General features: G+C 42.3%; 2 protein-coding genes across 4 annotated transcripts; one reads left to right on the forward strand and one right to left on the reverse strand.

Annotated features, from left to right (window-relative positions):
- Window positions 1-3,191: 3,191 nt before the first annotated feature.
- Window positions 3,192-12,412, forward strand: fbxo16 (F-box protein 16; the record flags this gene model as incomplete). The annotated part of the gene is given in 7 exon segments (XM_079996605.1): window positions 3,192-3,248; window positions 3,959-4,143; window positions 4,145-4,286; window positions 10,030-10,217; window positions 12,017-12,197; window positions 12,201-12,237; window positions 12,345-12,412. Coding segments are annotated over 7 exon segments (858 nt in total).
- Window positions 12,413-13,123: 711 nt separating this feature from the next.
- Window positions 13,124-68,650, reverse strand: fam49a (family with sequence similarity 49 member A). Of its 3 annotated transcripts, none has more exons than XM_079996717.1 (12): window positions 68,446-68,650; window positions 37,258-37,313; window positions 27,516-27,595; window positions 25,024-25,145; window positions 18,802-18,907; window positions 18,332-18,468; window positions 17,224-17,301; window positions 16,925-17,041; window positions 16,211-16,290; window positions 15,854-15,980; window positions 15,692-15,762; window positions 13,124-15,499 (listed from the first exon to the last, which is right to left on the reverse strand). In XM_079996717.1, exons 3-12 carry the CDS (start codon window positions 27,583-27,585, stop codon window positions 15,436-15,438), a joined length of 972 nt encoding a protein of 323 aa, XP_079852843.1. In that variant the 5' UTR covers window positions 27,586-27,595; window positions 37,258-37,313; window positions 68,446-68,650; the 3' UTR covers window positions 13,124-15,435. The 3 variants fall into 3 exon arrangements, with proteins under 3 accessions (XP_079852843.1, XP_079852844.1, XP_079852842.1); XM_079996718.1 differs by lacking the exon at window positions 68,446-68,650 and adding an exon at window positions 27,078-27,157 and having other exon boundaries at window positions 37,258-37,273; XM_079996716.1 differs by lacking the exons at window positions 27,516-27,595; window positions 37,258-37,313; window positions 68,446-68,650 and adding exons at window positions 27,078-27,157; window positions 27,285-27,347.
- Window positions 68,651-144,179: the final 75,529 nt, after the last annotated feature.

A 144,179-nucleotide genomic window follows, 5' to 3' on the forward strand; every position in this document is an offset into this window, starting at 1 on the left:
CCCTTCCCTGCCGGAGACCAGTTTCTCCAGAGACACAGAAGACGGTGGGTTGTAAACACCAGTTTATTGTAGAGAGTGGGCGAGTTGGAATTAGCCAGGAGCAGGTAGACATGTGTCATGACAGGGCTCCTCTCCTGAGTGTGTGTGGGGATGGGAGTTTTACCTGCTGCTCGTTAGACCAACCAACAAGTAACAGGTATCCGACCACTCTGACCCCAATCACCTAGATCCAGGTCAGGTGTGGCTGCTCAAACCACACCATCCCCACACCACATTAACTATCTCTAACATTATACCTAGACTTTACCATCTCTGACCTTGTACCTAAACTTAACCATCTCTAACCTTATTCCTAAACTTAACAATCTCTAACCTTATTCCTAAACTTAACAATCTCTAACCTTATCCCTAAACTTAACCATCTCTAACCTTATCCCTAAACTTAACCATCTCTAACCTTATTCCTAAACTTAACAATCTCTAACCTTATCCCTAAACTTAACCATCTCTAACCTTATTCCTAAACTTAACAATCTCTAACCTTATCCCTAAACTTAACCATCTCTAACCTTATTCCTAAACTTAACCATCTCTAACATTATACCTAAACTTAACAATCTCTAACCTTATTCCTAAACTTAACCATCTCTAACCTTATTCCTAAACTTAACAATCTCTAACATTATACCTAAACTTAACAATCTCTAACCTTATTCCTAAACTTAACCATCTCTAACATTATACCTAAACTTAACAATCTCTAAACTTATTCCTAAACGTAACCATCTAATATTATATCTAAACTTAACTATCTATAACATTATACCTAAACTTAACCATCTCTAACCGTATACCTAAACTTAACCATCTAACATTATACCTAAACCTTTAAAACTATGGGGTGAAACCGCAGCCTCTATTGCAGGAACATACTACTGAAAATGGAAGCGCTCTCTCTCACTGGAGTCTTTTCCAGTGGTACTTGGGGCAGTTAAAGTTAAACATCCATAACAATTGGGATGCTTTGCGTTGAAAGCGTCAGCTTTGGCATAGATGTAGATTTATATATATATATATTATATATATATTATGAAAAGATAGATATGGAGGTGCAGGAATGAGTCCTAAAACCTGGAAATTAATTAGCATTTCTGCACTTCTGGTTCCCTCGTCAAAAAGTCAATGGGTTTTTGAATGGGTTTTTGAATGGGTTTTTGGTTCGAAGCCTGTTCTATGACAGGCCCCATTCGCATATTTTGAAGCCTTTACGTGTCTTAAAAAATGGCGGTTGCTTACAAGTGTTTAAATGACAGAGGTTGTCGGGAACATTAAACGCCGTACAATGACTGCATCTACAGTACTCACTACTCTGCCTTTACAGCCTCTTGTTGTGTTTATACTCGCGCTCTTGCAAACTATTCAAACTCGAACTTTCCGCACTTTTGTAGAATAAGTAAGCTCACAAAATGAAATGACAAATTGGAAGCTCAGTGGCGGTGACGTTGAATACGCACTCGGAGAAAGCGTCTTCTATTATGTAAAAAGCATCCTCTTCTTAAGAAAACAGAGAAAAACGTGATCTAATCAGCCTGAACACACTTGGGTTATCATCAAGACTCGTTACATCTGTGTTCCACAACATTGAAGCCTGCACCTCGGGGGCCAAATAGAGTGGTGTGGGGATGATGTATTTTTGGAGGCCAAGTCATCATTGCCTTGGTTCCCTCGACCAAAAGCCAATGGGATTTTTCCATTGGATTTTGGATTATTGTAGAAAATAAGCTCTGTGTCAAAAGTTTATGATACTTACTCGCTTTGTTCAGCAAGATAATCTTCCCAAATGAAACCACTTCTATGATTTTTGAAGCGTAAATGAAATCGCCAGAAGTAAAAGTCGGACTCTAGGCTATAAACCAACTGCAGCACGGTCGCATGACCGCATACCCTGAACTGATTATGTTTTAGCTCTAAAACGGTCACTTTCTTTTCCTCGAAAATATGACTTTTTCTTAATCACTTAAGGTGGTCAGGGTTTCCTTTTTTTTCAGGAGAGTGGCCACAGCAAGTTAAGCTGCTTCATCAAATTCACAGCGGCTCTGCCTTCCATTTCTTGCACACATGCCCAATCGTTGCATTCTTGCCGGGAAAGGTGGACCCCGCCAGGTGGACACCAACAAAGGAAACAGCACATAAAGAGCAACACATACAATAAATACCGCTGTTTCTTACAAGAGTGACAGCTAAATAAAGTAGTAAAGATGGGATTTGTTTTGACAAATGAATCTTAAGGACTTGCACTTCAAAATGTAAATGTGCGCAGTGCAGTAGTTTCAGGCGTCCTTGCTGGGACCCCAGTGTGTGTTGACCTGTCTCACAGCGCCCTCCTGTGTGTGTGTGTGTGTGTGTGTGTGTGTGTGTGAGCAACAAATGGTGGTGACATGGTGGAGCCAGGGTGCAGTTAATCGTGCACACTCAGCATCACCATGGAAACAAGCAAACTGTGAGAGAAGAGCCCTGGGGACCAGGATTGGGGATATGGCCTCGGACTCCTGACACTCTAATTGGTTTTATGTTTCTGCATTAGCTCCAGATACACAATGGTGAGATCAATGAGGATCGCAGTCTGTTTGTTGGGCCAAGCAAATTTTTGTATACAAGGAATTTGTCTGGGTAATAGTTGGTGCATTTGATTGCAAACAGACGAGCAGCATAAAAAAATAATACTTAACGGGTTAAAAAACAAACAAACATTATATACCGAAAAAAAATAGATATGTTTTGCTCAATGCATCAGATAAATATCAATGAGAAAAGGGCCATGAGAGGGGCTATAAGAGGCTGTAAGGAGGAAATTATTATCTGGGTACAAATAAATGTCTAGTGGACTATCTTGATACTCATACAGTTCAATGATGTGTGTGTGTGTGTGTGTGTGTGTGTGTGTGGTAAGGCTGTTTCTGTTTGTATTATCTTATTATTATTATCTATTTTTACACGAGCTTCTGTGACACTGAAATATGTATGTATGTATGTATGTATGTATGTATCAATATGATCAGTATGTATATCAATATGTGTGTGTGTGTGTGTTGGTATGTATGTATCCGTCTATTTACATTTTTTTTTGACTGTTGAGCAGTTGAGCAAAACAACGCCGTTTACAACCCAGATCATCTGTGATCGGGGCCAAGATGGAAACCAGGATGAGCGCCTGGACACCGCTGAACCACCAGCTCTCCAACAGCAATGTAACACAACAACGTCTCAACGGAGCCTCGTGTGACAGACGCTTACTTTAAGACATTTCACCCAATAATAACTACATCCTTTTACTCCTTCAGGTGTTTTTAGAGCGACAGATCCTTTTGGCAAAATGGGTAAAATAACACATTGTGACCATTATGTTAATGAGAAAGACAATGAGACACCTGTGATAGTAAATCTAAGGATTTTGTGTGTGTGTGTGTGTGTGTGCGCGTGTGTGTGTGTGTGTGTGTGTGTGTGTTCACCTGTATTCTCTTTCATTGTTACAGGTTGAAGTGACAATTAAATACTAGTATTTTAGCACAGATTCTTAACCCAAGATGGATCACTTATAGTTGCACTTTATATTTATTGAGCACCATATACTGTATGCATTGCATTTTACTAGTTCAGTTGTAAATATCAGATCAATTGAATCTTTTAAAATTAATCTTAAAAAATATATTATCACTCTCTCGATGAGTAATTAATCTACCCTTGTTGTATTACTCCGCGTATTTACCCATCACTTATTTGTGGGAACTTTCAACGTGTTGTTTGTAATACACCGTATGTGTCTACATGCATGCACTCTTTGAAGTGTGTGTGGGTCCATGTGTCCACCCGTCTGTAAAGGGCCGGACAAGATGGAACCCAATAAATCTTCTCCCTCCTCTCGCCTCCCGCTCAGTTTGACAAGTGGTCCAACCGCTAGAGGAAGTCGGTGCTGCAGGAATTCCATTCGGACTACTCTGCTGGCCAGTTCAGGTTCCTGGGTGATGCCCTGGAACCGCAGCTCCTCAAAGAGGCAGCCGACTTCACCTGCCTGCTCCCGAGGGTCCTGGCCCTCTACGTCTTCTCCTTCCTGGACCCCCGCAGCCTCTGCCGCTGCGCTCGGGTACATCTGGATGCCCAAGTGTCTGTGTCTGGGATGGTGCATCGACTTCTCCCCAACGCTGTTTGAGCAGAGCGTCTGGAAAAGGCACTACATAGAGACGGTCCAGAGGCTCCGCTGTGGGAGACCCCAGGGAGGAAGAAGAGCAGTTTTAGCAGCAAATTATTATTATTAATAATAATAATAATAATAATATTATTATTATTAATAATAAAAAACATAAATACATTTTAATATTTCTATTAATATTTGTAACGGGTGTGGTTAGGACCCAATTGCAGCACAAAGACAGGCAGGGATATTTGGTAATGTCTTTTATTTGTAGAGCAGACAGAAGACAGGCAGGGGGCAGGCAGGATACATCGTCGGGGACAGGCAGGTTCGATAACGAGGAGTGCAGACAGAAGACAGGCGGAGTGGCAGGCAGGAGCGCTCGTCGGAGACCCCGTTCATCTCCACGTCCTCCGCTAAATGGGCCACGTGATCCTCATCGGAGTACTTGCAGACCCCGTCCATCTCCTCGTCCTCTGCTAAATGGGCCACGGTCTGGGGGACGCAGACAAGAGAGATGGTGGGGTCTGCGGTCGGGAGGGTTGACCCGGTCTGGAGGGCTGGTCAGGATGGCGCTGATGGAACCTCCTGATGAGGGTGTGGTCCAGAATGTGCCTCGCAGGGACCCAGGACCTCTCCTCCGGGCCGTAACCCTCCCAATCCACCAGGTACTGCAGGCCTCTCCCACACCGGCGGGAACGTAGGAGACGGCGGACAGAGAAGGCAGGACCCCCGTCAATGCAGCGCAGAGGAGGCGCCCAGGGGACCAGAGCACTCTCCCAGACTGGCTTGACCTTGGACACGTGGAAGGTGGGATGGATGCACATGGACCCAGGGAGCCTGAGCTGCACTGCCACCGGGTTGATGACCTTCTCGATCTTGAATGGGCCGATGAACCGATGAGCCAGCTTCTTAAGAGTCCACCTTCAGGGGGAGGTCCCGGGTGGAGAGCCAGACCTTCTGGCCCGGCTGGTACTCCGGGGCCTGGGAGAGGCGACGGTTGGCGGCAGAGGCGTTGCGGCCAGCGGCTCGGAGGAGGGCGGCCCGGGTCCAGGTCCTGCGGCAGCGGTGAATGAAGGCCTGGACGGACGGGCAGGAAGCCTCCTTCTCAAGGGCCGGGAACAGAGGCGGTTGGAAGCCGTAGGCGCACTGGAAGGGGGAGAGGCCTGTGGCCGAACTGGTCAGGGTGTTGTGGGCATATTCCACCCACAAAAGCTGCTCAGACCAGGACAACGGGTGTTGTGATGTCATGCAGCGAAGGGCCGTCTCCATCTCCTGGTTCTACCGCTCTGTTTGGCCGTTGGACTGGGGGTGGTACCCTGAAGAGAGGCTGACGGTGGCCCCCAGGAGCGCACAGAACTCCCTCCAAAAAACAGAGGCGAACTGGGGACCCCGGTCGGATACAACATCTACCGGGATGCCATGGAGGCGGACGACGTGGTACATTAATAGCCTGGCGGTGCCCTTGGCCGAAGGGAGCTTCGGTAGAGACACAAAGTGAGCCATCTTGCTAAACCGGTCCACCACGGTCAGGATGGTAGTGTTGCCGCTAGACGGTGGCAGACTGGTAACGAAGTCCACGGAGATGAGAGACCAGGGGCGATGAGGAACCGGCAGTGGGTGTAGGAGACCAGCAGGAGCAAGAAGAGAGGGTTTGTGCTGGTTACAGGTGGGGCAGGCATTGACGAACCCTCGGACATCCTCACCCAGGGAGGGCCACCAGAAGCAACGCTGGACGACCTCCTTCGTCCGCTGGATCCCCGGTAGCAGGTGAGTCGGGAGTTGTGGGCCCACTGGAGAACCTCGGACCGGAGGTCAGGCAGGACGAACAGACGGTCAGGCGGACATGCGCTGGGTCCAGGTTGGTCCTGGGCGGCGGCTCTGACCTTCTCTGCCACCTCCCAGGTGAGTGTGGCAACTAGACGGGAGGACGGTAGAATGGTGTCAGGGTCAGCAGCTTCTTCCTCCTCCTCCTGGAACTGCCGGGACAGGGCGGTAGGTTTGATATTGCGTGACCCCGGCCGATAGGAGAGGGAGAAATTGAACCTTGTTAGGAAGAGCGCCCAACGGGCCTGACGGGAGTTCAGTCTCCTGGCGGACTGGATATACTCCAGGTTCTTGTGGTCGGTCCACACCAGGAACGGCAGCTGGGTTCCCTCTAGCCAGTGTCGCCACTCCTCCAGGGCCAATTTGACGGCGAGAAGCTCCCTATTCCCGATGTCGTAGTTCCTCTCGGCATGGGATAAACGCCTGGAGAAGAAGGCGCAGGGATGAAGCTTCTGGTCGGAGGCGGTTCTCTGGGACAGAACAGCTCCGACTCCCACGTCGGAGGCGTCCACTTCCACTACAAACTGCCGTTCGGGGTCAGGCAATACCAGAATGGGGGCTGAAGTGAACCGTGCCTTCAGGGCCAGGAAGGCGTCGTTGGCGGCAGCAGACCACCGAAACGGCACCTTGGAGGAAGTTAGGGCTGTGAGGGGGGCAGCCACCGTGCTGTAGCCTCGGATGAACCTCCGATAGAAGTTGGCAAAATCGAGGAAGCGCTGGAGTTGTTTGCGGGTGTCCGGGGCGGGCCAGGTGGTGACCTTAGTGGAGTCCATCTGGATGGTCCCCCTCCCTACGACGTACCCCAGGAAGGAGACGGACGGGACGTGAAACTCACACTTCTCCGCCTTCACAAAAAGTGAGTTCTCCAGGAGGCTCTGCAGGACTGTCTGGACGTGGTGGACGTGCTCAGCTTGGGATCTGGAGAAGATCAGGATGTCGTCGAGGTACACGAAGACGAATTTGTTGAGCATGTCCCTGAGCATTGACCAGGGCCTGGAAGACGGCGGGGGCGTTGGTGAGACCAAAGGGCATCACCAGATATTCGTAGTGACCAGAGGGAGTGTTGAACGCCGTCTTCCATTCGTCCCCCTCTCGAACCCAGACCAGATGGTAGGATTTGCGTAGGTCAAGCTTGGTGAACACCGTGGCCCCCTCCAGGAGTTTGAAGGCTGATGAGATGAGGGGCAGGGGATAGCGGTTCTTGACCGTAATGTCGTTGAGACCGCGATAGTCAATACAGGGGCGAAGTGACTTGTCCTTCTTCTCCACGAAGAAGAAGCCCGCCCCCGCCGGGGATAAGGAGAGACGGATGATGCCCGCCGCCAGGGCATCGTTAATATAGGTGTCCATGACCTCTCTCTCCGGGGCGGACAGGGAGTACAGGCGGCCTCTGGGGGGGGTGGAGCCGGGCTGGAGGTCGATGGCAATATCGTACAGCCTGGGAAGGGATGTCGCCTTGGCCTTGCTGAAGACCTCCCTGAAGTCGAGGTACTCGGCGGGGACCCGCAACATGTCGGTGCGGAGCTGGAGCTGTTGGGTGGCTGAGGTGCGGCTACTTGCTTCAGGCAGACCTGATGGCACGCAGGACTCCATCCCAGAATAGCCCCTGTGGTCCAGTCGAGGTGTGGGTTGTGACGCTGGAGCCAGGGGAACCCCAGGAGGATAGGGTGACGAGGTGAGTGCAGGATGCAGAACTGTATCGTCTCGTGGTGGTTGCCGGACAGGAGCATGCGGATGGGCACCTGGACCCCACGGAGTGACTGTCCCCAGGAGGCGGCCATCCAGAGCAGTGGCAGGTACCGGAGAAGACAGGAGAACTCGACTAACACCCGGCTGCCGTGCTAGGTTATCGTCGATGATGTTAACATCGGAACCAGAGTCAATAAGTATGGCGAGGGAATGTGAGCCTTGGGGCAGGAGCAGCCGAGCCTGGCAGAGGGGGCGTAGGTTGGAGGGGGATTTGGAGGTGTGGCTCACCAGGACCTCCTCCCTCACTGGCGAGCTCGGCCCTTTTACCGGACACCCGGAAATGTAGTGTCCAGCTAGACTGCAGTAGAGGCAAAGGTTCCCCACCTGGCGTCTCTCCTTCTCCTCTGGGGTGAGGCTGGACCGGCCAACCCGCATGGGAGGGGCCTCACTCGTGGGTTGACGGGCCGGAAGAGCTGGCGGCCCGGAGGAACCTGGAAGACGGGTTGCTGGGCGGCGCTCCATTTGCCTTTGACGCCTTTGATGCGCCTTTGATGCGTTGGTCGATACGGGAAGCAAACTCAATGATGCCATCAAGAGAGGTGGGCAGGTCGTGGGAAACTAGCTCATCCTTCACGTACTCTGCTAATCCCATCAGGAACGCGTCAATCTGGGCTGCCGGGTTCCACTCGCTCAGTCGAGCCTGGGTGCGGAAGTCGGTCGCGTAATCGACCACGGAGGGGGACCCTTGACTGAGACCCAGGAGACCACCAGCAGCATCGGGACCTCGTGATGTCACCCCGAACACCTTGCGGAGCTCAGCGGCGAAGGCGTGGAAGGAGGAGCAGGCTGGTGTTCGTCATTCCCACTCGGCCGTCAGGTGATTTACGGTGAACGCCACCCTGGCTTCCTCGGAGGCGAAGGTGTGGGGCTGCAGAGCGAAGAGGATGGAACAGTTCGTAATGAACGGACTACAGCCGTCTGTGTCTCCGGCGTAGCGTTCTGGAACCCCCACCCGGTGCTCCAGGGAGTACCCAGGCTGGGCGGGTGCAGGTGGAGGTGGGTTTGGGGAAGCAGGCGGTGGGATGAACTGACCAAGAGCGATGGCGAGCTGCTGGACCTGGGCAGTTAGCATATGAGCCCTTGCTCCTGGCTAGCCGCTGCTAGCCGAACGTCCGCTGAGGTGGAGGCTAGGACAGCCTCCTGGTTTTGGAGCTGTGACTCCACCCTTCCCAGGCGTGCCAGCAACTCGGGGTTGTGTGCTGGGTCCATTGTTGGCCAGATTGTACTGTAACAGGTGTGGTTAGGACCCAATTGCAGCACAAAGACAGGCAGGGATATTTGGTCATGTCTTTTATTTGTAGAGCAGACTGAAGACAGGCAGGGAGCAGGCAGGATACATCGTCGGGGACAGGCAGGTTCGATAACGAGGAGTGCAGACAGAAGACAGGCGCAGGCAGGATACGTGGTCAGAGCGAGGCAGAGTCGGTAGCGGGGAATCAGTCCGGCGAACGCTGGAGAGTCTGGTGCAAGCATCGAAGACAATCTGGCAATGGGTGACTGGTGAGAGAGGCTTATATAGTGGTTAGATTACAGATCTGGAACAGCTGTGTGCACAGGTGACTGGAGTTGGACTAATGGGACAGGTAAGGAGAGGGAGGGGAAGTAGAAGAAGGCGGAGATCATGACAATATTAATATTATTAATATTAATATTAATATTAATATTTCATTAATGATAATTTGCTGGTAAAACTGCTATTATTATTATTATTATTATTAATAATAATAATGATGATGATAATAAAATAATATTTTTGTTTTACTTTACTTGCTCTTACATATGATTTATTTTTGTCTCCATCTTATTTTCTTATTCTTTTCTCAACTTGCATTACTGCTGCGGCGCCCTGATTTCCTCATGGGGATAAATAAAATGTAATTTTATTTGATCATATCTCATCTTGAAAATGAAAAATATATAATAATAATCTGATAACAATAAAACTAATGATGTCTTTAAAAGTTTTAAAAGTGCTCTTCAGAAAATTTGCAGTGGAGACAGATCAACAAAAGATAAAAAATAAAGACAAAATAAAAAAAGAAGAGAGATAGAAACATAAAGAGAAATAAATCACATTAAAAGAAAGAATAATACAATTTATCAGGGTGAAAAACTAACTTAAAAGGAATCATAGCAATTAAAACCATACTTAAGAAAATCGACATGAAGAAAAGTTTTGCGATTTCTAGAAATCACCGTTAATGTTTTTTTTTTTTTTTTTGCACATCCACACCCAGAGGGCGGTGTGACCCCTGACCCCACAGAACAAGCCTCCCTCGGGGAGCTGCCCTGCGTGCCCGCGCCCCCAGCGCTCCAGAGGAACCTGCAGAGGTTCGGGCTTGCCAGGTTTGGGGAAGCCGCCTCCGTGGAGAGATGCTGATCGACGCCCCAAAGACACCCTGCGCTTCAACTACCTGGCCAACCTGGACCCCATGGAGCAGGCCCGACAGGCGTAAGGCCGGCTTCCCCCGCATCCAGCTGCGGGCCTCACGTTCGGATTAGATCCTAAACCTTTAACTGTCGTCTTTGAGTTTCTCAGATTCCAAGGCATAATTTTAACGCATAGTTGCATTATCTTCTTAAATGTAAGCTTTGCTGTTTTTTTCCCTTGAGGTGGTGGGGATATGTTTTCATCTTAAGGGGCTGTTCTTTTTTGTAATTTTCAACATATGCAGGCAGTCTGCTGACCACAAATAGCTACGCTGCTCTATCAAATTCACAGCGACTACCTTTCACTTCTTGCGAGTGCCTGATCTTTGCATTCTTGCCGGGAAAGAATCCCCCGCCACCAACAATGGAAACAATATATAGGAACACATGCGTAACGCAAATACATTGAATGGCTGTTTCTTGTAAAGCTGAACAAAGTATCAAATATTAGATTTTTTTAAAACAAAGTAATCTGACGGATTACCACTTTAATGAGTCACATTGGAAACATTGCTGCATCGCTCATAAAACTCATACTTAACAACAATTTGCATACTGTCTGTCAAGAGCCAACTACAAACACACATAGGCCTACTCTAAAATCGAATCAAAAAAAGAATATAAAATCTAGACCCATCCAATCCATCCAAATATAATGGGAAATCTCATGCATTTTATGGCAATGTCTCTTAATTGCTTATTTAATTCTCTTGTCTAACCTCACCACCATATCATGGTGTTGAGGTTCTCCATATAATTTCTCCAGGCAACCAAGGAGCAGAAGTTCCACTGGTAACATTGCGAAAGCCAACATCAGTGAAACCAAAAACGCTGTCTGAGGCCAGTTACAAACTACGCAAAGCCAAGTCGCTGGTAAAGCACGCAGCCGCCATCATCACAACATGAGTGTTAGTGGTGACCCTGCAGCCCAACTCAAAGGGAGACAATAAATGCAAGGAATTCTCCAGAGGTCGCACTACCGCAAGGCATCATGCATAATGGAGCAGCCTGCGTGCACGCATGTGCGCACGCACGCACACACACACGTTAGTGCTGAAGGTGACAGAGGAGTTAAAAAGAGGCAGAGGGTTGTATTTTTTTTTGGGGGGGGGGGGGGGGGGGGTGCAGACTTAAACATGAGACGCCTCATCCAATATTCATTGAGCTCAGTCTTGGTAAAATGTTGCCTAAATATTGCCACACATTGTAGTAGCTGCATGCATCATTTTGGAAGATACCGCTGGGAAATTAAGATAAAATTACATTTTAAAGGTGCAGTGTGCAGAATTTACGGAGCAGACTCAGCAGAAATGGAATATAATATTCATAAATATGTTTTAATTTGTGTATGATCCCATGAAAATAAGAATTGTGGTGTTGCCGTTACCTTAGAATGAGCCCTTTATAGTTACAGAGACGGTCCAGAGGCACCAGACCCCATCCCCTGTCTGGGCTCTGCGGGTGGGCTTTCGACGCGCCAGCAGGAGCCTCCACAGGCTCGCTCGACGCGCCCCTCGGGGACACTTCACGGAGGCCACCATGTGGTCCCACCATGTTTCTTCTACAGTAGCCCAGAACGGACAAACCAACTACTGGCTCTAGAGAAGGCCTTTTACGTTTCTTGCAGCCACTGTCTCTTCCATGGAGGCCGCCAAGTTGCACCGCCATGGGGAGGGGTATTCAGTTTGTTGCAATCCACAACTTCAACACTTGATGCTGCTATATTCTACACGCTGCACCTTTAAATATTTTTTGGAATGTCTTTTCATCTCTCTTAGATGTCCTTCTCTCTGAACCTCGACTCTAGCTGCAAACCTCCAGGCCCTCCTTCTCTCCTCCTCATCACCTCCACCCAAACCGACCCCGCCGAGACTCGGCCGTGCCCGACCCGCACCAACTCGTTACCGTGGAAGTCACTGCCGGGCTGGTGCGAACGGCCCAGTGGAATGCTGGGATACGCCCCTGGCTGGTGAGGTCGGCCGTGCCGAGGCTGAGCGCCGAGTGACTGAGGGCGGCCCAGCGCTCGCACCGCAACACTCCCAGTAAGGTTTTTAAATGCAGCTACATTCAGAACGATTCTTGGATCGTTTCTTTCTTTTGGAATTCCTATATATATAAGTCGTTCCTCCCAGGTGTACCACTGTTCCAGAGTCAACCTTGGACGTAGCCAACATCAAACCCATGAACAACCATCAGGAGGAATGTGGAAGTGCATGACACTCTACGAACTCTACGATTTTTACTATGGTAAAATGGCCAGACATTGGTGTTTGTTCGTCGTTTGTACCTTTCAATAAAAAAAAAGCCCCCTTGCCAGTGTTTAGAGTAAATAAATCCACCTGGAACAAACCCAGTCTCTTTAAGAAATGTACCACCTTTAATTCAATTCACATACCCCATTCAAAATGCAATACAAAGTCAAGGCAAAATGTCAACATTGAACCAGAGCTCAACAATAAAAACAAAGGGTTTAAAGTTAAACTGAGACGCCGTCACTCGCATACAACACATGGTACTGTAGCATATCTTGGGTACAAAGAGAACGCTTCATGTAATGAGGAATTAGATTACGATGAATTAGTTATTACAATAAATATTTGGAACTGAGTAGCAAACCACCAGTGCTCAGATACTTATATTATTTGAATACAACCAATCCAATATTGGGTCATATATTTTTGTGCTGCCCACATTTATTCCAACACAGGGGTCAACACTGAAACCAGGTCAGTCAGTTCACGCACAATGTCAATGTCATATGTACATCTAACTTCCTTATTTAATCATTGCTTTTATATATATATATATATATATATATATATATATATATATATATATATATATATATATATATATATATATATATATATATATATATATATATAAAAACAAAAAAACATTATATTCGAACAAACCCAAAGTATGGCTCACACAGTTGTAATAATATATTACTACTAAATACAAGAGGATCAAACAAACACATATCAATGAACTTATCTAAACGAAGAGCACATACCCAGTGAGTTAGTACTTAATGTTTATGTGAGTAGAGAGGTCAAAAGGCTGGAGGGTGTATGCTCCTGTACAACTTGAGGACGTTCAACATAACAAAGCAACTCGAAAATAATTGAATCTGGTCTTAGAGATGGAAAAAAAACCTCCCCAAAAACCCCAATGTGATACAAACCACAAACCTCAATTGCAATTTGTGGCCTCGTTTTTAAAACTACCTCAGATACCCGGGGACTAATACCTAAAATACAGCAATCCAGTGGATTTCTAATCCTGGTTTAATACATTTTGTTTTTCTTCCGGGTGCGTAAAAAGTCCCCAAATTAAAGCTGGAACATTTGGAACGGGGTTAAATCCAGTGTTTCTGTAACCTCCACTGCCAATCTGCTATTAGGAGGCTGGACTCCCTACCCCCCTCTGGTATTACAGATTATGACAAAGGGTCGGTTCTGATCAAATCCTGTTGACATTTATCCAGATAAGATGCTACCTACTTAATTAGAGATTTTTAAGCCATTGTCTCGGCATTTGCCCTTTATTGTCTGAAGTGCAACATCTAAAAAAACCCAAATGGGAATAAAGGAATCATTCATATTTAGATTGTCTGAAAGTTAGTTTGGTCAGTTTCTATACATTTTGGGGCACTGGCTGCTTTATTCAAATCAAGGTTATCCATGTAACAAAAAACCAGGCATATTGTATGGACAACTGTATGGCTCAAAATTAACTCATTATCAGTATCATATACGGTATGTATATAATGGCCCTTTGGTGATAGGATAAAAAGACAAACAAAAAAACCCTAATAGAAGCAGAGATGACTATTGGGAAGACTACTAAATATCTCTGGCATAGAAATCTCCCTAAATATGACAATATTTTGTTTTTGGACAACTGGTTTGCTATTAAACAACAATATTATTTAATGCAACATCAACGCCTTTACTGTAGAGTTATTGAGCTGGGGAACAAGCACGTTTTGTCTTTTTTTCATTACAACTATTGGGAATTATAGAATGAAACAGCAACAAACCTTGCGATTCATCCCCAGGTGGGTCATCCCATGGTCTATTTAAGGTAAACGGTGGAATTGCAGATCAGAGTTAGAACGGTGGCACCTGAGATGGAAAAAGCTTTCTACTCCCACTCCATAAAAAAAGAACAAAAAAAATGTATTCAGAATTAAAGCTTTTTTTTTTTTTTTTTGCTTTAAAAAAAAAAAGATTTTATAGTAGATACAAAAGCCACACAGAAAAAAAATCCCCCCAAAAAAACAAGAACAATAAACTCATTTCACACATGACGAGCGGCAACTTCCATTCCAAACTTTACGGTACAATAATTAATAAAAAAACATTTGGTTGGTTGATTTGTTCTGCGTCAGCATCGATTTCCTTGAGAACACTTCCAAAGCAAGGCAGCAGGATCATTTAACCATAACATTTACTTTTATTTTCTTTTTTTTTTTTTACTTCAGTGGATAAACTGGATTTAGATTGGAGTTCGCACTTACATTACGGACAAACCGAATGAAGAAAACTATAAACTTTTTGAGAAATTAGAAATAACCTTTTTGTAATTCACCCGGGAAATCAAACCGGTTCCTCTTCTGCTACCAGAGCTGATAAGGAAAAGGCAAAAAAACCCCAAAAGAAACCCCCAAAGACTGTCACGTCCTGAAAACATCTTATTTTTACCATCTCAATTCAAACGCAGAATCTTAAGTTAAAGAACCAAATAAAATCTGCCAGAAGGTTGAAAAACAATGCAGATTTCACCGTTTTGAAATGTTGCCAACAAGGTCAATGTTTCCATGAGACGCTCACAGCTCGGGGGGGAAAAAGCCCTCAACTCGGAAGAAAAATACATTGAAGACATTGAAATTAAAAAAGTCTCGAGCTTGATGTTTTTTTCTGCTGCTTTTTCTTGTCTCTGGGTAGAGAAACCATTACCAAGCGGCATTTTTCTAAGCTGCGACATATAAGGCTGTAGGCCTGTGCTTTTCATCATTCGTTAAACACTAAAGGCAATTTGTGTTGTGGTTTGCAAATTTAAAAGGTCACCGACCTGTTGGGTGTCAGTATCTTGGGAGGGAATGGCTAGGCAAATACAAACGCGTATTAAAAACAAGTCTTTTTTTTTTTTTTTAAATAATGTAAACATATACATCTTTTTGTGAAGTCAGCACATTGATCCTCTTCATATTCATCAAAAGAAAAGAGCAAATATTACTGGAGCATCGCTCGGATGTTCTTGGGGGTGGACTCGTCGTTCAGGTGTTTCGTGGTGAATCTGGAGGGAGACAAACCATAGTATTGGTGATTAGAGTGGAGGGTGGAAACAATGTTTGTCAATATTAAGGTGACAAACATCCAAGTGCTTCCAAACAGCCTCGCCAGGACCGGGATATGTAGTGAGGACCAGGGGACAGACACACTCCTTCTTTAGTCCTTATATCATGATATAAGTTGCAAGAGAACCTACTTGAGGGCATTGAGCAGACCTTCTACAGTTTCCGCTGGCTGATCCTTTAGGACCTTTATGCAGCCTTTCATCTGAGGGGAGGAAGGAAACGGAGCGTTGGAAAAAAATAAAATGCTGCAGAACCACTGCCTTTCTTTCTGTCCGTGTGTGTGCATGTCTCACATCTATTTTGGACGACTTGTTGAAGGCTCCGTTGGGGTGAACGTGGTCGTACAGGATAATGACTCCCACCATGACCCTCATGCAGAACAGCAGCGTGTCCTCGCTGCTGAATCGGCTCGTGTAGTCCCTGGAGATGAAACACCCACAGTTGGATCAAAGGAGGGTGGAAGATAAAGAAGGCATCGCAAAACATCAACATATTTTTAAGACTTTTCATTGAGTTAAAAACCTCAAAGTGTGACAGAGGGAAATTCATTTCAGTCAATTCACACAAAATTGACAATGGACCATTTTCATAGAGGTGTTGTAAGCAGGGTAACCATAGTAACCATCATGTATTATGGCGTGGGGACTCACGGTGTCTCCAGCATGACCTTGCAGATGCTGGCCATGGTGCTCAGACAGTCCGTCGTGTTCTCCAGAGGAAGAGTCTTGTTCTGCAGATAGGCATAACAGTTAAATTGTGCTTTTACAAATACGTTTATGTTTTAAATCAGACTTTGTGGATTTCAATTGATCCAGAAAACACTTAATATCCAAGTCGATTTCTTGCAAGTTGAGTCTTTCTTTGAGAAATACATAAATAAAAGACTGTGTGCGCTGTGCAGGAAGTTCACACCATAAACATCCTCAACAACGTCCACAAGATTGTCCATTCAGAAAGAGTGAAATATCAAACTGCTTGACCTTAGCTGGAAAGAGAGTAACTATTGACCTGGCCACTGGAGGGCACTCTCAGCGAAGCTCGCATGTTCCAGCACTGACTGAGCTGTTTACTCTCCAGAACGTTTTGCGTCAACCCAAGTTCATATTTTAATTTGTACTTATTGAGTATTTATTTCGGTTTATTGCTTATTGCCTCGTCTGAGTTGTTTTGATGTTTTCAGTTCTGTCAGTTAAGACTCTTATTTTGAAAACGTGGTTGCCCCCTACCTAGTCTTCATTTTCTCTGCCTCCTAACAGTTGCTTTGCATAACAGTGGGCTCTCATAACGATTCGCACACGAAAAAAAAAATAATCTTTGAAACTGATTTACTGATGTCGGGCGGATTTGTTTTCTTCAGCCCTCACCTCCGTCACAAAGTTTGTTGTGGCCGTGCTGAGTGTTTTCAGCATAGGCGTGGCCTCAGCGTAGAACAGAGACATGCGGTTGGCCATCTCGTTGTTGACCTCCTTTTCGATGTCCAACTGTAGACACGGAGGCAAACAGCACAGGGGAAGCAACGGCAGAGAGGAAATTGTACAAGCTGCATTCCGGTACAATTCTACATACAAATTTTGTTTGTATTTAGTTGCTGTAGGGGGCAAAGAAGTGAAGTACAATAATTACATTTATTTAACTCCCCACCCCCAATTTATGATCAACTCACGTTCATGTTGTTTATCCTGTTTCGACTGATGGTTCGTCTGTAGTAGCTGAAGTCATTCTGAATAGCAGGTGTCCTCATCTAAGGAAAAAAATAATACAGAAAATCACCAAAATTATTAAATGCAGTTGCCTCTATTATATAAGAGAATTACAATGTTAAGCCCCTTTCCCACTTGCACTGAAAGCCATAAATCCACTGGCAATGTTCCGTATTGGCGTAATGTGGGAAAAGGAGCCAGTGTCGATGTTCCATAAATTTCCCCACTCTTGACCTAGTATTTACTGGAAAATGCCGGTACAGCTGTGAATGGAAGTGTGTGTGAATGGAAGAAGTAACATTGCCGGGACAAGCACGTAAAGTCGTGGTGGAGCTGAATTTGAATACCGGCAAAGCACAAATAGTGGGGTTTTTACGAACATTTATTTAATTTTCTTTTGTATTGGGGAAGATTTTTTCTTTTGAAAAATGGCAAATCCGATCCGAACCATGGAGCTCCACTGCAAAGACAGGAAACTGAAACAAGTCAAGTCTCTACAGAGACAGGTCTTTATGTTTCTTAAAAATGTCACCAAGAACCTAGATGTGTCTTTTAGAGTTAGAGATGGAGAGGGGCACTATATGGTGTGAGTCAGTTCAGGAAGTATTCCCCTCTGGCTGCCCTTCTGGAGAAAGTTCCTTCTTCTGGACACAGACTGTAGGACAGGTTGAAAATGATCAGACTGATTTAATAACATTGGGTGAGTGCTGGTCCCTGAGAGCCAGGAAAAAATAAATAAAAAATTGATTAAAATTGTATGTTCGCTGCAGACAGATTGTCCAAACGATCGCGTCGACACTGGACATGAAGCACTAACCCTAACCTATTACGTATCCATAACAGTCATCCAATGTGGGAACAACTAAATGCGGAACTTCTCCATAAAGGAGGCCAAAGTGGGAATGACTACCTACTGTCCTTGCCAGATATTTTTTATCTAGCAATGTTATGGATTCCATGTGGGAAAGGGGCTTAGATCAGAAACATGAGTGATCCAAGGTGAGTGAGGGGGGGGGGGGGGCTGTGCGATGCTGACTGTGGATATGAATATGATGTGAATTCTTCACGGACCTTGAGTTCATCAAAGCGCAGAGTGAAGTGAAGGATCTCTGCAAACTGTTTGGCGAGAGCCTGTTCCCGCTCCAGGTGCTGCGTGGGCGTGTACGGCGGACACGTCAGGTTCTCCAGCAAACTCTGCAGAGCTTTCTCTGGAGAGAGAGAAAGGAGAGATGCTACAACATGCCGGACCGGTTTTGCTGCATTTCTCTACCGTGCAAACGTACCTATCCGCGAAATAAAAGGACAAAATAAAACGCCTTCCTTATAAAGTTGAGTTTTTCTTGAATTTGGAAAACATGACAGAAAAATATGTATTCAAAAGATTATAAACAGCCATAAAAAAAAGCAAAATCTGGGTGCTCAAGAATAGGTCTCAACAAAAAGACTAAAGTTTGAGAGGTTGCTGACATGAATATATTTATTTTTAAACAGGTTTCATGAATATCAGAACCACACTTGGTCTGGGTGTCTGTGTTTGTTACCTAGTCGGAGTGAAAAGCCATAGAACTTCTTGAGCCGGATAACGAGGGGGCAGACGGAGTTCCAGGCTCGATCCTGCAACAGCATGTCAGTGGGGTTCTGGATGGCCTGGACGGGGACACACAGACGGAATATAAAAAACCAAGATGGAGGGAAGGAGTCTCCAAGCATTGAAACCCATCAATCAGCACACCAAATGGTCTTGTTGATTGGAAAGCGTTTACTGAGAGAGTCAAGTCAAGTCAAGTCACACTTTACTTATATAGCGCATTTCATACCAGGGCAACACAATGCGCTTTACAGAGAAATACAAAAAAGAAAGCGAGAACATAGTTGTCAGTCGGTCTCAAAGGTGACCGGTGCAAAGACGTCACCAGAACTGGAAGTGGTTGCTCTCACCGGAACCGGAAAGGTCACTCAGGTTAGAGATGGTTAAGTTGAGGTATAAGGGTACGTTAAGTTGAGGTATAAGGTAAGCGAGAGTTAAGTTTAGGTATAAGGTTAGCAGCAGCAACGACAACACCTGTTAAGGTATAAGGTTAGCAGCACCAAAAACAGCACCAGCAGCAGCAGCAACGACAACACCAGCAGTGACAATACCAGCAGCAGACAACAGCAGCAACAGCAACAGTGCAGAAGCGAAGACGTCACCGGGACCGGAAGTGGTAGCTCTCACTGGAACCAGAAATGTCCTCATCTGTATTGAGTCAACAGTGTGTACCATCTCATCTCAACGAAGTAAAGCACAGCAAAGACGTCACCGGAACCGGAAGTGGTAGCCCTCACCGGAAAAGAAAATTTCAACTGTGTGCACCATCTCATCGTAATCCAGTCACGGTCCTTTAATTAGCGTCCCTAAGTTACAGGTCAAGTTTTCAATCAGACCTCTGGAGGGAGATCCTTTTGAATCCTTTGACTTGAAAACACACCCTTCTTATGATACTCTAACTGTAACATCACAACAGAAACAACCACAGCAACATAAATAGCAGCAGCATCAACAGCAGCAGCAACAACAGCAAAACCAAAGCAGGATCAACAACAGCAACACACACGCAAAGACCTCACCGGAACCGGAAGTGGTAGCTCTCACCGGAACCTGAAAAGTCACTCAGGTTAGAGATGTTGAGTTGAGGTACAAAGTCAGAGATATTTAAATTAGGGTATAAGGTTAGAGATGGTTAAGTTTAGGTATAAGTTTAGGGATTGTTATGTTTAGGTATGAAGTTCGAGATGATTAGGTTAAGGAATAGGGTCAGAGATGGTTAAGTTTAGGTATAAGGTTAGCAGCAGCAACGACAACACCAGTTTCGTTATAAGGTTAGCAGCACCAACAACACCACAAGCAGTAATAACAACACTAGCGGCTACTGTACCAGCAGCAACAAAAGCAGCAGCAAAAACAGCAGCAACAGCAGCAGCACAGCGCACAAGTGAAGACGTCACCGGAACCGGAGGTGGTAGCTCTCACCGGAACCAGAAATCTCATCTGTATTGAGTCAACAGTTCTCAGGGAAGCAACGCACAGCAAAGATGTCACCGGAATCGGAATTGGCAGCCCTCACCACTGAGATTTCAACTGTGTGCACAATCTCATCTTAATCCAGTCACAGTGGATGGTTAAGTTTAGGTATAAGGTTAGCAGCAGCAATGACAATACCAGCAGAAACAATAGCAGCAACAGAAAACAGCAGCAGCAATAGTAGCAGCAACAGCCCACAAGCGACGACGTCACCGGAACCGGAAGTGGTAGCTCTCACCGGAACCAGAAATCTCCTCATTTGTATTGAGTCAGCATTGTGTACCATCTCATCTCAACAAAGTAACACACAGCAAAGACGTCAGACGTCAACTGTGTGCACCGTCTCATCTTAATCCAGTCACGGTCCTTTAATTAGCATCCCTAAATTACAGGTCAAGTTTTTCATTCTGACCTCTGGAGGGAGATCCTTTTGACTATCTCTCCAAAAACACACCCTTCTTATGAAGGGTGTGCTTCTTGTGATATCACAACAGAAACTACAACAGCAAGAGAAATAGCAGCAGCAGCCACAAAACAAAAACAGCGGCAGCAACATCAACTCCAGCAGCAGCAACAAAAAACAACAGCAATGCACACGCAAAGACGTCACCGGATCCGGAAGTGGTAGCTCTCACCGGAACCGGAGAAGTCACTCAGGTTAGAGACGGTTAAGTTGAGGTATAAGGTTAGAGGTGTTTAAGTTAGGGTATAGGGTTAGAGATGCTTAATTTTAGCCATTAGGTAAGCAAGTTTAGGTATAAGGTTAGCAGCAGCCACAGCACCAGCACCAGTAACACAGACAGACAGACAGACAGACAGACAGACAGTGGACAGACAGGCAGACGTCAGTCAGTCAGTCAGTCATAGACTGTGGTGAACAGCAAGGTTTTTAACCTGCTTTTAAAAGTATTCAGTGTGGGGGCCTCTCTCAGGTCCCTCGGCAGGGTGTTCCATTTACTTGGGGCATATATACAGAAAGCAGCTTCTCCTGCTTTAGAGTTGGTACGAGGGATAGTTAAAAGACCACTGCCTGTGGACCTGAGAGTTCTTGCTGGTTGGTGTATAATTAGCATTTATTTTGTATACTGAGGTGCAAGGCCATTTATAGCTTTATATACAAGTAGCAGAATCTTAAAATCAATTCTAGTTTTGACGGGGAGCCAATGTAGAGATCTAAGAACAGGTGTGATATGTTCAAACATTTTTGGCCCAGTGAGAACGCGTGCAGCCACATTTTGGATTAACTGTAGTCGCTGCACAGCTGATTTCGGGAGGCCGGTGAGTAGGCCATTACAGTAGTCCAATCTACTCGTTATGAATGTATGGATTAACTTTTCGGAGTCTGCTTTTGACAGGAAGCCTCTTAATTTTGAAATGATTTTTGGATTGTAGAAGGCTGATTTTGTGATTTGATTTATACAGCTCTTAAAAGGTAGATCGCCATCTATGATTACACCCAGATTTTATGGCTTAATTTTTGCTCTCCAGGGACAGAGAACTAAGATAAACTGCCTTTTCTGTCTTTGAGCCTTTGCACCAAAGTGCAATGAGTATTTCTGTTTTGTCCTTGGTCAGTTGTAAAAAGTTCTTTGACATCAATGCATTAATATCATTAATACACTGAGTGAGGGATTGTATGGGGAGTAGATCATCAGGAGATAGGGATATGTACAGTGGGGAAGGATCTACATAATTATGGTAATTTATTTTGTTTTCTTTACAATATGTGCCAGTGGAAGCATATAGAGGTTAAACAATAATGGTCCCAGAATCAAGCCTTGGGGCACTCCACTTACAATATACACTTTCTTTGACACAAAATCTCCAATGGACACGAAGAACTGCCTGTTCTGTAGGTAGGTTTTGAACCAATTTAGAACTGGGCCAGATAGGCCAACCCATTTCTGTAATCTCGCTAATAAAATCTGATGGTCAACAGTGTCTAAGGCAGCCCTGAGATCCAGGAGCAGAAGAACAGATAGTTTTTTTGCATCAGTGTTTATGTGTAGATCGTTCAGAACTTTAATAAGTGCTGTTTCTGTGCTATGGTGAGGTCGAAAGCCAGATTGAAGGGTGTCTAAAAGGCTGTTTGAGGTTAGATAGTTGTAAAGCTGAAGGGAAACTGTTTTTTCAAGTATTTTGCTGAGGAACGGCAGGTTGGAAATGGGCCTGTAGTTGGCAATAACTGTTGCATCAGGATTACTCTTCTTCAGGAGAGGTTTAATGACAGCTGTTTTAAATGCTGCAGGGAATAAACCTGATTGAAGAGAGCCATTTAAAATTTCTAATACCTCATGTGCTAGGCAGTTAAAAACGGTTTTAAAAAATGTTGGGAGGGGGTCCATGCAGCAGGTGGAGGACCTGAGCTGACCAACAATATCGTTCAGTCGCTTTATGTCTAAGTGGACGAAATGAGACATGGCAGCAGTCATATTACTGGGGAACTGAAGGGTAGGTTCATTTCTGGATGTTGAGGCACTAATATTCTGTCTGATAGCTATCATTTTGTTACTGAAGAATGTAGCGAACTTCTCACATTTTTCAGTGGAGAGCATCTGACCGGGTTGTAGATGGTGGATTAATAAGTGGATCAACAGTGAAGAAGAGCACTTGACTATTGTTGAGGTTTTCATTAATGATTTTAGAGAAGAAAGACTGTCTGGCCTGTTTAATTTCTATATTGTATCGATTGAGTCTATCCTTGTAAATTTCATGATGAACATGAAGATTTGTCTTTCTACATTTTCGTTCTACCTGGCGACACTCTCTCTAAAGCTGTGTAATAACTGCTCCATTTCTCCAGGGGGCTTTTTGTTTTTCTATGTTTTTAGTTTTAACAGGCGCAATCTTATCAATGATGTTTTGTATTTTGGAGTTAAAAGTTTTTCATAGGATCCTCAGTTGATGATGCCTTGAACAGCGGTAACTAATTTACAATTCTCTTAAAAGTTTCAATGGCATTATTGTTAATGATACGTTTTTTAAATTGTTCGGGTAACCCTCTGTTGTACAGGAAGAGCAGACACGTCAAAGTAAATGCAACAGTGATCTGAAATAGCAACATCCATGACATAGGTTACAGTGATATTTAGTCCTTTTGATATGACTAAGCCCAGAGTATGCCCCATATTGTGGGTGGGTTCAGAAACATGCTGAGTGAGGTCAAATGCCTCTAATAGGCTAATGAAGTGTTGAGCATCTGGGTCTGTTTGATTGTCGGGGATGGTAGCTCAGGCGGTAGAGCTGGTGGTCTAGTGATCTAAAGGTTGCTGGTTGGATCCCAGGCTCCTCCTGCTAGCATGCTGTAGTGTCCTTGAGCAAGACACTTAACCCCTAATTGCTCCTGATGGCTGCGTCCGTCGGTGTTTGAATAATTGTAAGTCGCTTTGGATAAAAGCGTCTGCTAAATGACTAAATGTAATGTAATGTAATTGTCAACATGAATCTTAAAATCACCTGAGATAATTACACAATCATTATCAGTGGAGACCTTGGACAGTAGCTCATAGAATTCATCAAGAAAGCCACATTTAGATTTTGGTGGCCGATAGACAGCGATGATTAAAATTGGAGCACTGCAGTTTTTAGATATAGCAAGGTGTTCAAAAGACGTGAATTCTCCGAGGAGGATTTCCTTGCAGGTTTAGATATCAGAGAAGACAGCAGCTATTCCACCGCCTCTCTGGTCAGCTCTAGTGGCTTGGATGAACTTGAAATGAGGAGGTGCTGTCTCAATGAGTGCGACTGAGCCATTTCTATCCAGCCAGGTCTCAGATAATAGAGCGAAATCCAGGTTATGAGTACTTACAAGCTCATTAACTAAAAATGACTTGTTAGTTAGTGACCTTACGTTTAATAGAGACATTTTTATTGTTCTGGGTGCATGGCTTTGCGAGGTACTGAGAGTTTGAGTCCGAACCGGTAGTAAGTTGTTTAGATTCCTGTATGTTACGTAATTTCGGTCTATGGTTTATAATTACAGGAATTTGTAGAGCAGAGTGACAGTCATTAATGTCCGAGTGGATCGGACTCACCAAACATCAGCAGCGAAGAACAGTGAAAAACATGCATAAGTTTCCCAATGTCTTTTATACACTTCTGTGGGTAGCAGCCCTAGCTTGTTCTGTTCTGGAGGGTCCAGTTAGCTGAGCTTTTTGGTTTTCAAAGTAAAAGTGCACATGCTTAGTTAGCTAAGCTTTCTGGTTTAGCAGTGCAGCGGTTCCGTCTTGCGTTGTCTTTAAATTCCCCATCTTCTCCTTTTACTTTGTATATTTTAAATAGAATGATATAATCTTGGGTGCAATATGTGCAATATCTTTTTGACCCCCCTTTCAAAATAAAAGCACACATGCATACGCTTCAACAGTCAGAAAGTGAGTCAGGAAATAGTAGTCACTTTCATCGGCTGATTGTTTCGGTGGGAGAAATGTGTATAGTGAAAAATCCAGACCCTCTCTATGGAAAATATACTATTGTCAATGCATTCCTCAAAGGTTTACACCGCAAATTGCATACCACATTATACATGCTCCACCTATATGGAACACATCTACAATTGTTAAATAATAGATACAGGCATCAATTTGTACAGACAGAATATGGATTTAACATTAAGTGGAAAATATAACAACATGAATTGTCTTGTCTCTCAAAGTCTTTGTGTGTGTGTTTGAATCGGTATTGAAGAGTGTGTGTGGCCTACATCTCTGATCTCCTGCCCGGCTCCCTTGTATGCCTGCAGGCCGGTCAGGATGCTCTCGGAGTCCTGGAGGACAGTGTTCACCTGGTTCCACACCTCACGCTCACCCTCCGTCGGCTGGGCATCTAACACACACACACACACACACACACACACACACACACACACACACGCGCTTTAGTAGATAGCTACTTGGCTAATAAAATACTAAAAAATACAGGGTTGTAAAGATTTTCTGAAAGGTTCAAGTTTTGGCCATTATAGACACATTTTAGTCCCTGAACCGTCAACCACTAGCTTCCTAGGGGGCCTTTGTTCTTGAAACCTCATCTGAAATTGTAATTCACCTACCACCTTCTATATACTGTGTCAATTTGAGAAGAGTACTCTAGTGAATATAGTCAGGAACACTTGGAGTCCAGGATTCACTTTGAAGACTTTAATGCATTTACTCTTCATGGCAGCATTAGATTAAAAAGAGCCGCTCTAATGGATTCCGGGAAGGGAGGCCTCCACTTCCTGCTCTCACCAACGAGTCTGAATTTACACATAGCGCCGACGGGTTTCCACAAATAGCACGAGAGAGACGGATACAAAAGCTTGTCTGCTATCAGTAAATTGTCGCTGCTGTACAGGTCAATACGAAGGAAAGTCACTCTAAAATAGGACGAGGACAATTCAAACACTCTCTGGTGTTTCTTTGATGCGCAGGTTTTTATCTCTTGATGTTACATGTCTGGAAACAAAACTTTTTCTACATGATAAATAAACATGGTAGGTTACTGAACGAACAGCCTGAGTGAGACAAGATACTGTGAACAAACTATGGCTCGAGCTAGATAATTATCTTATAGTCGGTTTTCAAAGAAGGGTTTTTCTTTTGTGATTATGATTGGTAGTTTAACATTTTTTGGGGGGGGGGGGGATTTTACAGTTTGGTGGTTGACTGTTACGGAACTCATATGGCGACACGTGTATCAATTACAGAAAACAAATGCCAAAACCCCTGACGTTATCCATCACGGCTCAAAACAAAAACGATGTTAACAATTGCCCAAAATTAATGAATGCAAATGTTTGAATTTGCTTTATTAGCTTTCTGAAATGCATCAACATTTTTATGTCTTTATCAGAATTGTATTCCTTTGGTGTCAAAGTAAATATTTTTACTTTGTCTTCTCGATGTAATAATGTAAAAAAACAAAACAGCGAGGTTTCTGCAGGACAGAAACGTTGTGTGCATTTTGACTAGCACATAAATTGCATTGAATAGACAAATACAGGACATCATTTGAAATTAATATTCTGTGTCAGGATCTATTTTGCATTTCAAAACCTTCCTGTGACAACCAGAGCAGAAGGCTAGTGTTGTTAGGAGAATTTGAAATTCCAGTATGGCGTGCGTTGGATATTTTTATACAAAGGCCAGAGAAATATTCAATGTGTGAGCAGCTCTGCTCTATTAGGTGAGTCTCGTGAGAGCCTGCAGAGGAAATGACTTTCAGAATTGTATCACAATGAATATGAGCCAAATTACAAAAAATAAAGAATATAAATATCACACTTGAATGACAGACTATGTGTAGCAGCACAAGCAAAGAAATGAAAGGGATGTAAAATCAAAACGACACAATAAATATAAGTTAAATTAAGATAAGCAAGACAAATGTTGGTTAGATGGCAGCAATTAACTCTGACATGGTTAGTAGACATACTCGGACATGCCAAGCGGTCTGTATTAATTGGGAACACCGGGTCAGGGGTCGTCTCCACTTCCAATCGCAATTAAGTCAATTAATATGCAGCCATGAGAAAAGACCAAAGCCATGAGTAATACAAATAGCAACTGCTAGAATCAATCATGAATTTTTAAAAAGATCCTTCAGAGACAACAATAGAATTTGTTCTGTGGTGGAAGGCTGACAGAGGGGAATGACCCCTGACCTTGGTTATAAACAAGGAATAATAGTTAAAAAAAAAAAAAAGCACAAGAATGAGAGGAAGGGGAAATAAGAAAAGGAAAGCCAGGAGGTAAGGCAGGCAGAAGCAGTGCTCACTTTCAAAGTCAAGGAAAAAGTTTGGCCCCTGTTCAAGTTCAGTGCAAGTGAGCACTTTTAACAGATTCCCCATTTGGTCTCTGCAAGAGAGAGAGAGAGAGAGAGAGAGAAAGAGAAGAGAGAGAAGAGAGAGACAGGTGCACAGGGTGTTAATAAATAACAGTCATCCATGAGTTATCAGAAACAGAAACAGGCGGAACAGTAGACCTGAAAGGTGAGCAGGAGGCCTTGAAAGACGAAAAGAAGAAGAGAGTGAGAGAAGATCGAGTGCACTCCTTTGTCGCCGGGAGCGGTCAACAGCGGAGCAAACCACCTGCTGGAAGAAACCACTGGGGGGGTGGGGGGGCGGGGGGGTCTCGATAAGCATTAATCAGGAATCCCCCCGCCCCACACACACACACACACACACACACTCTTGGAATCCGTCGCCAGACTTACTTTCGAAGTCCAGGAAAAAGTGTGGATAGTTCTCTATGTCCCTTGTTAGGACTTTTAGCAGGTTACCCATTCCAGCAAACCTGATGGTCAAAATACAGTGATGAAATAAATACACACATACCAAACATAAGATTTACCAAACATTTAGAATAATACAAAATTAAATTCATGAAAAAAAACCTAAATAAATGCATTTCAGACAGTTATTGAGTCACAATATAATCAAGCATCCCTGACAGGTTGTTTTCTTTTTGTTCTGAAGCGATCCATTGATTCATTTTTTTTTTTAAATACAAAAGCACATTCAGCTTCATGTCCCTTTGAATTTTCTTTCGGTTGTTGTTTATATTTTTGATCAAATCTATAAAACAGATAAACCAGCATTGATTATTTGACCGCAATGGAGGAGAAAGGTACAAAACTAAATCCTGGATTAAATACTTTGGAATATTTTATATTTTCATCATAAAATATTACATCGAAACAATCTCTTCGTTGTCCATAACATGCAGACATCTAGTCTCCTCAGCCCATCCAGATCAGAAAGAAGAAACGATTAAGTCCTAAACAGCAGGTAGCTTTCTCCATAAAAGGTTTCACTGGAGGCAGAAAGCTGTGGCTAAGTAGTAATTTCCAGGGAAAAAGCCGGCCAATCTGAAACCTTGGGGGTGGTCACTGGAACTCTGTAATAACAGCCGGACCTCCCAGATAATTTGGTCAGAACCTGTGATTACAGTGTTGAGGGGAACCTCGCTGCACGTCAAGAGATGACACAAGGTCTCTCCTAACCTCGCCCGTTTTACAAATAGCTTTATCTGCCATGGAGGTCATTTTTTCCGAAACAGAGTGTTGTCAATTTCAGAGCTTAAAGGGGACATATTATGGAAAAACTCTTTTTCAGTGCTTGTGCACATATGTTTACGTCTCTGATGGACCTATTAACACACAAACTATGAAATAAGCCAACCAAGTCAGTTTATCCTTTTTTTTTTTTTCAGTTTTTCTCTCTCAGTCAGCAAACAGATTCAAAATTGTCTCCCAAGCCTATGTAATGTTGGGTATTTAGAAGTAGAACCCCCCCAAACTGAGTTACTCCAACCGCAGCTGGAAAAATAACAAAAGCATTTTGTTAAAAGAAAGAGGAATCAATACTAGAGATGCACCAATCGATTGGCCGGTGACCTGAATCAGCCGGTTTTCAGCTTGAATGGCCATGACCGGTGACCAGTCGATCAGTGTCTGATATATACTATTCTGTGCCGGTCAAATTTACACGCCTGATACGGTGCTAATGTACTTATAAAAATGCTTTGATACTTAAACCTTATCTATAGTCTAACAATATTCCAAAATTGTGCAGACTGTATCTATTGCTGTTGCACTGGTTTTTCGTAGTGCACGGGTTCCACTCGTGATGAAAGGTTTGACTCTTTTTTTTTTTTTTTGAAAATCGGTTCTTGACGAGTCACTCAGCGAAACAAGTCGTTCTATTTAATTTGGTTAGTTTCATGCGCGGTGAGCGAAGAAGGACTTCCAGTGAACGAGAGTAAGAAGAGTCGGCCATTTGTCAATTACTTTTTTTTTTTTGCAATGATTGAAATTTTTTTTTTGAATGGCAAGTACCATATAAATACTGGTTGCATTATACTGAAACTTGGTGACAGCCCCATATTCTATTTTACTGGAACTCAGGGACAGTTTCATGTTCTATTATTGTTCCATAGTGAATAATGAATAATAATAAGCAACTGTGTTAAAATCAGCAATCTCACTATGGTGGTAACCTGCTTCCTATCTTGTAAGCGTGATCAGATCATGTGATGTATTGGTTATTGACGTACAGAAGATATACCCAATGAGACCAAATGATAAAAAAATGTATTTCTCCGATCACAATATAAATTCAAAATAATCAGACGACAATGTAAAGGTTATTTAAAGCAACACTATGTAACATTTCTTTAACCTTAAAATAACAGCTTCAGAGTAATTTTAATAGTACACTAACTTCTTATATGAAGAATGGCGCCTCTTTCATTGTGCGCGTGCCGGTCCTCACTTTCATTGCGCCACGGGGTTTGTTTCACCCTCTGACTCACAAGTGCAAGCTGATCTGCCAGGCCGAGCACATTTGGTACGTACACCGGCCCAGTCCCTCCCCGCGCCCTCTGTCCCTGTGGCTCCCCCAGAGCCATCGGCTCAGGGCTCGCTGCAGCCCACGGCTCCGGGAAGCGGCGAGGCCCGTGCAAGGGGTGCTGTAACATAGGTGTACATTATATCTGAGTTTGTACCATTATTGAAATGTGACAAATGAGATTCTAATTTGTCCGGTAAAATAAATTATTTTCAGACACCGGACGGTGATGTAAAAATGCAATTGCACTCAAAAACTGTAGGGGCGCCAAATCACAAATACCAAAAGTTACATAGTGCTGCTTTAATAGTCAATGGTTTATTATGAACATACAACTGAATGAAAATCTGAATCGGCATGTCAGACTTAAACTCTAATTAATACCAACTGTCCCTGACAAAACTGCAGATGTTAATATGTTTAAAAAAATAGATAATTTTTAAAAATAATTAATAATTCATAGACTGTAAGGTGTGATCCGCTCTCTCTCCAAACAAAACCAATAAAAATTGTGTGTTCTTATTATAGGTGTATTTATTTAATTTTCCAACATTTACTAATTGAATGAGACAAATCCCTGTGCGTTGTCCCCCATAAGCTTTGAGCACGGCAACAAAAGTCAAGACAAACTTTAAGCAACTGGATTGCTTATTTCTCACCTCAAATTTGTTCAGAAACAGATTTTTGTGTACTGATAAGGTGAAATACATGAAAGTTTACGGACTTTATACAACAGAACCTAGAAGGTTGAGGAGGAAGCCCAGGCCGGGCTCCCCCCGTACATCCAGCTCCTATCACTAAGTTGACTGGTTTGTGTACAAACATAAGCGCAATAGGAGTGCAGAGAGTAACACCGGGTTCCGACAGAGGCGGGCCTATGACTCCCACTGCCGTGGAACGGACTTCACATCCGGGACCAAGGTGTGGGTCTACTGTCTCCCCCCCAGCTGTCAAACCAGGGGGCTGGCCTTGCATTGTGCAGGAACAGCTATCGGACATGGTGTACAGGGTATGGCTGGTCAAGCAGAACCGGGTGGTGGCCCTCCACAGTGACCGGTTCCCTCACTACCGGTCCCTGGCTCCCCTTGCTCAGAGCTGAGGACCAGCTCCGAGCAACCAACACTGTTGCATACAAGAGTGCCAATGGCAGCGTGGGTGTCCCCCCCCCACCCCCTGCTGGCTCGAAATCTGAAATAACCACGCCCAATTCATTTGAATTTAAGGATTGGAAATGCATCATAAAATAAAATAAAAGTGACATGGAATGAATAAATGTGGCGCTATGAAATAAAAGTGCCATGAAATAAATAAAAGTGACGTTATGAAATAGAAGTCCCCATAAATAAATAAATGTGGAATTATGAAATAAAAATCCCCTGAAATGAATAAAAATAGTTTTTTGAAAAATTTGCAAATTTTAAAAATCATTTTAAAAATAAAAAACAATGTTTTTATTTATTTAGTTATATTTAAGCATGTAACATATGAATATATTCGTTGTCTCATTTATTAATTTGAGGATTTATTTCATATACATATTTATTTAGGAATTATTTAATTATTCATTTAATATTGACTCAAATGGCATTCCATACCTAAGATTAAGATCTCAGCAGCCATGGAGAAAACAGTGGACTGACTGGAACGACATCTGCTATATCATGGTCACTCTGCTCAACAATATTAGTGATTGGCCCTTTAAGTGAAAAGCTCGGCTTTTTCAAAATAAATATAGGATAGCTTCTTATAGTTTTTTTTCCCGGTAAAAGCAATAAAAATTCCAAATCTTTCTCAAACACCCAGACTCTTAACACTCGGCGCTGCAGCATACTTCCTCAAACTTTATACATATTTAAACGAAACAACAAAAGAGACACTGTACTGCAGAGCACACATGACTATCACACAGTGCATTTCTCTGCATTGCCCATGGCACGCTGTCAACTAGGGAATTCTGACAGTTATGCTTCAGTTTTATACAAATCACTTTCTTGGTCATTGGTTTGCATAGAAAAAGAATAACGATTAGAGAAATGTAAACGAATCATTGATGGACCCCATTTGCCAAATTATTGTCCGAAGCGAGCACGGTCACCTCTCTGCTGGTTAGAGAGTGGATCTGACCAGAAGGGGTCAGTCTTTCATCACAACTCATTCATTCCAGGCACAGTGCATAGCACAAATCGGTCGAGGTTAATGCCTTCATGTCTGTGCATGTTGCACAGTATGCTACGGCTTCTTAATTCCCAGACTAACCCTAACCTGCGGTGATGACAAATGCAGTGGAACAGTATCAACACTCTTGTTTCCATAATCTGGTTTGTCACAGGGACCAGCCAAGTTCTGGACCCCCAGGTAACAATTAGGATAAAATGAGTGGTTAATTCTAATCACGAAAACCATTCCATGAACTGGAGGGTTTCAGGGTGGTGTTATGACTGAAAATCATTAGAACAATGCACAAAGAGAGATTTCAGACAAGATGGAAGACAGTATGGATTCCTCTGTTGCTCATTAGGGATGGATGGTGTTTAAAAAGTGTTGGTACTGGTACGTTGATGCCAATTCCTAAACAATATTTTTCATATCAATATTCCTTGTTATTCCAGAAATAGTGAGTTAAGCACTAGGGGCACAAGCATTTCGCCTTTTCTATCATTCACCTATCAGTAACCATGATGCATCTGCATGAGCAACATAAAAAATGAGACCAGCAATAAGATTGACAATTCCTTACAATGACTACAAATGCCCTGAATGCTGTCACTGGGTTGGTTTACCTGCAAATCTGACACAGTGTATACTTTATGGATGGACAATGATATCACCCACTTGCTATCCATCTTGCTTACAGCCATCATGCAAAAGTGCCATGACTTCTCACTCTCTGCTTCAATAAAAATACTCAGTCACCAGAGAGTCGAGGAAGCTGCTTCAACAAGAGGAAATGGAGCTTGACAGCTTTTTTAAAATGAAAAAGGTCATATAGTGTATACTGCTTCACAAAAAAGCTTAAAAATAAATCCCTTTACTTTTACTTCATTACTGTGCAAAACTGTTTTGTCAGTTTGGAACGCTGAAAGATTGGTAAAGGGGACACAAAAACAGCCGTTTGACTCTTTGAACTGTTTAACGAAAGACAGAGGACAATACAAAAATATACCTTCTGATAACCATCATACTGGCAACAATGGGAAAATGAAAGCAAGGAAAAATGCTGAGTTGCCCTCACAGAATCGTTGTTTGAAATTAAAAGATGCCAAAGCTAGTCTTCTTTTTTTACAATCTGAACGAGCCTCAGTCAACCTCATAGTTTTCTATGATTTGTAAGCTACTCCCAATGAACCGGAAGTAAATCGTAAGGCAGGTCCACTTGACAAAAGGCGGGCAGGGTTATCCTAGGTCAGACAGTCATGGCTGGCTCTGAGGGGGAAAACAAGGAGTGGCCAATGTCACATGGAATAATCTGGAGCCTTGGCATGCATTGATGATTATAAACAGCCATTAAATCATATGCATATACATTTTGTACCCCCAGTATGTCAGACAGTGGAGCCTGCGTGCATCAGATCATACCAAGCATACCAGATCAAGGCCTGGTGACATCCTCGTTCTTCCTTCTGAGCTCGGCCTGTGCAGCTTGCTTTACTATTTCCTGTCTCACCAAGCCAAAGAGGAAATGAAAAAGCAACAAGCTGCGAATGCAATCCAGGCAGTCCTCCAGCCCAAACAAACCGCCACTACAACGAGTCCTTCAGAAAGCAAAGTGCAGGAAGTCAAAAAGAGGAGACTGCATCACAAGTTGTGATGCAGTCAAAACATTGTGATGCAATGTTGTGCTGATGCTGGAAAGTAGGTATATTTTCCAACAACATGTTTGTTGGCGAGTATCACTGTGTGTGCATTCACTGCCCTCCATGCCCAATCCCTTTTACACCGTTTTGACAGACACTACTCATGGATCGATTTACTTAAGCCCTTTTCCCCACATGGAATCTGTAACATTACTGGATAAAAAATATTCGGCAAAGACAGTAGGTAGTCATTCCCACATTGGCCTCCTTTAGGGAAAAGTTCCATATGGAGTCTGTTCCCACATAGATGACTGTTACGAATACAGTACATAATGCTCGCGTGAGAGGTGTCTAATATCACATGAAACTGGGAAACAGAATCGGTTTTTTGACCAGCGCTGCGCTCCCCGTCACCCTGCACCATGGACTCTTGCCTCCTGGTTAGCCAGGAGAGAACCCTTATCCCCGGATGCAATAACCCTAACCCAATGATCATTTTCCACTTGTCCTACACTCTCTGCCTCCGGAAAATGAACTTTCTCCACCAGTTTATACCTCTCCCTGTCCGTTCACTCACTCCCTACACCCCGCGCTGCGGTGCAGCCGGTAGGCATGCAAAGCGCCTGTTCCTGCACCACACCCCTAACTGTAAAAGACACTACCATGGTCTGGGTGGCATTTTTAAGAAGAAAAATAATTAAATCTATGAATGAAAACACTTGTCTCAATAAAGACTGGAGGTGTTTCTAGTCTTTGCGGTCGTGCGCCAAGGTTCAGATCAGACGCGCTATTTTTCTCAATGTTTTTTTTTTTTTAATTCTCCCCAAAAACAAATCATTTTTTACATATTTGTACAAAATAAATATTCGTAAAAAAAAACTACTTTCTTTATTTGGATTCGGCTCCACCCCTACTTTACGGCAATGTTACTGGAAACGGAACATTGCCAGCAGATTTACAGCTTTCAGTGCAAGTGGGAAAGGGGCTTTATTGACAATTAAGATGCCTGGATTTTCTACAAGAAGGCTCAAAGCATAAGCTCAAGTCAGGGCTGATGTATGCGGACCAGAAGTCATAGTAGCAAAGAAAGTAATCTTCTAAAAATAATAAAAAGGTACAATAGGTTACTGTTGATATAAGTGCTAAGTTGTTGGAACCAGAGAATCTTCAATATTCAATTCCTGCATAACCCTGCCATGGACATGACAATTGACTAAAGCAAAGTGTAAATCTTAAATAAAGTTATTTTCTACATTATTTTTATCATATATTTATTTAATAGTTATTCTCCACATTATCAGACACCTTCAGTTTCCTCCATTCTTTAGTTTGGGTGTATGCAGGTACACTGTATATGCGTACATATTTTTAAGTACTGATACCAAGCTAGAGCATTGGGCATCGTGCAAGCAAACATGTATTGTGTAGGAAAACCAGCAACTCTGCGAACATTTCTACTGCCTAGGCACCCTGTTTGGCAAAAGACAGATTTCAGTGCAACAAAATGTCGTCCAACAAACAATGTTGGGGTTTAACTTCCTGTCTGCTTTGTTCCACACTCATAATCAGTTTACTAGGTGGCCTCACGAAAACAGCTTATGGTTCCTCTCAAAACACTCACCACCAAAGTTTTGTTCCAATCAAAGTGCACTTTTAGGGACATTTTGAAACCACCTACAGTCACTTTAAACACATGCCCTGACAGTCTGTTCCACCTGGATGCTGCCACAAAGTCAGCAAACCTACCCTCTGTCCTCAGTTCAACCTGATTTAATCATGCCTCTCGGCGGGAAAAATGTCCTTGTGAAAAGCTTTTTCTGAGCATTGTAATTAAAGTGAGAACTGTGTAATTTAAGCCTCATCAAATTGAGCATTTTAACAGCTTTTTGACACAACTTGGGAGTTTCAAAACAACCTCTGTTCGTGGAGAAAGTCGGCTTTTTGAAAACAAGGCCACCATGGGAATTCCTGATTTATTATAAGAATAGTTGGTAATAATTAATATTGTATAACCAAATAAATCCAATATTTAATATTGATAACTTTGATGTTGGTTGAATATTGTAGCCTGATAAGAACTAAAAAACACGCATAAAAATGAAAAATAAAGATAGAAATCAACATTTGTTGTTTTGTTGACACTTGTTGACTTTGATCTGTAGTACCGCACTCTGATAACATGAAATTCCAATTCCTAAATCAGACTTTATTTGTTCCTTAGTAGTATGCTGTTGTATCCTGCCGTTCCTATCCTTACTATCCTTACATTGATAGTTAGTTATCATGTTGAGGCAGAAAATTAATCTACTCAGCAAATGCCACAATCACATTATAATAAAACCAGACTAAATCTAGGGTTGGGCATTGAGGTGGTATCGATTGGCTTTGATTTGGAAAGGGTTTCAAATTGCTCTGAATTGATAAGCCATCAAACTAATTACTTATTTACTGCCCCGTTATGCCTTCTGACAAGTAGGGCAACGTCAAACTAATGATACCTGTTATTGATGTTGACCAGCTGGGTCCTTCTCAAATGACTACATACGTAATTTGATCTTTGCGGCTTCTTGTGCATCGTGTACAATTTAGGAGAGTCTGCAGCAATTTGACAAAATGTAACTCCTGCCAAACAACCATTAACCATAACATAACATAAAAATAACATTCAGGAATGAGAATGAGCTTTTGATCAGATACACAGACCCCATCTTTTCTCAAAACCATCACAAGAAAAGTATTTTCAGTTTTAAGTTATTTAAATCGAATAACAATCTTCAGGCTACGTTCAGACTGCAGGCAAATTCAATTTGTTTCTCAAATCTGATCTTTAGGACTGTACACTTTATTTGCAAGTGATCAGTGTGCGTTTAGGCATCACTGACCCATCTGCAGTGGTTGCCATGGTAACGCCATAGGCGTGGATGCACACCTATGCCTATTCAACTGGCGGTCTGTCAATATGGAATATACTGATATTTTAAGCTTAATTTATGATTAATTTATTTAGGTTACAATATATTTATTTAATATGCAGTTCTTACAAACAGACTAGGAAGAGCTAATACACCCTGTGTTTTTGTTTTGTTTCTTTACACTGCGCATTACTGAATTGACTTATACTTCTATTAAAAATAGACAATCATAAAAAACAACAACAACTTTGTTGTATTTATTTTATTTTGTGTAATTTTCTGAAAAAATAAAGTAAAATTTCATCGATAAATAAAGTGTTGTGGTTTTAAATATCATTTGAGGGGCAGATTTAACAATATAATATAAACATGTAGGGGGCAGCATTTCATTGTCAGAGGCTGGATGTGGCCCCCAGGCCTGTAGTTTGGGACCCCTGCTCTACAGCCTTCCTAATGAGCTGTAGATGTATCGCCTGTATTTCATTTTAACTGAATCATATTTCAAACCACCTCAAAATGTGGTGGATTGAATGTATAGCAAAATTATTGTATTAGAATGATATGTATCTCTGATTTGTGGGTAAGAAATGTTTCAATGTCGTTGTTTTTGCTTTCCAGGCTTTATAAAAACAATCTGGATATGCCAAAAATCTGATTTGGGCTGACAGTCTGAACATGGAACACCATAGAGTCAACTGTTGTTGATAAGTGGATTGCCCTTTAAGAGCGCAGAGGAAAAACAGTTGTGCAGCCTCCACAGAGGGAAAGTCTTCGTCTTAACACAACAAGTGTGTTGACAAATCCTTGTGTGATTACTGAGACCGCAGCATTGTTACTGATCTGTGAGGTATAACAAAACCAGCTTGAGTGAGTGTGTGTGTGTGTATGGATGCTTCAAGTACCTTCTCTGGTGGAGGACTTTTGATTGCCGTCTATATCATCCACTTGCTCTTTGTGTCTGAAAGCACACAAAAAAAGGGTGATTTAGAACTTGAGAAGAACCGAGAAAAAAGACAAAACAAAACAAGAACTGCTAAATCACCGTTCTAATTGTGAAAAAACAGAATATAAGAACATCCACAGACATGATGTTTTAACACAAAACAGCCCCACTCAGGCTGACATGCATCCGTGATGTACTCGCACAACGGCACTATGTTTGTGTGTGTGTGTGTGTGTGTGTGTGTGTGTGTGTGTGTGTGTGTGTGTGTGCTGAAAGTGTCAACTTTCGACATTAACCCAACTTCCCCTGTTGCAAACGAGATGCACGGCAGCACACTCCCAAGCTGCTTTCACACATGCACTGCAACCCTGACATTATCTGGACATTACCTGGAGGAGCTGTATGTGTAAACGCAAATGTCTGAATCATTTAGACTGGACATTACATGGACTTTACCCAGCCAGCACCCTCGTACATAGTTTGCGTAATGTCCAATTAAGTGGTATGCGTGAACAGAGCAGGTGATGTCCGGAGCATTCAGCAGCGAGCAGGGAGCGAGTGGGCGTGTTGATGATGTCTCTATCATGTGCCAGTTATTTACCTTGGTGCGGATCTTCGTGCACAGAGCGTAGCTGCTTCATACTCCATTCTGCTTTCCTTCATATTCCTTTCCATTCTTTTGTTTATATTACGTCCAAATACATGGAGTATCAACTTCGAAAAAGATGAGTCGGTAGCCTCGTCTACCATCTTGGGTCTGCTAAAACTCTGCAGCATCATGTCCTGCCTCCTGCATGTTCTATACAGGCCCCGCCCCTCGCTGCAACCAAGTGGAGTATTCCAAGTACGCTTAAACACGTCTGACCAAGACAATCTCCGGTTGTGTGCTGCATGTGTGAAAGGGCAGCTCTGGACGCTGTCCAGACCGGATTATCCGGATATTGTCCGGGGTGCTTGTGTGAAAGCAGCTTCAAACACAAACACCGCCCCATCCCCGACTCAAACCACAATCTGATCACTCAAAACACCTTGTTGAATTATTTAGCACTGAAGGTTACAGCTGTGGGCGTTCTATGGCAAACGAACATGACAAAACCTGCCTGTTCCATATTCACAGAAGTATAAAATGTCCTTTAATGCACTGCAGCTAATGATGGTCACTACAATGTGAGAATCCCTCCACAGTCATTGAAACATACCTTTTTCAAAAAGTAGTCCATCAAGTGCCACAGCTTTTAGATGATGCCTTGGATGGATAGTTTTATTCTGCTTTATGATAGGAAACATTTGGGCAGACTGAGGGCTGCCCAAAAGGATGAGATTGCACTTTCATAATATTTTTTCTTAAACTTTTTAGAAATTTTTGCAATTATTTAAGCTGAACACTTGCAAAATGGTTAGACATTTTCATTCATATCGAAGGGGAATTTAAGCCAATATCGGAAATGTTTCCATTAGTCGAGTTGAGGAAAATTAACTGTTTACCCAAATCCACTGGCTTTGCGAATGTAATGATGGTGACAGCCCTAGTCACACCTCTATCGATCTATATGTGGAAAGCATTGACGGCATAGAGAGACAGAAATATTAAGTCAATTTGTAATAATTTATTTTCCTTGCAAACACACAATTAGGACTTAAGGAGTGCTTGTAACTGTATCTTTCCTTCTTCTAATGTCCATCATGCAAGAGAGGGAACCCACCCACACCCAACCCACCCACCGACCCACCGACCCACACACACACACACACACACACACACACACACACACACACACACACACACACACACACACACACACACACACACACACACACACACACACACACACACACACACAGCGAGTCCCTTGGCTCCCATCTGTCAGATGGGCCAACCACCCCTCCTCCAAGCAACCTGCATGGCAACACAAGGAAACTGTGGATGAATGGATGGATGGATGGACAGATGGCTCACAGGACCACAGTTGGCAGAAGAGGTTGTCCTTATATGGTCATGATTTAGTGTTGTCCCAGTGGTTTGACATGAGGGGAGTTTTCCACCTCGGTGTCACAAGTCCACCAGGACCACGGACACATGTGCGCAGTACGCTGCGCCCTCAAAAACGTAGAAGAGGGTGTCCTCACATCCACACACCCAAAGAGGCATGATGAGACAGAAATGCTTCTCATGTCAGTTTTGACGCCTAAGATAAGCACAAGTATGGCATGGTCGAGTGTGGTTGAACCCCTCACACGCAAAAACACCATGTGCGCAGAACAGATCCATGACCCATCCATTGCTGTTCTGACTCTTACACATGTCCCTGTCCTTCCCCCTGCTCCACCTTCAATGGCAAACACGTTGATTTTACGTTAGCCATGCAGTAAAAAGCCACTTTGACAAAAAATATGTGTTACCATAGATGTAAACAGGAATAGGAGTTCATTTTAAGGTAGATTTCTCACCATATCGTTTGAATATTCCAAAAACCGAAAAATAGAGACAACATTAAAAATTGAATATACTCTAAATCAAATTTTATATAAACTCAACAAGTATGGAAATTAAAAAAAAAATACATAATAATAATAATAATAATGTATGCTGTTGGAATTTAAAAATTAATAAAACAAGTGTGTCAGGCAATCTGTCAGTCAACCAGTGATTATCCAGTCTGTCACCCAGTCAATTAATCAGTTAGTCAGCCAATCAACCTGCCAGCAGAACATTTGGAACAAACAGTCAACCAGATGGCCAGTCTGTTTGCCAAAACACCCGATCGACCGGTCAGCCAGACAGTCTGTAAATCAGTCAGTTGTCCCGGCAGGTTCTGAAGCCAGGAAGAGTGACGCGCGAACAAGTCTGAAAAAATAACATGTTTTTCAGGATCCGCAATTCCCGAGCTTTGGAATTTTCCAATGACACCTTAAAAGCAGCACAGATGACACATACATATACATATTATGTCATGAAATGAGTTATTGAACAAAGCAGAGAAAAAGCAAGTCTAATCTCAGTGAAAGACCCAGGATTCTTACATTTTCCCATCTAGTAATACAATTTTCACACTAAAATTTGCGGCTTTACCTGCGTTTTTTAAACCCGGGTAAACCCAATAAAAATAGGCAAGTGACACCTTTTCCATTGCCAGGAGAAATGACGTTGGAAAAGGGGCATGTCATGGTTCCAGTGTCATTGGGAACAAAACAGTAGAGGAGACAGGAACTCAAACGACATAAAACAACATAAAACTGTAAAACTTGAAAAAAAAAAAAAAGTATTTTGAGCCATTCAAAACAATCCGATCATTCATGAACGACCCAACACTACAATACAAACAGCATGGAGCACCAGCAGCATGGATACTTGAGTTTCCATGCTGCCAGTGGACACCGGTCCTTCCACGGCAGGGACCGCCTTGGGGCGATGCCGGAGTAACTCGGCGCCGACGGGGAGCAGAGTGTGGGGGTTCTCCACTGTGCTCCCCACACTCACGACATTTTGCGGCCCCCCATGCGGAAAAAAAGTCAATAACGTCTGATTTTGATTTTGGAGTCTAAATCGGAAATGAAATTATCAAATGATACACAGATATTCCATCGTCTAGGACTTCAATGCATGCCACATTGTGCAGGTAAAGGGGACAAAAAATGTGTGTGTCGACCCGGGTGTCCTGTTCACATCAGATGCGATCGGCGGTGGAGCCGATTAAAACCCAGATCTATTGCAGGGTCATCTGATCTGGGACTGAGACCCAGGTGTTTCCTTTCCCACTGATGACAAATGGGCAGATTTTTGTGCAGTGGTAAAGGGGTATAAGTGTGCTAAACATAAGGTATAAACTGACACAAAATGTGTATACAATCTTTTACTGAGCAATTTAGACAGACAATTTACTTTAGACCATAGCTTTGACATAAAATCATTTTTTCCAATAAAGATATGAAATATGTTCTTGGTATAAAAAAACTAAAATGAAACAGAAAATCACATAACCTTTCTCAAATATCCAATATATTTGATTCGGCTCTTGGAAAAAGGTTTTTGTATTGGGAATATTCTCCCATATGGCATAGCCCATTTTCTGCTGTTCGACTGATATCAGATACCAGAATCTGTGCATTCCTTATTAACATTGTTTTTGACCTTGACATGAACTGTATAAAATGCCAAGAAGACGGATTAGGTTGAAAGGTTTCTAATACACAGTGGGATATTTAATTAACCATAAGGGTAGTTAATGTGGCAACGAGTTGTCACAACACATCGTAATGTGCCCAGAAGACCCACCACAGCACAACCCTCCATCACCACAAACACACACCACTGTGGTGACGTTAACTGCTGCGGCTCTGAAGAAGCCTTGGAAACCTCTGGACCGTCGGCGACACCAGCCATTAGGTTTGCATATTGGGTTTAATTTTCTGTGGCAAGTGAGGTCTTCCGAGTGATAAATAAGCTTGTGGGTGGAAAACTAGGGCTGAAAGTCCTAGTTTGTAGTAGTTTGTGGTCCCTGAAAGTGGACGAGTCGAATCAGTTGGAAACTCATCAGTTTAGTTTTTTTCCCCCAGTCAGTGTCCATTATAATAACAAGATAAAACAGATTGAAGCTTACAAAATACACACTGATAACATTTCAATGAGGAATTATAAACAAGGGGAATCATAAATATATAGAGCTGTGTCCGGAAACGGACAAAATCACAGCTCTCCATGGGCCCCAATCGCAGAGAGCAACACGGAGAGCCGAGCCCCGTTCCTCTTAATAAAACAACCAAAAACCGTGTGGAGACGGGGCACGGAGGACTCCTAATTTCATTCGATTATTTTCTGCGCATAACGCATGGAGAGGGGGTGATCGTGGAGAGAGTCACGGAGAAAGTGTACCCATTATACACGGTTTCATTCCATACGCATTGTTTCATGCCATAAGGAGACGCAAAATAAAATAACCTACATCTAAAATAAAAAGAGAGAGAGGGAGAGAGGAGTGCAAAATGCGCCCCGATCGTTCCCTCTCCACTCCACTCCACTCCACCCCACCTCCACCCGGGATGGCGCCCTAGGCGGTGGCGTATCTGGCCTCTAGGAAGTGGCGAGCTGGCCAGGCCTGGCCTGTGGGCGTCTGTCTATGTGTATCCCCGCTGGGCTTCACTTTAGTGATCTACATGTGCTTCCCCTGTCTTAATGGACGCCCTGGCTGTCACCATGGAAAAGACACAGTACAGTGCTTGTCTGTGAGTGTTTCTGTTTTACAGATGCAGGGAAGTCATCAGTAGTAGTCATGATTGGGTACTTTCTAACACAAATACTTAGGTTTTCATTAAAAAATACAGTGACATTAAGATTTAGAAGCCCCCTGCCCTAATAATAAAGGGATGGAAATTTACAGTGATTTTAGATTTATATGCAGGTGTTCTGAACCATCTTCATTTTTTCCATATCGACCAGCCCTAGGTCTTAATATTGGAGAAGGAATGAGTAGTCTCGACTAGTAAGACTATCATTATTAGGAAAGCGCTGTACCGTATATCACTGTCATCTCACGTTTCATGCTCCTGTGTTTTCACAAAGCCATGTGGACATCGTATCGTATTCCAGCTCAGTGATCTGTAGCGGGAGTTTACACAGGAATACAAAAGACTCCACATCCCAGAGTCCACTCTAGTAAATGGCCTGGAACGCTGAACATTTAAGAGCTCCCTCATACTGGTTTCTTTGTGCGGTGGACAATTAATGTTTATATATAAATAAGCCCTATATGTCAGAATTTTATACAAAATAATAATAATAAAAAATAACACATCATGGAATAGACAGTCCAGTATATGATTAACTTATCCCCCCCTGTATACCAAAGATATCCATTAAGAGATCCATCCAAAGGACCAATTCCAAATAGTTATAAATCTCTGACAAAAATTGAGTGTTCAATTTTGTCTATCAACAGTAATCACAGGGAACACACCTCTCTCAAAACAATGAAAGACACAGAGTCAAGGCCCACAGACTATTCAAAAACACAGAAGGTGGCCATACAAAATAAAAAGTGGTCACCCTTTATGTCCTCAATGCATGCTCACTCACTCAACAGATGAGCTCTTGATTCTGCTTTACTTTGGCTTTGTCTAAGCCAAAGATTTGTAGCAGGAAAGTGCATGAATATATTGCCAGTTTTCATGGAAACACAAGACACTTGACAGACTATATACGTCTCTTATCCATTCATCTACACGCCTAAGAACTTATCACAATCACTTGTAGTAAATAATGCATTTGTTAGCCAAACCTAGACGCACCTGTTGAACGTGATACTCCAATATCATGAAGGTAAACTATCGCCATTCCCTCTTGATGATCCAAATGCATGTTCACTTTTAATCCACTAAAACAAAGCATACAAATTGTTTCTTTACAACCTTCTCAAATTAGATGTTGCTGCTACAAAACACTTGCTATAGAAGCACTCCTGGATAGCGTGACAAGCTGTTGACTTCCATGATCATCCAGGATCTAACCTGCAAATCAATTATTTACATGGATGAGCATCATCTTTTCCACTGGAAAATGCGTATTTGCAACGCAGCCCTGAGTCACGCAAGGGTAAAACAGTGCGTACAGTATGTCAGAGACAGATGGGGGCTGATGGAGACAAAGAGATGTGAATGAAGAGAATGAAAAGTTATATCTGGAAAAACCTCCATATGACACTGCCTTTGGCCCAGGCATCCCTCAGTCTTGTGTGCACACCAGGAAAAACACTTGCCTGGCAAGAATGAAGAGAACATGTTGTTTTCATGTTGCTAGGTAGGGACAAAATGTTTAAGCAAAAGAAGATGACACATCTGGCTGAGCCCACACTGTCTTTACCAGACCCCCCCCCCAAGAGTTCAACCAGGGGTTAGCCCTCAATGGAGGTTCAATGGGCTGGAAGATAGGAAACCTCCCATGGTTAAATGTGTGTGACTGTGTGTGTGTGTGTGTGTGTGTGTGTGTGTGTGTGTGCGTGTGTGTGTGTGTGTGTGTGTGTGTGTGTGTGTGTGTGTGTGTGTGTGTGTGTAGCACAACTCTTTTTTGCATGGCAAAAGTCAATGGATGGTTGATGGATTCTTAACAGCCCAATGAACTGGGGTTTGGAATGGGATGGGAAATGTTGGAATGATTGTGAAGAGACTTATTACATTAGGGGAAAGCAAAGCAAAACATATAGCAAAGCTATATGTGAACCCTGATTTATTTTCCTACATTGCCTCCATGTTTTGGATCTCCTTGTCCCAGTGACCTTCGGAGAAATAAAAAAAATATATTGTACCCAACTGTACCTTTGGAGCCAGAGTTTCTTAACCAACTTACTTCTAAATTCTCAGTTTGAACCAAATGGGCAAGGTAACAGTCGGAAGGCAACAGACCAGTTGGAATGAGACCAGAGGTGAGTCCAGAGATTACACCAAATGTACTGTATTTCAGTACTGTTTAAGTGCAGTTTACCATGTTCTGAAACTGGAGAAGGAGAGAGGGAGGGAGGCGGAGGCTCTCACCCTCTCCGCTCAGAGCTGTCCACTTGTGATCGGATCTCACTTCCCCACTCTATATGCAAATCTTTTGATAATATAGCAATATATAATACAATCTCATACAAAACAATTTTGATGTATTTTATTTACTTAGTTTCTAACTTCTATAGAAAATGAAAAACATAAACCTAATGCAAGAGAATTGGAGCAGAGATTTTTTTTCTTTTCAATTTCAATTCCTTGGCCTCAAGTAAGTCAATGCCATTGTGTATGAAACATTTTAAAAGCTAGAAAGAGAAAGCTTCCTAAAACCAAGCCAATTGGCACACAGCAGCCCAATTTCAGTCAAGATAGGACATGTCGACGTTAAGAGGCAGATGGTACAAGAGTTAGAAAGATTAAATATTCATAATAACACTACTGAGTAGGAGTATTTACTTTTTTCTGGCAAAGTAGCAAAACCCACAACCACAATCCTTACAGTTACTCTACTAAGCACAAACAAAACACACCCAATGTATTTACAACTGAGAACAAGGGATGCAAATTTAAAGGAATTTCCTTAATCGATAGTTGTTAACCTTAACAAACAATCGGCAATTAATTGATAACATAAAAACTACAGACATCACGTCGCGAGCCTCTGAGATTTGTGACTTGGCACGAGGAGCGTTTTTCCTCATTTCATTTCAAAATGGAGAAGTTCGAGGCAGGACTTGCTGAGCTGGTTCGCATATACAGAAATATTTAGGACTCGTCTTTGCACGAGTTGAGAGTTAGTTGTTGAATAACAATGAGGATTGTTTCCCCTTTGGCATCAAGAAGCTCCTGTTTTCCACACGCAGTCATGTTTGTTGTTTGTCGTTCTTCCGGAAGCTGAAGCTTAATCTGAAGCTCATTTAAATTCATTGTTTTTGACCATGAAATGGTACTTTGTAGCAGGTTTAATGACATGCCACTAATGCCAGAGTTGCAACTTTCCTCTCCTGTCAAACATTTTCTGGTCTTAGTGTGATAACACTTAATTCAGGATGAGATAAAACATAAGACTGTCACACCGTCCCAAAAAATAAAATGAATGAAATGAAACATACACAATGCCAAAACTTTGTTACATTGTTATTGGTTTTAAGTATCGAGTCCAAGTACATGAGCACAGTATTATATAGATCAAACAGCCCTGAACTCGGGTGATTAAGACTATAACTGCTGTTACAAAACAGAGCACCTTATAGACATAGCCCACGAAAGAACAGGAACAGGAAATGCACGTCTGATTTAGTTCTGCATCAAACCCCCAGGCTGCCTGAACATTGACGTGACATGCATGCCATCTGGTCTGAGCAGTTCTCCTATTAGAGTGGACTATTATAGTCATTAAATGTTAATGCCGTCAAAAAGATGAGGACAACAAAAAATGACAATCAAACAGCTTGCATCACCAAGGCATTAAGAAAATAACGCCTTCGTTCCCTGTTCTCTAGGGATAAACACAGGTCTCATACAGCTAGAGCTGGGTATTGCTTAAAAAATTACGATACCAGTACAGAAACCAGTGATACCAATACCAATAGAGTACTTCATTCAATACCTCTTTTTCTATTATACCTATCATGTGAATGGAAGCATTCAGTTGCGTAAAAAATGATTTTTACACAAATACATTTTGAAAGGGTTCAAATTATTGAAATATTTATTAAATAACTGTACAAAAATGAAAAACCAAGTATTTGGGCAGTGCAATTTTAAACAAATAGCCAATACAGGAGGATTGATTACAGCGAGGAAAACCTCTTTCACTGTTCATATGGACACCTGACTGTTGTTTTAGGACAGACTTTAAAAATTGTGAACGTATCCTTTAACAGACTGTTGTGGCTGCTGCTGTGGTAGTGAGCCAATCACACGTTGCATTAAATCGAAAAACACTTGCAGTGATTGGCTGGCTTGTAGCTGCTGCGGTACCAAGCCAATCACACAATGCATTCAATCTGAGAACATTTGCAGTGATTGGCTGGCTTGTAGCTGCTGCGGTACCAAGCCAATCATACGTCGCATTAAATCGAAAACGCTTGTGATGATTGGCTGGGAGTAAAACCATGCAAACATTTTTTTCTAGATCTGGGTACAAAAAGGATTGAATGCAGTTATCATTTAACTGGAGATGTTTCGACACAACTTGGTATTGGGTTATTTTGGTCGATATCTTAAAAGGTATTGAGTAGCAATAGCCAGTCCTACATACAGCAGTAATGATTGATCATTTTCATTGTTAACCCTATTTGGTGCTTGTGAAAAGTTCCTGACTCATCAAAATGTCATACTGTCATGAGAAAACAGGAACCTAAAACTGGGTTTTCAGTTCACAGCCAGCTGTGAACCTATATGGCAAACTCAATCCCTAATGGGAGTATTGATTATCAGTCTAGTAATTCATCTTCAGGTCAGGTGACAAAAGCAGACATTGCGATTGATTTTTTCAACTGTAATTTCCAGCATCAGATGTAATACCATGAGATTGCAACTATTTTACTTGTTACATTATGCAATGTGTAAATTGAAATACTGTATATGTAGAATAAATAGAACTAACAAAAAATATGGAGGCACTCTTCTCAAAATTAATTGTAAATGAAATTGTTAAAGGGTCTGAATTCTGAAATGACCAGCCATACATGAAAGTTGTAGTGACTATTCTTCGACTGATATTGAGCGTCCATTACAGTGATTGCAATAGGAGTTTATTAACAGGAGCACCATCTCTGTATTATTCCATGACAGCATATGTGCGTCTAACTCTACGAGACTCTTGAATGGACAGTTGTCTCTCGCTAAAATAGCACTCCGTCAAAGAATGATGACATTCAAGACATGGTTGAAGCTGAGAGCGTAATTGGTGAATTCTCTTTATGATACTGTATGAACATAAAGCTGTGGTGAACTTTTGGATAGACTCTACTGACCTCTAAACTGACCCGAAAGGGCAAGCAACACTGCATATATGTACGACCGTATGTGTATGTATGTGACAAATAATCTCTTGAACTTGAACTTGAACTTGAACTCGAGTCAAAACCATTTCCATGCAGAGAGACTTTGTATAAACCAAAGCAACCAAAAATCAACACCAAGCGACCCAAAATATCTTGTGTGTTAAGAGTCTGTAGGGAAATGCCTGGCTAGTGGAAAAAAATGTTCAAAAAGGCCACACTGTTCACTACTATTTAGACCTCCAGTGTGTGGGGGGCTTCTGAATAGTCCAGACTGCAGAGCATGTGCAACACTTTTTCACAAGGTCTTTTTGTGATTTGGTCACCTAGAGCCCTATCCCTGAACAAGCTATACGTACTGAGCTAGAAAAGCAATACAATGGAGTAAGATGTAAACGATCCCTAACCACACTGGGGGGAAAATATGATCCCTTTGATGTTTTCTTAGCTTTTAGAAATAGTGACAGGAAACTCCATCCCACCTCCAGGCATTGAAAAGTTCACCCTACAAAACCACCCATTTTACCAATGCAATTTCAATTACACATTTAGTTTATGAACTCAAAAGCAATTAGGCAAACAAGCTTGATCACAAAAACAACAATTTTAGTCTTTGATATTAAGAGAGCAAAGCAAGACAGAGCTAAAGCTTTCTGAAACATCTCATTCCCTTTTAACACTAAATAGAAAAGAGAATAGTTGTAAAACTATTCCCAAACATGCAGTAGTTCTCATTTTAATATGAGGGCATTTTACGATGGAAAAGAATGGCAATTCATGACCTAAATGCCAGGCTAATAAAGAACCAGGCAAATCAGGAAACAATACATCAGAGGCTGGGTACTCAGCCTCGCTAAAAAGCCTAAAAAACTGAGAATTATTTAGGATTAACCATATGTCACAAACAAAACACAAGTTTTTGGATTTGTTTGGCTCAATAAGTAGCACATAAGAGGGGTGTTCAATCGTTGTTGTTGACTCCCATGTCTAACACATATCCACCACTGGAGCTGTAGGGCATTTTTTTTTTTTTTTAATACAAAGGTGTCCCTCAAATACCATGTAAATAGGATGAGAAAAAGATCCATGTAATGCTTATCAGTTCAATTTTCCATATAAAAAATGAAAAATAGAACATTTGAAAATTGAATTACGTACATTTTCTAAATTAGTATCTTTTGTTTGTCAGACCAATGTATAATTACGATTTTGGAGTCACTTTTCTAATCTTCTCTTTGTGAATATTTTCTGAATGTTGGATAGCAAAACAGAAAATTTTATTGTTAATAAAATAGGAGTCATAAAATCTGGAAATTTGTTAGCATTTCTGCACTTCTGGAGAGATTTTTGAAAGGGCTTTTGGTTATATGCCTGAAATAAGGTCTGTGGTTACCTTAAGAGAGTTTCGCGTTTTGTTACTACATACAACATACAATACGTCTGTAAATACCGCACTTGTGAATTTTGAAGCTTATACATGTCCTAAAAAGACGGTTGCTACTAGTACTTTAACTAGTACTTTAACTAAAGGAACAAATACAAACACTTAAGATACAAGATACAAACTCTTAACCATAGGAAGTATTATTTTATTACTATTAACTATTTATTATGTTTGAAAATAAATAGAGTTTAAGTATTACCAGAAGACATTTGGATTAAACAAAGCTCAGTGTGTTAAACATTATAAACATATACACTTCTGAGAACAACTGATACACATCAGTTCTCCAAAATAAAAACCCAATAACATCACTGTCAGGATTTAAAAGTTTTGTTCAGTCATCCACCATAGTGGTCTCTGTGGTCCACCAAGTCATTTGCTATTTCCCAGATTATCAATGAGTTCTTGCTTCTTCCAAATATACCAAATAGTTTATTTATACCAAATAATTTGCCAATGTCTATGATGATGATGATGATGATGATGTTTTAATCCTTGATATAATGAATGCAACTGTCCTTTACTCTTATTGACTCTTTATTTCCTTTACATTCATGTTGAGAGCAGCAGGAAGGACTTTGAAATTGATGCATAAAAAGCACAAAGCAGTGCATGAAAGACCCGACACCCCACTTGATTTGTGTCCCCTGGGCATAGGGCTGCTGGCAAGGTGTCCCTTATTCTTCCACATTGAAGGTGGCAACCCTACGCACAGTGGCTGAGACCAGGCCGGAACGCATGAAGTTCTGCAGTCACAATTTAACGATGGACCAAAAACCCTGGACTGTATTGCTGACTGCGGCTATATTTATTATTGCTTATTTTTGGCCATTTTAATATTATTTTTTATTTTATGATTTCTCCCGTGCGCGACCGATAATCTTACAGTGTGTGCAGAATATAGCATTTTAAAGTATAATATTATTTTAATTGTAGTGAAAACCAGGACAATTTGGTAGTGAATGTTGAAAACCGGGACATTTTAGTGTTTTACAGATATTTGTTGGGACTGGCGACAGTTTGAAACTGGAACAATCCCGAACGTCTGGTCAAACCGGGACGTCTGGTCACCGTATATTAGTGGTGGTGACATTGAAGTCATGCGACTGGGGTGTAGTTCGTTTATAGTCTAATGTTAGCTCTTTACTTCTGCCAATTTCATTTACGCTTCAAAAATAATACAAGTGGTGTTTATTTGTGAAGATTATCTTGCTGAACAAAACAAAACAAAATCCAAGTGAACCAGGGTGATGCTAACTTCCAGGTTGGCTTACGCAAATACGTCATCTCTGCACTTTTTGTCTTGGGCTGCCTGAGAGGGCAGGTCTAAACACCAACCTCAACTTACTTCTGATGGCTGGCAGGGGGGCGCTTGTCTTGCCTATCGCCACGCCTGCATTCAAGGATTACATCCGATCATGGCTGCCCAAATGTATGAGATTACATTTGTTCACTGTTATTTAGTGTGTTACTTGCTGTTACTCCCTTATTGTTATTTGCTACAAATCACAATAATCCTTCCTGCAAGCTGTTGCAGTTGTTCATTACTTGAATATGCTGTTAAAATGTGGAACATAATGTCGAGTAAATTGTGTGGAAGCATATGTTGAAATGTTTAAGAGGATTATTGCCTCAGATCGTTTAAAATTAAACAAGTTCATTGCATGACATACTGTTTTGTGTGTGACAAAATTATTTGCAACATTAATTCCTTCTAGACTGGGTTAATTTCCCAAAATCATCTTCAGGCTTAAATGATCTTAGTCAAAGGAGATACAATGGGACTAAGATCACCTTGAGACCCTTTTAGGAAATGGGACTTTGGTCTGCAAGCACACTCTGAAGACAGACCTTGCTAGTAACACTCACCAAGAAAGTGAGAATATCAGTCATACAAAATTCTGCTGAGCGTTTGTTGCAGAGGACTGCTGAAGGAATGTCCTGAGTTGAGATAAGAGGATCTGCAGGGAGCAGGGGTCACGACAGGAGACATGTCAGGGAAGAGAGGGATTTTAATTCAACAGCTACGGCCATAAATCACTAAGCTGCTGGAGCATCTACACAGAAACATTCAGACATGTATAGCACCAATTCCTCCTGACTCACAGTATGCATTTACCTGGGTTATTGGCTATTGGCTATTACTGGGTTATGGGCTATGGGAGGGGACTTCTCAGCTGATCAACTTTACAGGGACAAGTGTAACAAGGCCAGTTAGCTACATAGTAGGGATGCAACGAGTGGGCTCACGGTTCGATATGTATCACGGTTTTGGGGCCACGGTAATGATACGGTTTCGGTATCTTTATATTCAAAACTTTCTTTTCTTAAGTTAAAAAGGTGTAAAAAAATGTTTTTATAGTAGTCTGCCACAAATAACTACTGTAACGCTCTATGTGTATGACTGTGGGGGAGGGGGGAGACGGGGGTTCAGGTAAATTGGTGGGTTGTTATAATTTGCTGATGTTCATCTGATTGGATGGGAGGGGTCCAGGATAGTGGATCATTTAAATACAAATTTCCGTTATTTATTTATTTTTATACAGTATATCATATATTTTTTTACTTTTCACAATTAAAAATAAATAAAACCAGTACTATAGTTGGTTATTTTTGTGTAGAACAGGTATAAACAGTATTTTTTACACATAAATAATAATAGTAAAATAAATCCTCACAGTCAGGCCAGTGTGTATGTGCCTTTGCTTGTGAACCTGACATGACTTTTCAGATAGGGCACCTCCCAGCAAGGCAGGAGCATATGCTCTCTATTACAAAGAGGGGGAAACGTCTGACTGTGGCACGAGACGGCAACTTTAACAAGCATACGAAATAAAAGTGTAAAACATGACAAAAAAAAAAAAGGGACGGCTCATCACCCAGTGAGAGACTGTTCCCATCATTCCTACAAAAGTGCTGTTCAAAATAATCTGACTGTTTCGTGTTTCTGTTCAAAAGGATGCGTAGCTGCACGCAGTTCAAAAAATAATAATAATGATAGACCTCCCGCGCAAAAATAAAGAAATGCTGTGCAGTTCCGCACGGACCTGTGCGGTTGATGACTGGTGGAGCTGCAGCAGTGGATTCAATAGGAATCAGCACTTACTACTGCAGGCCACGCCGCTGTGTCAAGGCGTCCAGTCAACTTCAACTGTGATACCGTAATGCACACATGAATCGCTGCATACTGAACGGTTTGACAACATACCATGTACTGCTGCATCCCTACTACATAGGTTAGCTAGGCTACTAGTTAGGCCCGTACAGCGAGCCTAGCCTATGTAGGCTAAAATCGTAATTATACATTGATCTGACGAATGAAAAATAACATTTTAGAAAATTGAATTACATTTTCTAATTTTCATTTTTTTTATATGGAAAATTGAACTGATAAGCATTACACAGACTGCAAAACATAGTCATTGCTAAAATATACACATCATGCATCATGCAGAGTTTAATTGTCAGATTCACCAAAATGCTTATCTACAAAGTTAGGTTTTTGAGTTCTGGGTAAACATATCAAGCAATTTTAAGATGCCGGTTTGGGACCCATGCATAAAACACACATACAATACAAAGCACACTCGTGGTCAACTGATTAATCGGGCCGATATCTGCGCATTTTGAGATAATCAGCATCGGCCGATGCCTGCGCTCATGAGGCCGATAAACAAAAAATTTTTGCGTATTAGTGTTGATTTTTCGATACATATCGATTTTGAATATTTAAAATGGTTTCCATACTCTTTTTCTGCACTATCGATATACCGCTACCAGTTGCACTTTCTCGCTCTCCCTTCTCTCCAACAGCGAGGTGACAGACACACCGCTGCAGCGCCCACATAGCCCTACCTCCTCTCACTCGCAGTGCTGTCTTCTTCTCATTTGCTCCAGTTTGATATGGTGTTAACTCATTAAAGATGGCAAGTGCAGATGCTCCATGACCGGTTTTGGTTGACAAAGACAACAGCAGAACTGGAGAGTTTTAAACTGGAGTGGAGAGAGGGGGGAGGGAGAGAGAGGGGGTGGTTGGATCTCACTTCCCCGCTCTACAGTCCCGTACAGAGACTTTGAGAGGGGCAGGTGTTAAAAAAGAAAAAAGAAAAGGCACATGGACCCCCAGCTCTGGTTCTAGGCATTTTGCCGCTTTGGGCAAACGGAGCAGCATGGCGGGGTGCAGACCGCTACCTCAATGTCCATTCACGCTTAAAAAAATGTGCCTGATAAAAAGCATCAAGGGGCAAAGGACCAGGTGCTCAGGCATATTTTTCATCTGGTTCCTACTAGTATGAAACTTTTTTTTTTTTTTTTTAAAACACAACTGAGTTAAGGGACAGTCCTGTTCCGCTAAAAACAAAAACGTGTGTCCTTGCTGTCCCGAGCCGTGTCACGCACATTTCAACATTGCTTTCCGTTGCACTGGGAATTAATTTAGTTAAAACTGGATGTGTTTGTGTAAATACTTAACTTGTAAATAACAAATCCTGCACTTCTGTAACGGGGAGACTCAATTTCCCAATCCCGATCAGACTTTAATATGATGCTGTTTATTATTATTTATTTTTTATAGTTTATAATTATTTAATTATTATTATGCACTGATTATTTAATTATTTCATTCATAAGTTTAGTTTTTTGATTACCTGTGTACATTTATTTAGTTGATACATTTTTTGTAAATAAGTGCACTGCAGATAGAGTGCAGTTCTACTTAAGCAAACAAGAGACAATGCTGATGATAACATTAGTGTTAAATGTTTATTTAAGTTCTGCAGTTTTTTGTCTCTTTTGTTATTATTAAATAGTATTTTATCAGATGTAAAAAAAAACAACAAAAAAAAAACAACAACATGATATCAGCATTATATATAGGCATTGGCCAATGTGTGCACTTGTTGATCACTAGTGCACCCACACACATACAGGTACAACAGTGTCAAACAGGACACAAATACTGCTCAGGAACCAGCCTAGCTGACAAAAATCCAAAACAATACACAGCATACACCAGCATACAACATAAAATGCTTCAAAACCACTGTAATATAAAAACTAAAATACAGAGATAAAAATGTATAAATATTTATTATATAAAATAATAAAGCTTCTGACTGGGATTAGCCCTTATTTTGTACCTTACCAACTTATTATTTTACCATAATTTCAAGGTAGGTAACAAATTGCATAGATTTGTCAAATAATAATAATTTACATATTTATCCATTATAAAGATGGTTATTTGCAGACCAACTGTGATACACATTAATAACATAAAGTTCCTTGTGCTTATCCTGACAACAATTGTACTGATCCACACAACAGACCAACAGACCTTTAAATGGGGGGAGGGGAACTACATCTCCCTCAGGCTCCATGTTTGCTGGAGCAAATGTGACAATGGGGCGTGTCGGGGAACAGGGGGGTGGAGAGCTCAGCTTGAGGGAGGGTTCGCTGAGTTTTGCCCTAATATGGCCACAGCCAGAGGGGGGTGTTGGTAGCAGAGGGACTTGCCCATCACTACAATGGCAGTCTGCTTGAACCTGCTTTGGCACTAGCAGCGAGGGAGGAGAAAAAGCCTTGTGTCAACTTCCAGAAGTTCTTAGTGGGCAGTCTGAACAACAATTCTGCTAGTAGGTGGATTTAAAAAGACATTGCATTGACTTTGCCTGGAATTTTGACTCTACTGTATACCCTAAAAACAACTTTCTAATTCGTTACAATAGCAAACATTACATTACATTGCATTTAGCAGATGCTTTTATCCAAAGCGACTTACAACCATTCAAACACCGACGGATGCAGCCATCAGGAACAATTAGGGTTAAGTGTCTTGCTCAAGAACACTACAGCATGCTAGCAGGAGGAGCCTGGGATCAAACCGACAACCTTTAGATTACTAGACGACCAGCTCTACCTCCTGAGCTACCATCCCCCCTGACATATAATAATAATAATAATAATAATAATAATAATAATAATAATAATAATAATAATAATAATAATAAAAAAAAATAAAAATAAAAAAAATAAATAAATAAATAAATAAATAAATAAATAAATAAATAAATAAATAAATAAATAAAAGCTACAAAGGCTGATTTAGATTTGTTTTTTACACAACCTACAAATAGTGTAATAATACATGCCTAACGGCAGCAGACAAGTGCTCTGCTGACCTTGAACATTGGAACATAAACATTTGGATAGACAGTTAATGTGCCTCGACCCAACTGATGGAAACACACCTAATTCACATTCTATTTATTGCAACATTTCTACCGTTGGTTTAGAAATTCCACATATGCTTCCATGTGGATGGAAAGATAAGGATTTTTCAAAACAAAGTCTAATAATTTTGACACCTCTACCACATAGTAGAACGACAGGAGAGACAGAAACAGGCATTATTAAATAGGAAGCAGTATAGGTGAAACAAATTTTATGCAAGCATTTCACCTATGAGCTAATTATAGTGGAGAAGAAATGGTCAACTATTTAGGGTCATCCCGACTAGACACACCAGCAGACACTTCTATAGCCTTGTGTCTCTGAACACACACACACGCACACACACGCACACACACGCACACACACGCACACATACGCACACATACGCACACGCACACACAGTCTGTAGTCGTATTAACAGTAGACGTCGTCGCAGCCGAATGAGGCTGTTCATTGTGTCACAAACACAGGAAGCTACACACCCACCTCCATAGACTCACATTTCTGTGCAGCCGCTCTCGCTTTCAAAAGTGCCCTTACAGAGCACAGCGAGGCCGACTCCTGTGTAAGTGGGTATGAATGAATATGTCAACACACATGGACTCTCAAGTTTGCACGCAGGACAGTACAGTCTCATAGCCTGTTCCTGACTGAGGCTACTCAGCTCTGGTCAGCTGGGCCGAGACAGCTGGGCCTGCAACCCGATTCCACACCACTCTCCATTACAAGATCACTATTATCCTCTCAGGAGGGGAATCACCAGGGATCTCGCAATACAACACTATCGTATCGCAAATATTTATGTTTTGCAATACACCAAGCATTGCGATGCAATACTGCGATACATTATTAATTTCTTTCTCACCTGACTGCAGCAAAAAAAAAGCATCTTTATGCTCTGTTCTTTTTGAAAACACTGATGTTACGACGTAAACTTGCACGTGTCAGTGTGGTCAGACAGACATCACATCTAATACGTGTTATGTTTACATCCAATGGTGCCATTGTTAAAATACTCACTTCATATGAGACAAGCTCGACAGCATTTTCCCTTTTTCTACCCATTTTCACCAGTCGTGTTGTTAATACTGAAATAAAACCAACCCTTTTTCACCAATGGTAGAACATAATTAGATACGTCAACAAACAAACAGTGGGGAGCTGGTAATGAAAATGATACTCGCTACATAGCTGTAAAGGCTGGTTACATAGATAAATTAATAGAGCAGCAAGAAAGAAATCAGAGAAACTCAAACAAATTGAAATCCTCCATTGGAAAAAAGTGTGTGGCCAAGATCGCGGGTCCTTCTATCTACGGAAATGATAACTGCCTCATACGCACGACGTAGACAAACATCGTTGCTGATGCATCACGTGATTTTTTGTCGTCACTAGTTTTTCCTTCGTGACTTCCTGGTGCTGATTCCAGCTCCGCCACTCCACAATGTGGAAACACAAACTGTAACCAAAAACAAGCAGCTTTGACGGAATTTAATAGATTTTTATTATTCTAGTACCAAAAACTGTCACTTGTATTTGCAATTTATATAATGAAATACAGATACTTGGCGTCCGTGTATCGATACAATATCGCCATGCAAAATAGCGCGATACTATGCTTCACCAACCCCTACTACCCCCGCACCACATCTGGCCTTAGATTCACAGAGAGAGAGAAGGAGAAACTGATGGCCACAACAGAGACGAACAGTTGGAGCTGACTTTATAAGACTATATTATTTATTATGAGTTTTTCTGCTGTAGACATCTGGAGGAATGATAATAAGGAAAGGATGGAAATCAGTGGAGTTGTCAACAAGTCAAAAGAGACTTCTGTCAGCGTTGAAAGAGAGGGAGAGAGAGAAGCAGAGAGAGCGGGACAGAGAGACGATGATAGTGGATGGTCTAGTCCAAGGAAATTCACTGTATTTCTGCATGTATACATTTTAGTTCTTACCCATTCTTATTTCTATTTTAAGTGGTATGTTTATACATTTATGTCTGTATTGAAGCTTAACTTCACTTACTGCACTTATACACTTTGTTTCCACTTGCTTTGGCAATATAAACGTACATTTCCCATGGCAACAAAGCCCTTTGACTTGACAGAGAGAGACAGAGCGAGAGCGAGAGCGAATGATCATTCACTATCATAGATAGTGAATGATAACAAGGGATGCAAAACACATAAGACGGAATGAGAAAAAGGGAGGGAGTTTGGCATTCAGTGATGAGGAGGAAGAGAAGTAGCGGGAGTGGCCACCCTGCTACCAGCAGACATTAAAGCTCAGAGTGTGAGACCCGAGGCGCAGAATTCCTGCTCAGCCACATCTCAATGCCACCTCTGTTCTGCCTGGCTTTGCACGTCAAAATGTACAAACGATGCCATGTCTGCGTGGGACTTCATGTGAGAAAGCAGGCGTTGTGTGCATGCGTGTTTTATCAGTGAGAATTTCCACTACAAGCTTCTTCTTCTCTTGGGGGCGGAGTTATGGACCCATCGGCAGGTTTCAATTTTTAGCAGCTGGGAGTGGCTATAATTGATAAAAAAGCATCAAAAAGCAGCAAACAACCCTGTGTTATTAGGGCTGGGTATTGGGCAGGTTCTGATGATTCAATTTCAATACAAGGGGTCAGGATTCGATCCAATATCAATTAAATCCAATGAGATAGATGAATTACGTCTCGTGCAGCTTGCTCGTAATTTGACACCATTTTCTTCACATCCTGTTCAGATATTAGTCACACAGCGAGTTTAGCTCCAGTGTTTCCTCTATATGCACCGAGCAGCGGCGATCATATAGGGGACCGCCGGTCATATATCCGGACACCGTGGTGAAAGTCGGAACAAACTTTTAAATTAGGCCTTGTTGATCTAATATGAGTGAATATTCAGCAACTGGATTTATTATTTCTTGCTTCAAATTTGCTCGGAAACAGATTTTGGTGGGCTGATAAGGTGAAATATGTATGACAGTTTACAGGGTAAATAAAACAGAGCCCAGAGTAAAGCTGCATTCCAAGTTCAGCTTTACAAGTTCCATTGGCTCCCAGAACCCGGAACTTGTGCTCAAACCCCATTGGCTCACAGAACTAGGGGCCTCCGGAGGGTGGCTCCTCCCACTGAAACAGTCGGTTTTCAGACAGGGTGGATTGGACAGATGTAAAAATGGCTCGAATGCATAATCTGAGTGGCATTTTCAGCAAAAAACATTTAAAAACATGTTTTGGAGACCTCAGAGACCAGATATTAACTTGGTGAAAAAGGAGCACAATGGATCCTTTTTACGGGCTGCCAAATATAATTTATAGCATTTTTTATTTTTATCTTTTCATACACGATCGATTAACTAGTGGACTAACTAGTTCTCTGGTATTACGTTAGAAGACGCGGACATGGCTCCCTGGTTCAGTTTTTGTCAGATCGAGTGATGCAGGTGATGCGCCGGGGACGGTAGCTCAGGAGGTAGAGCTGGTCGTCTAGTAATCTAAAGGTTGCTGGTTGCTGGTTCGATCCCAGGCTCCTCCTGCTAGCATGCTGTAGTGTCCTTGAGCAAGACACTTAACCTCTAATTGCTCCTGATGGCTGCGTCCGTCGGTGTTTGAATAATTGTAAGTCGCTTTGGATAAAAGCGTCTGCTAAATGACTAAAATGTAAATGTAATGTAATGCTGCGTTCACGCAAACTCGGAAAAGGAATTTGTTTCAGAAGTGATGATACATCCATGGGAACTCAGAAAATGTCAGTATCAGCCAAATTGTTATTTTAAATATCGGTATCAGCCCAGAATTTCACAAACAGTGCATCCTTATCTGTTGAATTGGTTTTCACTTTTAAATACAGTACACACCTTGACCGTGTATAACTTAAGTTCTTAAGTTAACGTTGGCATAATTGGAATTTTGGTTTTGCATGATAGTTCAAATTGAATAATAGACGCAATCAGAGAAATACAATTAACCGTTTCTTGTCATTTTGTTGAATTTACATCAAAGTAACGAAAAAGAGCAGGATGGTTCCCTATTAAATACAATAAATCATGGACATTTTGTGCATTGCAATGGTTTCTTAGTAGTAACACTGAACCTCTCAGGTAATACAACAAAGTTGTCCTTCTTTGTGGATGAAAAGATAAAAATAGAAAATGCTATAAATGATACTTTGGCAGCCCATAAAGAAAGAATCTTCTACTTCTTCTTCCGCAGACTGTTGGTTTGTCGTGGAGAGAAATAGAAAATGCTATAAATCTCCAAATTACCGTACCTGTTAAAATCAATAGGTCACTGGTTCTCAAAAGCCAGCTACTGAGAGGCCAAGGTTGCAGCCAGGATGACTTTGCCAGCTGTAAAAGAGAGAAAAACAAGCACAGCAACAGCAGTTGGCTGGCGGCTTATAATCATGAAAACTAATCATCCGTTGAAAGATCAGCGTTAAAGATCGAGCTGATTTTCTTTGTTATCTGACAAATATCTCTTTGATACGATGGCTCTCAATACCAGATTTTTGCATTGAGGATTTTCTCCTATACAGATACCCTTTCTATGACACAAATATCCAATGACGGTAACATTGCATCTAAATGGACAACATATTAGTGCACTAATTATTTAATAATAACTGAAAAGAAAAAAACCTCTACAAAAAAACGTTAATTGGGCTGGGCTGTGCAGCCCCCCCCGCCCGCTATCTCTGGAGTGCTTGGGGTGGGGGTCGTTAGGCCTTGGGTGATTTAAGGCATATGTTTCCTAACAGTCAAATATTGGTTAAAAAAGATCCATATGTTACAATGTATTATATGCCCTAAGACCTTTGCTCTCTTCACTACGATGAAAATTGAACCAATTCAGACAAAAACGAGCAACAATAACAAGAGAGGATGTATTAAAAGAGGGGGGTCTCAGATTTAATCAGGTTTGATTTATTGGTTCTCTGAGGAAAAAAGGTTGGGAACCCCTGGTCTAAACCAACAAACTTTGCATCCTATTACTCTGTAGCGCAGGCTGTTTTTGAAGCCATCCATTTTTCCTGTAGCCCAGAAAGCACTAGAAAGCACTACGCTGCAGGCATTCTGTACATAAATAGACTTTACAGCAGCAGACGAGCCTGTTGTTGGGAGTAGTTGGAATTGACGGAACAGAATCGATAGGCCAGATGGTGTGGCTTTTCAGTGCCCTATCATGCCCCACCTCAGGTTTCAAAAAAAAAATGAGCTTCTCATCTGACATCATCTAGTGAACCGATGAGGTCTTACATGAGGCTTTTATAAGAATTCAGAACTGCCATCAAGACAAGGATGTGAAATACGGAAACGAGAATCAGCACACATGTCCCTTTTCACTGAAAACAAAATAAGCTATATATATATATATAGAGAGAGAGAGAGAGAGAGAGAGAGCGAGCGATAGATCTATCTATCTATATATCTATATATGCACATTATTGTTTATTATCCAAACAATTTGTGGAAAAGGAACATAAGATTTTGGTGTCAAATTTGTTTCATCCATTATTCCCGTATGTATTTTTTTCTTGTCAAAATCACAGCTTATATTACGGTTTCCATAGATTAATCTATAACAATTTATTCACCTTCAGAGCTGAGAGGGTGTGGTCTCCACCAAATTAATATTCATGAGCTGACCTTTGTGTGACCACAGGTGAGAATTGAAAGGTTCATGCAAGGTAAACTGAGCTCAATGTGTGATGTGTCAATAAGTGTGATGATTTAAACTGATTGGCTGTATGTAGAGGAGTATCTCACAAGAAAAAAAAAGAGAAGACAATGAACTAGGGCGCACTCTTTTAAAAAAGAACAATTTAAACACCTCTACCTTTTATATATTTGTTCTATTTTCAAAGTGAAGAAACAGAACAAAATGTATGATGGCTATAATGATGTGAAGTGATAGTAGAAAATACCGGTGTTTTAATTACGGTATGACAAATGGCATGGAAAAAAACAAAACACAAAACATTGCTCTGCTTCCGAATTAATGCATACATGGCTGACAATTCAAGCTGAAATTGGCAGAACAGTGGGATCTTCACAGACCTCAGGTTAACATCGCAGCTCTCTGCTCTACAAGCAGCCTGCAAGGGAATGGTGGAAACCATGGCAAGTGCAAAACGACAGAGAGCTGTTGTCTCGCTGGCAGGATATGAGTGCAAAAAGTGAAACGTGAGGAGGAAGTATGTAAGGTCACAATGAGCTGCTGGAACACCCACATAATACTGTACTGTGTGTGAGCAAGAGACGGACAGGCACACACAGCCTGTAAACCAAGGCTGGGCAAATTCATTTTTACATAAATTATAGTGGGCCACAGTTGTTAATGTTAATAACCATTAAAATAAACTATTCCAAACAAATCTCACTACTAATATTAAAGTCTGTCATTTTCCTAGGTGAGGTTTCATCCTTTTGTTCAAGGTACAACAGAGTGTGATGATGACTGGGGGCCACAATAGGCCTATGGGCTAGAGGTTCCCCACCTCTGTGGTAAACGCTTTACTTAAGAGTTTAGTGTCAGATTCAGTTAAGCTCAGTGATTAAACAGTATGCACACTGAGGCGAACATGAAAATAAGAACTGCGAGAGAGAGAGAGAGAGAGCATTATGTCCTCCAACACTAATGTCAGTTACAACACCATTGTCAGTTTACAGGGTGTAATACTGCAAGGAAATGGAATGGAAAAGAAAGTTGAACTCTGCTCCCTGGTTGATCAATTGTGATGCAACAAACCATGTGATCTTTGGACAAATTGCAGACATGCGAAGATGTGTGAACAGTTCGCTCTTGGAGCTTGCACACACGTTTGTTTGTTGGTTTCCTGTTCTACACATGCCTTTTTTGAAAAAAGTTCTGCCACATGTGTGTATAATGGCAGCTCAGAGGATCTAGAGTAAGAGACAGGCAGACAAACTATAGGACAGCCAGCTTTCAACCTAACAACCTAATTTCCTTTAGAGCAGCCATTCCCAAACTTAAGAACTCCTTGGCCCAATTTGAAATCTGAAAATCTTGTGCGACCCACCCAAACCTTTAATCACAACTCAATGACAAGATATAAGAGACGATCCGAATCGAAAAATAGGTCAGATATATGAAGAACACGTAATTTAAATCCCATGGCGTTGTTTTATTAATTCTGATTACTTTTTAAAATATAAATATTTAATCATAAATATTTTATGGTAATTCCAAACTTTATTACAAAACAGTTACAACTGAAAATTATTATTATTTTATTTATTTATTGTAAATGACCCCTTGTGGCCCACCTGCAGTAACTTCACAGCCCACCAGGAGGCCGTGGCCGACAGTTGGGGAAACAGTGCTCTAGAGGAAACAAAATGGACCAGATATGTAAAAAAGATAAGACAAACAATTGCTTGATTATATTAGTGCCTGATGAGTAGTAGACTTGGGTAGTATTTCTTAAAAACATAAACCTGCTCATGTTAAACCTGAATCAGTTAAAAAGTTAACTTTAATCCCTGTTCAGGAACCTTAAAGGGTGAAAGCGCACCGTTTTTGACTGGACAGGCTACTATGTTGTCTATTCTCTATTCTTCATCTGGTGGCGCAGTGCATTGCACTGCTGCCTCACAGAAAGAAGGTTCGATTCCCACCTGGGGCGCTGTTGGCACCATACTCCGGTGGGTTATCTCCTGATTTGGGGCCTTTCTGTGTGGAGTTTGCATGTTCTCCTCTTGCTTACATGAGGTTTCCTTCATATAAGATTGGTAAGGATCCCCACCAAAAACATGCAAAAAAAACCCTGTCATCTGACTAGTGATGAACATTTGGAATTGGTCCCAGGGTGCATCGCTGTATGCTGCCCACTGCTCCTGTCTTCCACCCAGAGGAAGGAAAAGCCAGGATGAGTTAAAAGCAGATGGGTGTTGTGTTGTATGTGACAAATAAAGAATCTTCTTCTTCATTTAAAGAACTAGCCATGGTTGCACACACGCATACACAAAGATGCATACAAACCATTGTTGTTCAACATAGGGGTCGCCCGATTAAAAGCTCACTTGGTGACAGGGATTTAAATTATTTTATCACAGTCACAAGTGTTTTAGAGGTTCTGTCTAGAAGGCTTCTAGCAAGTGGACTGTGGAATATCAACTCAGTGGAATGGAGGGTCTCTAGAATTGCCACTACCACAGTATTCAACAAGTATTATAACAACGTAAAATAAATGTTCATGGTTGATTAGTCCACTCAAGTTAGAAATCCCATCACTCATCACTTCCACTGAATTACTGTATAAGCAGATGCACAGTCTTTGTGTTAGCCCTGCATCTGTGGTGCTACCGTGAGTGAGAAATCTGTTGTGTTGAAGGTTCCAGCCCAGATGGCAGTGTTGGCTGAGTCAGCAGTGCACGGTGGGCTGTGATAAACTAGATGATTAGGAGCTGATATCAGGAAGAGGCCAGGGACTGGGGGGCCCAGGCCAAGTGGCAGAGGGGCTAAACGTCTTACCTACTTTACCATGTCTGCAGGAATTAACAAGCTAAATGGGCTTAACGACTCAGTTGGGCCGCCTCCGAATAGCGATGCACTCCACTCCAGATTGCAGCGAGTTATTCAGCAGTTTATATGACTATAAGCACTCAGAAACACTCAGTCTGCCTTGTGCCGTGGACGTGACCAACAAGTCATTATCTATGTCCAGGTTAAATCAAATAGGATAGGTGCTTAATCAGTTTGCAAGTAGTTGTTTTACCTTTTCAGCAAAACATATTTTAAAAGGGGCTAAACATTTAAACCGACATGAATAATAGGCTCCAATGTTGTCAGGTTAAGAGTAGGGCTGCCCCATGAAACTGAAGAGTCGAATCATCAGTCGGAAACCCATCAGTCGATTGAGATTCTTCAAGTTGAGCAGTCGTTGTTTTATTTCTGGGGTTTTTTTGTCAGCCAGTGTGCATTACAATAACAGGATACACTGATAGAAGCAAAATGCAAAAGTATAACATTTCAATGGGGAATTATATCTTAAGGGGAATCATAAATATATATTTTTATATGTATGAATTGTCTGTGTCAGATATACCAACAGGGTGGGCCAAGACTACACCGAATTAACAAATTGGTGACACAGAAAATGGAATTAGGGGAGTTAATTACTGTAAATAACATTAAAATATGTGCGAAAAATCTTGCCAGTAGCCCTTCCAGCTAGAGATGGGATTGATCCGATCCAATCCAATATCGGTATCGGGTGCCGATACTGAGGTCATTCAAGTTTAAGTTCAAGTTCAAGTGGTTATTTGTCACATACATACACTATACATACGGCCATACATATATGCAGTGAAATGTCATGACACCTGGTGAGTATGCACAATACTAGCTAGTCTTGGCTAAACTAGAGCAGGGAGAAAGCTTCTCCTCATGAAAACGCTTGTTCAGCTAATAGCACATCCAGATATTAGGCTTGGTACCACTGCAGTTGCTGAAGGAAATCCTGAGGGATTTCTTTTTTTTTTTTTTTGTAGTCACACAAAGCAGCTCGTGATAAATAGTTGGAGTCTGGGCTCCCAGATGAAATCACTGCTGCAAGCAGTTTGCTCTGGAGGCTTTGAACAGGGAAATGATGAATATTAAATTACCTCTATCTGGCCTGACGAGAGTTTGAAGCAGTTTCTTCAGCTGCCTCTTGTAATCAAACAGTAATGGCCATGGTAATCATATTTCACAAGTTAGAGGGTGGCAGGCTTGCTGATAGTTTTCAATGGATACTTATTTCATTAGCTAAACACAACATGAATTCCATCCATCAGAAATGTGTCGACCAATTGTAATTTCTTGAGATGCTTAAACTTGAACTTGAACAAAAAGGAAGATCCCAATAGCACTATGTTAATCCTGAACATCACCAGGTTAAAGCAAAATGGTTTGGGTTTGGTTCTTCATTTACCGGGGTTTTGGTCTAATTTTTAAAAGTAGGCTGGTCTGCAATGCTCAAAAGTAAATGGATGCATTTGACACAAAACAAGTTGAATTTTAAGCATCAGATTGAGTCTATGTTGGCGTACTACAGGGCTTTATTTTAAATTTCTGATTGATTTTTGATTGTTTTTACACAAAACTTAAAAGCCGATTTGCGATGTTGTAGGGAATAAGCAATGCCGTATGTATATGTTTTTTCTAATATAAACAGCGCAATTTAACATTGGCTTTCTGACTTCCACTTCAGCAACCTGCCGTGCAGGAGCAGTTTGGGAAACCACAGAAAAAGGTGCAAACTGGCACATCCTGTTTTTCTGTCACAGACGCTCACAAACTGAGCTGAGAACGAGCTAAGGCTTTAAACTGCTTGCTTTTACACCCATTTCTCTGCCAGTGGGCCAATCGGGCATAGTCCCAGATGCAGAACACACACACGCACACACACACGCACACGCACACGCGCACGCACACGCACACGCACACACACACGCACACACACACCAAACTTTGCCAGAGGACATTTGTAAATGTCCACATGTCCCAGTGGGACGTGGCGCATTGGCTCTAAATGTTATACAAATATCCGACAAAATCCAACAGGGATTGTCACTGTACACTTGTAGTGCACTCTGAATAACATAAGTCTATCTATGTTAGATACTGTGATTAGTTACCAGGGCTGATAACATCGATATGTCCACCAATGTCAACACAGTCATTTCCCTAAACAGGACCTAAGACTTGAACAAACACCAGCTGAAGATAAGGTGAGCTTATACTATGAGCATGACATGCCTCAGGGCGGGACCCAGGCTTGGTGCCCTGGATGTTGCAGAATGGTTGAGTGGATCACAAGTCAGCTGTTACAGAAACGGTGTAGACTTTAGCTTGAATGTAATTAATCCCTGAAGTTTAAATATCTGGAACATGCTGGTGCCAATGAGAAAAATTCTCTGTATGAGCTTTTTCTGACCGGTGTAAGAGGCCCACAGAGTCACCTCCGGGCACTTACCATAACTTACCGTCCATGTGCAACACCTACTTTACTTTATGAGATTTTTGATCACATTTCTCATTTCATTCTAGATTGATTGTTCTGATGCATTGACATATATAATTTAAGCCAAAGTGACGATTGCAGTGATGAAGGTGTTTACAAGCCCAGGGTCAAAATTATAGTTTGACAGCAACCCCTTACCCCTTCAGACAAGCAAATAAAAAATTCCCCAAAAACCTAGAGGGCAAATATGCAGTGTACTAGTATTTAATTCTGCATGTGTGGCCCTCTCCTTTCTATAAGATATTCCCTGATGACATTATATATTGAATAAAACTGGTGTAAGTTGAGCCCTCCAGTTTGACTAGCTATAACAAAACACATGCAATTCAACATCATCCTAGCGAGGCCAGCAGTTTTACCCACAGAGTCAGTGTCCTGTGCCTTATATTCATGAAATTTAACCCGCATACCAGAAATGCTGCAATTAGGTCTCCACATTCCAACTAGGAAAGCACACACAGTTGCATATGCACAACACACAAATGTGCACGTCGCTGAGTCGCAGCTGTCACTACATGTCCTGGCCACCATCAGGCAATGTTTCAACGGATCGGGAGCAATAAGATGAGATTAGTCAGGGAGCATAAAATCTTTTCAGAGCCCGATACAAGTTGGAGAAATTTGTGCCTCCACCCTGGACACAAATATGAAGAGTTTAGCCTCACTCTGGGAACAGAGTGTGAGGAAAACATGTTGAGTACTGTTGTTTTCACTTGAAGACCTCCCAGAACCGGGCCTGTGAATCATTTTGTGTCACCACACAACATATTAAGATTCCATTCTGTTGCTGGTAGATGGAGGACTGTCGACGATTTGGGCAAATGTTCTCCATAAGGCCAAAGAGCATTCACAATCAACTACATACCAGCATGTATGTAACAACCCTTTAGAAAGCCAATTTAGGACTATTCTCAGAATGCGTTCAGTTTAACAGCATCCTGATCCAGGCTCAGCCACGACCCAGAGTCAAGCATAAGGACAGCCTTGAAACAAACTCGCCCTTATCTGTGAATTCTGGTTTGACATGTTCTGAACTTTTCCACCAATGTCCACAGTTGGTAAAATGGAGTCATTCATTGGCAGCTCTTGTCAAGAACAGACACAGACACAGCTGCTGTGGTTTGGCATGTGCAACGGCAACCTGAGACAAAAAAAATTAGCAGGATCTGTTTTTTATTCATTTATTTTTTATTTTTTTAAATACAGGTCTGACAGGTTGGTAATTATACTGGGAAGGAAATGACTGAGATATTTCTATTCCACGAGATCCACCTGCCTGCGTTGAGCATCAGTTCTGGGTTTGAACCGATGTTTACTACTACGTAGTAGTCGTGTGTCAGGATTACGCAGCAAAAGAACAACAGGGTACCAACTTTAGAGAAAAGCCAAACAACAACCCTCCAGATAACTCCAACAGTGGGACTAAATATGGCAGCGATCCGTTCAATCTAGAGATAACTCAACAACTATAACCACAAGTGTTAAGAAGTCACACGCCGCTTGCTATTTTGGTGGATAGCTTCGGTATAGATCGATCGACATTTAGATAGACAGACGGATAGACAGATTGACAGATGCACAGACCGATACATAGACAGAGAGACAGAGATCAAAACAACAGGAAATAATAAACTAATAAGAATCAAAAATAGATTAAAAAAAAAAAATGGCGATATACAATTAAAAAAAAAACTAAAATAGAATAAATATAAGTTTATTTCTGCTGAGATGATCCTAAATGAATGAGCTTTTTCAACTTAATGAACTTCATCACACACACGCACACACACACACACACACACACGCACACGTATATATCCCAGCTAGCTGCTAGCACCGCCGCTTCTCTCCATGTGAAGCCGCTTGACAGCCACTAATTTCCCGGCGCGTTTCCGACCGAGTGGACCCCACCGGGCGAACGACGGAAAGGTTTTAAGGTGAAATAAAAGCTCTAAAACGTACCTTTTACTCTCCCGGAACAGGTTCACGGCGGAAAGCCGAAGAGAGCGTGTGTGTGTGTGGGTGTGTGTGTGTGGTGTGTGTGTGTGCGTGTGTGTGTGTGTGTGTGTGTGTGTGTGTGTGTGTGTGTGTGTGCGCGCGCGTGTGTGTGTGTGTGTGTGTGTGCGTGCGTGTGTGTGCGTGTGTGTGTGTGTGTCCCGCACGCGGCTCGGTCTCGCTCTCTGCTCCCTCCAGCGACGTAAAAACACTCGAGGGGGAAAAAAAAGAAAAGACAAGGAGCCGAGTCCAGGCTGAAGCCCCGCCCACGTACCGTCTGAGAACCCGCCCGACTGCGTTGCGATTGGTCCATATTTGGGCTTGTGCAAAATTAGCCAATGAAAAGAATCGCACTTTTCATCTTTGTCCAATCATTGCGCGGGAATTTGTTTTGGGGCGCACTGCTTGTGAGTTCTGGTTTATTTATTTATTTATTTATTATTTTTGATGTAATATTATAGTTACATAATGATCATAACAACAATAATAATAAGAATATAAATAACTAATAATGATAAATAATGTTTTATAATGAAATATCATGTAAATAAACAAATATAAATAATAAGGTCAATAAACTTTATTTCTGGCATTGACATCAAGACATCAAAAGGATCCCCAGTATGACTTACTCACGATTATAAATATAGAATGTATGGTTATGTAGTATAATGTAAATATATAATGCCTAGGTTACATATTTGTTAATCTATAATTAGAAATAATATATACATTTACAATTATAGGTAATAAATAATATACAGATAACATTATAAATATATAGTTCTATATTTATAACAGCAAGACAATTGCCTCCTCTGCCAATTATCTTCGCCACCAGCAGAGGTGGTTAGAGTACTGTACTGTACCTTATAAATATTAACTCCAGGAAAGTAGATCCCCAAATGACTGCATTGAGTATCGATTTGAAGAAATGTGGATTACATCGGGTACAGTCTGTTTCAATATGTGATAGTCAATAGAATTGCATTATAGTGCTGCACAGTTTTTAGTTCTGGGCTTAAAGAAGTGATTTTAAACTATGTTGTGTTTGGTGTTTTTACTGTTATCATTGGCTCACAGTAAATTTGCAATTACATTTGATTTAAAGGGAGAAAAGCAACCCAACTTGACAACAGCAGGGAGTGAGAAGGAAATCTGTGAACACACTTAAGACAAATGCACACTTTTCACACTTTAAAATTGTTGAAGGGAAAAGGGAGGTAACAATAATAGAAGCAAGCAAAAACTGGAGTCACAAGATAAGAAGCGATAAGATGATTAATACCCAGGGGGAAATTACAACTTTACAGTGGCAAAAAACAATGCAGTCAAGAAAGAGATAGATTGTGTACATATTCTCATCACATTTTCATTTCTATCTGCACAAGTTAACACATGGTAGCACTGTGATAACTAGTGACCAGTGAATCAATATGGACAGGTGGCAGTTATTCTACAGTAAGTACAAATTACAGTATTGCAGCATTGCTCACAAAAAAGTGGAATTAGGTCATAACAGTAGTAAAAAAAAAAGTGTCCCCCAGCCCAGCTTTTATCACACACAGCTGCTTCTGTTTGGGACTGGGAAATTGATGCACCAATCTAACACACACACACACACACACACACACACACACACACACACACACACACACACACACACACACACACACACACACACACACACACACACACACACACACACACACACACACACACACTCCTAGTGGTGCATAAGAATGTCGTAAGTAGTATGACATGAATAGTCATCATGTATGTAATAGTTTTAAAATGTATGCTCTACTGCTAGATGTTTCTAAAAGACTACTCAAGTGCATTGCTACCCATGTCCGAACACCTGTTTGTGGAAACAGAACCGCTACACTTTTTAATAAGATATAACAAGTTGCCTTTTAAAATTCCTTTAATAATTCCAGAACCTACTCAGGAAATTGCACACATTGTTAAATTTCAAGTTTCAACGTTTTATTGGTCAAATGTACGACAATACATCCAGTGTTCTTTTCACAGTGCACTCAACATCCAGTTTAATGTCCATTGAAATAGAATAATTCCAATGGACATTGGTAGGTAAGCTTGATATATAGTTTACCTACCAGTGATCCCCCTCCCATTAAAACAGAACCTCTAGCCACCTGGCCACCTCACATTCCAGAAGAAAAGAGGGAAAGTGTTCTTAAGTAATGTAAGTCATGCTGACGGTGCATTTTAAACATAGTGCATGTACATGCCAAGACATGTCGTACTTGGCATGTACCTCACCATCACTCATAAACGCACAGCTGCATGCACAAGAGTTGAATGTATGCTGGAAATGAAACATTCTCTTTTTTTGTTTTTTTTAAGGGGAAATTCATTTTTATTCCAGAAATGCATTAACATTAATATATGCAAATCTGATTCCTCGCGTCTACGTTGAGCGGTGATCTGTGATCAAGTGTTGTTCAGGGAGCAACCACAGTATTTTGGTAACTCTACTTCCTTTCCACTGGTCCACTGCCGCCCATAATGCACTACCTTGAGGGGCAATAACATAGTAACGAGACAAGCTTTAAAGTGAGCAACAGCGACACCTAGTGGGGACTATGCTATTACTGGTATTACTAGCACTGTATTACTGTTTGTGTACATTTAATTCCATTATTATGTGTTTGGGAAGACTCACATATTGTTATTACTCGACATATTATTATTATTATTATTATTATTATTATTATTATTATTATTATTACTATTAATAATAATAATAATAATAATAATAATAATATAATAAACGACTCACCATACTATATATATTTCTATTTAATAGCACACCATTGCATCTTATTGCTATGCACTGCTCCTATATGTACTGTATATTTACATTGTTGGTGAGCCTTCTGAGCCCAATATAGCTATTTATATGTGTACATATATATTATTTCATTATAAATTGTCCCTTTTTTGAGTTGCGCTGTTCTGTCAACTCGATTTTAAATTACCTTCTCTATTTTAACACAACCTATGCAGACACAAAAACAATGCAATAAATGATTAATTAATTATTAATATGACACCAAACTTTTGATTGCGCTTCTAAAAGCAAGTGGAGTGTATGTGCGTGTGTGCGTGTGTGCGTGTGTGCGTGTGTGATACGCAGAACAGAAGGTATTGGAGGCAGATGATCCGCTGTGGCAACCCTTAACGGGAGCAGCTGAAAGAAGAAGAAAATAGTACATACATACAGTACTGAACCAGACTTCATGGCAATGTTGAGCCTAAAGGTATTATCCACCAGATGGCAGTATGGTGCTCTACCCTTGCTACTGATGGCACACTGGCTTTACCTCAAAGCTCTTACACAGACACACTACTACTACACTACTACACTAGTAGTGCTGTGCATGCTGCTGCTCAGCTGGAGTATCTACTTAATATTAAAAAGGGCTTCAGTAACATCACAAGCCTCAGTCGACAATGACACGCCAACTTGAGATCCTGACACATTTATAAGACGCATTCACATGCTGCATTACCACAGCACATGTGAGTGTGATTAGTTATTGCAACATGATTTCCTATGCTGTAAAAAAATGTTAATGAACGATTGAGAGCCACATACCAATTCTGAATTATGCTGTTGTAAATCTAGTTTTCCTGTATGGTATATGCAATATGTGGACATGTCTGGGAGCTGTATTGTTTCTATTTTTATCAGAAGTTGTGAGTCATTTTCATAGGTAGGAAGGGATGGGATCCTGGTATTGATGCATTTTACAAATTCAAAATTCAGTTCAAATGATTTTTTTTCCCTTCGGTTTCACTGATGCAGGTTGAGGCATAACAGAGCAAAATGTCAAAATCAATTCAGTAGCAGCTTTAGTACGGTGGGTGCTTAGGAGTCTAGATGCCAAAAGGTTGTTGCTTGAATGCCACAATCCATGGTTAGGATTACTGTCCAAAACTGCCTCTGAGAAAGCACACTGACCAGAAGCAGAAGCCAAACCTCTCAAGGTATACATTTTTAAAAGTGGATAACATCATCAACATAATGGAAATAATACAATAGATGCTTTCTTATTGCAACCATTAAACCAAACCAGTACAATACAAATTCAGGCCAAATTGGAATTGGAAATTGGTCACATTCCTACTAACTTGAGTATTTGATCGCGGTTCAGTATCAAGGAAAATAAGAAACATTTAGCTGACTGTTTAGCTGAAGTGTTTTCGGAACATGGAGATGGACAGATGTTAAAGGATATGTTTCATATTTGCTCTCCTGCAATGTATTCACCACCTGAAGGGCAGTGATTCCCACACATGCATACACTATTCAGTCACCTCCTCCATTTCTAACTCCTGCAGCCCACTAAGCTCTACTAAACAGAACTGGTATGCCTTCCACTACAAACTATACAACCGTTCCTGTTAGGTCCATTGCTAGACCTTCTAAACATTCAAAGCATACTATATCTCTTTCAAATCTAACTACAGTTCCCCTACAGTCCCATTCAACTTCCCCTTTATTGCATGCATCTCAGTCTAACCCAGCCTCCTTATTTAATCCACATACTTTTAAAAATAGAAAAGGTCTGGGTCTAATTCATCTCAATATTAGAAGTCTGCTTCAACATCAAAAATTTGATCATCTCAAGATTCTGGTTTCTCAAAGGGACCCTAATATATTGGTGCTGACTAAAGCTTGGCTAAAGAACAATATCAGTGATTCTGAGGTTTCTTTAAATGAATATCATTTGTTTAGAATAGACAGATATTCAAGAGGAGGCGGGGTGGCCATTTTAATTAAATCACGTCTTTCAGCTACAGTTCTTATAACATCACTGTACAGAAAGCGTTTGAATTTCTTGCTCTGAAGGTCAATTTAGGGCCTAATAATTCAGTTGTCGTGATTGGGATTTATAGAATTCCCTCTGCTGAATCTGTCGCCATTGATAGATTGGCAGATCTAATCTCTCAATATAGAAATTCTGAGAAAATAGTTTTGGGTGATTTTAATCTCAATTGGTTGACCAAGGTGTCCGACTACTGGAGAGAGGTGTGTGGTAATCTCAACCTAACCCAACTGATTAGTCACCTGACCAGGCCTAATTAAAAAAATATTTCCAAGTCAACTTTAATTTATCTGATATTATCCAATAGGAGTGATAAAATTGTTGCTTCTGGTGTCTCTGACCTTGGAATAACTTGACATTTCAAATACATAAGAAATCCCAGACTTTGAGATAGCACTGGATAATTTATAAATACCTTCTACTCAAAACATGCCCTGTTGAAAAAGCAAAGAACTAACTATAGGTCAAGTCCTTAGTTCATCTCGGAACTCATCTCTGTTCAAATTAAAGAATAAGGTTTGGGTCCTTGTGAGAAAATCTGGAGACTCTTCCCATTGGCTTGCTTTTAGGCATTTAAAAACTACATTTACGTCGTCAGTGAGGAATGCTAAATCAAATTATTATTTAATCACCATCTTTAGCTGTTATTAAAATACAGCCAAATTTTGGAAGGTAATGAATTCAGTTAAGAAAAGAAATGCCATTTCCCTGCCCACATATATCAATTCTGGTCAGTGTGAAATATCTGATCACAAGGAAACACATGAACTGCTTTTCACAATCATTTTTCTGCAACTGGTCACCTTTTTGAAAATGGGAGCACAGGACCTGGTAAATCTATGATTCATCCGGAAATGGATGTCTCCCTACATACTGCAAGTCCTGTCCCTCAGTTTGCCCTCCAGCTTCTCACTCCTAATGTAGTCCCTGGAGCACACCTTGATGATTTCAGATTATATAACATATATTTTTAATTTATCCATTTTATCAGGTTTAATTCCTAAAGTGTGGAAGTTGCTCATGTTACTGATCTAAATAACTATCGTCCCATCTTTAAATTGTCGTGTCTGTCTAAAATAGTTGAATCAATCATAAACAATCAACTCAAGACTTTTCTAGCTTGGTATTCTGTGTTGAGCACACCAGTCTGGTTTCAGGGTTAACCACAGCACCATTTCTGCAACATCTTCCATTTTAAATGAAATTCTTTTTTTTTTTTCATTTGGATGAAAAGAAGCATTGTGCTGCTCTGTTCATCGACCTATCAATTAATACCTACCTATTAATACAGTTGATCATTCCCTGCTCTTACACAGACTGCTTAGTATTGGCTGTGACCCAATTAATGGTACCAAAACGACCTCTCTGATAGACAGCAGCACATGAAAACAATAAATGTTCAATCTGGATTTTTATCGATAACAAAAGGTGTCCCTCAAAGTTTGATTTTAGGACCTGTATTTTTCACAATTTATATTAGTGATATTGTCCGGTCTTTGAATACCTGTAGTATCCATCTGTACACAGATTCAAGAGGGATTTATCAATCTCAAACTTGTGTTAAATGCTGGAAACACAACATAACATTTTGTGTTTTTTCTATAATTGAATTAAGGAATGAGGAAAAATTCAGAATAGCACTTTACTCAGTGGAGCTACTGAAAGAGTCCCACACTATAAATATTTAGGCATCTGGATTGATGATAAATTCCATTTTAAAGTTCATATTGATAAACTGGTTGAAAAGCTGCGGCCGAAACCTGGCTTCTTTATCGAAATAGAACCTGCTTTTCCATTTTTAGTAGAAAGAGACTTTTTGAAATTGTATTTCTTTCTGTCTTGGATTATGGTGATGTAATCTATAGACGTGATGCTGTTACCAGCACAAAGCCCTTAGATACTATATTGTACATCACTCTGTTCTTAGATTTATTACAGGTGATAACTAGAGTACCCATCATTGTACTCTCTATGAGAAAGTTGGCTGGCCCTGGTATACACTGGTATGTTTATTTACACAGCGCACCTGAAAAAAGTTTACATTACTTTGCTATTACACCTCAATGTAGGAGGATATCAAACCTGCCTGTTTACATTAGATGTTCCACATTTAATGTAAACATTAGATGGTTTACATTAGATGTTACATTAGATGTTCTGTTTGTGTTCTTATTTTGTTATTTGTGGGGGGGTTTTTCTGCCTAATATGTCTAGGCGTCATTGAAAATGAGGGTTCATCCCTCAATGTAGCCACGAGAACTAAGTAAAGGTGAAATTAAATGGAAAAAGAAAAACTTTCCCAACCCAGTCCTTTTAATAATATCGGTTCCCATCATTTATAACTGTTACAATTGAGAAACTTACCAATCTCCTGCAAATTCCCACTCTGCTTAAATGCAGTCCAACAGGGCAAACTATGCCTAAAAGGACATTGCAATTTGGGGCTTAGGGAAGAAGAAGATTCTTTATTTATCACTTCTTTATTTATAAGGGACGGGAGGAAATAAAATTAGCAGAAGACAAAAGAGCTGCCGACAAAAAGTAAACTATACTTATTTTGTTGAACCACGGAAGCAAAGGGACGGGAGGGTGAAATGAATTTAGTTTTAAATCAAATTTTGTTGTAATACCCGTTTGCTGTGAGTAGAGACCCGATTGCACACAGTGTAGCTTGAAATATAATATATGAATTGTCTTTAATCAGCGAGTTGAATAGATGCTTCGTTTTGGAGGGTTTCTGAGTCATTTCACATCGCTACTATCTCCCTCTGAATGCTGCTGTATGCCTTGGTTTAAAACACAGAGGGAAAATGTTAAGTGATATGTCAACATTTCCATTTTGTTGGTCAGAATCTAAATGCTGCAGAAACAGACGATTCTACGGCTGGATTCTAAATGTCACTGGTGCTATCTTATGAAAAGCTTTCTTTCAAGTGCCAAGTTCCAGCGCTGGTTTTTCCACGTTCAGGTCATGGAGCAAAGCATTAAAATACGTGATTTTTCAGAGCAGGGGGTACGGGCGCATTTTGGGCCGAAATGTCCAATTGAATTAAATCCTCCGCATTTAAACCGCGTTTGTTGTCCAGGAGCTCCTTGGCCGCTTCACGCGTACGAACGCAAATGTTCGCCTGGGACCTCGCAGTTTGGAAATCTGTCACAAAGACGTTGAGGAGACAAGTTAAAATGTAGCTGAAGGACCAGTAGGACCATGAGGCGCGTCTCCAGCGGGGTACAGGAGCCGTGCAAGAAGGCTCTGGGTTCAAACCTTTCCTGTACGGAGTCTGCATGTTCTCCCCATGTTAAGGGTTATGGTCAAGATGAACCCAAACGCAGGACACATGGTTTTAGGAGTTTATACAGGGGTTTAATGGATAGACAGGCAGGAATCAGGGACAGGCAACAGAAGGGGGATCAGGAGCAGCAGGGACGTGTAATGGGGAAGGCAGGGACTCAAACAAGCAGGGACCCAGGAACCAGGAACCAGGAGTAAAGGAGCCAGTGGAGGATCAGGGATTGAGAGTTCGGGGCACACACCCAGGGAAACAGGCAGGAACAAAGACGCTGAGGACATGTGCGAGAAACACGTACGAGAAACACGTGTGAGAAACACATGCAAGAAATACGTGCAACAAACCGACACCAACAGAGTGTGGCGAGGAAGGTGGAGACAAATGGTGAGATTACTGACTGGGGACAGGTGTGCAGTGACAGGGATATGATTGACACCAGACACAGACAGAGGGAGCCAGAGAGGGACAGAGGGACCTAGAGGCAGACAGGGAATCAAGGCAGAAGAGGATTGTGACACCCCATGTTCATTTTCTCCCGCCCTAAAAAAGACACCACATTAGGATTAGACACTCCTGTTGATGCCACTGAGCAAGGCAGGGTCCAGATCAGGAGCTGGTCCCTGGGTGCTGTTACCTCAGATACTAGGACGGGCCAAATGTAGAGAACTCATTTCCCCCACAGGGATTAATAAAGTGTATAAATATTTAGCCCTGGAACCTTCTGAAACATGAACCTTAGCAGGCCTTAAAATATTCCCTCTGAACTGAGGAACCGGTCGGCGCTTCAGTCTTTCGAAAAAGAAAAAAAGCAACAGAGACACAGTATGTTAAAACGTTGTTTGATATGGGTACAGGGCTGACAGTAAACGCTGCAACACCCAGTGAGTCTGAAACACTAATTGGCTTCTCTTCACACACACACACACACACACACACACACACACACACACACACACACACACACACTAAAGGATATACACTCACATTTACATATATACCTACACACTCACACTTACATACACAAAATTCACACACACTTACACTTATACATACTCACACACACATACTGTGTCTATACCTATACACACACTTACACTTACTGTACATCCACACACATACACACACACACACAAAGACACACACACACACACACACACACACACACACACACACACACACACACACACACACACACACACACACACATATATTGACAGTGAACAGCCTTCCTCAGATCTGCCAGACACTAAGACGTCCATTTTAGTTTTTTTGGGGGGCATTTTGATCTAATTAACTTGGCCATAACCTCCTTTCTCTCTTCTGTCCCTCCCTATATCCTTACCTCCCTCACTGTCCCTCCTGCCCTCCCTCCATCTCTCTATCTCCCAGGTTTTCCACCACTCCAACATCATTAAACACCCAGACGCCTGATTGATGTTGTGTGCGTGTGTGTGTGTGTGTGGGAGTGTGTGTGTGTATGTATGTATTTTGGAGTGTTCTTGTTTGTTTTTTCCGTGCGTACGTCCTCCTTTCATCGCCGCACTCTCCCTCTGTGCCATTCTGTCAATCTCGCTCTTTCCACCACTCTCTCTCTTTATTTCTATCCGCTTTTTCTCTTACAATGCCTCTCTTTAAATATAGACATAGATAAAAACCCCACTGTGGCCGCTGTGTGTGTGTGTGTGTGTGTGTGTGTGTGTGTGTGTGTGTGTGTGTGTGTGTGTGTGTGTTCTGCATCTGGGTGTGTGTGGAGGATTTTGGGGTTATTGATGGCGACATCACCTCCTTTTGTGTCCCGATCGATGGCTGGGGGGCTCGGAGTGGAAGTATTGGAGCGACGAGGTGTCAGAGGAGAGAATGGCAGCAGCTGGTGGTGACCGCCTGATAGCAAGGGTGAGAAAGAGAGAGATAGAGAGAGAGAGAGAGAGGGGGAGAGAGAGAGAGAGAGAGAGAGAGAGAGAACAAATGAAGAAGGGTATGAAGGAAAAACTGGGCACCCAAATCTATGGTCCAGGTCTTTAGATTTGGGTCAAAATGTTGGTGAGAATAAAAAGGGGGGGGGGGTGAGGAGAGCTTATTCATATATATTATATTTGTATATAAAAAAGACTAATTAATTCATGGAAATCAGACAACTGGAAGAGATTGATTAGGCTCTTATCAACCAATTTGAATCGGTTTAGGGATACATCATACAGTTATTCTTCTGTTGGTCACAGAGACCCCAGAAACCTGGGCTGACCACATCACCTTTGCACGGAGCTGATCAGGTTGTTGGGTGAGGCCTGCGGAACGTTGTCCCACTCCTCTGCTACCGTGGCTGTGGCAAGTTGTTCGGTATTGCTAAGGAGTGGAACGTGCTGCAGTATGCGCTGATCCAGAGCATCCCAAAGATGCTCCAGATGGGGACGTGAAGGCAGGCCTTGGAAGATTTGCCAAAATCTCTGAAAACGGCGTCGGAGGCGGCTTGTTGTAGAGAAATGGACATTGATGACTCAGCTCTCATGGACATTCCTGCAGCGAGCACGTCAGTGGCAAGCTCCCGCAAAACCTGAGGCATCTCTGGCGAGTGGAACAAAAACTGCACATTTCAGAGTGGACTTTTATTGTCTCCTTCATAAATAACTCCTGTGCACTGATCATGCTGTTTGAGAGCTCATGCAACTCATGCAAAATTGGGGCAAAACAAAAGTGTTAATATTTTTTAATTTTTTATTATTTATAGTTGATATTTTTGTATATATATATATATATATATATATATATATATATATATATATATATATATATATATATACCAATCAGTCACAACATTAAAACCACTGACATTAACATTGAATAACATTGCTCATCTCATTTTAATGGCACCTGTCAAGGGGTGGGATAAATTAGGCAGCAAGGGAATAGTCAGTTCTTGAAGTTGATGTGTTGGAAGTAGGAAAAATGAGAAAGCATAAGGATCTGAGGGACTTTGACAAGGGCCAAATTGTGATGGCTAGATGACTGGGTCAGAGCATCTCCAAAACAACAGGTCTTGTGGGGTGTTCCCGGTATGCAGTGGTTAGTACCTACCAAAAGTTATCCAAGAAAGGACAGCGAGTGAACCGGCACAAGGCTCATTGATACGTGTGGGGAGCGAAGTCTAGCCCGTCTGGTTCGATCCCACAGAAAAGCTACTGTAGCACAAATTGCTGAAAAAATGTAATACTGGCAATGACAGAAAGGTGTCAGCACACACAATGCATCCTGTGTAGCCACAGACTGGTCAGAGTGCCCATGCTGACCCCTGTCCACCGCCAAAAGCACCTACAATGGGCATGTGAGCGTCAGAACTGGACCATGGAGCAATAGAAGAAGGTAGCCTGGTCTGATCAATCATGTGTACTTCTTCATCATGTGGATGTCATGTGCGTTTGCGTCGTTTACTTGGGGAAGAGATGGCACCAGGATGCACTATGGGAAGAAGGCAAGCCGGCGGAGGCAGTGTGATGCTCTGGATAATGTTCTGTTGGGAAACCTCGGGTCCTGACATTCATGTGGATGTAACTTTGACACATACCACCTACCTAAACATTGTTGCAGACCAAGTACACTGCGTCATGGCAACGGTATTCCCTGATGACAGTGGCCTCTTTCAGCAGGATAATGGTTTGAGGAATATGACAAAGAGTTCAAGGTGTTGACTTGGCCTCCAAATTCGCCAGATCTCAATCTTATCGAGAATCTGTGGGATGTGCTGGAACAACAAGCCCGATCCATGGGGGCCCCACCCCGTAACTTCCAGGGCTTAAAGGATCTACAGCTAACGTCTTGGTGCCAGATACCACAGGACACCTTCAGAGGCTTGTGGAGTCCATGCATCAATGGGTCAGAGCTTTTTTGGCGGCACGAGGGGGAGCTACACAATACTAGGCAGGTGGTTTTAATGTTGTGGCTGATCTGTGTATGTATACAGTATACTGTGTATATATATATATATATATATATATATACACATATATATATATATATATATATACACATACACACACACACTGTAGACTTGGAGAACATTTCAAACAGTGGATTTCAACCTGAATGTGACGATAAAACAGAATATTTTCAAGAACCACCAAAGGAGACCAACGACACGGCCCTTGTTGTTGCTACAACGGAAGAAGTTGATGACGTGACGATGTCCGTTGAGGTTGGTGATACAGATTATGATAAAAGTAGCAATGGATCAGATTGATAAATGTAAAATTGATAGAAACATTCATATATTAAATGACATACCGAGGTTGATATACAAAGACTATTATTATTCACAGACTGTACATTTCGTTGTGTTGTCCGCACTTTTAAACTACTGAATAATTCCACATATATTCCACTTTATTATAAAACATGAATATTCTTACTGTTCAATAAACGCTTTTTTAAAAACGAAGATATTGTGTGGTGATGACTGTTCAAAATTACCTGTAAACACGAGCACAATGCAGAGATTCAGCCCCATTCAGCAGAGTGTCAAGTAGCCATGTGCCAAGTAGCCGTGTGGCTTTGTTGGTCCTCCAAACCATTTGCATCTTGGGAGATGGCTGAATGGATCCAAGTGTTGAGGAAACTTTGAGGCTGATTATCTTAGAAACACAGTCTGTCATGCACTCGTCATTAACAAGCCATATCTTTAGAAATATTTGCTTGTTTCGGACACGTGACACCTTGTTTTGAAGCTCTGATTCTTCACTTTCAAAGGATGTGAAAACATGTAAAAGGGTAGCAAAGTATGGGATCCACTGTAGTGGGTCACATTTACATTTACATTTACATTTAGTCATTTAGCAGACGCTTTTATCCAAAGCGACTTACAAGGGAGAATAACATTCAAGCTACATTGCGACAGAGATTAGTGTAACAACAACATTCGTGTAACAATAAATACTGCAAGGTGGTGCTAAGTAATTGTAGGTTAGGACAGGAGGTACTCATTGAAGAGCTGGGTCTTCAAGTGCTTCTGCTCTGGTCATTTTTGGCAGCTCGTTCCACCAACGTGGAACTACAAATGAGAATAGCCTGGATTGCCGTGGCTGTATGGCCGGCAGACCCAGGCGACACTCATTTGACGAGCGCAGCATCCGGGGGGCAACATGTGCTCTTACAAGAGCATTTAAGTAGGCGGGAGCATTCCCAGCAATCACTCTGTAGGCCAGCATAAGAGACTTGAACTTGATGCGGGCGGCTACAGGTAACCAGTGGAGCTCGATGAGCAGCGGAGTGACTTGTGCCCTCTTTGGCTGGTTGAACACCAATCGCGCCGCCGCATTCTGTATCATCTGTAGTGGCTTCACCGCACAGGCCGGCAAGCCTGTTAAGAGGGCGTTGCAGTAGTCGAGACGGGACATCACCAAGGTTTGTACCAGCAGTTGAGTGGCATATTGGGTCAGGTACGGCCTGACTTTTCGGATGTTGAGTAGTGCGAAGCGGCAGGACCGGGAGACGGCGGCAACATGGTCCGAGAATGTCAGTTGGTCATCAATAATGACACCAAGATTCCTTGCAGCCTTGGCAGGAACAAGAGATAGAGAGTCGATTTTAATATCAATGTTGTGATAAATACCTTGTTTGGCCGGGAAGATCAGCAGTTCCGTTTTAGCCAGATTTAGTTGAAGATGATAATCCTTCATCCATGTGGATATGTCAGCGAGACAATCCGAGATCCGCGTCGAGACAGTAGGGTCATCGGGCGGGAAGGACAGATAGAGTTGAGTATCATCCGCATAGCAGTGATATGAAAAGCCATGTGAGCGGATGATCGGGCCCAGTGAGGTGGTGTATATGGCAAAGAGGAGGGGTCCTAGCACCGAGCCTTGGGGCACCCCTGTGGTGAGGTTGTGAGGCACAGACAGCTGGCCTTGCCATGTCACACTGAACGAGCGCCCAGTAAGGTAAGATTCGAACCAGGAAAGTGCACTGCCCGTTATGCCCATACTTGAGAGTATGGACAGGAGTATGCAATGATTGACAGTGTCAAAAGCAGCTGATAAGTCTGGACTTATGACTCTGTGCGTCACTGCATTAGGCTGGGCTGTTGAGACGGAGAGCTAAAACAGGATGTTAGTTCGCTGACAACCAGTGCAAACTGGACGGTGTGCCTAAATTTAAGAGGTGGAGTAAAGGGTGGTGCTTCATACATAGTGGAACTTAGTCGACTCCCCCTGACAAAGGGGTGGAGAAGAAGTATGATAGAAGAAAATAAATAAATAAATGAATATTAAAATAAAATAAAATAAAATAAATAGAAATAAAATTAAATCAGTTAAAAATAATTAATTTGAGGTGATATTAGATTGACTAATGTACTCTTTAGATTTAAATGCGTCATATGAATAAAAGTAAACATTGCTTTATTTCAAATGCGCGAGAAATAAAAAATCTGATAGTGTATGTCTCATTGAATTGTATTATAGTATGTAGAAGAATTTAGAGTGGTCTTAAGACACTGAACTGTTGTGTTGTTCTTTTTGTTTTTTCTTTCTTCCTCTCTTTTACTTTGCTGAGTGAGAGCTGGGGGAAAGACAGAGAAGATGGAATGTGTCTGAATTGGATCATCCAAGGGGCAGATGACAAGACATCTGGCAGTTCTTCACAGACGCCGGGAGCTTACGGATGACAACGCATAAAAATTCTGAATCTTGTGAATCAGGCCAGTACGGTTGATCCACAAACTATTTTCAATAGACACCTGCATTTACCTATATGTGTGTACATCTAGTTATAACCTACATGATTGCTTGTTCTCACATATAGGATTACAGTAGTTCTTTTTCTTCTATTGTCTTTGCAATTAGTTAGTAAGAGACTTGGCAACGGACTGACTAATCAAGGCATTTGCCTAATTAATGGAGCATTATTGATTTGATTGATCACATGCGGAAAAACTGATTTGATTTAAATACGGTTGAGTGCTGTGAATATTGGTTTCATTATCTGAGTATGGTTTACCTTGATTGAGGCTGTTTTGAGAGTGAACATTGATGGACATTTTGATAATAGGGGATAAATGAGTATGATCAGATGTATCAGATCATGAGCAAGTGAAGTTGCTTTCATAAGTGGGAAGCTATTGGTCTCCTTTGGGGTTGGTAAATTTAGTTGTTTTTGGTGGAGTGTGATTACATGGTGCTTTATAAATTATTTTTAAATAAATCAATTTGATTTACAATAAAATAAATGGATACAAAATTTAAAAAAATAATCACTCCTATTGATGTAGTGTGAAAGAATAATCCTCATATTAAAGATATTGCAAAAATATCAGGAAAATGGAGCAAGCGGTGGCCTGACATTGAACAACCATGGCCAGCTGAAGGAACTCTTAACTCAGATGTGATTAAAACAATGCAGGTGCTTGTGTCCACCTATAAAGTAAATCAAAAGAAAGAAAAAAGAGGAAAGAGATCCACGGAGAAAAGACAAACAGAACTTGGCATTCTGTAAAGGAGGGACAGACATGGTTGAAGCTGCAAAGGAAAAAAGAGAACATGGTGGCACAAAATGGTGGCTGAAGGATTTGAGCAGAAGCATATAGGAGAAATGATGAAGAAGCTGCATACGTCAAGGGTTACTCAAGGTAACAAAGCAGCGGATGAGGCTGCTAAAGCAGTTACAGGAGCAAACAAAGCAGGCAAGGTTCTTCTTGTCACCCATGAAGTGGACTTGGAAGATAAAATCACACTCAGAGATGTGATCTCGATGCAAGAAGCTGCGTCAGCCATAGATAAACAATTATGATTGGACTGAGGGGCCACACAAGAGCCTACTGGTCTGTGGAGAAATCATGAAGGACTGATGGTAGCACCCCCAGACATACTAGGTCTGATGATTCAGGAAGCACATGGGTTAGCCCATGTTGCAAGGGGGGAGATAAGAAGAAAAATCACGAAAGAGTATGGTTTTTGGGCACCGTACTTGCTTGAGCAAATTGATTATGTCATAGGCAGATGTACAATCTGTCTTAAAAACAATGTTCGGAGGGGTGTGATGAGTCCACCCGGTCACATTCCAACTCCCACAAGTCCCATGCGTGAGTTGGTTGTGGATTTTGTTGACATGATAAGACCAGTAGGAGGTAAAAGATACATGTTAGTCATCGTGGATAGATTTTAACGGGGGACTGAAGCATTCCAACCAAGCGTAAAGATGCTCAGTCAGTTGCCAAGCCAAGTTCTTGCGTTGTGAGGTAATAAGCAGGTGGGGACTTCCAGATCGCATATCTTCAGATAATGGGAAAGAGTTTGTGGATAAAATAGTAAAATTAATTCAGCAAAAATTGGAAATTAAACAACGTCTAGGAGCTGTTTATCATCTGCAAAGCCAAGGTGTTTGTGAAAAATTGAATGGTGTGCTGAAAAATCGCATTGTTAAAATCTGTCAGCATACAGATCTGAATTGGCATTAATGGTGTGTAGTGAGGAGCTAACACTCGTAGAGAAATATCTATTCTGAATATCTGATTCCATTATAGACTATTTTTGACTGAGAAAATGCATGGACAAAGGGGGGAACAGGAAAATGTTAATCATATATTGGAATAATGTAGTATAAGTATAATGCAAAAGTGAAATTATTATACTGTATTTGATGTGTGTGCAAGATACTGGCTGGTGAATTTTTCTTTCAGGACCAGTATGAGGCTGGCTGTGTCCGGAGATCCTAACAGCCTAATGGACTTGAACACTCAAACATGGACATTCAAAAATGGAGGATGAAATGGACGAAGGACCCTGAATGAGGACATCATGATCAGGAGTGGCGAGTGAAATATCATTAAAAGTTGATGGTGTTAAAAAGCAACAGTTCAATACATACATATGTGTTATGCAGGTTTTTATAATATTGGAGTTTGTTTATTACAATGTAACCCGTATTATTGATCAAAAGTCTGGACTCTACAGTAGATATTTTTAGCAAGACATATTACTTTGATGTAGTATTGTTTTCTTTGAAGTTTTCTGTGACAGGGTGAAATGGATATATTGGGACCTCAGGTGTTTTATTTTTTTTGCGCGGTTTTGAGGGACATTGATGATAGGCAGGGACAGGTTCACTGGAAGGTTCGATGGGTCGACCAGCCTGACTTTGGACAAAATCTTTGATTTATTTCTGAGGTTCTGAATGTATGCATTAACATGTAACATCCTGTACAGTTTTCTAAACCCTTCCTGTTTGCAGTTAATTGATTTGGAGTGCAATAGGTGGTTGCCTGGGGCAGAGGAAGCGTGAGAGAATTTTTCTGTCTTGATTGTTTGTTGAAAGAACTAAGAAAGGAAGCTGCCAGATGGGTTTTTCGCTCTCACACTCCATAAATTTATTGTATTGCTATGATTAAGCATGTTCAGAAGGGTATAATATAATAATTTTGTTTGTTAGTAGGTGATTTCTATTAAGCCAATTAACGTTGTAAGTTCAATGACTCTTCTCTCTGTCAAGACTTTGTGTAGTCTCGAAGGGGGGAAAAATGAGGTGTCTTGGAATGTGTGGCGTCCCAAGACAGCCCCATCGTATAAGATAATTACTAAGAGACGGTGCCAGGGGTCCCGAGAGAGAGAGCACATCACCAGGAATCCTGGTGATAAGGGAAGTGAAATGTGACCTGTGACCTATGTAGGGGAACCAAATGGTAAATGTTGTCTTTGGGCAAGCATAAAAGAGCCCGCCTGAGTCTCATTCGACAGAGAATCCATCCGGCTCGGTTCTCTCCTAGTCCATGGAAAGTCTAGTCTGATGCTGTTCTTTTGTAATGAATCTATTATTTTACTCAAGTCAGCTTCAGCGGTCTCTCCTTCTTCATCAACACATCACATTCATCAAGAAACTACAATAGATAGATAGATAGATAGTAGAATGTGCTCAATAATTATTGTTCAAAGCAGAAATCGAGAGAGAGAGAGAGAAAGAGGACAAGAAGAGAGAGAGGGAGACAGGGGAGAGAGAGAGAGGGGAGAGAGAGAGAGAGAGAGAGAGAGAGAAATACACAGAGAAAGAGGGGGAAAACTGCTGTCGCTTTACCTTAGTGCAGAACTTGACTCTCTCTCTTTCTCTCTCTCTCTCTCTGTCTCTCTCTGTCTCTCTTGCTCAGAACACCACAGGACTCGCTTGCCCCCTCATCCTTCTGCCTCTACTGCACAGTTAGATGCATAGACTGCATAGTTTAATTTAGGGGTGAGCACAATGATGTAACACCTTCGCCGCACGGCTCAGGAACGCCAGAGGACTCCCAGGTGGACTGAGTTAAGGTGCCAGAAAAGTGTGACACTAATAGCAGCAAATTCATTTGGTTCTGGTTTGATAGTTTAACAAATGGCCCTCGCTGAGTTAAATCAGGAACACAGGAACAGAACAAGATTCTGGCAGCAGTTTCTACGTCTAAAAACAAATGTGGCTTTCATCAGGGTCATATACAAGTATTTTATAGGAAGTTTAAATGTAAAGTTAGAATAGATAGATACAACCAATGACCTACAATTTCTTCAGAGTGGGGAAGGGCAGTATGCCAAGAAAAGTCATAAATGGACGTGAAAAAAACTTGCATTTAATAAACTTGAATATTTATGACTTTGATTGAAACCTTAAATTCAGATATGATATGTATGTAATGTAAACAAAAATATATTCATAGTAAATAGACTGCATTTGTATAGCGCTGTTCAAGCCATCATGTCCACATCCCATAGCGGATCCACCCAAAAAAGACTTTATGAAGAGTTTTAATTGAAGTATAATTGGGAGGAACTGGTCGTTTTAGGAACTGGAAACAAAGCTTCTGGAAAAAATTCAACAGTCGAAAAAACTCAAAAATGTGAATATCGGCGTGGACAGGTAAAATGGAGCCTCTTGAAAACACTGACATCATGACCTCACCTTTCGCATTTGCGCATTTGTGCATGTGTCGGGAACCTATGAGCGACGGCCGACGCCCATTGCATCTCCATTAAAAGTTTAAAAGTCTCTACAACTTAAGGAATGGCGCCCATACTAAACGCTGCATGCTCCAAATGTTCTTCTTTGGTGTTTGACATCAAGTTGTATGAGATATTATCACCCCATAATGGCCTGGAATGCTTAGGATTTTAAATCCTTTTTGCATTCTTGTTCTTGCATTCTTGAGTTAAAAAAAAAAAAAATTTAATGGAGGAGAAAAATTCATTTTCAGAAAAATCCGTATAGGTGTGGCCAGGGCCAGCAAGGAAGGATTTAACATCTTTTTTTCCTGTACCACACAGGGACCACAGATGACAGACGATCTAAGTAACAACACAGAGCGGGCGAGTGATTTTGCCTCATTCGGACGCCAGGCTGCGAGGCAAGAAGGAAAACAAAAAAAAAAGATGAAGAAAGATAAAACTATTTCCACTATAGAATCGCATCCTTTCTTTGAGCGCCCAAGGAGCTTATTGTCCCCGGCAGAGCGTCAATCAAGTGTCAGTGTTGTGACTTGATCCTCCAAAGCACAACTATTTAAGTTGTTATTCGGAAAACAAAAGTGGATGTGAAAGCACTCAAAGCAGATGTTGGATAAGGAACACAACCTATTACCCTACATTGGTAGGGAGTATAACTGCTTTTTCCATGTAAGCAAAATTGTCACTTTTTTTTGGCTTTTGCCTGGAAAACTAGTTGGAAATAAGAGGGATTCCACATGGAAGGATTAGTTAAGACCTCACCTTCTCGGTTTTGTGATTTTCTTTTCCCTCTTTACACTATTGTCTTCCTGGTTGGAACAGAGGGATTGTGCAGGTCTTCTCTAGGCATTCCATCATTTTAGGGGGATTTCCACCTGTGATAAAGGATGGTGCTGCTGCTGCCGGTAATGATGCAGTGAATCTATTTATGCCCCATGTGTACTGTGAAATTACCTGTGAGAGCAAGAGGGATTTAACCGGTAAAAGGAAGAAACATCCAGATGCAGGTGAAGATTCAGATGTTGAAAGCGGATGCTGTATACTGTATCTTATTCGCTCGTTGCCCAAATGGACCAGGATGTATCAGCGGTGGGGGTTCGCAAATATTGGTGATCAATAACAGTTGGTCCACTGCGACTTGGATGGCTTCTCAGATTTTACGCTCCCTGTTTATGAGGAAACGCGAGTGAATGTGTTTATGATTTTAGCGAGTTGGGGCTTTCAGACAGTGACTTTATAGCAGCTGTCTCTACTCTGGACCTTAAATATTACCCATGATGTCTGCTTTTGCTGCTAACAAATCACCAGTTTAAAGGATACCTTATCTCAGGCTAATTAAATAGGTTTATTTTCAATGGCGCGACCTTGGCCGTGTAAGTGCTGTTCACCCTCGGACCCAGACGCGGGGCTGGATCTAACTCCGCGGTGTCGGGCCCTTGGAAGACTGGATGCTCTCTTTGCGGTCATGGCTTGAGCAGGAAACTACAAAAACGAAAGAGGGGAAATGGACTTTTCTTGTCTCTTCAAGACACATAATCGATGCTGCAGAATAAAAATAAATAAATAAATAAATAAATGAATGAATAAAACCAAATAAACCATTTGTGGGAGGCTCTACCCACAGATCCGGTTCAGGGAGGGAGACGGAGACCTTGGGGCAGTGAGGTGCTGACATAGCAGGGTTTTCATTAAAACTAATAAACAAAAGTCTATCTGGCCAAAATGTGAACATAAAGCAAAGTTGGATGAATCAGAGTCCGGGTCTGTGTACCTCACGATCTGGTCCGCGGGGACACGCTGCCTCCACCACCGGATCCCCACTGCAGGACAAAACAACACATAAGAAAACTCTCCCAGCCGGGTCCAACCGATCAGCACTAATGAGGCCGATCAGGCTGTAGCTTAACCACGCCCCCTCGTCTGCCACACCCTTGTAATTCAAAAAAGGAAGGGCCAGACTTTTGAAAGGTTCCAAATGTTTATATTTGAAATTCATATGCAGCATTTTGGAACAGGAACAGAAAACCTTACAAAGAACCACATTAACCTGTCATTTTTTGAAATAATGTAAAAAGCCACCTGACAAAATGAGATTTGCAAAGATTTTGCTTTGCAGCAGATTTTGTACTGTTCAAAGTATATACAGGGCAAAGTGATGCAAAAGCCTAATATTTAATTAACCTATTTGACTAATATTATAAAATAAAAAAAATTAATAATAGCTTAATTATAAAACAAAAAAACTATATTTTTTCTGAATACATTTTGAACACTGGAAAATGATTACCAGTGGAGTGGAAGAGGAGAGCAAAACAACGAGAAAAACACCTTAATTTGGTAAATAATGAATAGTCTCTTTTGCTGAAAGTCTCTATTCGGCGCTGGGATTATGTGATCCCAGCGCCGAATCACATCCCGGTCCGGGGCGGTTGCGTAACTGGTGCGATGGGAAGCGGGAGATCTTGGGCTCCACATCATGATTCCCACTTAAAAAGAAACGCCGTGCCCTCGTTCTGAAGACCGGAATTATTTGACTTGCAGCTGTTACCGCATAATGTAAAAGTGGATAATTGCCCTTTTTCCTCTTTCTCCATCTTTCTTTGTCATGCCCCCGCATGCCCTGATCGCCTTGCTTTGGGTTTGCCGGGGAGTGGCGGTCTGAGGGAAGATGCGTCTGCGGGAAGACAAAACGCGTTAGGGCCTCGCACTAATTTTCTTGAGTGCGGAACAAGCACGTCGGAGCACACTGCGCTGCCTTTCTTCAGTCCAGAGGAACATTCCACCTTTGATTAGACATAAAGTCCATCCGCTAAGTGTCTTTGAATAACATGGCTGAAAAATGTTGTCTCTATGCTGGGAAACCATCGCTCTCTGGAAACGTCTTTTTCAGGAACATCTAACACCACCTTGTTCTAACACGCGTCTTGAGCAGCTTTTTGCTACGATTGGTCCACGGCTGGGGTTCTCACCCATTTTTTGGACCGTGACCCTGTTTTTTAGGGCCCAAAAGTCTCGTGAGTTAGAGGGTGTGACAATTTTTCTTCCCTTTTCTTCTTTTATTTCCTTTCAATGGTTTAGGTTTTTTGTAATTTTGGAGCCAGCACCACTCATTTTATGCGTTACAGTGTGGGTCAATAAGTCGCATCCCGTACTTGTGAATTTCAGAATCGTATCGGCTACCTTTATTATATCATCGCGCATGGAGGGAGTTCAACTGATATCATTATATCAGTCAGTCCAGTAACCCCGTGTGCATATTCAGTGACCCCACTCGGTGTCGCGGCCCCAAGGTTGAGTGCGTCTGGTCTACATGGTAAGCAGTCCTTTTAATCACAGGTGAGTATCGCTGAGCTGGGTCTTGATCCTTATCACCATATCATAATATTAATATTCACACACAATTCACACAATCACAGAACCTTTAACCCATCTGAGATATTTCCATCCCGTCACTTTATTCACCTTAGATACCACAGAGGGAACACTTTTTGGCGAACCAAGAAGAACTTTTACTGTTTCATTACTTTTGTCCTGGAGGCCTTTAACCATTCCTTTGGGATTTTGAGACAAACAAAAATCTCTGCATCTTCATGTTCTGTGTGTATTTTTGGCTCTTACTTCCTGACTACGAAACGGAAAATAAAAGTGTCACTTGTGTTGTTGAATTTCACATTTGTTGGATTATCTAATCAGCCAATCGTGTGACAGCAGCATAACGCATAAAATCATGCAGATATGGGTCAGCAACTTCAGTTAATGTTCACATCAACCATCAGAACGGGGAAAAAATGTGATCACCCTTTTTTTTCAGACGGTGGCATGATTGTTGGTGCCAGACGGGCTGGTTTGAATATTTCTGTAACTGCTGATCTCCTGGAATTTTCATGCACAACAATCTTTAGAGTTTACTCAGAATGGTGCGAAAAACAAAAAACATCCAGTGAGGGGCAGTTCTACAGACAGTAAATGCTTTGTTGATGAAAGAGGTCAATGGAGAATGGCCAGACTGATTGGAGCTGACAGAAAGGCAACGGTAACTCAGATAACACTTTGTACCATTGTGGTGAACAGAAAAACATCTCAGAATGGACAACACGTGGAACCTTGAGGCGGATGGGCTACAACAGCAGAACCACGTCAGGTTCCACTTCTGTCAGCCAAGAACAGGAAGCTGAGGCTGCAGTGGAAACAGGCTCACCAAAACTGGATGGTTGAAGACTGGAAAAACGTAGCCTGGTCTGATGAATCTTCATTTCTGCTGAGGCACACAGATGGTAGGGTCAGAATTTGGCACCAACAGCATGAATCCATGGACCTAACCTCCCTTGTGTCAGTCCAGGCTGGTGGCGGTGGTGTAATGGTGTGGGGAATTTTTCCCTGGCACATTTTGAATGCCACAGCCTTTGAGTATCGCTGCTGACCATGACATCTTCATGGCCACACCCATCTTCTAATACTTACTTCCAGCATGATAATGCACCACGTCACAAAGAAAAAGTTGTCTCAAACTGGATTCATGAACGTTACAATGAGTTCAATTGTTTTCAGTTTCCTTTTCAGTCACCGGATCTGAATCCAATAGAACACCATTGGGATGTTATAGAAGGGGAGATTCACAGCATCAATATGCAGCTGACAAATCTGGAGGAATTGTGCGACGTGATCATGTCAACATGAACCAGCCCCTTAAAGGAATGTTTCCAACATCTTGTGGAATCCATACCAAGAAGAATTGAGGCTGTTTTGAGAGCAAAGGGAGGCCCCACCCACTGTGTTCCTAATAAAGTTTTAATTGAGTCCAAATAGAACAAGGTTTAACTCTCTGGTCTGTACACAAGCTGGAGACATATTTGTCATATTTAGTAAATACTACATCAGCTTCTGTAAATCAGGCAAAATTCAAGCAATTGTTGATTGCTGTAAACCACGGGTCTCAAACTTGCTGCCTGCGGGCCAATTAAGGCCCGCGGGATGATATTTTGTGGCCCCCTACTTGACGTCAAAGTTTAGTGTTAGTACGGCCCGCGCCTTTTTCTCACACGCACCTTTTTCGCCGAGTCGTTGCGTGAGACGTTGCCCTGGGTGTTTTATGTTTTTTTTTTTTATCACTTATGGGCCACCATAGCTCATGACAGCTTCTGGTGGTGTTTGTTGACAAGTTAGAGAATTAGCAACGTTAGTCACTTGGTTGAAAGGTGATTCCCGAGTGACACCAAGTGGAAGGAAAACACATCCTGTTGCCCGGTGCAAGGTGCAGAGACTCAGGAAGTGGACGGACTCAACAGGAGTCATCAGTGACCTCATAAAGACAGCAGAGTGTTGCAGTAGGAAAGGGAAAAGACTGACATGCACAGCAAATAGCATGAGGTTGGTGGCAAGAACAAAAGCCAAATGGTGGTTAGAAGCTGGATATTATAAAGAAGTTATAGATTATTATAACAAGAGAAGTAAAGAGAAGGAAAAAGAACAGATATGTGCGATCGCAAAAGAAAACAAATTTACCAGGAACAATTTAATCAAAAAGAGCAAGAAATTAAAAGATATAAAACATGAGACAATGCCCGGGCTAGGAAGCGATTTCCCCCGTTGTTGCCGAGGCGGGCGATGGCTGCGCTTGCTGCCAAAATGGACGAATGCTCTCTGCGCCAAGGTAATCTAAATCATCCCGCCCGCCCCTCCCCACTATTGAAATCAAGCATCGTGAAATTATCTGGCGTCCTGTCTTTGGCCGACAGGGCAAATAAACGAGGGCGCCGGGGTTTGAGCTGCTTCACCTGACAGCCACTCAGAGCATCAATGGAGGGAACTCCCTCCGCCCCTGCTGAATTTATCTGCCCGGCTCCAAGGACAGTGGCGCGATTGGCCAAGGCTGGAAAAAAAACACAAAAAAAACAAAGAAAAACAAAAAACACGTGCGGTCAGATTTGTGCTGTGCCACGCCCACTTTTTATCTCCATGGAAACTGTGCAGAACGGAACAGGAGGAGGCGACGTTAAAGCCTGAGTTTCCATCCCTGCCGACCACGGGTGGAAACTAGGCCCATTGACGACACAGCAGGACCCCCCAAGCCGTGAGCATGAATTGACAACTTCAGTATTGCAGGTGGTGCACTGACATCTGCACCCACGCAGATAAGATGAGAATGGATCTCTCCTTCTGCTTTCGAATAGCTGCACAATTAATCTCTTCTCAGCCTGCTTCCTGATCTCAAACTGCCATTTCTTTGGCGTCTTTCACCACCCACGTCCAAGCCCACCATTCACAGCTACAGCTCCAAGCTTTATCGATATCACTCCAACACATAAATTCACAGAAGGAAAAAGTAAACATACGGTTGTTTCCTTTCAGCGTATGACTTTGAAGGTGAGTGGTGCTGGGCGACTCCCAAACACGAATGTATTCATGAGTCGGAATGTGATTACAATGTTGGTGGGGGAGTGGGGGGTCAAAATAAAGTACAGTCATTCAGCCCCTTTCCCCCTTTTGGTGAAAAATGGCCCGAGAACCACAGCAGCGACGCTCCATCTCCGCCCCAAATCAATGGCTCCTCCATTTTTAGAGGCAGTCGATAATCTTATCGAGGCAAAACAGAACAGGCCCTGCATCACCCCCCCCCCCCCCCCCCCCCCCCCCCCCCACACACACACACACACACACACTTCCCCCACCACCATCACCGCCATCCATCCCCCACCCCTTTGCCAGGAGAGAGAAGCTGGGTTAGAGAATCCCTTTTGGAAGTGAACGCTGGTGTTCCCTGATACAAGCTGGCAGCGAGTCTGACTGATGGACACACTGTGGAGGTAAAACAGGAGGTGGAGAGGTAGAGAGAGAGAGAGAGAGAGAGAGAGGGAGAGAGAGAGAGAGGGACCGGGAGGTAGGGTGGAAAATCTCTCTTTCACTTTCTTATATGTTTGACTCCCTCCTTCTCGCACTTTAGCCAGCTCCATCGTTTCTCTCTCTCTCTCTCGCCCCCACTCTCCCACTCTCTCTCTCTCTCTCTCTCTCTCTCTCAGTGTGATTAGTATGCGTTGCCAGGCCTCTTCTATGCTGCAGTGTGGGTTTCTGAGCGCTGCTGCATGTCAGGGAGAGAGGGGAATCGCACTGCAGTGGAAGCACACACACACAGACACGCACACACACGCACACGCGCACACACACACACACACAACACACACACACACACACACACACACACACACACTTACACACAAGCAATCCCCCACCTCCCTTCGATGCACCAGGAAACCCTGTCTGGAATGTCTGTGTCATGCTTCCATTTTTTTATGTTTGGTTTGAGTCTTTTTTTCTCCTCTTTTGCCCGTATTGGTGCATATTATTTTGCAAATGAAACCGATACATTATACATCGCAGCCTCATGTTTACAGAATACTGATTTTAATACATTTTTACATTTTTCACATCCCCTGTGATTCAATTTGTTTTCTGATAAGATTGTGGCAGATATCTGCATGAGAACTATGGATGCTGCGTGAGAAAATTAGGTGTGGTCTTGCACCGTTGGGGAGCCACTATTGAAAAAGAAATGTATGGCAGGTTTGTGCAGGAAGGAGAAATTGCTCGAACAGTGGGAAGATTTATTGCTGGGTACTCTGCAGAGCTTTGGCAATAATGTTAAAACTATAACCAGCAATTTGGAAGTCACCGAAATCAAAACCATCACTGGAAATATCAGCCTGGTAGGTCTTTTAGGTCACTTGTGCAATAATATACTATGCTGTACAATACTGTAATAAGCTTGTTAGTACATAGAAATATTTAATATATATAATTTATACCCTACAGTATATACCAATATATACCTCTATATACCAGCAGCGCCCATAACCCCACACTGCGCACTGCATTTTGTATATTCTGTATATTTTTATTTATCTGACAAATTATTTCTGTTTTGTATTTCATTTTTTGGGCTATTTTTACCAATTAAAATTATAATTGTATTTTTACTTCTCTCTTTACTCTTTATTTTATTATAATTGTTATTCTTAAATTGGATTATTAAGCTTTTTTTTTTTATTCCGATTCACTTTCTTTTTTACTTCAATGGTTCAATTACATTTCATTTTCTCACATATGTTCCGTATGTTTCTATATTGTTATTGTTGTTATATCTGTGAGCGCTGACCCCATGTTGGTGTTTGGGTACATTTTCCAGACCCGGGGAGATGGTGGACGCAGGGATCGTCCATGGGAAGTTGGAAACACCTTCCGCCCCGCGCTGCTCCGCTGCTGCTGCACTCCTCCAGCACCGCCCGGACCGGAGGGAGCTTCCCACTGCCCCAGAGGAGGGAGAGAGAGAGAAAGAGAGAAGGAGAGAGAGAGGGATGGGGGGGAGACTTGAATGGATTTTCTCTCCAGGCGCTGGTTGAACCCAATTACACTTCGAGCAATAAATCCTTAGCAATGCAATTTCCCTCCTAGACAAGATCTGTTGGGCTTTTCCTCCATCTCTCTCTCTCTCTCTCTCTCTCTCTCTCTCTCTCTCTCTCACTAGGTCTCCCTCTCTTTGTTTTCTCTCCCTTTCCCCCCTCATCTCTCTCTCTCTCTCTCTCACCGTCGGCGTTCCTGCCTCCGTCTCCCTCGCTCTTTCCATCCTTCACGTGCTCTTCTTCTTCTTGCACTTTCTCACCGACCACCCTCTCTCAGTTCTGTTTCCATTTTCCTTTCTCTCTTTCCAATCTGTTCTGTCATTTCACCCACTGGGTGTTTACCCCTCCCTCTCTCCCTCAGTCCGCCTGCAAGCAAGTGAGGGATAGAGAGAGAGAGAGAGAGTGAGAATGGGAGGGAGGTAGGGTGAGAAAAGGAGAGAAAGACAGTTAAATAGATTTCTCCCCTAAACCCTCTGTCTCTCTCTCTCTCTCTCTCTCTTTCTCTCTCTCTCTCTCATATTCTATTCTATATTTATAGTTACTTTTTTCACTCTTTGATGGTGAATTCTTGCTATAATTAGGGGTCCAGCCCTATCTGGACTATCTGGACCAAAGGACTATCTGGAACACAAACTTTGGCAGAACACACAAAATGTCTTGTCTGAACCGGTGTCACAAACACCTTGTAGTTGTGAAGTTTCATACAAATCGATCCACATACGGAGCATAAATTAGTGAAAAACCGACCAAATTTGATTGATATCACAGACAAGGTCCAATGAATTTCACGCCAAAATATGTCCATGTCCTAACCTGGGAACATGGTTGAGGTGTCGTTTAAACCGGTATGTCACAGGATCTCTGGGTTAAATTTAGTCCAAATCGATCTACATACATTAGTGTATTACATATTAGATATTAGAGAGAAACCGAACAGCTTTGAACCGAATTCAGTTGGGCTTGGTTAACTGACATGCCACTATTCCTAAACAAAATGAACAATGAGATTTACAGTAAGATGCTTCATGATGTCATCATATTATTTATTATAAATGTACAGATTCCGATTGAGAATGTCCAGTTGGACCTTGTCCAGTGTGCGTTGTAGACTTGGTCCCTCTGTAGCATTTCGACGTTACCGAACTATTGATTTACGTGTGTATTTATATAGCTTCTTGCCTGGTAGATGTCAGTAGATCTATTTGATTGATATTTTATCTCTGTAGTCCCCATCACTTTGCTGGATTAATGAAAAATACAATAAAAAGTAGTCCACAGAAACTTGTCACTGCTTCAAGTTGAAACCATTGGCGAGTGGGACTTGATGCGTTCAAGATCCAGCAAGGTATCGGAAAAATAGAAGCCGTGCAATGGTAATTACTCACAGAAATATCACAACATTTTTTGTATTTCATGGAAATGTAACTTACTGAAAATGTACCTGTCGTCACTGTCGTCACTGATACTCTGGATGAACTTCAAGGCAACAAGTTAAGTTATATCAATGACATGATGTAGTTTAAAGTAATACATTTAATAAATAATATATATTTTTACTATATATCATGTATAAACATTTTCCTACACCTAAACTTAACAAACTTTAATAAAAAGGCAGAAAGTGTTTGTAATATTGACAAATTCTTCCATAATAATGCAATCTAATGCCAAATTAATGATAAAGTTCTATAAATGTTGTCTGCATTACAGTATAGACAAGAAATCTATTAAACTTTACTCGTCATACACTTACATCACATTACAACTTCAAATCTATGGTTGACATTATTATTATAATAATTATTATTATTACTTAGTTCAATAACTGATTTGTAATAACGTGATTATAATATTCTCTCTCTCTCTCTCTCTCTCTCTCTCTCTCTCTCTCTCTCTCTCTCTCTCTTCTCTCTCTGTCCTTGTTGTTACAGTACTTTCTGCACCTTCATCCCCCACTCCTCATCCTCACACCCCCGTACCCCTTCCTCAGCCTATTACTACGTCAACCTGAAAAGATGTACTTTCCCTCATTCACCGGACGTTTCTTCAGGTGTCTCTTTATACTATCTCTCAGTACAATATTGCCTCCTCCAATGAATGTAACAGGGCTGCGGTCGAGTCTGGTTTCTGTCTGACAGAAGTCACAGAAACAGGAGGTGTAACTTTTTCCATTCTTCCTCTTGTCAAATTGGCTGCTGCTGCCCAGAGGCAAGAGGCTCCTTTTATCTATTTCTGGTAAACGGGTACAGGTGACAGTTGTTTTTATTACAATTCTGTTTTCCATTTCCTTTTTTTCAGAGGTATTCTTGTCAAATGCAACCATTAGTGTAAGGCGGGGGTTCCCAAACTGGGTTCTGTGGCCGCCTAGTGGAAGGAATTGCGGCAAAATTATTATTCTATATTTTTTTGTTTTTCATTAATAAATATATAAAATAATTCTTCCATAAAACATAAATACTTAATAAGGGTGCAATTTAAGTCGGATTGAATTTTTTTCTTGTCTAATTTGCTGTCACTACACAGCAGTTTATTATAGGGAGATCAAGTCTCTACACTCCACCAAGGGGGTGTTGCCATGACAAAGTTTGTGTTTTTGCCCCTTGGGATTTCCGTATTGTGGATACCCTCCCATACAGGCAACACATTTTAGGCTGGTATCGGAGAGATTGCCGCTACCAGAGTGGGTGTTGGTCCTTCCCTACGTTCAACTCAATATTAGAGTATCATAGACTGGGGGTTTCCAGTGCGTCCCTCCCACATGCCACTGTCTCTTTCTGTCGTGTCCCAACTTACTCCCTTTTTGCTTCTGGGTCAAAGCTGCCAAGTGAATGTCAGATGCCAATGAGTCATTTCCAGGGAAATTTGCAGAGGGAGCTGATTGATTTAATATATCTGACATGCCAAGACTTTAGCCATTTTATCAAAGCGTATTTCTTTTTGCTTGATTTATTTTGTATTTCTTTTTTCAAAGCTCTCCGCAGAAGCCAAATTGAGAATAAATCTAATTCTGTGAGCCTCTACTCCAAAACACTAGTACCAACATATTCATATGGTGAATTAAAGGTTTGAGGTTTGATTTAGGATTAACCAGTAGTTTAGAATCGCATGTACGCCTGCATCAACATTTCACAATCCCTGTGCTAATCAAAAATGGTGAAAAAATAAATAAATCAGAAATGCGTTCAAACATTCATCCTAAAAGAATCCTTTCTGGGAGATACAAGATTTTCATCTGACTGTGATAAGAGCCATTTCAAACACAGACACACACACATGGTGTGTGTGTGTGTTTGAAACCAATGCATGTGTTACATATTAGCAAAGAAATAATAATAAATAATATTAAATAATGATAAAATATGTTGGACCTAACAATGACAAAGCCTTGAATCTCCTTGAATTTCACCTCTGCCTTTTTTCAGAATCTTAAAATCGCTCTTAAAAGCAAAGAAGAGACAATTTAGCTGATTTAGATTATTCAAGTTCTGAACGTCCGTAGGAACAAGTGGCAATATTTGGACGCCATACCCAAAGATGTCCCCCATGTACAGTCTGAGGCTGAACACTCTTCCTGGTTGGATTCTCTTGAAAGAACTAAGAAGGCAAATCATCTCAGAAAATTTGTCTGTTTTCTTTATCTGCTTCTTGTGGTCATTGTCAAGGGTGCCTAGAGCGAACAGCGGGTGTCAGGCAAGGATGCCCAGTCCATCGCAGTAAGTAGCGAGGACAATAGAGCAACAAAACCAAACAGTACCTGATATAATTTCACTAAGTGGCTCTTTGGGGGTCTATGATGCTCATGCTTACAAGCGAATCAGACAAATCAAGAAAAAAGTCAAGAATTACAATTTCCAGTAAACCTTCTCACATTCCTGTATCTAGTGTAGGCTGCAGAGCTGAGCGGCAACAAGCTGCGGATGAATGGTGAGAGCAGCAAGTAGCAGGAAGGTTCAAACTTGGTTGAAGCAACAGCTCCAACTTGGCCCCGTGGCCACGGCACGCAACTGCAAACAAAAATGAGAGAGAAACCTACACCTAATCTTGCTCCCACGCTTTCTCATCTACGAAGGAGAAGGCTTGGAATGAGGTCTTTGAAGCCTTTGTCAGATGGGAGGGAGCTAATAACCCTGCCAGAGCACTCTCATTGGTCTGTTGAGTCAAAAATCAAACTGCTGGGAAAGTGCAATTTGTATGTTACTGTTGAACTAAGAAATCATAGTAGCTTCAAAGAAAATTGTCCAAATGGAAATATTCTTAAACAAGTTGCAGTAAACCAAGAAAATCAGGGATCTTGGTCAAGCCTTTGTCAAGGTTTGAGACCGAGAAGGCTTATGGGCATTGAAGTTGATGTCAAACAAGCAAGAATTACGATATTAAACACATTTAAAAAAACTTAATTCAAACATTTACCTTAACGGCTATAACAGCAAACGTCTGAGGCGTGTGGCTTGCACAGATAGTACTGTCAGACAACTCGACGGCGCCACACGCTTCCATGCCCTTATGGGCCGGCATATTTAAGCAGCCCATCCCTCCTTCCCTACCTGCTTTGCTGCCTGCTTTTATTGCTGTGTTGCTGTGCTCCCTCCACCTACCCTGCATCCACCTTTTGGGCTCTACTCTTCTATCCATTGGGGGGGTTTGAGCTCATCACTCCTATATTTAGAGCTCATTAAGCATGCCTATGTTTTCTGGACACCTTGCCAGGAATAATGCGCAGTAGAGCCCAGATGGCCAGACTCAAATGATGCAAAATAAATACAGATCATAAAAAAACTAGGAGTTTGTCTAACAGAAATGAAATATGTTTTTAACATCATCATTTTGCAGACACTTTTGTCAGAGCCACTTACAGTTATTCACATACACATCAGGAGCAATTAGGGTTAAGTGTCTTGCTCAAGGAGACTTCAGCGCGCTAGCAGAAGGAGCCGGGAGACCTACAACCAATAATAGCATTGGATAGACCTACAACCAACCAGAGCATTGGATAAACCTACAACCAATAATAGCATTGGATAGACCTACAACCAATCAGAGCATTGGATAGACCTACAACCAATCAGAGCATTGGATAGAACACATCTTTCTAATCAACAAAAGCTTTTGAGAGAAAATAAACCATCCAGTTGGTTTAATACTGTCACGATAGCAAATTCAACAGACCATTCCACATGAGCGGCAGACATCTTGGTAAGGAGCGTCAACAGTGTTCCTCTGCAATGGCGTCGTATAAAATCCGCCCCATATTAGATAAACGGTTGTGACTGCCCGACCTGCCAAGATCGGCTGGAAATCTGTTTTAATGGGACGGTGGCCAGACAGATTCTGCAGAGCAAAGGAAACATGAGCTGCAGATCTGTTTGGTTCCCAGGTTGGGGTCCGACTGTTTTGAACGGACATTGAAGTACACACGTTTACAAGGACGAGGCTGTCCCCGGAAATTACTTACCCACCACCCAAAATTGATTTAATCTATTAAATCTATTTAAGTAATAGTCAATGCTAACGTACACCAGCGTTCCACTGATGGCAGTGGGTTTAGGGACTGAAACTGTACAGTAACTTCTGTTGTGTTTGAGATTAACAAGCTAACGTACCACCGTTTTTTTTGTTTTTTTTCTTCACCATGGCCTACTCCTATTACAAGCTACATTAAGCAGCTAAGCTACATTAGTTACTCGTCAGTGCGCTGCGGATTAAAAGAAAACAACGACGAGGGACGGACGGACGGACTCTGTAAGACTTTTAACCACGACACAGCAGTGAAAGACAGCGCGTGTGCGTGGGACGGTGGTATGGTGAAGTCGTTAACCTGTTACTCCGGGAGCAACATTAAAGCGCGCCAGCCTAGCTCAATAAAGCTAAGACTGTGAAATTATACGTGCCTACTGTGAACTTGAAATGCATTTTTTCCGTGCCTCAGCCAGAAAAATGAACTATGGCCGCCAGTAACAATAACTCTTGGATCGAACTACCTTTTTCCTTCTCGTTCTACCCAGGCAGCTATGTGACAACGCTGCAATGCAGATTTTCCTCATGTCTTTAGAGATGGAAAAGAGGACTTTACTAAATGGTGCAGACGTTTTGAAGTGGATGTAGAGGCTACTCCTAATTCTGAAGAGGACAGGTTGGCTGAGCTGCTGCCTGCACGCAACAGCGGCGCTGCTTTTAGTTACTGGGATAGAAAACCTGCCGCCACCAAACCTGACTGCACTGGAGTGGAAGGCAGACTCTAAGCTGTTTTTGGACAAACTGCTTATCTCTCTACATTTCAAAGTTATCTCCAATGTTTGGACATAACTTGGACATAACTGGAGTCAAAATTCAGGCGCTTCAGACCACAGCGACTCCACTCCAATGACAAATATGAACAGTTTTGCTCCCTATATGGACCGATATGCACATTTATTGGGACGCTTTTAGGTTTTGCACTACATTTTTAAGATTAACAGTGTTTGCACCACAAGACACAAACCCTGATATGTTACAGGTGGTCGATGTTGTCATCTTTCATGGCGCTACAGTACTGACTATAAAGGACGTTACTACTGTATGTTTATGTAATGTCATGGGACAATGTTTTCAGTCATTTTAGACCATTAAAGCTTATTTGTTTTTCATTTCATCTGAAGAAAAGGAAGAATGTAAAATGAGATTTATTTTTATGACAAATTGTTTTTAAGATTATCTTAATTTGGTATTGGTTGGATTTTTTTTTCCATGATTTCGTTCATGGTTCTTGATTTGATAAATATATTATTTACATTTTTATGCAATTAGGAACTATATCACACTATGCAGCTTGTCTGTAGTGTTTAGGACATTTTAGATGGGGCGGAGTGATATGCCACACGGTGAAGTGGTGTATCAAGGTTGTTGTTGTGTTCTGGGGTCCAACTGTTTTGAACGGACATTAAAGTACACAAGTTCCAAGGACGAAGCTGCCCCAAGATGTTACTTACCTACGACCCAAAATAGATTTAATCAAGTAATAGTAAACGCTAGCATACACCAGCGTTACAGAATGATCTTCAACGGGTGGCTGCTATGGGTAAAAATCACAGTGGAATGTTACTACCCAGTAAATTTAATAAAAGTATTGCAAAGCAACAAGTAAAGTTTCTCAACTGCAATCTCGCAAGCCCCTTCAATGGTTACATCATCACACCTGTGAGGCCAGAATGTAAAACTTCCGGGGGCGTGTCACCACATATTATGGATATGTTATTATGGATTCCATATTATGGAATGCCTCTTGTCTCTTGAATTTTCTTCCCAGAACTAACTGTTCAATCATTTTTAGAATTTTGCCCTGTGCAGCACAGATCAGGTGAAAGATTAGGAAATTTAAATTATAATGAAACTGATATTCCTCCCAAGGGCGTTTCTCAGCCGAGCTTCCGAGAGTCAAATAACTGAACGGGCTGCGGCTCCATCTCTCCCCTATCAGCCATGAAATGCTTAAGATACGCCTCTGAATATTTAATGGGGCCTCTTTTGAACACCTATTTTTATCCGCTTGGCTTAATAATTCAGAGAGCACTTCTCCGGTTCTCTTCCGCAGTACTGTGTGTGTGTGTGTGCACGGTGTGTGTGTGTTTGAAAGTATGTGTGTTGTGTATGCATTGTCTTTACCCTCGTGGTCTGATGCGCGTCCTGATGTTTGTGGGAATCTGACAGAATGAGTGACTGAGCGGCAGAGAAAGAGGCAGCGAGAGGGAGATGAGGAGAATTAAAGAAGAAATGGCACAATAGGGGAACGCTGTTTCCATAAGTGTCAGTTTGTGGGTGAATGCGCCGGCGCCCATACAGAGACCGCACCTCAAAGACCCCCAACAAAGAAAACCATTCAAGGTTTGCGTCGTGCTGATCAGGTTGTCATCCTGGCAAATAAAATGAAATGGTTTATCTCCCCCAAAGCCTTCATTCTTCTTTCAATTACAACCGGACACTTACTGTACTGAGGCGAGAGGCAGAAGAGGCTCGTCAGTCTAATTACAATGTCCAATGACATCTCGGCAGTTTCTAACCGTTTAATGATAAAGAATTTATTTTTGGCATAATAAACCCATAATCAAGCTTGGACGTGGAATGTAAAGAGACGGCCCCTTGACCTACAATCAAACCTCCCACCCTCCAAATCTCTTTATCCTCGTCATCCAATCAGCATAAACAGCGGTGGGCAGGCGGGACAGTAAGTGTTTGTGTAAACGTGTGTACGCCACAGTCTGATTGTACCAGAGAGTTAAATGTGCTTCAATCAGTTTAATTCACAACAGAACAGAGTCTCGTCGACGGGGAGACAACAGCCGAAAGAGTTAAAAAAGGGCTCTACGCGTTCATATTGAATGAGTTTGCCGGCCGAGGTTCTTAAAGGACCACATCGGTGTCAAATTGAGTTTTAGCCCATTAATTAGTCAGCACCCTGATCATTTTCCTGAAGATAACTCACATTTTTGATTACGATACGGTGAGAAACCTCTCTGAAAATGATCTCACGGTCCCACTGACAACTACAGTAACACACATTTTTGTAAAAGTTACTTAATTTTTCTGTTTTTCGGATTTGTTTAAGGCATGTTCCAGTTTTTAAATCATTCCATTTCGTTATTGATGCATTTCTAACTCTACGGTGCTTCAGTTTGCAGTATAAGTGCATTTAAATGTTTGTCTGTGTAAATGTGTGTGTGTAGATGTGTATTTTTTATTTGCATGTGCATCATTTGCATGTGTGTTTGCAGGCATTTATGTTTGTTATACATGTGTGTATGCGTATATTTGTCTGTGCACTAGCCTGTGTGTATGTATTGTTGACAAGCTATAGTGCCAAGACTCTTGTGTAAGTTTATTTACTGCTTTGTATCTGTAATCTAGTATTGTACTGTTGTAACTTAGGACTGCTGGTTTCACTCTGAACCCATCACTGTTAATTGCTTAGCCATCAACAAAGGGTGTGACTTCTAGACGCTCCCCCAAATCGGTAAGTCCTTGTCTTTGTGTGGGCGTGCCTTCAGCCGGGTGCAATCAGTCCAAGCACGAGAACAGCCGTCTTCAATCAGTGGTCATGCTACATTCACGGGGCTGTTACTAAAGCCCCTTGTGCAGTCGTTCTCGTGTGAAGACGGTATTGTGTAAAGACTTGCAAGTCTACATGTGCAAGTCCACCGAACAAGGCAAACCTGTCTTGTTTTTGTCACCTCATACACAATGTGCAACTACCACATTTCTGTAATTTCAAGGTCACACAGAAAGCCTCGCTATAACAAACGCCGATGCAATCTGGGTCACCTCAGGTCTCTGCAGCAAACATCATCTGCAAAGACCTCCTTCTCTGTTGGCTTGTGGAACTGTCGATCTGCAGTTAACAAGGCCGACTTTATTTCTGGTTATGCTAACCACCTCTCCTTGGAGCTCCTTGCTCTCACTGACCATCTGGCCATGGTGGTGGGACGGGCCTGCTAATTTCCAACACATGGAAATTTAATCCACCCTTAAACAACTTTGTCTTCTTTGAATATCATGCCATGTTGGTGACTGCTCCGGTAAAAGCCTATGTGGTCGTCATCTACCGTCCTCCAGGACAACTAGGTGCCTTCCTACATGAGCTTGAGACGCTGTTGTCATCAATTCCTGAGCATGAGTGTCCCATGCTCGTCCTCGGTGACATGAACAACCACTTGGACATTGCAAGCTCGGTTGACTTCCTGTCTTTGGTTCGCTTCCGTTCAGCTTCCAGAACAACCCTCTACCTCGCCATCCATGGTTTCCATCAGCTGCAATCTCCGCAACCTGTCTCCCACCCACTTCTCCTCTGTGCTCTCCTCTTCTCTTCCGCCTCACGGCACTTTCTCCTCTCTACAGGTTAATTATGCCACAGATTCTCTCTGCTCTACCTTGAGCTCATGTCTGGAGAGCCTGTGTCCACTATCCACCAGAACTGCTCGATCAACCCAGTCGCACCCGTGGCTGAGTGACACCCTCCGGACATCGCGCACTGACCTCAGAGCAGCCGAGAGGAAATGGCACAAATCCAAAGCTACCGAAGATCTTGCAAGCTACTAGACACTGCTGTCCTCCTTCTCTTCCACATCACTGCTGCTAAGAAGGCCTTTTTCAACGACAGGATCAACGGTGCCACGGACACACGTAAGTTATTCTCCACCCTTAAGTCTCTGCTCTACCCTCCACCACCTCCTTCAGCTACCAACCTCACTGCTGATAGCTTTGCCTCCTTTTTTACTGACAAAGTGGCAGCTATCAGCAATACTACTCCGGCTCGAGGCTCATTGTTCCCTGGTTTTACCCCTCTCCCTGAGAGTGAGGTAGCTAACCTACTAACAGGTAGCCGTCCTACTACCTGTCCGCTAGATCCGATCCCATCTAACCTCCTTCAAGCCATATCACCGACTGTCACCCCGGCAATCACACATTTGATTAATTCTTCCCTCACTTCTGGCACATTCCCCTCTGCTTTCAAAGTGGCTAGGGTAGCACCACTGCTCAAAAAACCTTCACTTGATCTCACTCGAGTGGAAAACTATTGGCCGGTCTCACTCCTCCCATTCCTTTCCAAAACCATTGAGAGGGCAGTTGACTTGAGACAGGTTACAGAATTCCTGTCAAGAACATTACATTACGTCATTTAGCAGACGCTTTTATCCAAAGCGACTCACAATTGTTCAAACACCAACCGATGCAGCCATCAGGAGCAATTAGGGGTTAATTGTCTTGCTCAAGGACACTACAGCATACTAGCAGGAGGGGCCTGGGATCAAACCAGCAACCTTTAGATCACTAGACCACCAGCTCTACTGCCTGAGCTACCATCCCCCCCAAGAAACAACCTGCACTGAGACAGCCCTGTTGTCTGTGATGGAGGCCTTAAAAACTGCTAGAGGTGCTGCCCAGTCCTCGGTTCTCATTCTGCTAGACTTATCAGCTGCTGTTGACACTGTCAATCACAGCATTCTCCTGTCCATACTCTCAAGTATGAGCATCTCTGGCAGTGCACTTTCCTGGTTCAAATCTTACCTCACTGGGCGTTCGTTCAGTGTGACATGGCGAGGCCAGTTGCCTGTGCCTCACCACCTCACCACAGGGGTGCCCCAAGGCTCTGTGTTGGGACCTCTCCTCTTTGCCATGTAGACCACCTTGCTGGGCCCGATCATCCGCTCGCATGGTTTTTCATATCACTGCTATGATAGTGTGGATGATACTCTGCTACTCTGATACACTGCTATGATAGTGCGGATGATACTCAACTCTATCTGTCTTTCCTGCCTGATGACCCCACTGTCTCGACGCGGATCTCGGATTGCCTCGCTGACATATCCACGTGGATGAAGGATTACCATCTTCAACTAAACCTGGCAAAAACGGAACTGTTGGTCTTCCCGGCCAAACAAGGTATTATCACAACATTGATATCAAAATTGACTCTTTATCTCTTGCTCCTGCCAAGGCTGCAAGGAATCTAGGTGTCATCATCGATGACCAACTGACATTCTCGGACCATGTTGCCGCCGTCTCTCGGTCGTGCCGCTTCACACTATTCAACATCCGAAAAGTCAGGCCGTACCTGACCCAATATGCCACTCAACTGCTGGTACAAACCTTGGTGATTTCCCGCCTCGCCTACTGCAACGCTCTCTTAACAGGCTTGCCGGCTTGTGCTGTAAAGCCACTGCAGATGATACAGAATGCAGCGGTGCGACTGGTGCTCAACCAGCCAAAGAGGGCACACGTTACTCCTCTGCTTATCGAGCTCCACCGGTTACTTGTAGCCGCTCGCATCAAGTTCAAGTCTGTAAGTGGGAATGCTCCCACTTACTTAAATGCTTTTGTAAGACCACATTTTAACCCCCGGATGCTGGGTTCGTCAAATGAGCGTCGCCTGGCTCTGCCAGCTGCACAACCACGGCAATCCAGGCTATTCTCATTTGTAGTTCCACGTTGGTGGAACAAGCTGCCAAAAACCACCAGAGCAGGGGCCTCCCTCTCTGTCTTTAAGAAGCACTTGAAGACCCAGCTCTTCAGAGAGAACCTCCTCTCCTAACTTACAATTACTTAGCACTACTTAACAGTATTTATTTATTGTTACACTAATGTTTCTGTTGCAATGTAGCTTGAATGTTATTCGCCCTTGTAAGTCGCTTTTGAAAAAAGCGTCTGCTAAATGACTAAATGTAAATGTAATGTAATGTTGTGTGCTTGATTGCATTCATATGTGTTTATATGTGTGTGTGTGTCCATGTAGGCGTATGCTAAGAGAGATATTCCAGAGACAGATGGCGGCAGGTGCCCTCCACACCCAGCCCTCCGTGGAGCCCCATGCCGGCATATTACGTCCTTCTCTGCGTGTGTGTTCTGTTGTGGGAGAGTTCCTCGCTGTGTGTGTGTGTGTGAGTGTGTGTGTGTGTGTGTGTGTGTGTGTGTGTTGTTTTCCTCATCCACCCGAGGCGGGCACTGCGGCCCCTGATGGCATCGGCGAGGGCAGTGCCAATGCATTTCAGAGCCCAATGGAAGGGAACGTCCGTAACATGGAGGATAGATGCACAAAGGCCCAACAGAAACTACTAGAGGGGTGGAGTCCGCTGGATCGCTTCTTCTGTTTGTTTAAATCCTTGTCAGTGTAGGTTGGCTGAGCACGTGCGCTCTTTTTACAGCAACACCCTGTGACAACACACCACACAATAGAAACACATGAAATCAATAGTACAATGTGGTTCAAATGAAGTCTGTCAGCTGAAGTTCTGTAGGCAGAGAATTTAAAGAGGAACAATTATTCTCCTTTTTACACAAGTTAATAAAGATGTTCACAAAATATGTTTTTGTAGTTTTTTGCTGAAAATACCACTCAGATTATGCAGTCTAGCCATTCGAACATACCTCTATACCCTCCTGTTCCAAAACGGGCTGTTTTTTGTGGGAGGAGCCACCCTCCGAGGCCCCGAGTTCCGTGAGCCAATGGGGTTTGAGCACAAGTTCAGGGTTCTGTAAGCCAATAGCCGTTTTCGCACCGCATTAACATTTTCATGGTTCTAATAACTTTTGGGGGAACCCTCCCTTTTGTTTTGTGTCCACACTGCAGGAACTAGGAAGGATCTTAGTTCTTAGAACTGCGTTTTGAGTAACTTTTTTAGCTGCTACTCCAGGGCAGAGACTAACTGACAAAAGAGGAACCTTCAGTGACGTAAGTGCACCGTGACTGGTCCAGATGTAAGTACTCAGTTCAGTGTCCCTCACCGGTTCCTCAGACTGCGGACAGTCCGTCTGGCTGGGGACCAGCCCACGTACGCTCAACTGTAATAAAAAAACAATAAAAATAAAAAACAATAAGGATTGTATTTCTATTGCAGATGTATTTATTTCATTAATTTTATTTTCCAACGTTAATTGAATGAAACAAAAAAATCTACGTGCAGTGACCCGATGCGAGCCTTTGCCTGCGGAACGAACAAGTGTCGCAGTGTTGTCCCCCACAAGCTTGGAGCACGGCAAACAAAGTCGGAACAAACTTTTTAATGAGGCTTTGTAAATCTAATATGAGTGAAGATTCAGCAACTGGATTGCTTATTTCTAGCCTCAAATTTGTTTAGAAACAGATTTTGGTGGACTGATGAGGTGAAATCAGTGAAAGTTACGGAGTAAATCGGGAACACGGAACTCATTCTGAAACCCGGTTGGCTTACGTCTGTAGTTTCTTGATGAATTTGATGTGTTGATGAAGAAGGAGAGACCGCTGACGCTGACTTGAGTAAGATAATAGATTTATTACAAAAGAACAGCATCAGACTAGACTTTCCATAACCCTAACCCTAACCCTAGGAGAGAACCGAGCCAGATGGATTCTCTGTCGAATGAGACTCTGGCGAGCCTTTTATGCTTGCCCAAAGACAATGTTGACCATTTGGTTCCCCTACATAGGTCACAGGACACATTCCACCTTCCTTATCACCGGGACCCCTGGTGATGTGCTCTCTCTCTCGGGACCCCTGGCACTGTCTCTTAGTAATTGTCTTATACGATAGGGCTGTCTTGGGACGCCACACATTCTAAGACACCTCACGTCATTTCAGAGTTCCAGTGTATTGCGAATGCATGCAGAAAAAAAGCCCTTAAAGGTATCTAGTTCTCAGGGGAACTCTCCAGTTCCTAGTTCCCCTCAGGGAGTCCCCAGAACTGTTCGCCAAACACAATGGCGTTTGAGCATGGCTTCCGGGTTCCGTTGAATTTACTCCTTAGTTTTTACTAATTTCTCCTTATCATTCCACCAAAATCTGTTTCTGAACAAATTTTAGGCGAGAAATAAGCAATCCAGTTGCTGAATCTGCCCTCATATTACATCTACAAAGCTTAATTAAAAAGTTTGTTACGACTTTGTTTGCCGTGCTTCAAGCTTGTGGGAGACACGGACACAGCACTGCGACGCACTGGGACTCTCAGATGCAGGGATCTTTTGTTTCATGTAAATGTCGGAAAATAAAATAAAACAAATAAATAAATAAATACATACATTTAAAATAAAAACACTGTTTTTATGTGTTTTGTTTGGAGAAACGCACAGCGGATTGCGTTCCACAGCCTACAGACTATCTACCGCATCGTTTTTTAAATAATTTTTTCAAAAGAAACACAACTTTAATTATTTTTTAAATACTTACCATTGTCTGCAGTTTCTTCACGGAGAGTTGGTAATAATTCCTCTTTCTTTTTAAACGATTTGATTGTTGAGTTACTCTAATTAGAATGACTCCCTCGGTGACGTTGATCAGGGCAGCAAAGCTGAACACCTGTTTCACTGCATGTTTTCTGAACTGAGAGCTCACATAAAACTGACTGGGTTGTCTTAATTTACAGTGTTAGTCGGCCCATCAGAGAACCAAATGTATGTGCACGAGCACTGAAAAACTGAGTTTTGCATATTAGGTCCCCTTTAAAAAGTAATTGTGCTGTCTGTTCTATTTGATCCGCTGTGCATTTCTTAGAACAAAAACAAAAAATGTAAATGTGTTCTTATTGTAGATGTATTTATTTTATTCAATTTTATTTTTCGACGTTTCCTAATTGAATTAAACCGAAAAGGCCCCAAAAGCTTGAAGCACAGCCAAGAAAGCAGTGGCAACCGGCAGTGCAGCAGTGCCCTTGCCTTACGAAAGTTGTAACAAACTTTGAAATGAGGCCTTGTAGATCTAATATGAGTGAAGATTTAGCAACTGGATTGCTTATTTCTCGCCTCAAATTTGCTCAGAACATGATTTGGGTGGTTGATGAGGTGAAATACAACAGAACCCTACTACTCATGCTCAAACACCACTGGCTCACAGAAGGAGGGAGTTGACACATATTGAAATAGACGGTCAGGAACAGGAGGCGTTTTGAGGCATGTTACAATTGCTAGAATGCAAAATCTGAGTAGTATTTTCAGAAAAAAACCCCTCCAAAGTCATGTTTTGTGGACCTCAGAGACCTACATTAACTTGTTGAAAAGGAGTTTAATAGGTCCCTTTTAATCACTCTTCATGTCATCCCTCGCTCCCTCCTCCATCCTTCTTATCCTATTCCATCCCATTATTCTTCCTTTTTCCATCAAACAGTCATATGACGGAACACGCGACGGGCACGCAGACAAATGAAGGTGATGAAACTCCATGTTAGCTTCAGTTGTGAGAGAACTCCAGTCGCTACTCGGATGGCATGATGATGCTGTCAACAGAAATAATGTGTTTTGTTGCAAAAACATGAAGGAAAATGAGAATTTATTCTCAGAATAGACAAAAAAAAATCACAGCTGATTTCTTTTGAAACTATGGAAATGGGCTGAAGGGATATTACTATTAGGCCGTACTGTGGAAGTATGAAATATAATATACTGTTGATCCTGGAGAAGACCTGCCATTATTTATTCTGTTGTTTGCCATAAAAGGATGCATATTTTTGTTTGTTTGACTCATAGGTATAGTGTAGGATGGCAATATAGTGGTACAGCCATGTTAAGAAGACAGTGTTTGTTGTATATGTCTCATGACCTGAATTTCCCCACAGTCTCATCTTATCTTATCGTATGTGATTCAGAATCAATGGGAATTCAACATAATGCATTAACAGAATTATCACACCATATTCAAAAAGTATAAAATTGTTCGGACTGCGGCTGCTGCATGTGGTTCTGGAGGGAGGTGTTTCCGGGACCTCAGAACTCACTGTTGAGCCTCCTGGAGGTGAAGTGGGCCTAATTCAAAGAAACCAGGGTGACAGAAGGTTCCTTCTTGATAACCTTGTGTCGATTACGCACATTTTGGTATTTTTTTAGTATTTTTAGAGCTTATAGAGCTTATTGTGCGTAATCACCGGATGTCATGACATTTCACTGCATATATGTTTGACCGTATGTATATGTATAAGACAAATAATCTCTTGAACTTGAACTTGAACCTCCGTGAAATACTCACTCTGGCACTTGTGGAGGTTGTTGCAGCTTGGTACCACCTAAGCCTGCTGAGGTTTGCTCCTTTATCGTAGGGATGTTAGATATTGTTCGATATTTTACCGTCCAACCCATTTATTCAACCCATTTACAGTAATTCTCCGCTCAGGGACTAATGAAAAGGAAAAGGACGTCGACTCTGCAATACTAACAAAAATCAATATTTTGAATTTCATGTGCTGTATCATTTGCCTCCTAATACAAAACAATTAATCACAATTTCATTATGTAAATCCTGTTAAATGTGTTGTTTTATTGTCCTTGTATTACAGAGCTGCAGTGCAAAGCAGGTCTCTGGATTAAACGTGGTCCCACACGGGTACAAACAAACAACAGTCGCTTATTTATTTCTGCAGTGGGAGGAGAGGTGTGCAGACATTCAGAGCTGCGGAGAAAAAAACAGTATGTAGATTCCCCCTCGCAGCCTTTCAAGCAGAACATCAATATGCATGGAGCCCTAATACTGACTAATGCACAATGATAAACATTCCTTTCTGATCAATCAAACCTTTTAAGTTAATTTAGACAAACACAAGCGAGGGGGGATCTTTAAGTATCAGGCGGGCTACTGAGCCAGCACCAAACATAAATTTCCCCTTCTTTCGATCTGCATTGCGATTAGGAGCAAGAACTCACTTACTGAGTCGTGACTGAAAATTAGAGCGTTGGACAGAGGTGATGATGTACGGACGACAGTTTACTGTGGACTGGTGACTGTGATGCAAATGTGTATAGGAAGAGACTCTCCACTGCTGCTGCTGCATCTATCTATCTATCTATCTATCTATCTATCTATCTATCTATCTATCTATCTATCTATCTATCTATCTATCTATCTATCTATCTATCTATCTATCTATCTATCTATCTATCTATCTATCTATCTATCTATCTATCTATCTATCTATCTATCACATAGAGACAGTGATTCTAAATAATATATATCTATCTATTTGTGTGTCTGTCTTTCTATCCATCTATTTATCTATCCATCCTTCCATTTGTCTGTATGCGCTATATGTTACATCTACCTACATACTTACACACAACAACTTCACTTCTACCACACATACAAACACTCAATGCCACGCACGCAGGCAGGCACACATGCATGCACGCACAGGCACACACACACACACACACACACACGCGCACACACACACACACACACACACACACACACACACACACACACACACACACACACACACACACACACACACACTGTCATGCACACAACTTAATCTTTAGGGACAACCTGTTCTGGTGAATTTGTAGCTCTATTTATTCTAGTGTGAATGGCTCAAGGCCCAGGAGCAGCAAGGCCACACAAACCCTGGGGGGAGAGATTGGCCAGGGCCAGAGAGAGAGAGAGAGAGAGAGTGAGGGATCAAGAGAGAGAGTGGTGGATGCCTGCTCTTCCCTTTGTTTACAAAAATTGTCATTGCAAATGTGCAAACCGATAAATACAGACATTGACATATCTTACATTGCACACACAGGGGCAATAACACGTATGCACAAATGTGCACACACGACAGACACACACAAGCACAACCACAACACTCCCACACAAACACACACACACACACACACACACATACACACACACACACACGCACACACACACACACACACACACACACACACACACACAGACAAACATACACACACACACAAATAATGAATATCGCCTTGGCCGGTGTAGCACTCTGCCTTGCCAGTTCGTAATGAATGACCTTTTGATGGACTGTTGTCCATTAAATGGAATCCGAGTCCACTTAATAATAAGCTCATTTCCAAAATCTGTGTCACTTCAAAACACTATTAGTGAAAAGTTTCTTGGATGCACGCACAGACTTTTTAAAGTACAAGGTAGCCCCATTTTTGAGGTGGGAGGTGGGAACGTTATAGCTCATTGGGTCCTGCATGCGGATCGTAAATGGAAACGTAGGATGCATGCGTTGCTTGGCTACATGCCTCATTTGCCCCCAACAAAACAGGTTAGCAAAACAGCAAAAATAACATCAAAGACAATATATGTGTGTTGTTTGTGTTGTTTTGGTTTTTATTCCCTGTGGCAGACACTCTTCTGGGAAAATAATGAAGACCTGTCAACATCAACATAGTCCATGATGAATAGAGAGAAAACTTTAAACAGGGAAAGGCCAAGTGAGACAGAGTTCCCTTTTACAATGGTTCCCTAGATTATATAAATACAATACAATATGCAACCGTATAAATGACTATTAGAGATATAAAACAGGACAATGAGAAAAAATTTAGATGAAGGAGTACAGCCTGAAGCCCCAACCTCCCAGTACTGAACAATCTGACATTACCAATTTACCAATTCAATTTGAAAGGTGCATAGAAGAACCCGAAAGTCACCTTTCAAGGGTTATAAAGGGTAATATATTGCTGAGATATCAGAACTACATGGCAACCTCCACACATCCAGTGATATATTGCCATCACTAACACAGAGCCTGATATACTGTTTCAGACTTTGCCCAAAACGTGCGAGGAAACAAAAATGTCCTGTCCGGACACCGCGGAATGTACATAAAGCTTATGGAGTGGTTTGAACTCATCCATGCTCGCATTTCATAACTGCAATAAACTTCAAAACCCACCTCCCTAAGTTCCATTCCAACTGTGTTTGGTGGGTTTCATTGGTGTGAAAGGTTTATTAAGACTTAAAACAGCTGGAATGTTGCCCAAAAGCACTGATTGAATTCATTTCGGCAAAATATCAACATTTGGATGACCTTTAGGGTGGATGTGATTGATAATCCCACCAAACGCTCCCTGGAGATCTTGCTGGCATGACTGGTTTTCCTTAATCTAATAATATTTAATTAACTGATTATGTCAGTATCTCTTTATGGTCCAAGTTGTTTGAAGGTCATTTGTGCTTTTGGAGATAAAGGAAAACAGAGAAAAGCCTTTTTTCCCCTTGGTAGCAAGAGGTCGATGTAGATTTCGATCAGCAAGGTATGAAGTCGAATGACGGTGGTCATTATCACAACCGTGCCGTATCGTTATGAAGGCTACATCCAAACCTCTGCATAAGAAATGTCCTTGGTTTTTTATTCAGGCTTTGGCTGGTGGGGTTCGGCAGTTTTGCTGCTGCTGCTGTGTTCAACCTCTGCTAAATCCTTTACCTTTTTCAGATGTTTTTATCCCCAAAACAAACCTGACCTAAAGTAACTGACAGTGTCTCTGGAAGGGAATTAAATGTTGTGATGACAGGTCATCAAACCTGTAAAAAAAAGAAAAGCCAACAGCCTGTTCCTTCGCATCATACTAATCATTTGATGGGGATTTTACATTACCGCAGCCGTAAGTCCATTCTAGCATTGACTGATGCCTGAAGGTGGCTGTAAACATAGAGAGCAGACGACAGACGGAAACCTGCTGAGTGAGCTGTTAGGGACGGCAGCAATGTGTCGCTATGCAGAGCCCTATTGATTTCAATGTTGGATCTTATTACACATGTCCTGTCTGTCCTGGATTATATGTTTGTTTGCTTGACAGCTTTTGTCTGTGTGTATGTGTGTGTGTGTGTGTGTGTGTGTGTGTGTATGTGTGTGTGTGTGTGTGTGTGTGTGTGTGTGTGTGTGTGTGTTTGTGTATGTGTGTGTGTGTGTGTGTGTGTGTGTGTGTGTGTGTGTGTGGTTGATTAACTGCTTGTCTGGTGCCAGGAACTGTAAGAACAAGATGACACACTCAATGAAGGGTAAGTTAAAATGATTTTTCAACCCATGAGTAAACATTTAAGCCTTCAAAAAAAAAAAGTTAAATATGCTTTTTAAAAACAGTTCCCGCATTTCTTTGTGTAATTTTCTATGTTTTGAATAACGTTAATGTCACATATTATTAGAAACAACTTCTTTGCAATTGCCGCAATACATACAGTGTTGAACTAGACCAAAATTGACCAAAAGAAACAAACTTCTTCCACAAGTCGCCCGTCCACCTGTTCCACTGTCCGTAGATTCCTTGTTTTGTTTGACTATTATTATGGTTCTTTGTTTGTGTAAATTCACAGGAGACCCTTCTTGGCTCAAGCAATCACATTCACCCACTCACACGTCGATGGCGGAGGCAGCCACGCAAGGCGCCAACCTGCTCATCGGGAGCAGTTCCGGGGTTAAGTGTCTTGCCTAAGGACACTCTAACGTGCTGCCGGACGAGCTGGGCATCAAACCAACGATCCTCTGATTACCAGACGTTGCTCTACCCCGATTGTTCAACTGCAAGTATCAGCATCTTATGACTAGAAACCCCTGCAATGCAAACTCCCAAAAAAACATGAACACACATACACGGAAAAGTATGCGTCCGCCTTCAGACACACACCAGCTCGTGTGTCTTACAATTATGGAGCAACCAACCGTCGAGAGACTCCAGTGTTTGTGAACCTTGCCGACGATAGAACGTCAACCTTCTGCGTGCCGAACCCTACTGAGTTCAAAGTGCATCTGCCCCGTACAGCCCAGCGACGGAGCCATCAGTGCCGTCCACCATGCCAAGCCCCGAGCTGTTTGAAATGGAAAGAAGCTCCGGGCAAGCATTCATGCTGCTTGCTGCATCTCTGCTTGCTGCAGAGATGCAGCAAGCAGCATGAATGAAAACACAGGGCCATTGACAATGTTCGATACTCCGCATCTCTTCTGCATGCAAAGAATATAATGAGTGTGTCTTTGTGGCTTGGAGCATTAATATTGGCTTGGTTAGTGTGTGTGTGTGTTTAGTGGTGTTTTTGTGTGCACAGATAGGTGTGTACAGAGTATGTGTGTGTGTGTGTGTGTGTGTGTGTGTGTGTGTGTGTGTGTGTGTGGTGATGGGTCTAATCACTTCTGGAAATTTGCTAGAATCTGCTCTTGTGTAGTGTAAACACTGCTCTGCATGTGGATTCAGTCTCACTTTATCCATTTCTGTTTGTCGGCCCTCTATTTCTTATCCATCATTGACTGGTACCAGCTGTGGCACCCCCAAGGAGTGTTCTGTGGGGGGTATTTTGGCTGCCATTTGGGCCCCCCACCAAACCTCCTGTCCCCCCACCAGGCAAACATATAAAAAAAAAAAATGATCGAAATGTCACCCTAAATGGATCTGTCAGGTCACTGAACGCAGCATTACACAGGCGGAGTTAGAGAAACCATCACACTGTTCGCCCGACAGAAAGAAAGTAATTTAATAGAATTTCTGGCTTTTTAAAAACAAATCTCTCTGTTACGCTGTGGATTGAAAAATGTACCTACAAATTTGAAGGTCATCAACACAGTGGAACTTATCTTTGACTTTGTAGGTATCAGGTTGGTATTCATATTTTGTAAGTAAAGTGAAACCAAGAATATGTGTAAATTGGCATTACAGTAAAGAGTCTAGATAGTGATCAATCAACTGATCTCATCAATATTACAAACCATTATTTAGAGGAAATCATCTCCAAACCACCGTACTACGATAGTCGTTGGTATTCAGAAATCCATCTATGCTATGTGGCACCCCCATATTTTCACTGGCCCCAGCTGGGAATCCCATTAACACTACTGGGCACGGTAGTGCATCAAAGCACACAATAAAGAAAATGGACAGCGACGAAAATCACAGGCCTCAACGACCGGCTCTGGACTCCAATCTGTCTGCAAAGAATCAGTACCATCAAGCGAACAAAGGGGATCATTAGGTGCCACTCTTATCCAATGCAGCACCTCTCCAATACTTAAAATACTAAACGCTACAGCTCGCCGAGGGGAAAAACAAACAGACTAAATCACAGAGACATCAGGAAGGCTGTAAACACACCAGACCTCATCCCTGGACTCAGTGCAGAGGCTGTAACCTCCTCACTCAGGACCAGAACCCTGCAGCTATTGCACACCTGTACATTCACTTAATAAGGTCAAGACCATGCAGCAGCACCGGCCCTCAGGTCGCCTCAGCAGTTCTTGGGGGTCCTAGGTCCCTGGGCCTGGCAGGGTTGTCGGATCCACTGGAACTGTCCAAGGCACCTTTAGTTCATGGCTTGCAGCTGTTGAGAACTGGCAACCGATAGAAAACTAGTTCCTGTTAATTACCTGGATGGCTCCCACTTTGGCGTCTGCTGATTTAACTGTGTGTGCAGGCCCATTCTAAATCTTGGATTTACCCCCAAGTCATGCTGGCAGTCTACGCCACGTCTCTGTCAAAGAGTACTGCTCTTTTTGCCAATGCTGTTGTGCAGAGACAATTTAGTTCTGTTTGTCTAGCTGATCTTAGTTCATTGTTTCCAGGACTTTTGCATGATAAATCCTCATTGATCAGCTTATCGGCTGGTGACCCTGCTTGCTTCCTTGTTTTCGTTAAACATCTGTCTTACAAATAGGTTATTATTTCATCCTATGTATATTGCCTGTTATTTAGCATTTATTACTGTCCTGCTGTATTTTTCACTTAGTGTTTTATGTTTCAAATAAGGGCTTTTCCAGCTCCTCCAGCCTGGCTTTGTGGCCATAACCGCACTAAATTTAAATTAACTCTTGTGTGTAGTGTATTCTGTGTTTGAGGCTGCATGTGTAGATGTATATCATTGTGTCCTCTGCTGTGTATGTTCAGGTGCTTGCACTTTTGTGTGTGTTGCTATGAGATAATGACAACACATGGATATCGCTCCCTCTGTTGTAATGTGTTCCTATCCCATCTTGTCTGAGTCAATCTACTCACTCCTTGGTGGCCTGATTGAGATGAGAAGAGAGAAACCAATGGAGATTGAAGGGAATAAAGTGAGAGTAATCGATGGGGCAAGAAAGAGAATGAGGATTAAGACGGGATGTCAAGCAAAAAAAAAAATAGTCTAATACAACGATTTAAAGTGAGAGAGATTGACATGAGGAGACACTATATGTTTCACGAATATGGAATTCAACAGTGTAGTGTTATATTTGTAGTATTAAAGTATTGTATAGTGTAGTATGGCATTATATTTTTTGTACTAAGAATAGGACTTGGTTATAGAGCTGCGGTAGACCAAGGAATGTGTTAATGCAGCAGCTGCAGATGGCAGCAATGCCTCCTTCTCGCGGCTGCACAGCGGGAGTTTTGTTAATTTTTTTCTGTCTTGCAAAGGAGGATCGGCATACGGGGCTTGTCAGCTGACCAGGAGCCAGTAAAGCCGTTCCTTCTCCTGTGCCCCGACTTACTGGTCTCATTATTGTTTATCATTTTCGCCAGGAAGCCTTTCTGTTTCAATTGATTTAATAAAAATCATGCCATGCCGGCGCCCCAGTGCCAGAAAGTCTCTGTCTCCCTCCCTAAACCCATACCTCTGGGCAGAGACTCCCACAAGATACCTGAAGAGGAACATTGGAGGGGAAGATGCTGAATAAAAGGCGCCCCAGAGCCGAACTGCTGGCTGTCGAAGCGCCTCGACGAGCTGGAGTGACGATGCTGCCACGGGGAGCTGGCTGGAGGACCAGGTACCCAGCCCGTCCCGGCGCCCCAGAGGAGAATGTCATACCCACGGGTGTGGCGGGATGGCTCTTTTCTTTCCCGCTCAGCTCCCCTTTCCTCGGCCCAGGGGAGGGCGGACACCTACCAGACGGGTCCTGTTGTGCTGGGGGATGTTGTCTCCCCTTCCCGTGCTGTCCCCTCTCTGTCCCCTGTCAGCTCGCATATGGTGAAGGCTGTGGATAGCTCCCGCCTGTCTGGTTTTGACACGTTGATGAGAGAGGCTGTGGGAGTGCGCTCACGGTCAGTAGGGAAATGTGAGTGTTGCATGGCATGGGGCGACGCGGAGGGGTTTCTTCCTCGGTCCCACTGGCCTTCCTCATGGACGATTTTCTGCTGGAGCAGTCCCAAGAGGATAACCCAAGTGTGGCCTTTGAGCGGGTAGTTAAAATCAGTGGCGTATTGGTGTGCCCAGACACCACGCTGGTGCGCCCAGACGCTCACCCATCTGTACTTTCCGGTCGTTAGGGACAGGTTGTATAGAGTGAGCCATGATACTCAATCAGGAGAGGAAATGACCCAGTTGTTGGTCCTAAAGAGCCACCAGAAAATGCTTTTCCAGGCGGCTAACCATAACCTGATGGCTTGTCCCCTCGGACAACGATAAAACACTACAGCAGATAAAGGCCCGCTTCTATCGGCCGGGCATTTGGGCAGCTATACGCAAATGTGTGTCATGAGTGCCAATTAGTCAACCCTCCGGCTACGCCCCGCTAGGGGCCTCAATTAGACCGCAAGGCTCACAGGTATCGTTTTGGATTAGTCCGAGTGGATTATGCAACCCGGTACTCCGAAGCAGTTCCCCTGCGCAGTATTACGTCCATAAATGTGGCGTGGCATTGTTTCAGGTCGTCTCCTGAGTCGGGGTCCGAAGGCAATCCTGACTGAGCGGGGCACTTCCTTTATTTCATGCAGGCTTCGGGAACTATATGAATAACAGAGCTTCCGCTCATTTTGACCAGTGTTTACCATCCCCAGACTGACAGTCTGGTGGAGCGCTTTAATTAAACACTGAAAAACATAATTTGGATGTTCGGAAGTGGTTGAACCCTGTTGTTTGCGGTGTGAGAGGTTCCCCAAGCCTCCACAGGATTTTCTTCCTTTGAACTCCTTTTCAGCAGGAGACCTCGGGGTGTGCTCAACCTAATTAAACAAAACTGGGAGGAAGGGCCTAGCACCAGTAAGAATGAGGGATGTGACGGACCTGAGAGCTACCTGAGAGCAGTTACACGTGCTGGGACAGCTGTCACGGGAGAATTTGCTCCGGCTCGTCAGGGGGACTCGACTCAGACAGTCGGCCAGACGGCTCCTTGGCTGAAGTCGAGCGGTGGGTGTATGTGGGGGACCAAAGGGTGTGGTTGAGCCACGGCTGCAGACGGTAGCACGGCCTCCTTCTCACGGCTGCACAGCTGCCCCGAATTGAACCAATCAGCTCCCATGTCAGACGACCAGGAGCCAGTGAAGCCATCCTTCCTCCTGTGTCCCAACTTACTGTTCTCATTATTGTTTACTGTTTTGGCCAGTGAGCCTTTCTGTTTCAATTTATTTCATAAAACTCATGCCAAGTCTGTGCCCCACTGCCAGAAAGACTCGTCTCCTTCTGTAAACCCGTACCGGTGGGACTCCCAAAAGAGCCCTCTAAACTAGGACCAGTACTCAAATGTTTTAAAAGAAGTTGTAAGTTGATCTCCAAAACAAAATCAACAATAAAAAAATATATATGTTTCTTGAAATGTGAACATCACTTTTTGGCCAAATGTCTTTATATTTATTCATTTAAACTTTTTGTCTAATGGCGTGACCTATTTTGGAGAACTGGCAATTTATTTTAATCTCAAAGTCATTTACAATCATTCCTTTGAGATAGGATTAGAAGGATGTTGTGGCTTTGTTTAACTATTTAAACCATTTTTAATTACATTATCCGATGGAACATGTGCATATTGCGTGTGCTGGGTAATCTAAAACATGCACATCTTGTGTTCATCAAATATTCTTTATTTGGGCTGATAGAGAAAGCGATCTGTGCCTTCTGCCCCACCGATCTCAAAGAAGGGAAAATGTGTTTCCTGAGAAGAAGACAAGGTGCATTACCTGTCTTCCAAGAAAAAGATAAATAAATCACAGGCAGTTTTTTTGTTCTTCCTACAGTACCTTCTGTGTGCTGACGAAGGGCACTCCACTTTACTGAGACCGGACTGACAAAGCTTGACTCTGACGTTAAGCGCCGAACAAGCTCGAGTGAGCCGCTCTGCCCCTGAGCTGAAAATAAACCATTATATGGAGAGGAGAGCTGATGACTTTAATAAGAGCAGTAGAGATGGAGAGAGAGAGATTTTTAGATTTTTAAAAAAACTTTTATTTACATATTTTCAATGGATATCTCCAACCATATGCATCAGTAAAAACAATTAAATATACCAAACAACAACAACAACAAAAAAAATAAATCAAAAAATAAAAATAAAAAACAACAAAAGACAACAACAAACACATAAACATAGAGCACGAGCACTCATTTCGAGTGTTATTTATAAATCGGGCTAAAAATGTGGCTAATTGGAGTAGCCCCACTGTTGTGTGAGCTCATCCAGGCTGTTCCACCCGGACCCAGGCTCTCACTAGAGCTACAAAGAGGACGGCTGCTACCGGTTCCAATCTGCTCTCCACCTCCACATCTCCACATCTCCACATCTTCCTTCTCCTGTAGCTTGACAGCTTTGCTATCCCCTCTAAGAAATTAAGCAGTTGACATTTTGCAGCAGTTTTTTTGTTCTTCTAACATGTACCATAAATTAAAGCAACATTTCTCACTCAAAGCAACAAACAATAGGACACGCTGTTTTGGGATGGTTGGGTTAAGAACATTGACTAAAGAGTTGCTTCCAAGGGAGCCATGTAATATCCTCCACTGGAGATCACCTGCTCTCTTGTTTAAAGGAGCTTTATACAAGACTCTCCACACGGGCACGACGTTATTCTCTGTCCCCAGGTACTCTCTCCAAACTGTGTCCCACCTTCCATTTAAGTTCTTTTTGTTTAGGACTTACACAGTGTTTGTAAAGTAGTTTGCCTTTTACCATGTACAAATCAATTTATTTCGTAGTTTTAAAACCGTCTGTTGTCTCTTTAAAACCAGACTAAAACCAAGTTCTGCAAAACGGTCATTTTTGTTGGGAAGTTCTGTTCTGTTGCCGTCGTCCCTCAGCATCGTCTGCTCCCCCTCTAAAAGTCTTTTAATCCACCTGTTAGGAATGTCTCTTGTGTTGCCGTGTGGAGTCCTGGTGCTGCTGCATCGGTTATGTGGCATGCATGATGTTCCCGGTGGAAACCAGACTCTAGGAAAGTCCTGGTGTGTAGTTGTCCTCGACGTCCAACCTGGCTCCGTGGATCAAAGGCTCCTCCAGTAACTAGTGCAGGGAAGATGCGGGCTCCAACATTTACCAATTAAAAAGAGACCACGTTTTCAAAAGACTGATAAAAAGGAGGTAAAACGTAAAAACCTAAAATCTGTTTAAAATACATTAAAATCCAGCCCTAGTCCTCCTATCCTTCTAAAAGTGATTCAAGATTCAAGATTTGTATTAGTCACATTCATACAGGTATGCAGTGAAATGCAAGTGCCAGTGCCTGCAGAAATTGTGCACATTTTTAGCAGCAGCACATTTTTAGCAGCAATAAAATTTCCAATATAGCAATGTATAAAATAAAATAGTACAAAAATATAAATAGAAATGTGGCCTGTACAAACAAAACAAAATTCAGAGGAAAATAGTTAAAATCAAGTCAAAATCAAGTCAGTACATCAAAAGAAAATATAATCTGTATCCAAAAATAAATGTATATACATTTATACTGTACATCTGAAGTGTGCAACAGATCACCCTCTGCAGAGCTCTCCTGTCCTGAGCAGTGCTGTTTCCAAACCAGGCGGTGATGTTGCCTGTCAGGAGAGCTGTTGTTGAGAGCAACAGCTCCAGAGTAGAAGGATTGAAGGATCCTCAGGCAGACTCTGAATTTCTTGCCTTCCTCACCACAGTGTCAATGTGAGAAGTCCATGTCAGATCCTCCCTAATGTGAACTCCCAGGTTTTTGAAACTGCTCATCCTGTCGACAGTAATCTCATTAATCCATGGTGGCGTATACGTCCTCGGCTGTGGTGCCCTCCTAAAGTCCACAATCAGCTCCTTAGTCTTTGAGACGTTCATGACGAGGCAGTTCTCCTGACACCAGGTCCGCCACCTCATTCAGGTAGGCTTTCTTGTTGTTATGTGAGATCAGGCCCACCACGACTATGTCATCCGCAAACTTAATGATGGAGTTGGAACTGGCCACACAGTGATGTGTGTACAGGGAGTAGAGTAGTGGACTGAGGACGCAGCCCTGGGGGAGCTAGAGGTGTGTCCACCCACCCGAACCACCTGGGGCCTGGCTATCAGAAAGTCCAGGGTCCAGGCGCACAGGGAGGAGCTCAGTCCCAGATCAGTTAGCTTTACAGCCAGTCTGGAGGGGACTATGGTTTTGAACGCTGAGCAGTAATCAATGAACAGCATTCTCACATAGAGACCCTTCCGGCTGTCAAGGTGGGAGAGGGTGGTGTGGATCTGTAGATCTGTTTGAACGGTATGCGAACTGCAGCAGGTCCAAGGTCTAAGGAAGGGAGGAGCAGATATAGGCCTTAACCAGCCTCTTAAAGCACTTCATGACCACCTAACAATGGTCACCACCTGACTGGTCCATGACCAATGCTACTTATTAGCTGCCTGCACAGTACATAACTAGTACCCGTGAGGTAGCCCTGAATTGGAGCTGAAGAGTTGCAATCCTGCTGTTCAAGTGGATCAGCCCCTGTCCTCCTTCCTCTTTTGGTAATTATAAAACACTCTGAGAAACCCAGTGGAGTTTGTCCCCAAAAAAAAGAACGATTTGACACTTTAAAAAAAAGCCTCTCTCTCTCTCTCTCTCTCTCTCTCTCTCTCTCTCTCTCTCTCTCTCTCTCTCTCTCTCTCTCTCTCTCTCTCTCTCTCTCTCTCTCTCTCTCTCTCTCTCTCTCTCTCTCATGATAGGAGCCCCTGTCATGACATCTGCTCCTGGCTAATTCCACCTAGCCACCGCGCCACAATAAACTAGTGTCTACAACCATCATCGTCTGTGTCTCTGTGCCGGAGGGCCCTGAAACACCACTTGGGTGGCCTGTGGTAGGCGAAAGTGCACTCCTAAATATTTGCAAAGCCATTTCCTGCTCCAGCTGAGACCTCATGGTAGTTTAGGAAGTCCAGTGGGCCAGTTCCCAACAGCGAACACATCGCTTTTCTCCCAATTAACCTTTGCAGCTGAAATGGATCCAAAATCTTTTACTACTTCTACCAGTTTTACAATGTCCTCTTTTTTGTTTGTAAGGACAATAATTTTGTCAGCATAGGCCGATAAAACATATTTCATGCAAAAATCTGGTAAAAGCAGTCCATTGGACCCATCTTTTGTAAGATGGGTCCAATGGAGAGTGAATAAAACATACCAGATAATGAGCAACCCTGTCAAGATTCAAGATTCAAGATTCAAGATTTTCATTTGTCACATACATATACATGCTTTCATACATATATGCAGTGAAATGTAATGCAACGCACCCGGTGATAGCACACAATATGTCCTAGGAAAAAAAATAAAATAAAAGTAGAAAATTCCTTTCTAATAGACCGACTAACTGACTCCTAAAAGGTAATACAGTAAGTTGAATACTTATAGAATAAGATAAAAATATATAGAATAAAATACAATAAAAAATAAATTGAAATAAAATGGAATAGGTTGAAGGAATATGCCTATGTATATACAGATATGTGCATTTAAAGTGGCATGTGAATTAAAGTGGCATGTGAATGTGAATAGAGTGAGGTTGTGTTTGGGATAATACAGCACAGTATACAACAGTACGGCGCAGCAATATGGCATCACGAACAACCCTGAACAGTGACACAGTATGCGGTACAGTATGCTACATACAGTACAGTAGGTAGTGGAGCCTAGTGTATGGCTCAGTTAGGACCCCTGGTGAGGTCAGCGTTGACAGTTCTAATGGCTTGCGGGAAAAAACTCCGTCTCAGTCTCTCTGTTCTCGCTGCGTGACTGCGGAGGCGCTTGCCTGACCGCAGCAGCTGAAACAGTCCGTTGTTGGGGTGATGAGGATCCTTCATGATCCTGTGGGCTCTGCTACTACACCTCCTGGTGTATAACTCCTGCAAGGGGGGGAGGGTAGTTCCAGTGGTACGTTCAGCTGAACGCACCACCCTCTGCAGGGCCCGCCTGTCCTGGGCAGTATAGTTCCCAAACCAGGCAGTGATGTTGCCTGTCAGGATGCTCTCCACTGCTCCAGAGTAGAAGGACTTGAGGATCCTCACCGAGACCCGGAATTTCCTCAGCTGCCTGAGGTGGTAGAGACAATGCCTCGCCTTTCTCACCAGAGTGTCTGTGTGAACAGTCCATGTTAAGTCCTCTGTGATGTGGTGATGTGATCCTGTCGGATCCTCGTGTACACTCAAAGGTCAACTCAGACCCCCCGTTGTTCTTCAGGACACGTTCAATGCCCTGATACAAAACTTTGATCTTTGCAGTGAGACCTTGGCTGAGACCAAGCTTTTCCATGAGTATTGATGCTCAATCTTGTCAAATGCCTTTAACTGGTCTTAGGAAATGAGACCAGTTGCTAAATCCAATGAACCAGAGATGTCCAAAATGTCCCGTATCAATGAAATATTGTCTAGGATGGACCAACCAGGCACGCAGTATGTCTGGTCCTGATGAATGAGCTCTGCAGTTCTTTGTCTTGGAGTTTGCTTTTTTTGGGTAAAAGAGTAAAAACTGCCTTCCTGCAGCTCAGAGGTAAAATTGTTTAATTAAAGCTTTAATTAAAAACATTTAAAAGATCTTGGTTTAATTCCTCCCCAAAAGTAAAAAAAAACAAAAAAACGCTGCAGGAAGCCTGTCTATACCTGGGGCCCTGCCCCCCTCCATGCTCTGCAGTGCGATGTACAGCTCCTCTGAAGCCAGTGGCCCCTCCACCTCCATGTTGGTCTCCTCAACAACTCTTCATCCTTCACATATTCACTGCTGTACAACTCTGTTAGGAACTGCACAGCTCTGCCACGTATCTCTCTCGGATCCCTAAGCTCCTGTCCACTGACAGAGTGCAAAGTGTGGATGAGTCTGCTTTGTCAGTTTGTCCGTTCCAAACTGAAGAAGGACTTGGAAGGTTTGTCCTTTAGGTTCTAGGAAAGAAGACGTGACCGGACCAGCGAACTTTAGTGCCAAGTAGGTCCGCAAGTGCATCTTTTTTAGACTTGAGGACCCTTATGTCCTTGATCTCCTGTGGACGCGAATAAACCCTGCACAAGGATCTAGAGACTGAGACAGTGGACTGTCTTGGTCTCTAGATCCTTAATAGACCTGGTGATGTCTCATGTGGCATTGGGAGTGAACTGCTGACAGAGTTGCTTCATCTCTACTTTTCCACAGTCCCACCATTGTGTGAGAGAGGTAAAATACTGGCTCTTCGTTCTAAAAACATCCAGAAAATCCACTCAGTAGAGTGGTACTAAAATGCCAATAAGCACTTTTGGGCCTTACTTTTAAGATTGAAATGTCATACAACACTAAGGAATGGTCGGTAAAGCGACAGGCATCATTATACGCATTTTAAATGTGTTAAAATTAAGTTGAAAACAATAAAACCTGTCTAGTCTTGCCAGGGAAATAAAATTGGCCCTGGTGTGTGCCCATGTGTATTGTCTTTTATCAATGTGCATTCTCCTCCAGACGTCTACCAGCCAATGCACCTCCCTCAGCTCTACCATGGCTCGTCTTGATGTAGCGTGAGGTTATTTGTGATTTCTGTCTAAACTGTCATTTTCTGTACAGTTAAAATCTCCTCCCAAAAATAAAAACTCCTCTTTATTGCAATTGTTCGAAAAGATTCTTAACTTATTTAAAAGCCTTTAGTGGGAGTGTACACATTAATAGAAACAACACCTAAACACTCAAACTTGGTCCGGACGACCATCATCCTGCCCTCAACACACATGTTCAATTGTAAAAAACAAAGGGGTAAAACTCTGAGAACCCCCCCCCCCCCCCCCCTTGCTGGCTGAGGTCACGTGGCTGAGAATCAGTCTGTCTGTCTCGTTAAGACCATGTGTTTCTTGGATAAAAGTGACATACATTTTCTTGAGTTTTAAAGTCTGGAACAGACATGCTCTTTTCCTAATGTTTCTTGCTCCATTTAGGTTGACAGCCCTGCTCTAAAACCAGGCATTGTAAAATATGCAGAGAGACAGAAGACAGTAAGACAGGAGAAGAACTGAGGCCTTATGCTGTGTCCATGTCGTTTCCATTGCTGAGTTCTAGTTTCCTCTTTTGTAGAAAGTTCTTTAATTTGTACATCTCCTGATCTGTAAAAGCACCTTTTTCTTTGCTCCTCATCCGGGTTCTAACTGAGACAACAAATACCTCCTTGTCCTCAAAATATTCTTAGACCTTTTACACTCTTCTGGTCTTTTGTTTTCTGCAGGAACTACTTAATTTTATCGATGCTATATACACCTCTTGTATATAGAGGTGTTGACCTTTTCGTCCAGGGTCTGACTCTCACTCTCAGCAGGTTCCTCCTCCAAACTGGAGTTAGACTCCATTTTTTTTCTGCTTGATTTCCTTTGATCGACCTGCAACTTTTTTCCACCTCTGAGCCGACGTTACTGTTGTTTTTTCTCTTTAGGTGAGGTATGGAAAGTAGGGACTTATCATCTCCTCATCCTCACTGCCTCCTGTCAGCACTGCTCTGGCCACGTTAGCTGCCAGAGCACCATCCTCCATTCCTCCCTCCTTCCCACCTGCGCCTTCTACCTCTCTGCCAGCCTCTCCCTGTGCTCCTGCAGCACTGTCACCCAGAGCGATCTCAGTGATTACATCAGCAGCGTCAGATGAATCCGGTGATGCTTCACCAGCTTCATCTGAAACTGCTAATGTCACAGCTTCCCTTTGTCCTGCTGTTTCCTCACCCGTTTCCTGCTTCTCCGTCCTGTTCTCCTGAACCACCTCAACCTGGGAGTGACGCCTCCCCTCTGTCTGTCCCCGCTGGTGCTCTGCTCCTCTCCTTAGACATGGAAGCTTTTCCTGGATGGGTTCTGATCAGGAGGCCCTCCTCACCACAGCCAAAGCACTTTGTTGTCTCAGACGTTATGTAAAGATAGTAGTCAAACACATCGACTCTTATTTTAAAACACACGTTTAGATCCTCATTATGTTTATCGCGGATCATCTAAACCTGTCCTGTGAGACACCACATGTTTCGGCTCCGGTGCTTTGCATCCAGACGACATTTTTTTCATGGTGGAGACTAATTTTCCTTGTCTTGACAGTTCCCTGATCAGAATCTCATTACTAATAAAAGGTGGAACATTAGACAGAGTCACCCTTTTCGCTGCAGTTGAGAGAGCCAACAGGTAAACAAACACATCATTCACTGTGACGCCCCATTCCGCCACTGTGTTCACCTTCTCTAAAGAGTCTATAAAAATAACAACTGCACTATTCATCCTGGCTGCGCTGTCATGACCGACAACCTGCACCACAGCCAGCGCACACTCTTTCACGGAAAACAGGGAAGCAGCAGATCTTAACCCTGTGCTTCCATGTTAATCTGGTGATGTTCGTCATTGCTGCGGACCCATCCATCTATCCATCCAGCAGAAGGGCCCTCTCCGACAGTACAGACAATGTGCAAGCCAGAACAGTGTGTTTTTATTTTATGTTACGTCTCCTAATGGAAGGAAACCGTGCGTAATAGGGACATTTTCGAAAGTTAATTTTCATATTCCAACAATTACAAGGCTTGAAGTTAAATCAATGAGTCAATATTTTACTGTGATTGAAGGTTTTTCTTTTTACAATTCATACATACATCAACATGTTGAATGTTGTTTTCAATGAAGGTCATGGGCAACAGTTTCATGCTTTAAGTGTTTTACAGAATACATGGAATGCAAAGTTATATTTGTCTCCCTTTCTTTGTCTTTTGTTGCTGATCTGAAAAATGATCCGATCCTTGAACCGTTATACGATCTGAACTGTGAGTTTTGTGATCTGTTAAAACCCTACCATCTACTGTGTCTGTCTGTCTGTCTGTCTGTCTATCTATGAATGAGTATCTATAATTACGCTAGTTGATAATTAAATTAAGGAGTCAGGTTTACCAAACTACAGCTCATGTTATTCAAAATTCAAGAGGTTTATTTGTCACAAACATAAACATACTTTCATACACATATGCAATGAAATGCCTTTACAACGCACCCGGAGATTATGCACAATAGTTACTAAACCGAACATAATAGCTAACCTAATTCCTACTGAGTTACCTAATTGAAACTAACTGATTCCTAAAACATAGTGCAGTTAGTGAATAGACTAATACAAATAAAATAAAATAAAAATTGAGTAAGACTCAAAAAGATAATACAAAGCGGGGGTACAAAATAGATGGGAATAGAGTTATGTATATGGGATGGGCTATTTGTATATACAGATATGTGCAGAAAAAATATTTATAGTATAGTATACAACAGTACGACACAGCAATACGGTAACACTGAACAGAACAGCAATACTGCAAAGTATGCAGTAACCCAGAGCAGTGATACAGTATGCAGTACAGTATGCTACATACAGTACAGTAAGGCAGTGTGAGTGACTTAGTGCTTTTTGGTAGGACCCCTGGTGAGTTCAGCATTGACAGTCCTTATGGCTTGCGGGGAGAAACTCTTTCTCAGTCTCTCTGTCCTCGCTGTGTGACTGCGGAGGCGCTTGCCCGACCGCAGCAGCTGGAACAGTCCGTTGTTGGGGTGGTGAGGATCCTTCATGATGGCTCTGCTACTACACCTCCTGGTGTATAAGTCCTGCAAGGAGGGGAGGGTAGTTCCAGTGGTACGTTCAGCTGAAAGCACCACCCTCTGCAGGGCCTGCCTGTCCTGAGCAGTACAGTTCCCAAACAAGGCAACGATGTTGCCTGTCAGGATGCTCTCTACCACTCCAGAGTAGAAGGACTTGAGGATCCCCTCCGAGACCTTGAATTTCTTTAGCTGCCTGAGGTGGTAAAGACGCTGCCTCAACTTTCTCACAAGATTGTCTGTATGTAAAATTTGTGTTGTATGCCCAGCATGCTGACAGCACAGGTAAAAAAAAAAATATATATAATAATAATATAATTTTTATTATTATTATTATTATTATTATTATTTTATTTTTTTATTATTATTATTTTTATTTGTATGCCATTGCATCTAGGTCAGAGTAATTCGTGAAGATTTTTATTTTATTTTTTTATTTATTCATTTTTAACCCGTCCTGTCAGCATGCTGGGCATACAACAAAGAGTATTTGTATGCCATTGTATCTAGGACAGAGTTAGTCCGCAAGTGGAGTTCAAGTTCTCAACCTGCAATGCAACTCTTTATTAATTCTTAAATCATCAAGAACTGCTGCAATAACTCTGTCCTGTGGATGACCTGTAGGACGACAAGAGCACAGTTTTTGGTTATAGAGAACCACCACCAACCCCCCTCTTTGGAGAACTATTTATCATGTTTGGTTCTATAAACAACTGATCACTATTCCAAGAGGGGGAGAATCACCACGGGTGAGACAAATAAACATAGAAACAAACAACATTTACACAAAAACAAACATTAATTAGGTCCAAGAAAATGAACTACAACTGGTCACATGGCCTCTTCCTGTCATAGTTATGACAGTAAATGAGGGAGGAAAGGAGAAGAATGCAACCAGGAGGGTGCTGGGGTGCACTCGAAGCAGGTGTGGTGGTGTGTGCGTGTGTGATGGGACCGCCTGTATGTGTTTGTGTGTTTGTGTGTGGGTGTGTGTGTGTGTGTCAGTGTAAGATGTCCACAGGTGAGTGTACATGACTTATCCCCATTGGTACTGGTGTAGAAGGTCGGTATTGTGCTTTCAAGCAGCGCCCCCAGGGGCCCCGGAAGGCACCAGGTGGCGCTCTCTGCAGCCCCTCCAGGTCGTAGCACATCTTAAGCCACCAGACGCGAGCTGCCAGGACTACAGCCCAGCCGGCAGGGGGGCCCACCTGACCACCCCCTGGCCAACCACACCCCCACACCGACCCGCCAGCGATGGGCCACACTGGAAAACCCCAGTGCTCAATGTGTGCTGTTGGTAATTTCAGTTAAAATTGCGTGGTTGGGGGTGCGAGTCCTTCAGGCAAGTCGAACCCGAATCATTCGCACCCCTCCTGCCCCGCAGACCCTGGTCCGGTGGAGTGTTGTTCAGAGTAGGATTGGTGTGCGAGTATGTGTTCCAAGCAAATATGAATGGGATTAAAATTTCGGGACGGACGAGAAGCACGCTTGGGCAGGAGTGTGACAGGCAAGATGGCAGCTGCCTGCTGCATCCCCACCCGCATAGCTTGCGGCCTATTGTGTGGTGTATGTGCTGAGTATGAGTTTTAACACTGGGAGAGATAGGTGAATCGCGACCGGATCGATCCAGGGGCGCAGCAGGCCGAGGAGCAACCATGCGGACCCCCTCCCCCCGGACCCGACCGTGCCCTAGCACGCCCACCTCCTGTACCTGGTGGCAGCCATGCGCCTCTGCCATACCCCGAGACGAGACCCCGCACACCCAGAGGACAGGTACCCCGGCAGCCCGGTGTTGCGACAGGAGACCACTCCCCACCGAAGGAGGCCACATGGTGAGCCCCGCGCCTGGCACAGCCAGCCAGGTAAAGTCCATATTAAATCCTCCGTGATGTGGACTCCCAGGTACTTGAAGCTGCTCACCTTGTCAACAGAAACCCATTAATCACCAACGGTGCGTGGGTCCTGGGTTGTAATCCCCTCCTAAAGTCCACAATCAGCTCTTTAGTTTTGCTGAGTGTGGCGGATGGGAGGGCTTGAGCAGCCACACCTGACGCTCGTTGGTTGGGCTAACGAGCGGCTGGTTTAAAAACCCCATCCACGCACGCACTTAGGATAGGAGCCCGTGTCATGACATGTTCAATCTGCTCCTGGCAAATTCCACCTAGCCTTCTCTCTACAACAAACTGGTGCACAACCTGTCGTCTGTGTCTCTGTGCCGGTGAGCCACTTGGATGGCGTGTGGAGGCGAATCTGCCACACTGACGTTCAGGAGGAGGCTGTTGTTCTGGCACCAGAGTGAAAGGTCAGCCATCTCCTCGCAGTAGGCCTTCTCATCGCCGTCGTTGATCAGGCCCACCACGACCGTGTCGTCAGCAAACTTGATGATGGTGTTGGAGCTGGCCACACAGTCATGTGTGTACAGGGAGTACAGTACGGGGCTGAGGACGTAGCCCTGGGGGGATCCTGTGTTCAGGGTGAGGGAGCTGGACATGTGCTTCCCCACCCTAACAACCTGGGGCCGGGCTGAGAGGATCAAGGCACACAGTGGAGTATTCGGTCCTAGCTCCCGCAGCTTGACATCCCCACAGGTGGGGACTGTGGTATTGAAAGCTGAACTGTAGTCAATGAACAGCAATCTCACATAGGCCCCCTTCCAGCCATCCAGGTGCGTGAGCATGGTGTGCAGTACCTTTGAGACTGCATCGTCCGTGGATCTGTTCGGCCGGTACGTGAACTGCAGTGGGTCCAAGGTGCGGAGGAGGGAGGCGCAGATGAAATGCTTAATCAGCCTCTCGAAGCACTTCGTGACCATGAAGTGAGGGTCACCAGACGGTAGTCATTCAGGCAGGCTGGAGAGGCGATCTTCAGAACCGGAATGACGGTCCATATATTGTCCGAATACAGGTCCATAGCACCTGTATTGTACTTTAAAACAAGAAAAGTACAGGAATGAGCAAAATACATAATGTTTGTGGGTGTTTTGAAAGAAAGAGCGAGAGTATTGCCATGTACATTCATCCCTGTGTCAACTGTTCTGTGATGTAATGCGGTAAAGTTGTGAAGTTGTTATTTTCAGATTATGGAGCTCAGATCATCTGCTGTTAATGAAACTCTGCTCTAGAGGTTCGATCTTCATTTACTGTGAATGTTACGGCTTGACACACACACACACACACACACACACACACACACACACACACACACACACACACACACACACACACACACACACACACACACACACACACACACACACACACACACACACACACACACACACACGTAGAGAGAAAATGAATGGCGCACTGGCCTCAGGGGAGAAACTATTGATGCACCTCAGAGAGGGAGAGGAGGACGAGAAAGTTGTTGGAGCCTATGGATTTGCTGGGCTGTGTTTGGTTTTGGATTATTTTAGTGATCTATTAGATTCATTAAGGGACAAAGGAGTGGAGCTGGCTCCCCGTACGGCTCCGGATTTAACATTTTTCAATCATAGAGAAGGACTACACTGACTGCTGGAAAGACAGTGTAGAGCAGATCAGGCTGTATTGTGCTAGTGTATAAAGGGAAAATGGTGGTTGTTCCTGGTCAATCAGCTCTCTCCTAAAGCAACAAACAAAACATACAATGTACTACTACTACCTGAAGTGCGAAAGATGGAGGTTCGAGCGGCGTAATACATCATCCAAACTGAGCACGCCTTCCTGTCTATGATAAGCAAACCACATATCGTGCATAAAGTGTCACAATATGATTATTTTGTCTATTACTCGATAGTGCATGCATAGAACCAAAGAGCCTTATCTTTTAATCATTGGGTTTCAATCCAAGTAATTATTTTTTCGTCTCTTCAATGCTTTGGGCACTGTTGCAGATGACGGTCTTTCCCTCAATGTGTTTTGCAACGGATTTAAAAGAATGGTTATGAATCAATCTTGGAGCCATTGAATAAACACAGGACACACACCATCCAAAGAGCAGGGTCTGCGTTCATCAAATGCACAGAGCAGAGGCAATTGCCGGTCTGAGGTCTACCCTTAGTGGGGCCTGGTTTTGACACTATGTGTCTCGTCCCCGTAATAATAAAACTCTGCATCAGTGGCCCCTCCAGAGGATCCGCTCTCCCAGGAGTCTTCATTCACATTTCCTCATCAAATTGACTTCATCTGTGATTAAATTTGTCAGTGCACCAGTGCGTGGCTTCGGACCTGGTTGACAGGACCAGCAAGAGCGACAGGTGCGGCACTCAACATGCAAAGCACTCTCTGTGCGTGTGCGGCGTGTGTGTGCGTGTGTGTGTGTGTATGTGTATGTGTGTGTAAGAATGACAGAATTTGAGAATGATAGACGGATGCAAATGTAGAAAGAGTATCTACGGGGCAGGTGGTTGTACGGTCTTCCGTAGCTTTACTAAAATTCTGGCATCGGGGGGCTGTCGGAAAGTGGGGGTTTTCAGACAATAAGAGCTAATGTTCTGCACTAATTGCCTGAAATTACGGTGTAGGCGCTCTTCAGCTGTCAGGAGAGATTAGAAGGAGGACAGAAACGTTGGCAACTGCAGATCAGAGAGGCAGGTGTTTAACAAAGGGTAGTTTGGACCATAGCGAGGAATTAGGACCATTATAAAGTCTCCAAGCAGTCCATAAAAAATACAACAAATATCAAATACCCTTTTATAAGATTTTCTGTAATTATGAACCATCATTCTTTTGCTACATAGGAAACTTCCAGTAGTTATTAACGGAAGCCTCACTTTTCGATCATTGGGAGTTGACCCGAGTCACTGGCATCAACTTGGCACAATTGCCGTGGGGCAATGCCGACCATGTTCATTGGCAACGCTCAATACTGTCAATACTGGATCAATTTAAAACATTCTGATGTCCAACACTCTGATACAAATTGACTACTGGTGATGTAAAAATATGTTTTAGGTGAAAACATACCACAGTTTTTTGTCAATGAAATCTACAAGTTTACAGATCCCTAAGAAACAGCATTTATTCATACAACTAATAACAGATGGCCCAAATTAAGTGCTTTTAAGAAAACTCTTCTGTCCATATGGAATCTCTCTCCAGCCATTAATTCATTTTGATTAATGGACCTGCATTGCCTCGTGCTTGAAACTGTGTTTTTTGGATTTGCAGCAAGACAAGGCTTACTTGTGAGTGGCACGGTGGTGCAGTGAGTGGCACGGTGGCGCAGTGCATTGCAGCAAGAAGGTCCTGGGTTCGATTCCCGCCTGGGGCACTGGTGGCACCGTGCTCCGGCGGGTTATCTCCCAAATAGGAGCCTTTCTGTGTGGAGTTTGCATGTATAATTTTTATTATAATTAGAGCAATCTAATTCTGGACCATAACACTCATTGGCTTTATTTTCAAAGCTTTTCTCTTTTAATGTGTGTTCAGAAACCTGCGTAATAACTCATTATAAATACACTCAGAGAAAGACAAAAAAGAGAATCAAAGAACTTCAGGATAAATGAGCAATAATCCGGTCTCAGTGATGGAGTTTGGGAATAAAACGTCCACACACATTTATAATGATGGAGATAAGTGCAATGCCGTTGGCAATGGCGTTGTGTCTATGCCGCTGCTATGCCGACCCAGACAGGATGCACTCCACACGGTCTTTTATTGATCCTGTCCTGGTAACGATGCTTCCAGAATGCTGCTGCTCGGCCTCTGACTGGGACCCGTGAGCCACACCCCATCACCCACCCTACCAGTGTCCCTGCCCTGGCTTCCATTTCGATTCAGTGTAGGTTTAGTGTAAATGGAAATATTCTTTGTATTTAAAGCCCTTAATGCTAGTTAGACATTATCTCCCATATCCCTGCCCCAGCTGCTCGGCCCCCAAGCTGCTTGTCGGTCACCAAACTCCTCTGATCGCTTACTTATAAATCCTTTTTTTACTTTTCATGCAAGCAGTATTGACTGGCATATCAGCAGTATTGACTATTGACTATCAGCAGTATTGACTACTATAGTATTGAATCAGTCCCTGCTTGGTACAGACTTCCATTACCCGAGCGTTTCCTGGGGGACTCCACCACTACCACTCTACCTCTGCTCTACTTCTGCTCTGCCTCTACTCCGCCTCCGCGCTACTTTCATTCTGCCTCTGCTGTGCCTCCACTCTACCTCTACTCTACTTCTGCTCTGCCTCTACTCTACATACCTCTACTCTGCCCTGCCTATGCCACCGCTATGCCTCGACTCTACTTACTGTATCTCTTCTCTAGCTCTGCTCTGCCTCTGCCTCCGCTATGCCTCTACTCTGCCTCCGCTCTACATCCTTTTTTCCTCTGCTTCCACTCTACCTCTACTCTACCTCTACTCTTCTTTTGCTCTGCCTCTACTCTATGTACCTCTACTCTACCTCTGCTCCACCTCTACTCTATCTCTGCCTCTGCCTCCACTCTGCCTCTACTCCGCCTCCACTCTACCTCCGTTTCCCCTGTGCTGTGCCTTCCTCTCTACATCTACTCTACTTCTGCCCTGCCTCAAGTCTACCTCTACCTCTGCCCCACCTCTACTCTACTTCTGCTCTGCCTCTCCTCTACATACCTCTACTCTACCTCTGCTCAACCTCCACTCTACCTCTACTCCACTTCTGCTCGGCCTCTACTCTACATACCTCTACTCTACCTCTGCTCAACCTCTACTCTACCTCTACTCTGCCCCTGCTCTACTTCCGCCCTGACTCTACTCTGCCTCTACTCTACTTTTACCATTATTTGACCTCAACTCTACAGCTCTTCATCTACTGTATTTTACTTACATTTACTGTACTCTACCTATTTTCTGCTGTAAGACCTTCATTTTTATCAGGGTATAAATAAAGTATCTATCTATCTATCTATCTATCTATCTATCTATCTATCTATCTATTTATCTATCTATCTATTTATCTATCTATCTATCTATCTATCTATCTATCTATCTATCTATCTATCTATCTATCTATCTATCTATCTATCTATCTATCTATCTATCTATCTATCTATCTATCTATCTATCTATCTATCTATCTATCTATCTATCTATCTATCTATCTATCTATCTATCTATCAAATAGAGACAGTGATTCTAAAAAATCATGGGCAGAGTGTTGATTTTTCATCATCTAGAAATGTAAAAGTTGAAGTAAAATGCATAAGAAGGAGGAATTTAATCACTTAAAGGCTCCCTGGTTGCCACAAGATGTAGCAGAGCGGTTAATTAGAAAACATGTTTAGAATGCACCTTTGAACGATCACTGTGCTTGACTTAACTCTCCTCTATGTAACAAATAGCCAATGGGTTCAATATATTATTGTCAGTCTTCATCTGGTACCGCAGATACACCGGATTCAGTTTCCAATTTACGGTGGGATACGCTGAAACGTGCGGAATGTTCTGATACGACTGTGAAACAAAGAGGCGTGGTGTGTCTTTGTTGTGCAGGGGCACGTCACACGACGTCCATAAAGTCTACCATTCAATATGATGTCATGTATACTCTTGTGCCGAAATATTCATATTGAACTATGCCAAGTAATTCTCAATCAATGCATCTCAATTGATAATATTCTATCCATAATAAAGGTATTAAGAAAAGTCAGGACTCAATTAAATATATCGCTCATCATTAGCTACTGTACAGTGTATGTCTTCCAAATGTGTCTCTTTTTACACAAACTTCCATGTTGTGGATCCTTTTTGCTTTTGGCCATATTTCATAACATATTTCATGTGTGGAAACAGAACAGCCAGGAGCAGCTGTGCTCAGAAACCCAATCCAATGTGTGCGTGTGTGTGTGTGTGTGTGTGTGTGTGTGTGTGTGTGTGTGTGTGTGTGTGTGTGTGTGTGTGTGTGTGTGTGTGTGTGTGTGTGTGTGTGTGTGTGTGTGTGTGCACGCTTCATTTGCCAGAGTTATTCTTCCCAAATGTCACCGTCTCATTTCCAGAGTGTGATGAACCGGGGAAGACTTCATCACGGAGCCACGGAGGCTGAAAAATATCAAGTTTTCCCTCAAAGCAATTGAGGCGAGTGTGTCCATCTTCTCATTAGAAAACAAACATTGTGATGAAAGCAATTGCATCTGTGTGAGGTTTTTTTTTATGTCCCTATATTTACCACTCCTTTTCCTGATGTATCTGAAAAATACCAATAACTACCAATAACCAGTTAATTACTTACATGACACTTGCTGTCTTTGTTATGCACTTGACAAATACACCTTTGAAACTATTATGAAAGCCTGTGTTGGCTGCCTTTCTAACCTAAACATGTACATGTAAACGGATTCCATTGGTAAATAGTAATGAAATTCAAGCTCTCCACCACTTTCAATCAATGTGCTTACGGTATTCAACCTTTCAAGCACTTTCAATGCTTTAGTACAATGCTTTACTTTTGTGATCTGTCATCTTTTTCAAGAACCAGTAAAGTCTCACTGTGAGATATTTAATTGACAGCAAAATTATATTTTCACATGTTGTGCTCTTCTCATGTGCTTGCACTAAGAGAGAGTAATCAGCATTTCCGTGTTTATTCAAAATTAAAAGCACATTTCTAACCTTGGAAATGTTAGAGGTTAAAAAATAATGCATATATCAAACCTTTCTTGAACACTGCAATAAATAGAGCGCAATAGGACATCTTTAGTAGAAATGCCAATTTTCCGTGCTCCTCATCCAGAATGGAGTTATTTATGTAGATGCTAAGCCGACTGGACCGGGGGGCCTGAATTAAAACTGTAGGACATTCTGAGAAACTTAAACCAGAGGAGGCGGCTGTGTGGCCACCATCTCATTGCTGAGACGTTATGATACTGTCCAGCTGTGATGAGCTGGGACGTGCCCCCTTACTCACACTTCTTAGGATTACTGAAAACCCAAAACACTTTTCCCTGCAGCTCTTTCAAACTCTAACTTGAGACGCAAAATCAACTCCTGGTTTTCTTTCCTCTGCGAAACGAGACCCCCTAAAATAACATGAAAAAAAAAACGTTTTAGCCTGAATTTTGTATGCAGCATCAATAATAATAATAATAATAATAATAATAATAAATATACCTGCAGGCAGCAATACACAGCATCCACTTTGGTCGTGTTAGATACATATTGCAGTTCTCTGGATTCTGTGCAATGAAGCACGAGTAACAACATTTCGATTTTTACGACCACTCAAAGACGAACTGTGGATTTATATAGCATCGGTTTGTAATGTCACAAAGTGACTGTGTTCTTAATGTAACGCTAATGTTCTTCAATTATCAGTGAGTTTGTACAGTTTTATCAATATTTCCTGAAAGAAATGTGGATCGGTGTGACTCAAACTTGGACGACGACAAAGTCCAATAACTTTGCAGGGTTATTCCCTTCTGCTGTTGCGACAGACAACATGTCATCACAGTGCTGCTCTAATACTTCCTGTGCAATATCAACTGGTTGGAAACATGTTCATAAACATTCCATCTTGTTGTTTATCACTTAATGTTTCATGATGATGACGTATTGACGTAGGTTTACCTATTTACAGAGGTTTATTAGAGATAGTTGTCAAACTTATGTAATTTTAGTTGTGAATCTTTATGTGAATAACATTTTAAATAAGTTTAGTTACCATGAAATAAGAAAAATGTTGTAGTATTTCTGTGAGTAATTACCATTGCAGGGCTTCTATTTTTCCGATGGCTCACTGGCTCTTGAATGCATAACTGAGTGAGTGTATGCGACTCAACATGGTCACAAGTTTTTTTGGACTACTTTTTTTCATATTTTTCATTAATACGGCAAAGTAATGGGGACTACGGAGATAAAATATAAATCAAACAGATCTACTGACTTCTACCAAGTAAGAAAGTTCATAAATATACATGTAAACACATAGTTTATAATGTCAAACCACTACAGAGTGACCGAGTTGACACCGCGCATTGGACACAGTGTCAGTGTACATTCTGAATCAGAACCTGCACATTTAAAGTAAATAGTATGATGATGTCATAAAGGGTCTTATACCAGCTTAATATTTGGGGTCAAATTTGTTTGGTTTTTCACCAATATCTGCTCCGTATGTGGATCGATTTGGATGAAACTTAAACAAAGAGATGCTTGTGACATACAGGTTCAAACAACACCTCAACTGTGTTTGTAGCTTGTGTCATTGTTGTGTTCCAGATACTTTTCGCCAGGTTGGACATATTTTCGCGTTTAATGCATTTGACCGCTAGGTGTTTGTGACAACCGATTTAAACAAGACGTGAACCGCATTTGTAGCTTCTGCCGTTCATCTGTTTAAAATAATTTTAGATTTCAAAATTAAGAGAATTTTCCCTGAACAATAAAATAATAATAATAATAATAATAATAATAATAATAATAATAATAATAATAATATCCTTTTTATTTGTAGAGCAACTCCCATACACGACTCAAAGTGCTTTACATTAAAATAATAATAATTAACAGTAAAACAAACAAGCAAAATGCATTTACAAAGTAGAATAATAAAATAATGAATAGAATGAAATACAACTCAAAGCTAAGTCACCTTTTCAAACATGCGCTCCCGCTACAATAAATAATATAAATAATAGAATATATAACTGGAAGTGAGTTATTGTTCAATTTCCTTATAGGACCTTAATGGAGGTCCTATAAGGATGCAGTGGAGAGTTGACTTAGAGGGCTGCTGATGTTAGCAAGTGGATGGAAATTACTTTTCATAACAACAAGTGCACAGCAATCTCCAGGAACTCATCAATATTCATAGAGGGCGAGACCCGGCGCATACAGAACACAAAGCGGGCCGCCACAAGGCAGTTCTCCCTCTGACTGGGATGTTTTCACATATTATTTTGTTATCAAATCGCCACCACGGATCTAAAATAAAGGACATGGCGATGCTCCTAGGGGCAGATAACGGGGATGTGAACCAGTGTGTTTGGTGATCCTTGTACGAAGATTTGTTTTTGTTTTTCCTGAGGTATCCAACTTTTCCTGCACAACAGCTATGGAAAGAGAAGAGACTAGAAGAGGACGATAAAGGGCCAGGCTCGGTTATGCATTTCCTGAGCAATTAGAATGGGCTTACTTCACTTTAACTTCTTCAGTGCTTTGTGATTCATGTCAGGGGCCTTTTACTTGAAGCATTTATTTGAAGTACATGCAGTGGGGAGGAGGCCCAAATGATAACAGTGATTTATCAAAACACACACAAAAAAACAAAAACACTAATGGCCCTGATGCATGCCTATAGCTCATAGAGAAGTAGGATGGGACGTTCGGCCTGCCAACCAAGAAGTCCATCTACTTTAAGTAAACCTCTCCTTTTACCTATCTCCTTTTTTATTTTATCTTCAAAATTTTCAAATATAACAAGCTCATTATCATTATACATATGATGTGTTATAGGTCTAAAATTGAGCAATATTGCCCAAGGAGAGCTGTTATACTGTATATGAGCTTTTAGTGTTCATAATAACCACATTGCTCATCCACAGCACTGTGTGGCGTATGTGTGTGTATGTGTGTGTGTATGTGTGTCTGTGTGTGTGTGTGTGTGTGTGTGAAGGGTGCTCTGTCTCTGTGATAACACATCAATAACAATCAATACTATATACTTCATTTCTAAAGATTGATTTCTCACTGTAAATGTTCCCCATTAATACCATGTACAATTAGATTTTTACTGTTCCCCATTAAAGGCAAAAAATAAATAAATACATTCCATAATTCCAGTTGCAATCTCGGGTCCATCCCCATTCTAAATGACACAAGTTGTTTATTTTAGATATATCCACCTAATCCACGGCAGACATATCTATCTTTAAACATCTGCAAGTCAGCTTTTATTTAATTTGAACAAATCCTCAACCAATTTGTCAGCACTCCGTCTCCCCCACTCCCGCAATTACAAGCTGATGATGGCTGACATTCCTCAGCACCCGACGGATTCCATTCCAGGAGAGAGGGTCTGTGTCACGTGTTGAATCCAGGGAGTCATTTACAGTTGCATGGAAATTTGGCGTCTGGACTGCAGTGTGCTGCTGGACGCATGGAAGAAGAACAACATTTTAAAATGTTTTGACCAGAAAGAGAAAAAGAAAGAAGGGACAATACAGTTTATTACAGTTCCATTTATTACAGTTTACTTTCTTCACTTCTAGAAGAAGAAGAATCTTTTATTGTCACGCGACACATGCATACCCACACACACACGCTTTGGATGGTGGCCGGTGAAATGAGGCCTCTGCATTTGTCTTAGTACTTGGAATTAGAATTATCATATTTTTTCCTTTGTAATCCATTTTTAATATGACTTATACATGCCGTTGAGATTCCTTTTTCTATTCCCTAACTAAAGCATGCATGGCCTTGCTGGATTTCCAAGAAAAGAAAATGCTTTAATGGTGTTATGTGTTATATGCTAACATGGTTTGGCTTTCACGGGTGCAAAATATGAATAAGTCCACATTCATGGTGAAAGGGAGCCACAAATTTTTCTGAAATATTAGTCATTATTGGCCTTAAACTTAATTTCTGCATGAAGGAAATGCCCCAGCTGACTTTTATGCCACCATATTCAGCCAAGCGGTTCTGAATATAAATGACTGCTGAAACTGTGAGAAGGTATTATGCTAAGCCTGCTCAATACCCCTTGAAAAGAGAACATGAGAATAGGGTAAAAGAGTGAACTCCGAAATATTATATACTGTAGTCGTGCCACCATGGAAGGAAAGGCTTTGTGAAACACTAGAGGCAGACATGGAGGATAAAGAGGGTGAAGGTGGCGGAGATGGTTCATTACAAATCAAGATGAAAGGCATCCCTTGATAGATGGAGAAAACCTGCAGATGTTAAGCTCCACAAGAGTGTTTATGTGAAAGTGTTGATCTTCATGGAAAATTACATTTATGTCTTTCCCAATGGCCCCAACATCCATGGTTCACCACCGGCGATCCAAAACCGGGTCACAGGTCCATTTTGAGTGGACCGTGGGCATTTATACATCCACGTCTTTCCGATGTTGTGCTTCTATTTTTAAACACTGTCTCTCAAATCTTATATCAGTTTGGGTCGTGACGGAGTGACAGACTCCAAATCTTCGACATAGTGCCTGAACTTCCTCGCGTGACTGTAAGTCGGCACTCCAACGCTCCAGACAGCGGTCGTGAATTTCCATGAAACGCAATGTTCAGCATTCTGCGTTGATCAACTCTGCGCCGGCGTCACTGTCATTTCCGGCGACATCATCACCGATCATTAAAAGCTCGTCAGGCAGAGACGTCGGCGT

This window comes from Zeus faber (genome assembly GCF_960531495.2).
Source record: "Zeus faber genome assembly, chromosome: 2".
NCBI classification, from domain to species: Eukaryota; Metazoa; Chordata; class Actinopteri; order Zeiformes; family Zeidae; genus Zeus; species Zeus faber.

What these genes read in the sequence shown, in the direction of transcription:
- fam49a (XM_079996718.1), bottom strand. Translation starts at nt 27,150, where the DNA reads ATGGGGAATCTGTTAAAAGTGCTCACTTGCACTGAACTTGAACAGGGG. An exon ending in TGGCTTTTCACTCCGACTAG is followed by an intron (nt 18,469 to 18,801) that starts GTAACAAACACA and finishes CTCTCTCTCCAG; the next exon opens with AGAAAGCTCTGCAGAGTTTG. An exon ending in CAACAAACTTTGTGACGGAG is followed by an intron (nt 16,291 to 16,924) that starts GTGAGGGCTGAA and finishes GCCTATCTGCAG; the next exon opens with AACAAGACTCTTCCTCTGGA.